Source organism: Rana temporaria, chromosome 1, assembly GCF_905171775.1.
Source record: "Rana temporaria chromosome 1, aRanTem1.1, whole genome shotgun sequence".
Lineage (NCBI taxonomy): Eukaryota > Metazoa > Chordata > Amphibia > Anura > Ranidae > Rana > Rana temporaria.
Window position 1 is genome coordinate 429,447,491 of NC_053489.1, and position 125,525 is coordinate 429,573,015.

Here is a 125,525-nt window from a genome sequence, read left to right on the forward strand (position 1 = left end):
TATACCCTATGCGCTTCATGAATGGCATCAAGGTAACAAAACAGTGCGGAGCAGTTCTCGGGGGACTTTTCCCCAATTACGCTCGCAAAAATCGCAAACGCTTGCAGCCAGTTCGCAAACGTGCGTGGAATCAGTCTGTATCTGCGCTTCTCCTCCTCATCTTTTTTACTCTCGTCCGGTTTCACCCGGTCGAGATTGAATTTTTCCAGCGGGAGCAGTGAAAATATTTCCACAAACTCATCTTTCCCAATTTTCTCCCTCACCTCCGGCTTTAGGTGGGCCCCTAGCGGCCCCTCAAAACATATGTAAATTTCCCCCCTTGCCGCGTCGTCCAAACGAACTTTTTCGACGTCCTTATCCTTGTCCTTGTCTTTTTTCGTCGCCGCAGATCCCTCGCTGTCCTTCTCTGTCTGCGTCCCTGCCACTCCTGTTGTGGGTGCTGCCTGCGTGGGGGGGGTAACCACTGGTACCTGCGCTGCCTGCAAAAGGGGTGCTGACCCCGTGGGGAGACCCACCTGTACGGGAGGGACCCATGGACTAACCGGGGCTGGAACCTGGGGGGCACTCCCGTCTAACCTACGTAGCAGCTCCCGCAATGCATCCCAGACCCCCCCTTCCCCCGTGTGATTAAGCACCGCCACCCCCCCACTAATCTCCTGTGACCCCCCCGGCCCTCCTCCCCCCCTAGAAAGTTGAGACTTGGTCTTACCAGGTCGGCGCGGCCGTGACGGTCCTCCAGCCGAAAGTCCCGCTGCTCTCCCGTCCTCCAGGGGGTCCTCCGTCAGCTCCCCCTCCTCACTGCTGCTGGATAGCACCGCCGCCTGCCCGTGTGGCCGCCGACGCTCCTCTCCTCCTCCACTTCGACCTCTGGACACAGCTGGCGTAGTGAGAGGGGCGGGGGCGACCCCCCCCCGAGGGCTCTCCTCTCCATCGCTGCTGAACTCCTCGATAAGCTCATCCCTCAGCACCGCCGACGCAGCCTGAGCACCATCCTCACTCCGGTCAACCCTCCCAGGCCCCTGCCGAGACCTGGAGGCGGGACCTCCCGACTGGCGCGAATGAGTAGTTGCCGCTCCCCCCCCACCGCTAGTGGAGGCCTCGCCACGTGCTAGGCCGCCGCCTGTAGTTCGCGCTAGGCCGGCGCCTGCAGGAGGATCCTTCCCGCGTCGGGCCGCCCCCCCGACCGGAGCATCGCCAGTGGGGGCAGCCGAGTGAATCTGCGCCCGCACTACTATAGGGGAAGAAGGCCTGGAACCCCGGGACTCGCCGCGTGGTGCGCCCTGCGCCCTCCCCCCCCCCGCTCGTGAACCGGATGCCTGGGCCTGCTTCGCGGGGGGGCCCGACGGGGACCGACTGGGGCTCCTCACCCTCCTCTGTGATCTGGGGGTATTGTCCGGGCTAAAGCGCTCCGGCGGAATAGACCGCCGCGAGCGCGTGGATGCAGGCCGCGTGGTGGGAGGGCCCTGCTGCACCCCCCGCAGAGACGCGGTAATCTGGCTCTGGAGCCAGTCCGCTCCATGAGTCTCCGCCACAGCCCTCAGCTGCTCCATTAAACTAGCTACCTCACTCATGTTCCCTCACTGACTAACCAGGCCGCACGTACCGTCGGAATAGCGCTTGGGAGCTGATGACTTTCCTCTCCGGCTTCCTCTCACCGACTGCTGCTGTCCCCTCCTCCTCTCTCCACACAAAATCAGCCAACTCCTCCCCTTCGCTGTATCCTCCAATCCCTACGATTCCTACTCTACTGACCACCCCCACTCCTTTAACCTCTTCCCCCACTGCCAGTTCCCTACACCCTGTCATGCTGTACTCCACCTACGCTTCACTACGGCTCCATACTTGTCTGTGCAGCTGTAGTATAGTTTATACTACTTTTCTGGTGGTGTACACAGTACACAATACAGTGCAGCTGTAGCATAGTTTATACTACTTTTCTGGTGGTGTACACAGTATCTAATACAGTGTGTACAGTTTATACTACACTTCTGGTGGTGTACACAGTACACAATACAGTGCGGCCGTAGTAAAGTCTCTAATACAGTGCAGGCGGTGTACACAGTGGGGCTGATTTACTAAGAACAATGCGCTGCGCTGGTTCATACCTTAAAGGAGTTCTCTGACCTAAAACTTTTAACCCCCGCTGTGCCCGGGCTGTAAAACTATACAAAATAAACTTTCACTTACCTGCCTACGATCCCCCGTTGTTCCGATATCGCCGTCCCGTTCTGCGGTCCCGGTCTCTTCCGCTTCCTGTGTGTCGGTGACTCATAGTGCGCTCAGCCTATCAGCGGCCGCAGCAATGTCCCGTCGCGGCCGCTGATAGGCTGAGCGCACTATGAGTCACCGACACACAGGAAGCGGAAGAGACCGGGACCGGAGAACGGGACGGCGATATCGGAACAACGGGGGATCGTAGGCAGGTAAGTGAAAGTTTATTTTGTATAGTTTTACAGCCCGGGCACAGCGGGGGTTAAAAGTTTTAGGTCAGAGAACTCCTTTAATTGGTGCACCGGATAAATCGTTGATTGAGCGTGTGAACTGGCGCACTGCAATAATAAATATGTAAACAGTAGAAGCCGCGGAACACCCTTGAAAAGTTAATGGGAGAAATCAAAAGTGTTAATTTTAAAGGTTAATATGCAAGTTATTGTCAAAAAAGTGTTTGGGGACCCGGGCTCTGCCCCAGGGGACATGTATCAATGCAAAAAAAAAGTTTTAAAACAGACATTCTTTTGGGAGCAGTGATTTTAATAATGCTTAAAGTGAAACAATAAAAGTGAAATATTCCTTTAAATTTCGTGCCTGTAAAGTAGCACATGTTTCCCGTGCTTAGAACTGTCCCTGCACAAAATATCATTTCTGAAGGAAAAAAAGTAATTTAAAACTACTCGGGGTTGTAATTAATTGTCGGGTGTGGTGGTGCTGGTGCCACAACACTCCAACCCCTCAGGCCCCGTACACACGGCCGAGGAACTCGACGTGCCAAACACGTCGAGTTCCTCGTCGAGTTCAGAGATGAAGCCGCCGAGGAGCTCGGCGGGCCGCCTTCTCCCATAGAACAACGAGAAAATAGAGAACATGTTCTCTATTTTCTCGACGAGTTCCTCGGCGGCTCCATCGGGCCAAAAGTGTACAGACGACAGAGTTTCTCGGCAGAATCCGGGTTTGACCGAGTTTCTCGGTGAATTCTGCCGAGAAACTCTGTCGTGTGTACGAGGCCTCACAGATACTCTAGTTGGAGTGCAGGAATGAGCCCGCTGCAAAGTATTGCCTCAAAAATTGTAATTACACGCCCCAGGGGCAGAAAAATTGGGCCTTAGCCACTGGTGGCGGTGCCCAGAACCAAAAATGTTCTGTGGGTCACTGAGGACGACATCCTCCTCCTCCTCTTCTTTCTGTGTGATAGGCGGGCAAGCAGGAACACTGTCTGGATAAAGGGGGCCTTGAGAGGTAAGGAAGTCCTCCTCTTCCTCCCTCTGTTCTGCCTCAAGGGCCCTGTCCATTATTCCATGCAGCGTGTGCTCCAACAGGTGAATAACAGGGACAGTGTCACTGATGTATGCACTGTCACTGCTGACCATCCTCGTGGCCTCCTCAAATGGTGACAGGACAGTGCATGCATCCCTGATCATGGCCCACTGGCGTGGGAAAAAAAACAAGCTCCCCTGACCCTGTCCTGCTGCCATATTGGCACAGATACTCATTGATGGCCCTCTGCTGCGTATGCAGCCGCTGCAGCATGGCCAACGTAGAGTTCCACCTGGTGGGCATGTCACAGATTAGGTGGTTCTTGGGCAGGTTGTATTCCTTTTGGAGGTCTGCCAGCTGAGCACTGGTATTATATGACCGTCAGAAATGCACACAGACTTTCCTAGCCTGCTTGGGGACATCCTGTAAGCCCGGGTACCTGCCCAAGAACCGCTGCACCACCAAGTTAAGGACATGAGCAAAACAGGGCACATGGGTCAGTTGTCCCTGTCCCTGTCCCTGTCCCTGACTTCGACGCATGCGGGGAAGCATTTTAAAGGCGGGCCACCCACGTCGCCGCGTCATTGTCGCGGCGACACCGCGTCATTGACGCGGCGACACCGCGGACACGCCCCGCGTATTGTTTACGCGCGGACTTCTGTTCGATGGTGTGTATAGCCATCTAACAGAAGTCCCTGGGCAGTCCCCGGCCAGACATGTCCGATGGAAACGGTCTGCAGACCGTTTTCATCGGACATGTCCTGCCGTGAGTACAAGGCCTTAGGGAAATGACGTACCCGACGGGAAAAGACGACGCGGACCCGACGCCATACTTAACATGGCGTACGTGGGACTGGCTTAAGGTTACCCCTCATATAGCAGGGGTAACCTTACGCTTACACAAACGACGTTAGCGACGGTTACGCAACGCAAATTTGTTCGGGAATCGGCGTATCAGGCTCATTTGCATAAACAAATGAGACCCGAACGTAAACGCCACCTAGCGGCCGGCTGGGTAATTACATTTAAATCCGACAGTGTAAGTGACTTACACATGTCGGATCTTAAGCGTATCTATGCGAAAATGATTCTAAGAATCACTCGCATAGATACGCGGGTCAAAAAAGAGAGATACGATGGAGTATCCTGAGATACTCCATCGTAACTATACTCAGAATATGGCCCATAGTCTTTAACCATGTTCGAACAAATTTATTGCCTGTTTGCATGTTCTGCTGCATACTGAACTGGGGGGGGGGGGTTCGGCTCATCCCTAGCCAAGCAAATAAGCAAAAAATTAGGTCCGTAAACAGTAGTAAAAAAGCTTAAAGTTACTTAACTCAGGTTACTGTGTGTTCATGATGATCTCCTTGACAACGAGGACACAGGCTTCTATAAGCAGTTGCTGAAGATCAGGCAAAAGCGTCTTCAGATATATTTTTCTGGCTGGTACAGACATTCCTTGGTGTTAAAGTGTAAGTAAAGCTTAACACTTAAATTCTCCCCTGCAATCATTAATCTGAGCTAAGTTCAGCCTTATGTCTCAAAATGAAAAAATAACCTTTCTACCTTTATTTTGCAGTATCCATTGCCATCACATGACTTCAATTCTACTTCCTTCTGAGCCTAAAATCAGCCAGTGGGCATGGTTCCTGAAAGCTAGTGACATCACTTCCAGGGAGAAGCACTATTCCTGTGTAGTCAGTGGGCATATACAGGATGGAAGGAGCTGATCATAGGTTCCCGCCCAGTGTTCTCTCATTGTACATCTTAATTCATGACAAAATTAAGAAATAAAAAGCCCCATCCACACAGGAAACAGGGGGTAGGTGCAGGGCACATATACAGTATAGCTGGACACGGGGGTCTGTCAGTGTAGCTGGAAGTGCCCTGGGGTCTCAGCTCACAGTCTACTGTGATCCATGTACAGGCAATCACACTAAGGCTCTGTTTCCACTAGTGCAACTGGGCATGCGACTTTGGACACAAAGTCGCATGACAAGTCACAGCCCATTGATTTCAATGGCACCCATTCCCATTTTTGTGACTTTGAAAATCAGCGACTTTGAAAATGTACCTACACTACTTTAATACGGCTTTTGATGCAACTTTGATCCAGTGAGTGTAAAGTTAGATCAAAGCTATACTCAAAGTCGCACTCTAAACAGTGCAACTTTGTGGTTGCAATAGTGGAAACATGTCCAAAGTCGCATGATAAGTCACAGCCAATTGATTTTAAGGGGTGTGGCAGGGTGTGTGGTACCCATTCCCACCTATATGACTTTGAAAATCAACGACTTTGAAAAGGTACCTGCAATGCTTTGATGCAACTTTAATCCAGAGAGCGTGAAGTTGGATCAAAGCTGTACACAAAGTCGCATCAAAGTCACACTCACAAGTTGCACTCTAGCCTCAGGCTATGTTTTAACTAGTGTGACTCCAAAGCTGTGCAATTTAGAGTGCAACTTTGAGTGCAGCTTTGATCCAACTTTACACTCTGGATCAAAATCGCATCAAAGTAGTGCAGGTACCTTTTTAAAGTCGCATTGATGGAAACGTTTACCATTGAAATAAATTGACTGACTTTTCATATACGACTTTATGTGTCCAAAGTCACATGACAAGTTGCACTAGTGTAAACAGAGCCTTATTACTCACATGTAGCTCCCTCCAGTGGCGTCACTAGGGTTGGTGTCACCTGGTGCGGTAAAATATGGTGTCCCCCCCCCCAATAACATTTTTCAAATATTTTTTACCCTACTGTTTGCTCTCTGTTCTCCTTTCTTCCCCTTTTCTCTCTCTCCCTATCCATCTTTCTTGTTCGTTCTATCCCTTCTTCTTTCTCTCCATTTTTCTTTGTCCCCTCCCCCACCTCTCTTTCTCCAGAACCGGAATTCACATCTCAGGAGCCTATAGGCCAGGGGCGTACCTAGAGCATTTGGCACCCGGGGCGGATCCAATATCTGGCACCCCCCCCCCCACACGTTAAAATGTAAAAACACCACACTGTGCATACCTCTGCATCCTTCAATATCTTTTTGTTACTACTGTGTACCCCTCTCCACAACTGCACCTCTGGACCACTTTACATTGCACAGCACCCTGCACCTCTGGACCCCTTTACATTACACAGCCCCCTGCATCACTGGACCCCTTTACATTACACAGCCCCCTGCATCACTGGACCCCTTTAAAATTACACAGTACCCTGCATCACTGGACCCCTTTACATTACACAGCACCCTGCATCACTGGACCCCTTTACATCTCATAGCCCCCTGCACCTCTGGACCCTTTTACATTACACAGCCCCCTGCACCACTGGACCCCTTTACATCACATAGCCCCCTGCACCTCTGGACCCCTTTACATTACACAGCACCCTGCATCACTGGACCCCTTTACATTACACAGCACCCTGCACCTCTGGACCTCTTTACATTACACAGTACCCTGCATCACTGGACCCCTTTACATCTCATAGCCCCCTGCATCACTGGATCCCTTTACATCTCAAAGCCCCCTTCACCTCTGGACCCTTTTACATTACACAGCACCCTGCACCTCTGGGCCCCTTTACATTACACAGCACTCTGCACCTTTTTACATTACACAGCCCCTGCACCACTGGACCCCTTTACATCACATAGCCCCCTGCACCTCTGGACCCCTTTACATTACACAGCACCCTGCACCTCTGGACCCCTTTACATTACACAGCACCCTGCATCACTGGACCCCTTTACATCTCATAGCACCCTGCATCTCTGGACCATTTTACATTACACAGCACCCTGCATCACTGCACCCCTTTTACATTACACAGCCGCCTGCACCTCTGCACCCCTTTACATCACACAGCCCCCTGCACCTCTGGACCCTTTTACACTACACAGCCCTCTGCACCCCTTTACACTACACAGCACACTGCACCTCTGGACCCTTTTACATTACACAGCACCCTGCACCTCTGGACCCCTTTACATTACACAGCACCCTGCATCACTGGACCCCTTTACATTACACAGCACCCTGCATCACTGGCCCCCTTTACATCTCATAGCCCCCTGCACCTCTGGACCCTTTTACATTACACAGCACCCTGCATCACTGCACCCCTTTTACATTACACAGCCACCTGCACCTCTGGACCCCTGCATGTTACACAGACCCCCTTCAGTGCAAACACCCCCTCAGTGCAGACTCCCCCCCCTTTGTGCAACCCCCCCTCAGTGCAAATCCCCCCCCCTCAGTGCAAACCCCCTCGGTGCAACCCCCCAGTGCAAACACCCCCAGTGCAAACCCCCCCCTTAGTACAACCCCCAGTGCAAACCCCCCTTAGTGAAAACCCCCTCAGTGCAAACACCCCCTTAGTACAACCCCCCCTCAGTGCAAACACCCCCCTTCAGTGAAATCCCCCCAGGTGCAAACACCCCCCCTTCCCATTCAGATCATCGCAGGCAGCGCCACGGCACATGGACAGAAGGTCCCCTCGGCCCCTCCCCCTCTGTACACACAAATAGAGAGGAGGGGGCTGTGCCTGTGTGCCGACTGCTGAGCACCGCTAACAGCCCATGGCTGTGATAGGAGGGGATGGATGATGCTGCGGTGTCACCCCGCAACCCCCCGGCGCTCGGCGCTCCGATTCCGCGGCGCTCATCGCACATGTCAGCTTTTTTTTTTTTAAATCTGGGTTGGTGTCACCCCTCTAGTGGGTGTCACCCAGTGCGACCCGCACCCCCTGCACCCCCCTGGCAACGCCTCTGGCTCCCTCAGCTGGATGTGTGCCACACCATGCACACAGTACCTATCACAGTGCCACACCAAGCACACAGTGCCATCATAGTGCCACACCATGCACACAGTTCCCATTACAGTGCCACACTATGCACACAGTTACACACCATACACACAGTGCCACACCATACACACAGTGCCATCACACCATGCACACAGTGCCCATTACAGTACCCCACCATGCACACAGTGCAATCACAGAGCCACACCATGCACACAGTGCCCATTACTGGCTGAAAAAAGCGCCCAGAGGTGATTCAGTTCGCATGAGTTGCGCTATACAAGTCATTCATTCATTCATTCATTCATTACAGTACCCCACCATGCACCCAGTGCCATCACACCATGTACACAGTGCCATCACAGTGCCACATCATGCACACAGTGCTGTCACATCATGCACACAGTGCCATCACACCATGCACACAGTGCCGCACCATGCACACAGTGCCATGCAGAAACAACCACATGTTGTACAATGTAGAAAATCCGCAGCATGTTGCATTGTAATCAATATTACAGTTTCTAACAAACAGAACATACTTCCAAAGCTTGCCCTCCTACCCCCTCTCTCTCTCTGGAGAAACTGCTATCCAAAATGAGGTTATGAAGACAGGAGGAGATCTGAGAAGGAGAGGAGGGATGGGGGTGGGGCATGTAGAAGAGAAGGACAACGTTTTCAGGAAGTGAGAGGACCCCATGTATTTCAAGACAATTCAGAAATAAGGAAGTAAGGTTTTCCTGAAGAACAGGAAAAAGCTGATTGTCTGGCTTTGATTAGACTTTCTAAGCGACACAAACCGCTATACAGAAAATTAATAATGTTAAAGATAAATGTAGCACTACCCCCGAAGGAGCTGCTGGTTTGAATTGGGTGGCACGTTACCTCTGTATCTCCGCCGTCTAGGGTACTGGATGAGAGCTGTAGTAAAGTCAATGTCCACACGACAGGTGTCTTTTCTGTGCTTTTACTACCCACTCGGGTAAAAACGATAAACAGTGGAAAGGTGAAGGGATAGGAAAGTAGAAGACTGCAAATTCAGGTGTAACTGGGTATGGAAACAGTCCTGCTTCCTACGACAACTTTACTTCGCCACTCTAGCCAGAGTGGGTATAGTGCATCTGGACAGGCCTCTCTCACCAGCCTGGCAGCCAGAGTGTCACTCTGTGTCTGCCACAGACCCACCTGAAGATTGGAGACAATTTTCGTTCCAAAATCCTGCTTGACTGGATTCGGCACCGGTTCTCCTTCACATAGCTTTGGTTAAATCAGCAACTGATAGGCGACCTGCGTCTAGCCTCTCAGAACCAAAGTTGTCCTCTGACGAATGGACAGGCCTCTCCTGAAACACCGGCCTCGTGCTCGGTATTCCCCGGACAGGTTCCTCATCAGACGGCTTCCTCCAATTGGACGGACAGCCCAGGACCATCTGGCAAATTAGGGATCCAGTCCACTCACTGGATCCATCAAACAGATGAATGTGCTCCGGACCAACGTGGTCCCGGAGCCAGGAACACACACGCACACACCCCGGCCAGGAGGGCCACACACAGGGGTGGTGGGACAACTGCCCAGCTCAAGGGCGGGAACACAGCGACCCCAAACCAATGGCGTCTGCCCCTTAAATACCCCTCCCCAGCATGCACAGCAAGGCGGCCCAACCTCCTGATAGGCTGCTGAGGGGAGATACTGCTGCCACCTGCTGTCCGGGGGTGACGGGGGTCCCCAGACAAAAGGATAGCACACAGTACAGAAAAGCTGGAGTAGAGGCCCCAAATATAACCAAATAACAGGTTCAGAGCCAACTACCTCTATGAACTTCCCCTAAATTTACAATAGCACCGGCTCTGAAAATAGCCAGGCGCTACACAAAGATATTTTACATATAATTAATAGAACATTTTTAATTTTTGATTGGACTTCCACTTTAATGGGAGAAGCATTCTCTAATTCGTCCTCTAGATGGCATTTTTATGTTACAGACTTCTTTACTGTCGTTACAGAGACAATAAAAACATCTAACTGTCTACTGAAATGGGAACAATAGTTCATTGTTCCCAATGTATCTAACAGCATTTGCTTGAGAAGTCCACTCAAACACTCCAAAGTAACCTGATTTCTGTTTCTAAGACCAACTACTAAACAGATTGTTCCATCTACAGTAAAGTCTGAGAATAAAATCATAAAACAGACATATATTTATATCAAACGCAACACACTGCCCCGCCGTGTGAAATTTCTTAAATAGCTATGAGGCAGGAACAGCTGGCGACGTCACCTGTGGCACCGCCCCCCTTGTGACATCAGGTGACGTTGCCAGCTGGCCTTGCCCCATAGCTATTTAAAATTTTCACATGGCAGGGTGTGCAAACCGCAGGAGCATTCCATTTGTGGCAAGCAGAGTTTTTTTTTTTTCAGGTTGGCGGTGGCAGCAGTGTCCTGACTGACGATGGATCCACATTGGGGACATTGTTTTTTTAATAAAGAAATTATCAAAAACTCTTTGGGTGTATGGGTAGGGATGGCGTCTTAACACTTTTTGGGTGAATGGGTAGGGATGGCGTGATCTAAGGGCCCCCTTTAACAAGTTGGCTTCCAGATTCCAATAAGCAACCGCCCACAAACCCTCACAACAGCTCAGGTTGGTGGAGAAGAGGCTGTTGTCCCCATCAACATGTACTTTGGGGCGGGTGGGGCAGATCTATTCCCTGAAATGCACCAAAAGACGCACAGGGCTCCTGTGCAAATTCGCACCAGAGCCGAATCGGATATATGTGAACCGGATCCATAGAGAGCTGGTCACAATCTCTTGCCAGTGCGATTTGGATGCAGAGAAGTTGCATCCAATTGACAATAGTGTGAACCCAGCCTCAGCCATTTTTTTAAACTTACAAAATCAGCATTGTTTGTCATTAAAGAAACAACATTTTGATTAGATGCAGAAAATACACTCCAGCCAATGCATACAATTTAGGTGTTGTTTTATTTTTTTAAGTCCCGGCATGCAAATTTTTTAAAATGTCAATGCATTGTTTAAGTGGGTGGTAACATCCTTCAGGTGGTGAAAAACATGATGGAATTGTGAATGGCCAGCAACAACCAATTAGATAAATAAGGGTAGTGTGAGCTAGAGAAAGCTACAGCCCCCTTCCCATCAATGTCCTAGCCTTCTTCCAGCAGCAGTGTCTGGAGGAGGAAAAATGAGGTGGATAGGTGGGAGGTTGCTTTTAGCGTTTCTAGTCTCTGCTGTCTTAGGAACTTTGGTAGCAGGTAAGCAAGAATGTCATATTTTATTGTGGTTTTGTAAGTTCTCTAATTTTGTGTGCTTAAACTTTTGTGATCTTCATGGAACGGAAGCCTAGAAGAAAGTTAATAGATTAACAGACTATCTTTGCACAGGTGTGATATATATATATATATATATATATATATATATATATATATATATATATATATATATATATATATATTATACTGATTGCCAGGTTTCTGTATACAAATGCTTCTCACAACCATGGCTGTATACAGTAAAGCATCTGTAAATGTGGCTAAGAATGCATGGCTTTATCTATAATTGCCTATATTGCAAGGATTTACCTATTTATACTTGTGGCATCTTTCTGGAAATGAACATAGACCTGCTGTCAGGGAATGCATTGAATGCTCCATATAGAGTGCTCTGTAACTTGGCTAGCGTTCATGCCTTTTTTTTTTTTATGTGCTTTGTAATATATGATCTGCTGTGCTTTATTGTGGTGAACTGCACATTAACAGTGTTAACCCTTAGTCAAAATGTTAATGCACGAAAGTGTGTGTGTGTGTGTGTGTGTTTAGCCTACAAGAGTGAAGGGTCTTGGCTAATCAGAACTACCTGCAGAGTGAAGGGGGGGGGGGACTACTTGGAGTTCATTGAATTCTACAAGTAATGGACTCCATGAGCTTTTTTTTTTTTTTTTTTTTGTGTGTGCATTTATTTTTCTAAAGGATACTGCCACACATTGCACCTGTGATCGGAGGCTCATGGCAGCATTGTCGGGCTTCTGCAGACATGTGCTCTAGCTTTTATGCTTGTACATTTGTAAGCAAGGAAGCCCCCCTTCACATCGGCATGATTTTGTGTGTGTCACTACCCCCAAAGGAGCTGCTGGTTTGTTTTGGGCAGCTTACCTCGTGTTTCTGCAGTGTTTGGTAAAAGTTGTAACGGAATGTCGACAACAGGTGTCTTTTTCTGTGCTCTTTATTACCCAGCCGGGTAAAAACTTGGTGAAGAGTAGAGGTTTAGTAGAAATGAAGATGTCAGATCCAGATGGCAGTAATAGGGAAACAGTCCTGCTCCCACGTGTAATGTCTTCCACCACTCTAGCCAGAGTGGGTATAGCGCACCTGGACAGGCCTCTCACCAGCCTGGCAGCCAAAATGTCAGTCGAACCTTAGGAAAAAGTCTCTGCCATGGACCCTCCTAATAAATGAACCGCGGAGATCATCCTGACTTGGCACCTGGATCTCCTTCAGGTAGTTTTGAATTTGGGTACCGACTGACAGGCGGCCAACATTCAGCCTCAGTGTCCGGTTCCCCTGGTCCCCAATGGATGGTCAGGCCCCTATCGGAACACCAGCCTCTCTTGGTACTCCTAAGGCAGACTCTCCACCATACGGCCTCCTCCAACTGGACGACCCAGGACCTTCTTAGGTGGGACCCAGTCGATTACTGAGTCCCCAAGCAGCAGATCAATTGCTTCGGGCCAACGTGGTCCCGAAGCCAGGATCCTTGCAATGCACGTGCAACCCCGGCCCAGAAGGCCATTTGCCACCTGCCGACCTGGGGTGAGATCAGCACCCCAGAAACAGAACGGACCCACAGCACAGCCAAGGCTGAGACAGAGACCCAAATTTGAACAAATCAAACTGGTCAGCGTTAACTAACTCTCTGACCCCCTCTAAATTTCACATAGCGCCGGTTCTGGAAAGTAACCAGGTGCTACATCCGCAATAGACATCTGTGCATGAAGCTGCACAGATGTCTTTCTAATTCCCCCCCCCCCCCCCCAAACTCACACTGAAATGTGGGTTTGAAATCGTGCGACTTCAGCTGAACTCGCACGATTCCAAACCCACATTCAGTGTGAACGAGGGTAAAGCGTCTAGATTATGAGGTTGCTGTCCAAGGACCCAAACTATGGAACGCGCTCCCAACCAGCATACGGTAGGAGAAGGATCAAAACCATCTCTTCTGAGGGCCCAGAGAATGAATGCCAAGCACCCAGGAGCGATTCAGTTTGCATGTGTTGCGCTATATAAGTTTCTCACTCACGCGCTCATCAATGCCCTTGCAGTCAATTGAGAAATGCAGGGTTGATGAAGCCCAGGTTCACGCTGACCGCAGGAATGAAATCGTACAAGTTCTGTCCGACTTCATGGGCGACTTCAGACCTGTGTGTGTGTGTGTGTGTGTGTTCATGCACAGATGTATATGGAAATTGCACCCCGAAGACGGTAAAAGTAGTACAGAAACTACTTTTGGGAATCGGTGCAGCGTTGTGCCAAATCGCTCCAATGTGAGCATGGGCTTACTAAAGATAAATGATCTAGTCCTGAAAAGGGAACATGCATGGAAAATAAACTGCATTTTTGCTTGCAGATTGGATGATGGAAATAAGAGGAACTTCCTCATTTCAGAGATTCCCCCCCCCCCCCTCCTCAGATCCTGCAGTGCACAGTATATTTGCTTTTATTAAATCAACCTCTAAGTCTGTCTGCAGCTGTGACGGACAGGATTTCATTCGAAATTGCCTTGCGCAGTTGCACCAATTCTGAATGTTCTAGGGGAGAGGAACCCCACCTGCTGTCACGAGGGGGGGGGGGGGTGTGTGCACTGTAAGGTGATGAGTGAAGTTGGAACATATTACACCCTAAATGGTTGTAATATGTAACCTGTTCCAGAGGTGAACTCCGCCTTCAAAGCCTGATGCAAGCAATTGTGGTATCTATGTGGCCCATGTTGCGAAGTGCTCTGACCACCTTTAGAAATGCAATTAAGCACTTGGTATAACCCCCCCCCCCCCCCCTCCATGGCATTTCCTATTTAATGTATTCTGTGTGCTGCTTCAAAGCTTATAATATTATATATAATATAGCTAACATTTTACTATATGTTCATAGAAAACCATTTTGGGAGTTCTGTTGCCAAAATCCCAAGTGCATGGGGTGTTAAGGAAAAAATCGCACTGTCATTTAACTTGCTGTAGTACATGGCTATCTGTTTAGTAATTAATGCTATTTAATAAGTATAAACTTTTTTTTTTTTTTTTTTTTTTTTTTTTAGATCCCTCCATCTGCAATGTGACACATCAATCTGTATGTAAGGATAAATGCATTCCTGTTTCTTGGCTGTGCAATGGAGAAACTGACTGCCCTGATGGCACTGATGAACAGTGCGGTAAGATTATTATACAAAGTAAAAGTTATTGCTAAACTGTATTTGAGGTGTCCAAAAACATCAGTTTGTCATCTGTACATGTAGCAAGGTCTCTGGCCTTGTCCAATCTAATGAGAGCTCTCAGGCAAAAGATAGCTGACCACCTTCTGTATGTGGTGGGTTGTGAGGCATATTGGGTACAAGGTGGACAAAGTTATTGGGTGCTAGACACTTCTTGGATGTAAAAGGTTTATTTCTCAACAGTTTTTCCTCAAAAAAGAGGGTTAGGGCCCGGACACCCGTGCAGATGGAGTCCCCAGCAAGGCGGCACATGCAGGAATGCTGTCCTCTATGGCAACTGTCAAGAACAGTTCCTTTGGGTTCAGTACAATTGCCTCTTGTAGTTCTTCCACACTGATCTCCCGGTCCTTACTAGACCCTCTTGTTCCCTGACTCTGAACCCCTTGAGCTCCTCCAATCTTTGCGGTGGTATCCCCCTCAAGCGTCACCCCTGCTTCCTTGCTGGGTCCCTAGCTTGGCACTCCAAATACTTCTCATGCTTCACCCCTGCTGACCGGCTCAGTCCCTAGCTTGACACACAAGGCTGTTGGTTGGGTCCCTGACTTGATCACTGCCTGAAGTTTCCAGATTCTCCACTGTGCCCATTCAGTGAGAATATTGCTCCAGTACTTACTCACTGTGGTCCCTGGTAATAAGGTGGTTGGGTTTTTTTTTTTTTTTTTTTTTTTGGGCGACAGCTTGCTTTCTATCTAGACCACTGACCAGCTCTCCAGCCAGCAGAACCGTCACTTCTGGTTGGGCTGCAATCCCTGCGCTGCTCTTCTGGATAGGCTGTGTGAGGGCCTATCAGCCAGATGCCCCCAGAAAAGGCCAGAGATTAGGCCTAGCTGAACAGATGTCCACCCAGACAGATGTCCAGGTGGCACTAAACGTAGATCACCTGGCTCCACCCGAATATTTCAGCTCTCCCAGTAGGCCAAAGGATTCAAGAAAACGCCTGCCCATTGGCGGAGGTACACCATATATCCATAACCTGACCTTGAGTTGTTGTCCTCATATCGAGTGCCACCTATTGGTAGAAAAGATCAGGCCAAGCTTACGGAGAAATCAATGGATCTCTAGCAATTGACCAGGGTAACTCCTGGCAAGTAAATTTTGTGAGGACCACCCCTGACTAAACCTTAGGGTGCTACACACACCTGATTGGTTGTGGAGATAATGCTGTCTAATACTGTAGACCCTGACCTCTATCAGTTAATTTGTATAATTTTGCTAATGTGTAGCATTAGTGTTTTTATGCACATATGCAGCAAAGCATTTGTAACAGAGGCACCTGGTCATATTTGTGGCTCTGTGCAAACTTCCCTTAACTAACTGCCTCTTGCTTAGCCCCATTTTGTCTGAAGGTTGCAGCAGAAATGTCCCAGATCTGTGGAAGTGCCTACTAAACTGCACAAGTCTAACCATTGCTTTAAAGCAAGCTTGTTGGTGGGAATGCTCAATAGCATTCCCACTATTGTTGTGTTTTTTTTTTTTTTTTTTTTTTTAACATTGAAGTGAATGAGCGCATGCTTCAAATCCTTAAAATCTTCTTCCACTCCCAAAAGTTTCAGCTCCTTCATACTTTCACCTACAGACTCCAAACAAACTTTAAAATGTTTACAAAATATTTAACCATCTGGCTATATCTTTATAGTTTGATATCTGTAGCACTACCCCCGGAGGAGCTGCTGGATTTTTGGGCGACATATTGCCTCATGGCTCCTCCGAAATTCCTAGGGTTGAATGTTGCATATTGCATATAGTAGAAGTAAAGGAATGTCCACGACAGGTGCTTTTTGCAGTGCTCTTTATTACCCAGCCAGGTAAAAACGGTAACTTATGGTGAGGAAAGTAAAGTTGAAGAATAGCGGGTTCAGGCGTGATAATAGGAAACAGTCCTGCTCCCAAACGTAACCCTTCTATGCGCCACCCCTGCCAGAGTGGGCCTAGCGTACCCGGACAGGATTCTCTCACTGACCTGGCAGACGAGTATCACTCGGACAAATGTAGGATAACGTCTCTGCCACAGACTCTCCTTAGTGAACTTGAGAAAGAGCCTCTGCTACAGACTGCCCTTGGTGAGCCTCAGAAAGACCTCTGCCACAGGCCCTCTCTGGATTGAATTCTTGGAGATGTCCCTCCTTAGATTAGTTGCGCCTGGATCTGCTTCAGCTTGTGACCCAGGTACCGACTGACAGGTGGTTAATCCCTCAGTGTTCAGCTACCTCGATCCCCGATGGTTTGTCCAGGCCCTTTTGGACCGCCAGCCTCTCAATGGCTCTCCTCAGACTGAATCCCCACCGAACAGCAGTACAGCTTGGGATCCTCAAAGGTGGCAACCCAGTCACTCACTGGGTCCCCGTCACTGTTCAGATGCTCTGGGCCAGCATGGTCCAGGAACACCATGTGGCACGCATGCCCTGGCCAGGTATGCCATAGCGCCATGGTGTGGCCATCCTAAAGGTGGGCGCCACACTGGATGAAGAACCCAGACCAAATGGCATCTGCCTCATAAATACCCCTCCCCAGCATGCACAGCTAGGACAAACCCTCCTGATTTGCTGCTGGGAAAGAGCACCCAATCCTTGACTCCACTGCTGCCACCTGCAGCACCGGGGCTGAAAGAACACCCCAGCACAACAGAATAAGCCCACAGCACAGCCAAGCTGAGACAGAGACCCTGTTTTGCATTTAACAATCTGGATCAGAGTTTAACTACACTCTAATCTACCCTTAAATTTAACTAGCACCAGTACTATAAAGTACGTAGGCGCTACATATCTTTTACAGTTTTTGTGAAAAAGCTGTTTAAGCTTAGTGATTGGAGTGGATGATGTCATAGCTAGAGCACAGAGCCTTACAAAAATTATCTTGGTTCCTTCTCTATAAATTGCTCTCACGCCCACAGTATCTACTTGTCATACACAATTTATACCTCAAAACATAGGTATTTTTGTCTAGTTTCAGGCAATGATGCGCTTTTGGCTGGCTGAGCTTCCAAATGACAAGAGTTCTACACTTTCTTCCCTTGACTGTCCTGTATAACATTTTTGGGGAAAAAAAAACATTTTGTCAGCTTTTCAAAAAGCCTTTAAATATTCCACTTTCATACATTAGTGGTGTTAAACTTTTTTAACTACTTGCCGACCAGCCGCCGCAGTTATACGGCGGCAGGTCGACTCTGCTGCGTGAGATCACGTAGCTATATGTCCTCTCGCTATGCAGCCAATAGGGGCGCGTGCGCGCCGCCGGAGGCCCCTGGGAACCCGCGATCGCTCGTTACAGAGCGAAAATCGGGAGCTGTGTGTAAACGCACAGCTCCCCGTCCTGTCGGGGAGAAATGACTATTCGCTGTTCATACAATGTATGAACAGCGATCTGTCATTTCCCCTAGTCAGTCCCACCCCCCCTTCAGTTAGAACATGCTTAACCCCTTCCATGCCAGTGGCATTTTTATAGTAATCAATGCGTTTTTTTTTTTTATAGCACTGATCGCTATAAAAATGCGAATGGTCCCAAAAATGTGTCAAAAGGTTGCAGTACTGATAAGATCGCTGCCATTACTGGTAAAAAAAAAAAATATATGAATAAAAATGCCATAAAACTATGTCCTATTTTGTAGACGCTATAACTTTTGCGCGAACCAATCAAACGCTTATTGCAATTTTATTTTTTACAAAAAATATGTAGAATATGTATCGGCCTAAACTGAGGAAAAAAATGCTTTTTTTTTATATATTTTTGGTGATATTTATTACAGCAAAAAGTAAAAAATATTCTTTTTTTTATTTTTTTTCAAAATTGTCGCTCTATTTTTGTTTATAGCGCAAAAAATAAAAACCGCAAAGGTGATCAAATGCCACAAAAAGCTCTTTGTGGGGGAAAAAAAGACGCCAATTTTGTTTGGGGGGCAACGTCTCAGGATTGTCAATTAAAGCAACACAGTGCCGACTCGCAAAAAGTGGCCCGGTCATTGACCAGCAATATGTCCGGGGCTGAAGTGGTTAATGAAATTCATGTTATTTTAAAACCATTCCTACTTTTCCAACTATTCTCACTACTTCAACTTTTTTTTCTTATGGATTTAAGCTATTCATCCAGTTGGCTTTAGCAATTCAGCTATTCAGCATTCCCACACATTTTCTAGTTTCCTATTTCCAATTTTACTATGTATCTTCTGTTATTTTGCACTGTGTTTTTTGCTGAAGGACACAATAAAAAAATTAACAAACACTTGAGTAATGTAGGAGTATTTTTTAAGAGTCATGGGTTACTGCTGCAGACCCTTTCCATTAGATTAGAATTTTCTACGGGTCTAGGGTAGTTCTCTTTCTGTATAGTACCCTCTACCATGGGTAGGTGCTAGAGGTGAGGATTTTTGGGGTAGCTGCCAGGCAGACCTATGCTGCATGCTAGGCCTGCTTGTTTTTGGGGGGTCAGGGAGTGGTTGGTGTAGCAGTGGATGTGACCACCTGTGCTTCAGTTCTTGGGCACCTCCCCTGCTTCCAGGGAGAATGTTCTGGAAGAGGAGCTGGAGTGACAGAGTGCTCATGTGAGGAGCCCTGACCAATCCTCAATTGGAATTGGCAGGGGGCAGGTCTCCTTCATAAGCTCTGGAGGGGAGTTGTCGGCTGGGTGAAGTGAAGAATGGAGTGTTGGATCGCAGCAGGAGGCCCATCCCCATCTGGGGGGGGGTGCGTGCCTCGGAGGAGCCCAGAAGATGGGAGGGAGCCTCAACAGAGGGGCTGGAGACGTGATCAGTACACATGTCCGGATAAGTTCTCCTGCCCTGGGTCCATGGGTAAAGTTCGGTGAGTGAGGCACAGTGGACCTCTGGAGGAGGCATGCCAGGGGAGCTGGGTGCAAGGCCAGAGGAGGGACTGTGGAGTTTTGTGTCAAATTGATGTAGCCTGTGGGCACAAGATTTACAAGTTAGCTGAGATCAGTAGTCCACCACCTAACTCAAGCTGCTAAACTACTAGCCCGCCAAGAAGGGGTAATGCAGGCCCCTGGCCTATTTACAAGTCAGCCAGTTCAGTCGGCACCTGGGACCATTCAGAGTGACCCCTGGTGCAAATGTGAAGATGATGGGGCAGAGAAGCTAGCATTGCACAGTGAAGTTTTGTACAGGAGAAGAGTCCTGGGAGCAATAGTCTGCAGGAGTTGGTGCAGGGGAAGTGACTGAATGTTAAAGTCCATCAGTTCGTCAAAGCTCAATCCAGTCAATTCTTTAAAAATGATGGCAAAGTGATCTGTTCTATGGGCATCCCATATCCCTTTTCCCTAACCAAGTTATATCCCCCCCCCCCCAAATAAACAAAGCAAAATGACTGTTCATTGTCCCTGAGGGTGCTAGATGGTGGTCTGGCAGCAGGGTAATATGGTGGATGTTGGTAACTAGTAGCAACCATCTGCAACACTGAGACATGTTGGAAGCTTTATAGCCTTTACAAATATGGTAGAAAATGTTTAAGCCCAGGTTCACACTTGTGCAGGTTCCTGCATCGCTTCTCTCCCACAGGCAGTTTACACTGCCCTCTACGAATCGCTGCGGGTGTTAATGCAATATTAATGACTCACCCCCCCCCCCTCCCAGAGCGATGCACATATCGGTGCGAACTGTGATTTTGTACAGGAATCGGATCACATGGGTGGGAACACCCATCCAATCAGATTCCAGTGTGGGGGGGGTAAACCAGTCCTATACGTTTTTTCTGTTCAAATCCAATGCGAGTTCAGCCATACAACTGTGTATCTGAACTTGCATTGCTCAGACCTCACATGTGATCAGCACGTGGGTGTGAATCGCATGCAATTCTGAGATCGCACTAGTTTGAACCAAGGCTTAAGGTCAGGGCTGCCATCAGGGGGGGTGTACAGGCAGTACACTTGCAAGGGGCCCGGAGGTGCCTGAGAGACAGAAGAGACGGCCCTTATCTTGATAACACCTTTTTGGCCAAGGGGATTTTGGTTTGCCAGCCTAAAGAGGTAGGCCATTCTCCCACCTTTTCATCTGCTGATCAGGAAAGATCTGATTTCTCAAGGCCCCATCCTACATCCTCAGATAGAGGCTGGTTTTAACAGCTTGGTATCTGAGGTACAGCTGCTGAGTTCTCAAGGTTTTTCAGAGTGATAAAAACTCTTCTGGAGTGCGGAAAACCAGTGACCAGGGCAATCTATGCCAAAATTTGGAAAAAATTCAATTCTTGGTTGGAGGAGCAAGGGCTTGATCATCCAGGGATTCCAGCTATACTGGATTTTTTGCAAGCAGATGTAGAATTGGGTCTTTCCCTAGTACTAAAGGTACAGATGGCAGCACTAACTGTCTTCCTCCAGACTTCCCTGCAGCAGAATCAATTTATTGTCCTACCTGGGATCTCTTTAGTTCTCAAAGCCCTGACGGGTAGCCCCTTTGAACCCTTGGAATCTCTTAAAATGGGTAGTACTGAAAACAGTTATTTTTTTTTGGTAGTGATCGCGTCAGCCAGACGGGTGAGTGATTTGCGAGCACTCTCGATTAGGGAGCCCTTTGTGTTGGTTTTAGAAGACAAGGTTATACTCAAGACAGACCCCAGCTTTCTCCTCAAGGTAGTGTCTACTTTTCATAAGACGCAGGACATTGTCCTTCCAACTTTTTGTTCTACCTCGGATGTAGAGAAAGCATCTCTGAACTTGTTAGATGTTAGAAGATGCCTTTTAGTTTACTTAGAAGTCACCAGTAGCTTCAGAAAATCAGACTCTTCTTTTCGTCAATTTTGTGGGAGCCCGCAAAGGGTATAAGGCCTCCAAATCTTCTATTGCCAGATGGATTAGAATGGCAATTGTAGAAGCTTATGAGTTAAGAGTGCAGGCTCCATTAGTTAAGGCACACTCAACTAGGGCAGTCTCTAGTTCATGGGCAGAGAGGGCTGGCGCCTCGCTGGAGGAGATCTGCAAGGCAGCAACATGGTCCAGTTACTCTACGTTTGCCAAACCTTATCGTCTGGATCTAATGTCTGAAAAGGAACAGACATTTGGACAAAAGGTCCTCCAGGCAGTCATCCCGCCCTGACAAAGTAAGTTTCTTGCTTATCTCAGAGGCTGTCCTGGAAGACGGGGGAAAATCGGAGTTGGAACTTGCCAGTAACTTTTTCTAGGAGTCTCCCAGGACGGCCTGGTTTTCCACCCAGTATTGAGATTAACTGGAGTTGGTGATATGTACTGACGTTGTGTTGGTGTGTTATGTTTTTTCAGAGCTTTCCAGGAAAACTGGGGAGGCCTGGAGGACCACCTTTTATACGTTTGGTACATGTGTTTCCTGTCCCGGAGGGAGGAGCCATACATCTCAGATGCTGTCCTGGAAGACTCCTAAGTTACCATAAGTCTCCATAAGTCTAACTTTTTTTTTTTTTTGTTTGTTTTGTTTTTTGTCGGTATACCTGTAAGGGGCCCAGATGGCAATCCCCTTTTTGTTCATCTGCACCCAAACCTGCTTTTCAATTCACGTGCCCCCCCGTTTCTCAATTTGCGGTGTCACCCCTCCCTGCTTAATTTGTGGGGGCCAATGCCTGAAGCTGTGTAAGGGTCCCCAACAATTCCAGATGGCGGCCCTGCTCAAGGTTGAGTATATAGTGTGTCAAACCCTTTAAGGAAAGGCTTTTATGTCAAGATGCCCACCTAAAACTTCAGCATAAAGTATCTTTAGAAATGCCAACCCTGTGACATAGATGTACAATATATTATAGCTTCAGAAACACCAATCCTGAGACATGTCTCTTCAGAAACACTAATCCTGATAAATTTAGGAGGGCTGAACCATCAAACCTATAAAAGTATCCTGGACATACAGGGGTTGCTTTTGCACTCTTCAGTTTTATAGTAAATCAACATTTTTTTTACCAGTTGCTAAGCAAATAAAATATGAATTGTATGAGTACTCAAAGTAAAATATCCATTTCATTAAATAACAAATTGGCCCTTACACTTTTTTTTCCCTTCATTAATAGATGAAGCATGTCGTGGTGATGAGACTGTATGGCAATGTGACAATGGAAAGTGTATTTTGAAAAGCTGGAAATGTGATGGAGTCCCTGACTGCCTAGATGGCTCTGATGAAGTGGATTGTGGTAAGTATTTTCTTAGTGGACTACCTGGGTTGGTTGAAGTGCTACCTAACCACAGCCTAGTAATTTAGGCTTTCTGCTGATAAGCTGTGAATTCTTTAGAATGTCATTTATTACATCATTGCTTAGTACTGCTCTTAAACGGTCTTGGCCAATTTTTTTTTTATGTTTATCAAAAAATAACTCATTTGTGAAAAAAGGTCAGGAGTGCAGTATAATTACTACCATGCTTTAACCCTAGTATTGGAGCTATGCAACTTCCCAAAGAAAAAAATACAATTAAATACTTTGGTTTCATAGATTTCTAGCTTCTTCCCTTTTTTTTCTCTCGAAATTTTTATTTCCAATAAAGAATTTGGTTCTGGTAGGCATTTCCTCCTGGCCATGTTTTTAATAGGTTATATTTTGTAAATTGAGCTCATAATGGCTGTATTGAAATTTTGTATTGAATCTGGAAAAGCGTTTTGGTCGTGTAAGATGGCGGATTAAAAAAGTGTGCAAGGGGAAACGTACACACTGGCATTGATGTCTACTTATTATTAATATAATTTATGTATGTAGTGCTACCCCCGAAGGAGCCATTGATTTGGGATCTACTCTGTTGGCTTTGGGAGGGATTTGTGTTTAGAGGGGAGATGGGGGGAGAGGGTTGGTGCTAGGATGGGGGATTTGTGCTAGGAGGGTTTTTTTTTTTTTGGGGGGGGGGGGGGGGGTTTTTGCTGACACATATTGCTCAGACATCTTGGGGCTGCTGTGCATTTTTGGCATGTTTCCCTGAGCTCTAGGTGACCTTGTCCCGGCACTGGGTGAAAGCATGCATAGCATTGTCCATTTCTTTGTATGGTGACACCAATATTGCTTTACCTAGTATACGAGTCACATAAATGTTTTTTTACAGTGTTGACCTTTCTTTGTTAGCTTGTTCAGGTAACAAAATCCAGTGCCCCAATAAAGGTGAATGCATAACTCTATGGGAAGTTTGTGATGGCCACAATGACTGTGAAGATGGTTCAGATGAGCAGAATTGTCCAGAAAGCGGTTGTCTGCCAAATCAAATGCAGTGCAAGAACAAAGTGTGCATCCTAGAATCCTGGCAATGTAATGGTGTTAATAACTGTGGAGATGGATCTGATGAAGAGAACTGTGGTTTGTATTAACACCTTGTTATATTTAAAGTTGAGCAAAGTACAATAATGAAATTCACTTGCGTGGGTGGTTTTTACCTGCCAAAGGGGTTGTATGTCTCTCTCCTGGCAGACAAATGGGTGGCTGATACACTTAAGGAATTTAGATGCACTATATTGTATTGGGAGGGGACTCCTCATCAGAATATTCCAATTCGTTTGCATGTGGCTCACTTGCCTCTTCTCTCCCAGTCTGAGTGCTGCTGCGTTTGTAAGAGGGTGATATGTAGTCAGATTCAGGTGCTTGAACAGTTGTTTTTAAAATGGTTTCTGCATTAAATTGACCATTTGTGCCTCAAATTCAGCTACAAAGTATTCTAGTACAGCTTTTTCTTGAATGGTGTGAAACCAAAAAAATGCAATCTGGGTTTGTCATGGGTATGCTGTGAAATGATGGCACATGGTGACTGGGGGATAAAAACCAGCCCTGAAAGTCATACCAGCCCATAGCATTATCATTATTTCCTTGTTTATGGAAGGGAAAACCATGCATTTTTAAAGCACATTTGAAGAGTGTGTGTGTGTGTGTGTGTGTGTGTGTGTGTGTGTGTGTGTGTGGAAGTCAGATATGAAAGCACTTAGGGGTATGTATGGTCCATCAAGGGGCACCCCAGGAATGTGGGGGACTCTGGTTTCCAGATACCACCTTCCGCAGAAAGAATGGGGGGGGGGAGCTTACTGATATAAGGAAAATATATATATATGGTGACCGGGGAGGGTGAGTCCCACGGCCACACACATGCGCTTGATGGTTAGCTACTTGGTTCTTGGGGCTAGGAGCCCAGGGTCAGGTGGTATTAACCCTTAGTGAGGGCCAGATGGTATTAACCCTCTCTGTCACGTGACGCCACTGTAGTCTTGGTATACCCCGGGAAACTACAGCTCCGGGGGCCTCCGTATCCCCGCTAGTTAGGATGGTAATAATACAGTCCACAACAGGGGGTTAAAACAACAAAGGCTTTACTGGCATGAAGGCAGGTGTCAAAATCTTCACAGCTTTAAACAGAGTGTCAAAATGTTCTGCAGGCAGTCTCTGGATCACACAGCTGATAATGCTTGAGCTTAGTTGATCATATACTGTATATACTGGGCTGCAAAAGCCGGATAGTAATTCAGGGCCTATGCTTAACTAGGCTGAAAAATAGATACACTTACTGGAGTGTCTGTAGACTTGAGGCTTTTTGCCGGAATAACGGATTGATCCGATAAATGAGCTGAAGTACTGGTTCTGTAATGTTTAGGGATACTCCACTCTTTGCTGTATTTTATCCTGCAGGGTTCAGGCCTGCACTGCCTCTCCTCTGACTGTGTGTTGCTCTGCCAGGAACTGAGGGAAGCATTAGACTGGCTTAAACAGGAAGTACAATCCCTTATAAGGGCCTGATGAGGCTGAAGCTCATTGGTTGAGAGCTGTGGATCATAGAGACTGCCTTGTAGGATAACATAACACAATAAGGTCTTATCTAGCATTTAATCCTCCTGACTCTAATACACTGACTTAACATGAGATGGTTGACTAAACCTCTTAAAGCTATACACACCTAATAAACGTATTATCAACCATAACAGTATATAAATCACATCATAACTATCTGAGTCCCTGCAGGGGAGATCCCACAAGCCGAGGGCCTCAATCTGACAGGGCCTACAGCAAATACCTGTACTGGGACACTATATATATATATATATATATATATATATATATATATATATATATATATATATATATATATATAATCTCAGGTGCACTGTGCGCGGCTCAGACTGCTCCAGATTGGTGGCTCTGGTTTTATCCTATAGTCTCCTCTCCACAGTCCACACACATCTGACTTCTCCCATGACCCCCATCCCAGCGGCACTCCCACTCTTAACTCCTCTCCAGACTCTCCCCCCCCCCCCTCAGACATAAAGACAAGTGATGTTTAGAGACTGAGGACATGATACAGTAGATGTCAGAGGCTACGGGCATGGTACAGGAGATGGGTTAGAGACTGAGGACGTCATATTAAAGATTTCAGACTGCAGGCATGATGCAAGAGACCAATGCAGCCTCGCTGTGCCCACTGTCGGCCTCACCATTTTCTGGATAACGCAGCGCTCCCCTCCCTCTGTCGTCTGGCGCTCGTATGTCACGGAGCTGGGTTTGTGTGCAAGGTCCCGCCACCCTAGACCAGAATGTGTGATGGGCGAAACACTGATTCAATCAGTGGTCCATCTAGAAGACTATCACATGAGCTGGTCTAGGGGGGCGGGACTTTGCACACATACCCAGCTCCGTGACATACAAGCGCTGAAAGAAAACAGGGTGGAGAGCGCTGCAGTCGCTGCTCACAGCGGCCCCAGGGCAGACGGCCTACCGGGAAATTTTCTGGTATCCCAGTCCGGCCCTGGGCACAACACGTGTGAGGGAAGAGGGGTTACTTCCGTGCCACAGCACATTTGTGCTGGTAACCTCAATTGTGCAGATCTGGCATGGAGCCTGAGTTGTCACTCACAGCCCTTGGTTTAAAGTCCTCACTAGTGTCAACCTTCCCCTCTAGGTTTTTTTTCCTCCTGTTTTAAAAACAAAAATAAAGGTCTGTTGGGGGAAAAATAGAATAGATGTTTGATCAGGGGTTGATCTGGGTTGGCATCTGTGAGCGTCAAGTTTCTTTTAGATGGAACGTGTTTTTTTTTTTTTTTTTTTGCAGGCTGAATACGAATGGAACAGACTTCCTCTAAATCTATACAGGCAGATTAAAGATTCCCCTGTGCCTATTTTGACAGTTGGCCCCACAGGTTACATAATCAGGTTGAAAAGACACCAGTCCATCCAGTTCAACCATAAAAAAAAAAAAAATTGTCCAATTCTATACCCACAGTTGATGCCGAGGAAGGCAAAAACCCCAGCAGAGAATGATCCAATTTGCTACAGCAGGGGAAATTCCTTCCTGATCCCCTGAGAGGCATTCGGATATTCCCTGGATCATCTTTACCTATAAATGTTAGTACCCAGTTATACATGTGCATTTAGGAAAGTATCCAGGCCTTTCTTAAAGCAATCTACTGAGCTGACCAGAACCACCTCCTAGAGGGAGTCTATTCCACATTTTCCCAGCTCTTATGCCACGTACACACGATCGGAAATTCTGACAAGAAAAATATATATATATTTTTTTTTTTTTGCAACTGAATTTTGGCTCAAACTTGTGTTGCATACATGCGGTCACACAAATGTTGTCTGAAATTCCGACCGTCAAGAACGCTGTGACATACAACACTAAAACTAGCCCAGAAAAAAGTTAATTGATTCTGAGCATGCATGTTTTTTTGTGCGTTGGAATTGCATACAGACGCTTGGAATTTCCGGCAAGAACTTTTCCCGTCTGAAAATATGAGAACCAGCTCTCAAATTTTTGCTGTTGGAAATTCTGATAAATGTCAGATGGAGCCTACACAGGGTCGGAATTTACGACCAAAAGCTCCCATAGAACTTTTCTTGTCTGAAATTCCGATCGTGTGTATTGCTGTGAAGAAACATTTCTGTATTGGAGATGAAATCTATTTTTTTTTTTCCTCTAGATGTAAAGAGTACCCCCTTGTCTATGTTGACTGTAGAGTGAATAACTTAAAGCAGCGGTCCGTGGGGAAAAAATAAAGCCAGCAGCTACACATACTGCTGGCTTTTAATAAATGGACACTTGCCTGTTCTGCAGTCCCTCGATGTCGGCACCGCAGCTGATGTTTCCATCAGCTGTCTGGTGCTACCGCTGCCATTTCAGGTAACTGAATATGGCAGTGTAGCCTTTCAGCTTCTTGCCAGGAACCCTACTGCACATGCGTGAGGCCCTGCTCCTCTCTCCTATTACCCCGGCAGGCGGAGGAGGAGGGAGCCCCGTGGTGACGCCGTGGCCAGACTCCCAGAAAGGATACCTGTCACCCCCCCCCCCGAAAGGTGGCATCGGAGGGGGGGAGGAATCCAATGAGTGGAAGTTCCACTTTAGGGTGGAGCTCCGCTTAACACAAAGTTCACTATATGGACCCCTTATATATTTGAACATGTTGATCATATCCCCCCTTAATCTCCTCTTAAGATTGAATAGATTCAGTTCCTCTAATCTTTCCTCGTAGCTGAACTCCTCCATGCCTCTTATCAGTTTGGTTGCCCTTCGAACCGGTGCCCAAAACTGAACTGGAGGTTGCAGAGTTTAGTACAGGGCAGCACATGTGCGCCGGATCGTGTGTGTTCTGGCTTTTCCGGGTTGGATGCATGCTGCCAGTGTCTCAGAATTGCATGGAATTCCATACAGCGGGAGCCTCCGCACTCTGCCTACTGGGAACCTGACGGTCGTTTTGTATACAAAGCAAAGCAGCAGTCTACCTATGTAAACAATATTGGCCTAAATTTATGGAGAAATTTTAGATTAAAAAAATTGTGTTTTTTTTTTTATATTTTTTTTACTTTCTGCTATAAAAAAAAAAAAAAGAGTGTTTGTTTTTTTTTTTTTTTTTGTTTATAGCGCAAGAAAAAAATGCAGAGGTTATCAAACCCTAACAACGTGTTGTTGGGGGGGGGGGGGGGGGAGGCGTACATTTTTGGGTACAGCATTGTACAACCATGCAATTGTCAAAGTAACGCACAGTGCCTGATCGCAAAAAAGGCCTGTCATTAAGGGGGTGGGTTGAATATTCTGGAGATCAAGTGCTTAAAAGTCGTGCTTAAGGTTTCTGTTTGAGATGCAAAAACTGCTACAAATGCTATGGTGTCAAAGTATGTGGTAACATTGCTTTTCAAGGGAAATTCGTAATTTAGATATTATATTCTAGATACTTTTTAATTACAAGTTTTATGTAGAATTCACTCTAAACACATAAAACCAATGACTTGGTAAAGTTCCAGAGATTCATTCACTGTAGGGAGATACAATATGTCACATCTCTCAATTTTAGGCAATATGTTTGGCCTCTACTGAAATGCAAGAATTAAATGTGTGTTTTTGTTTTTTTGTGGACCTTGTGTTTAACGATGGTTGAACACAAGGCCCACCAAAAAAGCCATTTAATTCTTGCGTTTCAGTATTTTAATAGAGGTGCCACTGTTTTTATATGTGGATATAATATTGGAGGTCAACCCCCCCCCAAAAAAAAATTGCATTTGAAAGACCGCTGTGCAAATACCATGTGACATAAAATGGTGCAACAACCGCCATTTTATTCTCTAGGGTCTCTGCTAAAAAAAGTTTGGGGTTCCGGGTGATTTTCTAGCAGAAAATGCAATTTTTACTTGTAAGAAACACATGTAGTGCTACCCCCGCAGGAGCCGCTGGTTTGTTTTTGGGATCGGCATATTGAGTTACCTTGATATGGCCCAGGGGTGCAGTTGTAGAGACAAACAGTGAGCGAAGGTCCAGACAGTGAATAAAGGTTTTTTCAATGCTTTATTTTCCAGGCCAACACAGCCAACATCAACATAAATTGGGAAGGACGAGGTTGATGGAGAGAGACTGCAAGGTTCTCTTTATCAGGCCTGGATATTAAATGGAGCAGTCAGTACTGCTCTGTATAGTACCAATTTGTAACTCGTCGCCACTCCAAGTGGGTAAAGTGCCCCCGGACAGACCCTTTTTTATAAGCCTGGCAGCCGAGATGTCACTTGGGATCAGGCCTCTCTCACAGGCCTGGCTCTAGAGCCTTTGCCACAGGCCAATTACAATAACTGAGCTAGGTAGATAAGTGGAGCGAATCCTCCCAGTAGATTTCTGCATTGGTCACCAGATGACAGCAAACATACCTGTCAGTACTCTGGTCACCGGATCCCCAATTGGTTTGTTCAGGCTCAGTTGGATGAGCTGCCTCCAGGTCCCCCCTCAAACCAACTCCCCAATCGTACGGCACCAGCCTGGGATCCTTTCAATAGAACCGGGAACCCTGCAAGTCACTGGGGTCCCCTTGTACCTCTGGATGAGGGTTTGTGTAGCCTGCAGTTTTGGCCAGGAGGGCCACGCCGGCGGGGTCCATGGATGCGTGCACCCTGAAGGTGGATGCCGCACCTGGAACGGGGACCCCGCAAAGATTTTAGAACGCATGAGACCTGTCAGATATACTCCTCTCCAGCACGCCCCGTGAGGGAAAAACTCCTCTGATTGGCTGCCGGAGAAACTTGCTCTGCCAGAACCCCTCTGGCGCCAACTGCTGGCCAGGGATGGCTTTGCATCCCTGGACCACAGACTGACCCAGTGGACATTTCTGGAATGACAGAAGTCCCACAATTTAAACAAATTGTGAATAGGAGCAAAGAAACTCCCCCATTCCCCACTAACTTTAGCGTAGTGCCCATACTGAAAGTAAGGGGACGCTACACACATGTCAAAATGTCTTTAAATGGTTAAACAGATCTTCTACACACATTCCTTTGAGTAGAAACATTGTATCTCTTGCAATGCTGCCCAGATAGGTAAGACTCAAGTTACTCCAACCAGACTTCAGGCAACTTGCATTGACTTCTATTGCAGAAGTCAGTTGCAAGTAATGGCCTAATTTGCAACACAATTGGATGCCGATTTTAATTAAATGTAAAAAATTTGCCGCTATATTGGTGACCTTTACGTAAGATGAAATGCATGTTTAGGGCAGACATTCCTAAAGTTGAAATTGCAACTAGAAGCTGAAAAATCTGTGTCCTTCAGAAGAGTCAGACTGCAGTTGAATTATTTTGTGGTATATGTGCAGTTGCCATTAGTGCTTAAATGGCGTTCTATGCCGTTCCTCTTGTCTCCCCCTCAATGCATTTATCCATAAGACTTTGTAGAATGTGGCTTATCAGTTCATAGATGGTGGTTGACTACACGGATGGATATCCATGATGGCTTTTTCTCGCACACCCTCATTAAAAAAAAGACTATGCTGTACATGGCAGAGACTTGCTGGTTTTGAAGGCATTTCTGCCTTTCACCATTTATAATATACAACTGAATATAGAAACCTTTGCAATTACAGGTTTCCATGTTGCCTGATATGTGAGCACCATTTCGGTACAACTTTTTTGTTTTATTGGAAACATATATATTGTTTTGTTTTATTTTTTTATTTTTTTTTATTTCTAGGTTTTTGCAGTGAAGCTTCCTTCAAGTGTGGAGATGGAAAGTGTTTAAACGATGATCAAATCTGCAACGAAATTATGGATTGCTCAGATGCTTCTGATGAAATGCAGTTTTGTGGTATGTAATATGGAGAGATCGGAAAATGTGCTTCAGACTCCTTTTTAAAAAGCACCCACTGGGAAAGGCATATAGGAGTTTTCTGTAAATGGAGATGGGCCGAACAACCCCTTTGGTTTGCAGCAGAACGTCGGGCGACTCTCCATTGAAGTCTATGGGAGGCTTAACAGGAAAAATCAAGTCCCCATTTTAAAGGCTTGCATGCAAGTAATTGCCCACAGGGCCGCCATCAGGGGGGTACAGGCAGTACACCTGTAATTTTTTTTGTAAAGGCCCCCCGCTTCTTAATTTCAGGTGGCAGCACCCCCCCCCGGTTCTCTGCTCCAGGGGGCCCATGCCTGAAGCTGTGTAAGGGGCCCCAAAATTCCTGATTGCCCATAAAAAAAAGGGTATGAGGGGAGCTTTTTTTTTTTTTTTTTTTTTGTGCAACAATAAAAAAAAATCCTTTTAAATGCGTCTGTAAAGTGGCGCATCTGTAGTATGCATAGAACATGCTGCAGCAAAAATTACATTTTCTAAAGTGTCAAATCACATTTGAATTGACTCGCGGTTGCCATTGCCGATACACCTTGTCCCCATGGGGATAAGGGTCTCTTACCCACAACCCTGGGTTGTGGAGGGGCTTATTGGAATCTGGAAGCCCCTTTTTAAGAAGGGGGGTGGCCCAGATCCTGGTCCATCCCCATGTGAATAAGCATGGGGTACCCATTCACCAAAAAGTGTCGAAATTACAACTTTTAACCATTCTTTTATTAAAGTAACCCCCCCCGATGTAAATCCATCAAACACGATGCCAGCCTAACCCCAAAAAAGCTCTTTGGATGGCCGACCACGGTATGCCTCCTCCGCTGACAGTTGTTTATATAGGTAAGGGTGGTGGCACTGCCACTTGTGATGTGGACCAATGCATGCTGGGCCAGTGACATCACAAGGGGCGGTGGCCCCGCCCTCGCATGTATAAAAACACTCCTTAACCAGCTTTTGCTGTGCCTAATCAGGTCGCAGAATGCACTGTGCAGGGCATTGCGGGTAATTTGGCAGGGCAAACCTGCAAATTCGGGTGTTCCCCCCCCCAAACTAAAAAAATAAATGATGCAGCAATGTGACCCTGCATGGCAATTTTTACGCTTTGACAGCGGGTGCAGGGAGATGATACCCCCCCCCTACCTGTCACAGGAAAGTGGGATCGGGGAGATTGTCAGCAGGAGATAAAACATATTTCATGTTCCACCCTAAATGTTTCAAAAACTAGCTAGAAAATTGTTTGAAAACTATTTCCATATGGCAGTCAATGGCCTCAAATGGCAAAGCTTTAACAAATGTAGAAATGGTAAGGCCAAAATACTGTGTTTTACATGCAGCTTACAGTTTTCCCAAGCTATTTTGTAACCTTTGACCACATTGGTATGTATCTGAAATGAGGACTACATTTTTGATGCATGGAATGTAATTTGGGGGAGGGGGGGTGGTTGGAAAACCCAAAACTCCCAGAAACAATTTGATCTATGCTTATAACTATGCTTATAACTATGCTTATAACTATGCTTATAACTATGCTTATAACTATGCTTATAACTATGCTTATAACTATGCTTATAACTATGCTTATAACATGTTGATAAACAATCTTTCACCATGTCAATTGATTTGTGTAGGTCAGCGCTGTTCTAATGCAAATGGAGGATGCATGCAGAAATGTGATGATGTAACATGGGGCGTCAAGTGTTCTTGCAATGAAGGTTGGAAACTTCAGTCTGATGGTCAGAGTTGTGTTGGTAAGACTAAATTGGCTAAATACAGATTTTTTAATAAAGTGTGTCGCCGCCATTTTTTATAGAATATATTTTTATTTATTTTTCTATCCAGATATTGATGAATGTTCTGTGGACCTTAGTCCATGCCACCAACTGTGCAACAACATGAATGGCTCATTCAGATGTGATTGTGTTGAAGGTTTTGAACTTAAGGGAAAAACCGTTTGTGAGGTTATAGGTAAATATGATGTAAAATATCATGCCAGATTAAATTCATAATTTTTTTACAACTATATTTAATGATCATACTCTGAAGGTGCGATTAAAGAACTCTGGCCTCACAATGAAGTTCTGCTGCACTTTAATAGAAGTGGCAATGCTGCTGCACTGTTCCCAGATTCTGAGCAGAGTTGCCACTCGCGTAGACTGTGCCTGCTTGCAATACAGTGGGATGAAAAGTATTATGGGGTTGTGGCTATGAGCGTTGTCGCAGCTGCTTTCACAAGCCTGTAGCTCTGAATCGGTACCTGGCCAGACTTGGTTCTATCCAGTCCTTGTGGGGTGCAGGTAATGGTGAGACATGGTCCTTTGGCACCCAGGAGTAAAAATGACAATGTGCCACTTTATGACTGCTTGCTTATTCCCACCTTGAGTGGTTGGGTCGGCAGAGAACGTACAGTAAGTGACGATTGACACCTACCAGTCCATGGAAAACCAAATGAGGTGATGTGGGCACACAATCGTTTAGTCAGAATGAGCATTGGACAACCGTCAGATTTACCTTAACGTCATTTTTGTCTTGATTTGTAAAGGTGCAAATTCTTTTATGAAGCCAGTAAAATGGTTTATGGTACAAAGCATTGTTTTGTCTTTTGAGAGAATTGTGCTGCATGTTAAATGCATTGGTGCCATTCGCTTGAATGGCACCCCAATGATCTATGTCAATAGATGTGTGGTGAACTAAGTGCATTTTTATTAATTTTTTGACGGTGCTATACATGTCTATCTTTGGGTTCCACTCAGAATGAATGGCACTGCATTGCTGCTTTGCCTTTGTGTGTTGCCTCATGTTGTGGTAACAAACTATAGTGAAATCTTGTTTTTAAAAAAAAAGTTAATGAAGAGACCTTAAGTCTTCATGAAAGCCACGTATAGTACCAGGACTTTTCTGCACTCATTTTCTCCTTTCCATTGTTAATATAGGAAAAACAACCACTTTTAAATTAAAGACTTGCTCTGCCTGCTTTTCCCTTAGTGAATCTCAGACTTTTACGCACATTGCCAACAAGCTTGGACACCTGTGTGTCCACTCCCAGTTTTTTTACTGGCACTAAAAACGGGTTCTGGCTGTGATGGTGTAGCAGATGGCACCCATGGTAGCTGCTTTTGCATGTGTTGATCTGTCCCTGGGCACAAGAAGGTTGGCCTAAGAAGTAAATGTAAATCTGTCCTGACTACTTTAACCCATGCAAATTTTCCATTTGATATGGTAAGACTTGATGGTTACCTGCTTTCTGATTGATTGGGGTACCACAGGCAGTGGTTAATTGGTGCAGGAAAATTATAAAATTCGGAAAATCTCATCTATAGATCGTGTGGGTTAATCGAATTATTCTCGAACAGCATTACAAAACCTGTTAAAATTGCTAAAAGGATCATTCAAGCAGTAGTGTAAATGGCCCATTCTATGTAGATTGCTGTGAGACTACCACAGTGTAAATGAAATGGCTGTCTTTTAGAATACTTAGACCTAAATGTGTACAAAGATTCAAAGTGTTGATTACCCTGGTCTGATGGCAAATGTAAATTTCAACTTTTTCCTTCTAAAACAAAGTATCCCATTCTGTACCCTTAAATTGATACTGGAAACCTGTAGTAAAACACATACAGTATTTGTATGCTCGCATTTATACAAGTCATAGTATAATTTGTAGTAGTTGCTCATTTGGACAATTCCAGTTCAATGTGACCATCTGATTGGATTAATAATGGTATTACCTCTATGGTTATAAATGTTGAGGTATGTTTCTGAAGGTTTAATAAAGTGACTGTAAATTAAACTTTAAAAAACCTGGTATGCTTACCACCTCTGTGCAAAGGAATTGGCCATAACCACCTCCTCTGGCTCCTCCTGAGCCGTGCTACCTGTGTCTATAGACGGCGTGTCTCAGCCCTGCCCCCCATTCCCTTGTCACAGGATTTGACCGACAGTAGCAGGAGCCAATGGCTCCCTCTCTCTTTCGGCAAAGCCTGATCAAGCAGGGAAAGCTGCTATAGATGGGCACAAAGCTGGATTGTGTGAGGACTTAAGTATATGGTGGTGAGGAGGGCACACTACTACCTAACACTTTTCACCTTAATGCTGCAAATGTGTTGAGTTAAAAATGTTTAGGCTTTGGGAAAAACTTAAGCCCGTCACTAGCCATTAAATGACATGTTCATAGTGATCCTGACAGTTAACTTGCATTCAGCTGTTCTTGGCTTGTTGGCCATCAACATACCAAATATTTCCTTGCCATAGTCTGCAATATACTGTTTCACCTGCCCTAACCATAAACTAGAGTAAAATGTATACCTTTCTGCTGTTCAACTTTTATTTTATTTTTTTAGGAAATGCTACAGTAATTTTAATAGCGCAAACAGGTGAAATTGGAATAGTGGATGTCAGAGCTGCAGACTACCAAAAACTCTTTTCCATTCCTGGCCAGCCATCTGCTGTCGCATATTACCTTTCTAGAGAAGCATACTTTTGGATAGATGAAAGGAAAACTTTGCAAATGTTTGTAATTGGCGGAAGAAATATTACTTCCCTTTACCCAGGTAAATGCTTGTGTTGTATAACTAAATACAGGGTTCCATATATTTTAGAATGTACAGTAAAAATCTAAGACTCACCATCTGCAACACTTTTTTTATTTTTTTTATATTTTTTTTGCATTGATGTTAATGCGGCAGTAAAAATATTTGCTACCTGTGTTCCTGTTGGGGAGATCTTTTAAATTGTCCTGATTTCGCGCCCCCACCCGTTATCACCAGAAAGTGACAACAAGAGTAAACTAGTTTGCGTTGCAACCAGAATAGGAATAGAGGGGAAGTCTTCAATGGGGACACTTGTACCTGTGACAGCTGCCTAAAAGATGATATCCTTGGGAAAGATATCCTCCTTTCCTGTTTTCATGACAGTTAAAGGGGCACAGATGACAAACGGTTATCCTTTCCCTGCTGAAGCCAAAGTTGGCTTTAGATATGTGTGCTACGTTTTTTTTTCAATAGGGCTTTTAAAACTTTTACGTGTATATAGCTTCCACAAATTCTGGGCATATGTTGACCTCCTCCAACTGGCCATGCAAATGTATATGCAGACTCTCGTGGGTGGGCTTTAATGCCGAGAGGCCACATATATGTGGCCCTATGTAAACACTGCTCTGTGCTCACTCCCAGTACAGTGATCGAGGACTGAAAAGCTGATGCATACTTGTAATTGGCGGTCACATGATCAGAATGCTTCCAATCAGTGGTCGCATGACCTGAATGCCTGCCATCCAGAAGCTCTTAAAGGGATGTGAGGTGTTAGGAAGGGGGTAAATACTGTATATTGACATAGCAATGTAGAGTTAGAATTTATCTTGGGACAAGTAATATATACGAGTGTTGTACATGCCAGTGATACCAGCATATGAGGCAGGAAATATTGTAATGTTACAATGGGGGAGACGTAGCACATGTGCTAATCTCTAAAGGGTATGTGTAGGTAAATGTATACCATCTTGGTTTATGTAAAGAGCTGGGGTTTGCAGCGATTACCATAATCTGTGAAAGATGGAATGAAATGATAGCCAGAAAGTGCAAGGGGGGGGGGGGTACAGTCTCTCAGGTCCCTTTGTTTTTTCCCTCCTATTGGTGGCTTTAAAAGGGGCTGTCTGCAGTGAGCATGGGGTTAAGCATATTGAACCCCAAGGGCTCAACAGTTGGTATGAATTGGCTGCCTTAAAGCTACACCTGTTAACGTGTGCATGTGTCATAAAGAAATGTGCTCAAGGTTTGTCGGATTCAACAAATATGCATACTATCTTTAGTTTTATTGCATCTTTAGACATTTCGTATTGCACAATATGGAGATTGCCAGCCCAAACTGTACAAAGGTGTGAAGACTTTGAACTTCCTCTCCAATAAATGTCCAAATTGTGACCAGGGCTTCCTTTAGGGGTTGATTAGGGCTGAAGGACAATTGCAGGACGATTTACTGTCTCTTCCAGCAACTGAAAGCTGGCGCAAGGGAGAAACCTGCTTTCAGCTGCTGCATGAAAAGATGGTGCATCCTCAAATTTTCTTTTTATCCCACCACATCCTTCTCCTCCATCTGCAGCATCACCAGGTTTAATCGCCTGGCTGCTGCAGGTGCGTAGGGGGATGGATAGTAAGGTAATGGGCTAATGTAATTTTAAAAGCGCTGCAAAGCCGACGGTAAAATAGCGGCGTTTTACCACCAACACTTGGGGTAGCATAGTGTGACAGCACTCAAATTGCTATTGGTGCCACACAAATTGGTAGTACTCCGGTAATACCCCTCGCAGGCAGGGTGCTTAGCCAACACTGCATGATCACAACATCGGGGTTCTTAAACGGAGTTGCAGACTCCCTTTGCCAGCCCCGGATGTGTATCCAAAAGGAAATCTCCTGTTTTAGTTTTGTTGTATTACCCTGTTGTCTTGTTTCCTGGCACACCAGTCGCGTGCTGTTTGCTTTGAAATATCATCTTTTGTGCATCTATAATTAAATAAAAATAATATAAAAAAACAAAACAAAAGGAAATCGCACTGGGAAACGGTTCTTAATGCCAACCATTTTTACGAAATCAAAGGAGAAACTTGTGTACAGCATGATAAAATTAAATAAAAATGCACGAACATAGAAAGTAAGACAAATGTACAGTGGGGATCGAAAGTTTGGGCACCCCAGGTAAAAATTTGTATTGTGCATAACGAAGCCAAGGAAAGATGGAAAAATCTCAAAGGCATCAAATTACAGATTAGACATTCTTATAATATGTCAAAAAAAGTTAGATTTTATTTCCATCATTTACACTTTCAAAATTACAGAAAACAAAAAAATGGCATCTGCAAACGTTTGGGCACCCTGCAGAATTTATAGCATGCACTGAGACCTGCCAGTGTCATGGATTGTTCTCACTCATCTGGGAAGACCAATGGTTTTAAATGCCCAGACTCATCTGACTTGCCCCAACAATCGGCACCATGGGTTCTTCTAAGCAGTTGTCTAGAAAACAAAATGAAAATAGTTGAAGCTCACAAAGCTGGAGAAGGCTATAAGAAGATGGCAAAGCGTTTTCAGATGTCAAGATCTCTGTTCGGAATGTAATTAAGAAATGGCAGTCATCAGGAACAGTGGAAGTTAAAGCAAGATCTGGAAGACCAAGAAAAATATCAGACAGAACAGCTCGCAGGATTGTGAGAAAAGCAATTCAAAACCCACGTTTGACTGCACGATTCCTCCAGAAAGATCTGGCAGACACTGGAGTTGTGGTACACTATTCTACTATAAAAAGAGATACTTGTACAAATATGGTCTTCATGGAAGAGTCCTCAGAAGAAAACCTCTTCTATGTCCTCACCACAAAAATCAGCGTTTTGAACTTTGCAAATGAACATAGACAAGCCTGGTGCATTTTGGAAACAAGTTCTGTGGACCGATGAGGTTAAAATTAACTTTTTGGCCGGAATGAGCAAAGACACATTTGGAGAAGGGCACAACATTTTTAATGAAAAGAACCTCTGTCCAACTGTTAAGCATGGGGGTGGATCAATCATGCTTTTGGGTTGTATTGCAGCCAGTGGCACGGGGAACATTTCACGAGTGGAAGGAAAAATGGATTCAATAAAATTTCACCAAATTTTGGATGGTAACTTGATGCCATCTGTGAAAAAGCTGAAGTTAAAGAGAGGATGGCTTCTACAAATGGATAATGATCCTAAACACACTTCAAAATCCACGGCAGATTACATCAAGAGGCGTAAACTGAAGGTTTTTGCCATGGCCTTCACAATATCCTGACCTCCAACATAATTGAAAATCTATGGATAGACCTTAAAAGAACAGTGCGTGACAGACAGCCCAGAAATCTCAAAACTGGAAGACTTTTGTAAGGAAGAATGGGCAAAGATACCTCAAACAAGAATTGAAAGACTCTTGGCTGGCTACAAAAAGTGTTTGGCAAGTATCACAGCTTGTAAAGGGGGCAGTACAAGATATTAACTCTGCAGGGTGCCCAAACTTTTGCAGACACCATTTTTTGTTTTCTGTAATTTTGAAAGTGTAAATGATGGAAATCTAACTTTTTGACATATTTTAAGAATGTCTAATCTGTAATTTGATGCCTTTTTGGAGATTTTTCCATCTTTCCTTGGCTTCGTTATGCACATTAATACAATTTTTTTACCTGGGGTGCCCAAACTTTCGATCCCCACTGTATACAATCCAAAGCACTGCTGTGGGACCACTGTAACATGAATCCTGTGGTGGTGCTTTTGGATTGCAGAGCTACCAAAACCTCCTTCACATGTGTAAACCAAATTGATTTACTTGAGCTTTTTTTTTTTTCTCTGTGTAGCTACTAGCATAACTTTAAGCAGTTTAGACTTGTGAACTGAATCTCTAGATGCAAGTAATTGGCCTATAACTCTGAATCCTACAGAAATATTCAAAGGACAATTTTAGTAATAATGCTTTGAGTATACCAGTGTGGTCTCTGCCTAATTCGCTTTAAATCTCCCCCTTAAAACTGTCCCCTTAAGCCTACTCGCATGGTGTGCTAAATGTGGTCATTTTTAAGTTGTCTTCATAATGAATTAATAAATGGCAGCTTTATATTGGGGCCAGGGAGATGGTTCAAGATCTGACAATTTGAGAGCTGAAGTAGTAAATGCAAAATTCTAAATGTCTTAATTTTACAGAAGTTGGAGATGTTAGCAGCATATCTGTCGACTGGTTTACAGGACAACTTTATTGGGCAAGTAAAGAGAACAAGTGTATATCTGTCGGCTTAATTGATCGCAGGGGTTATGTCCATCTTCTACAAAAGGAACTTGTACCAGATCAGCTTGTGTTATTTCCCAGTTACAGGTAAGTTATGCATGCTTGACAGATGACACTTTTTTCGTCAAGTTGTCTTCCAGGGCAGAACCCTGAGAGATGACTGGTCCCACCTGACAGGAAACGCAATAGACAAAGGTTAAACCCACCACCCCCTCCCTGTGCTCCTCAGTTGTTCTTGGGTTTCCCCCACAGCAAAACAGTTTATTTATTTTCTAACGAAGACCTGAGGCCTGGCACTGGTGGTCTCCCCCCTGGGAGCCAGACTGCAAGCTTGTGAAACTTTTTGGGTCTGGTAGTGTGTGTGTGTGTGTGTGTGTGTGTGTGTGTGTGATTATATATATATATATATATATATATATATATATATATATATATATATATATATATATATATATATATATATATATATATATATATATATATATATATATATATATATATATTCTCTTCCCTTCCCAGGGTGGGGGGTACAGCAGTCTTGGAAGAGTCCCCCCCCCCCCCTGGGGTACAGTGGGGTACCCAGAACTTCAGGGACCACGGTCTTCCCTTCCTCTAACCTGGCAGGGTGTCCCTTCATCAGGGGAGCTGGCAGTTGGTGTTTCCCCGACTCCTGGAGGCTCCTGCTGGCGGTGAGGGATGGCGCTGACTTCTACAGAGAAGTTTCCGGCTGCGAGAAAATTGCATTTTTCGTCCAGGAGCAGGCGTCCACATCCTGCTCTCACCAGTTTCGGGCACCAGGCCTTTCTCTTGAGGTGGTGTGACTGATGGAGTGAGAGGAGAGGCCCGCAGCAGCTGCAGCTATGGAGGAGGCCACAGGGGGTGACTCATCTAGCTTGCATGGGTTATGTTGGGGAAGCTGACTCTTACCCCTGCAGGAAACCGCTTTGTGCTTATTTGTAAGACTATCTTGCATCTTTTTATAAATCGCTGCCCAGGGGGTTGCCAGCAGTCCTATGAAAGCTCCTTTCCGCACTAAGATGTGGGTATTGTAACGACCAGTTACCTCAGGACCATGCTAAGCCCTTTTGCTACAAATGTATTCACAAGTTAGCAGGGAAAGAAAACTCTTGGGTCATGAGGGACTTTCTCTCCGTACAGACAGATGTTGTCAACTCTTAAGGCCTTCCAAGCAACACTTAAGTTGAGGGAGCCAGAATCCCACATTAGCCGAGAGGGTTCTTCCTCCCAGGAGGGCTCCTCCACTAACAGGGCAGAGGGCAGTAGAAGGCATCCTGAGATCTCTTCACGCTCAGGACTCTAAGGAGGAAGAAGACTGAAGCTCCTGGTCAGAAAAAAAAAACTGACGAGGGCTTAGACAGTCGGGAGGACTCCAGACCTGGCAGACGCATTTATTTTTTGGCCAATATGGAGGGCCTTCTTGGGGCAGTATGTGTCGGGAGATACAAGAACCCGCATCCCAAGTGTCAGCCCAGAAGAGAATGTATAGATGCTTGGTTAAGCCCCAGTCCAAGGGTCTCCCAGTTCACCAGGCTCTTAAAGATCTCATCCTGAGGGAGTGGAAGGAGCCTGGAAACTTTGAAGTTTAAAACGTGGAACCAAAAACCTAGGTGCCCCTTCAAGGAGCAAGAGGTTCTTTAAGACTCCTAGATTAGATGTTTCCCTGCCTCTGGTGTCCAAGCAGTCTGACCTCTCATTTGAGGATGCAGGCGACATCAGAGGCCAGATGGATCACCGAGACCCTCTTGCGAAGGGCCTGGGAAGCCAAGGCAGGGGCTATGAGCCCTGCCTTCAGCTTCTGTGGCGAGGGACTCGGACATGTGGGTCACCTTCCTCCCTGGATTTGACAGCATGAGCCAATGGCTCCTCCTGCTGCCAAATATCCTGAAGTGCTGCTGCAGATGGGACAGTGCTGGATCTAGAGGGAGCTCAGGTAAGTTTTTAAGGGATGGCTGGTGGTGGTGGTGGGGGGGGGGGGGGGGGGGGTGACGACTATTGAAAGGTATTTTACCTTTAATGCAGAGACTGTATTAAGGTAAACCTTTTGCCTTTTACAACCATTTTAAACCAAGATTGTTTAGGTGCACATTCTAATGTTGTAAAGCTTTGCGCTGAGAGCTTCTGGAGTCAAAGTTGAATGGTCCCTTTTATACTAAATGCAGTCAAACTCTTTTTCTTCCAGATGAGTTCATACTGTTTAATTTTAATTGAGCCCAGTTTACACCATTGCAGTGCTTTTTTGTTAAATGTACAGTTTGCTACACTTCTTCTTTTTTGCAAATGTAACGCCTGAAAAGTCATTTGTCACAAATAAATGGGATTGCAGTGTAAATGAGCCCAAAGGGTTCTTTGAGGTTTCATTGCAGCCGTTTTGAAGGCTGCTACTGGATAGGACTTTGCATTAAAGCATTGCAAGAACCTTGTCCTGTGGGTGGCTTTGCTCTGTTGGTTTCAAAATGGGAGCGAAGCTTGAAAAGATGTTGTGGGTTGTAATGTGTTAAATTACCCTGTATCTCATTAAGGAGACCACATCTTTTGGATTCAATGGTATGGGTTAACCAAAAGTTCAGGAGAAAATAAATATTGCAAAACTGCTTCCCCCTAGTTTTGTTGTGCTTCTGCCAGCTACGGAGACGTGAAATGGTTATAAAGGTCCATGAATGTTGTGGTTTGTCTGCTATAAACCTAGATTTGCTTTAAAGTAGAATTAAAGGCAAAATCTTATACAGTGGAACCTTGGATTACTAGCATAAGCCATTCCAGGAGAATACTTGTAATCCAAAGCACTCGCATATTAAAGCGAGTTCCCCATAGAAAGCAATGGAAACCAATAATTTGTTCCACATTGACTTCTATGGCATGTAATACCACATGTCGGCAGCGCCAGAGACTCGGAAATACTCGGACAGTTCGGCTGCATTCGGAAACACTCGAATGGCACCTGTGGCCAAATGCAGTACTGCAGAGGCTTGAATCCTGCTTGTTTTGCGAGACAACACTCAAAGTCAGGATTTTTTTTTTTAAATGCTCGTATTGTGAAATGCTCATTAACTGCATTAGTTGCAACCCGAGGTTCCACTGTATTTCATTTTGAATATTGCAGAAGGGTTAACTTCCCCCCCACCCCAATCCCCATTTTTTTTTTTTTGCAGAAGGTCAGGTCACCCGCTCTCTGTCCCTCTGGTGCTCACTGGAGTGCTGGGTTGTGAAGGGGGCGCAAGCAGCTGGCTCAGACTTTCAGCGATGTGTGGAGAGGCTAAGTCAGCTTCTGGTCAAGCATTTGGAGGGAATCCCAACATTAGTCAGGATCAATCCAAAGCCTGGACCAGCTCAGTGAGGTCAACTGACAGTAGGCTTTAACTTGCTGTTGGCAGAATATGGGTTGCAGAAATACAGAACTAAGTGCACTCCTTTTGGCCCACTAGAGAAATGGGTCTAAGAGCTTTGGCCTTATTTAAACTTCAAATTACTTGAAATAACTGGGCCCAACTTAACAAGTCAGACCTACCTTTCTTTTCAGATACATGTACTGGATCAACTATGGCAAAAAAGGTACTACTACTCTTGAGGCTGCTGGGATGGATGGATCGGATCGGCATGTGATTGCTTTTGTACCAGTGGAACAGCCAGTAGGCCTTACTCTTGATCAAATTGCATCCCGTCTCTATTGGATCAGCGAGTACAAAGAGGTATCAGTCTGTTGAAAGACGGCTATATATATCCTGTTAGAGGATGCTATACAATAATATTTGTAGTGCATTTCATGTGCTAAATATCTTATCTACATATACAAAAAGTGAGTAGTGCTAATTTTCTCACATAAGTAGATCTAAAGGTAAAATCTGCTGATTACTGCACAATCTCTTTACTAAATTGTATGCAATGACTGTCGCTAAATCTAAGTCTCCTCTTAGTATGTCATAACCTTGGGACTACACAGGGGAGAAGATCTTGTGTAATCCCATGACCTGTTTATTTCATGGAACAAATAAAGCTAAAAAGTATGGAATAACTTTAGTCCCGGTATTACTAAATGCAGCTAAGGGTCTAATCCCAAAAAATTGGCTTCACCCAAAAAGGCCATCAATAAGAGAGTGGATAGAGAGGGTTGATTATACAGCAGAAATGGAGTACCTCGCTTGAGGGGAGATAGGAGAAGAGGATAGATCTAGAGAGATGTGGGAGAAATGGAAAGTCTATAAATCATCTGAAAAATTCGTGCAAGGTATGACAGAAATTGATAGGTGAGAAAATAAATACGATAACAGCAATAAGGCACACAGATCAAGGTGGGAGGGAGGGAAGCGAGGGGGAGGAGAAGAGGTGGGGGGGGAAGAGAGGCTAGTAACTATATTAAGCATATATTTCCCCGAGAGGAAGGAGCCCATGACCATAATATGTCTGTAGAAAAAGAGATAAACGTATCTGTACTAGAAAAAGAATATAAAAATATCAGAAAGAGAAAAATATATTGTATAAAGAAAAAGAAAAAAAAAAGGAAAGGAAAGCGTTATGAAGAAATAATGATGCCACATATGATGCGAAGCCATAAACGAGACTATGCGGGTGGCTGTACCGTGAGCGGGTCTCCCATCCTCTGTCCTTTATTGGCAAAGTCTGAAGTGGATAAATAAAAAAATAAAAAAAAACCTTAGGACTACAATATTCTAAGAGGCACCTCTTTAGTGACTCATTACTGCACACATGTATCCACATAATTTTATGCATACCAGATTTTTCATTGAGGTTTCAGCTTGATTGTTTCATGATTTATACTCTATGAAAACTGTTTCTTGTTAGTCTATAGAAACCATTCGTGTTGATGGAAGTGGCAGATATACATTCCCAAATGCCCTAAAGAAGGTGCCAAATGCTGTAGGCCTTGCCGTGTTTGAAGGATGGTTCTTTTTGGCGGATGAAAAACGCTTATTCTCCTTGTCAAGAGATGAACCAACAGATGGAGATCTTCTGCTAAGTACTTCAAAACTTTCTGCATTTACAGTGCTTCATGAACTTCAGCAAACCACTGGTAAGTCGATTGATGCATTCTACACGGTTTTTGTTTGTTTTTTTTTGTTTAGAATCTTACGTTCTCATTGATCTATAAGCTTGCAACTATCTATTCTAAACTTTCTTTCTTTTTTATATCCCAGATGTCTCTCCATGTTCTCCAGGGACCTGCAGTCATTTATGCTTGCTATCTCCAGTGTTGGACAAATCTTACAAATGTGCCTGCCCTGCAGGGCTGTTTCTCCTGCCATCTGGAAAGTGTGAAAGTGAGTCCATTTTGCCATTTCGCTATACAATTTTTTTTTTTTTTCGCCATTTATATCCCTACTGGCTTTCATGTGGCGCAGTTATTCAAAGGTCGTTTTTGAGTTTATTAAAAATAAAATTTTAAAGGTATATTTGGTTAAGGGCAACTGTCCTTCTTTTTTTTAAAAAAAAGATCTGGCTGAGCCAACTGATGGACTTTGAGCAAAGGACTTGTAGTGCTGTGTCCTGGCATGAAGGTCCTCCTTACTCTAACCTTTACTGGTATGCCCTGTACACACGATTGGAAATTATGACAGGAAAAGTACGATGTGAGCTTTTGGTCGGAATTTCCGACCATGTATGCTCCATCGGACTTTTGCTGTCGGAATTTCTGCCAACAAAAGATTGAGAGCTGGTTTTCAAATTTTCCGACATCTGTAGCTATTCCGATGTGCAAAATCCAGACGCAAGCTCGGAAGCATTAAACTTAATTTTATCGGCTCGTCGTAGTGTTGTACCTCACTGCATTCTTGACGGACGAAAGTTCAGAGAACTTGTGTGACCATGTGTATGCAAGCCAAGCTGACAGAATATCCGATCGTGTGTAAGCGGCATTACCCTAACCCTCGTGATACGCTTCCTTGATGTACAGTTAGTCCTTTGTTTTCAGATACAATCAAGTTTAAGTAGGCAATTTCTATGCCAAAGATTAACTATGCAGAGTCTACTTTAGTGAGTGTATCAATGTAAAGGCCTGTAGAATTCAAGGAATACTGTATCCAGTTTAGGATGAAGCAAGTTGTGCATGTTTGCACATCTAACATTGGCTTGCAGCTTTGCCTGAAAACACTTTTCTAAATTTATTTTGAAAAGCCAATATTCACCAACCTTAAGTGCTGTATTGAAGCATGTTAAAATGGGTCATGTATGAAATGCATTTTCCAGTGGTGTTGCACTTCAACGATGGCTGACTTGCATTCATTATCCTTGTTGAAAGTCTTTAGTTGATTTATTTTTTTTCCCTTAGATCTGAAGATTATGTATGGTGATGCCGAAGGAATCTATATGACAGAACTTGGGTTTCAAGGTCTCGTTGTAAAAAAGAACGTTGTGCGTCAAGCAAGAAATATAAATTTGATGGACTTTGACTGGAAGAGAAACCTTGTATACTGGACGGATGAGAATGGTCTTCTCATGCGCTCCAATAACATTTTTGAAGATGCAAAAGTAATTCAGACAGGTGGTGCAGGTACACTTTTTTTTTATATATTTTCTTTTTTATTTATTTTTTTCCTCCCCGCCTATTTGACTAGATGGCGCATGCTAACCTTTTTATATTTGTGCAAACACTATGGCGGCTTGTAAGTGTGCCAAAGTCACTCTGAACAGTCAATGTAGGCAGTTGTGATGAATTGGACTAATCTTTAATGCACATGTAAGTTTTTGTTGGGCAAATGGGATAGAGATCACTTTAAAGAACATTGCAATAAAACAAAATACCAGGAATGGCCAGTTAGGCAAAAGTTAAAGCTGTACCTACTTCCTAATATATATATATATATATATATATATATATATATATATATATATATATATATATATATATATATATATATATTAGATTTTTTTGCTGGTGTCTCCTCACAAAAGATTTGGAGACTGTACATGGACCCGCTGCACTTGAATGATTGTGGGGCCTGCCTGGAATGTTACCTTCAGGGCACTTTCCAGGTCCAGAACCTGTGGCACAGCCTCTGGTGTGAGCTGGTCTATAATATCTGATTTATGAGTAAGCTGTATAGTTTGGGCATGGAGAGCTAACCATTGAGTGCTGATATTGCCTGTTTGTCCCAAACCTAAGTTGGCAGCCTTCATGTATAGGGTCTCTCCAGCTTTCAATCATGAGGGGAAACTACAGTCTGCAGTTTTCCCTTTCAAGAGTTGACAGTGGTGGCCTGGAATGTTGTCCCCTTCAGTCCCCACATTCCTTGGGGCTTTCCTTGTCCCATGTGTGGCTCTTCCTTGGCTTTAACCTGGTAAAAAAATAAATTGCAGGCTATTGGTTTATGGGCCAAATAACAATTTTTGATTCCCGAGCAGAGGACACCTTTGCTCAAAGGCTGCAGTGACCTTTGAGCATTCTTCTGTGGAGGCTATATCTGATAATGTAAATGTTGGCCACATGAAATCGGCAAGATTTACAATGCTTTTCCTATATGATGTCATAATTGCACAGGAAATATAGAAGTCCTTAAAGCGTTTGTTACCCCAAAACTTCATATTTGGATATGTGCCTGCTCTATCATGTACTTGTAAAGGTATCCCATTCCTTGTTGCTTCCTTTGTGTAAAATCCCTGGTGTTCCTGCCAGTCCCTCTGCTTTCGTCCTTAAACTGACCACACTAAGCAGGAGCACACTGTGGCCAGTTCTAGCTATGCTGGGAGCTTGGCCTGCTCTCCAATGATCAGACTTGTCCTGACACTCCCTCCACCCCACACAACCATTCACTGGTATGCTCAGTGTACTGCTTCTTCTCCCCCAAACTCTTATGCTACTGAGAACAGGGAATGTGATCACTTCTAAAAAAAAGGGGGAGAAAGGGTATTTTCTATACAAAAATGTTTTGCCAGTCATTTGAAGTGAAATGCTCTTTGCTACAAAAAGTCTTTATCCTCTTCCAGCCTAATGAGGATATTCAAGGCCAAAGACAGCTGACTTTCTTCAATATGTAGTGGGTTGTGAGGCATAGTGGGTGCAAAGATGGTAAGTCATTGGGTGCCAGACACTTCTTGGATGCAAAAGGTTTTATTTCTTTTAACAGCCCTTTTTATATTTTGATGGGGAAAGGGTTAGGACCAAGACACCCCTAGGTAGTTGCAATTTCAGTTGGCAGACTCTGACTTCAATAGGAAGACAGCCGTACAGGCAAAGGTGCCATTGCTGCCTCCTCTGGCAAAGGTGCTTGTAGTTCATGAGCTCCTTGTCTCTCACTGGACTCTGATTTACTGACTCTGAATCCATGTGAGATCCTCAAGGCTTTTGTGGTGGTATCTCCCTCAAGCATCACCCATGCTTCCCTGCTGGCTCCCTAGCTTGGCACTCCAGATACTTTTCAAGCTTCACCCCTGATATCCAGCTCGGTCCCTGGTTTGACACACTGCTTCTCTGCAAGTGTCTCCTCCGCTGGTTGGGTCCCTGACTTAATCACCGCCTGATTCTCCACTGTGCCCATTTTTGGTTAGAATACTGCTCTGGTATTTCAGTTACTCACTGTGGTCTCTGGTAAAGGTGATTGGTCCCTTGGTGGCGACAGGTTTTCCGGCCGGCAGAACTGTCACTTTTGGTTGGACTGCAAGCTGCAGTCCAACCCTGCGCTACCCTCTTGCTTCTGGATAGGCCCTCACACAGCCTAGCAGCCTGGGGCATACGACACGTGTCTACCCAGACAGCTGTCCAGGTGGCACAGAAAATTGATCACCTGACCCCACCCGAATATGTACACAGCAGACCAAGGGATTCAAGAAAACTCCTGCCCTTTGGCTGAGATGCCACCATATACCCATAACCTGACCTTGGGTTGCCCTTCTCATATCTAGTACCACCAAGTTCCTGGCCTCCTAGTGTTTAAAGAGAAAAGTACAACAAGGCCAAACTTAGAAATCAATAGAGATCTCCCTATAAATTAACTGCAGTAGCTACACCTGACAAGGAATTTTGAGGAGATCCCTGACTAAGGGTGCTTTTTTTTTTTTTTTTTTATTACCTCCATGGTGGATACACCTCCCAGAATATAATGTGTCATCTAATGGGAATTTAAGGAAACTGTCTACTTTCTCAAACGCTCATCAAAATTAGAGAAGCGTGTCAAAGGAAACTATAGTATGTTGCTGCATATTAAAGCGGGAGTTCACCCATTTATTAAATTTTTTTTTTTTTCTCCCCTTAGATTCCTGCTCGTTCGGTCTAGGGGAATTGGCTATTTGTATTAAAATATGAGCAGTACTTACCCGTTTTCGAGATGCATCTTCTTCCGTCGCTTCCGGGTATGGGTCTTCGGGAGCGGGCGTTCCTTCTTGATTGACAGTCTTCCGAGAGGCTTCCGACGGTCGCATCCATCGCGTCACTCGTAGCCGAAAGAAGCCGAAAGCCGGTGCGCTCTATACTGCGCACCGACGTTCGGCTTCTTTCGGAAAATCGTGACGCGATGGATGCGACCGTCGGAAGCCTCTCAGAAGACTGTCAATCAAGAAGGAACGCCCATTCCCGCAGCCCATACCCGGAAGCGACGGAGAGGATGCATCTCGTAAACGGGTAAGTACTGCACATATTTTAAAACAAATAGCCGATTCCCCTAGAGAAAACGAGCATGAAGCTAACGGGAAAAAGTGCCCTCTAAGGGTGAACCCCCGCTTTAAGTTATTGAAAATGCACGTACCTATAAACAATTAAACCATGCGTCTCTCCCTGCTTACTAGTTACAACTCTGTTTGCTTATGAATGCGCAAGACGTTGCATACAGATGTGTGTGGTCATCTGCAATGGACCTGGCCACTCCAGGATCTACTTTCATAGTTCTACTGAAACGGTCAACCCTTTGTGGTTATTCTTTATAATCAAATCATTTTTAAAATGCCAAGTGATCTTAAATCTTGTCTAACTATACATGCAATGTCACTATGCTTTTGGTATCCAATTGAAAACATAATGTATAAACTTAAAGCAGCGCTTCAGCCTAAAAGGGTAAGTTCTGCCCACTTTGTTCCCCTCCCCTCATGCGACATCTTGGGACACGTCAGATCCCAGGAGGCTGTGGGTCTATACAACGCAGCTCACGCATGTGCAGGGAGAAGCTGGCAGTGCAGCTGCAAGGTATTGGTAAGCTTGCCAAACGTAACAATGTACCAGGTACCCAAGACCGGTGAAGTTCCAGCCCATGGGAGAACAGCAGTGGATCCTTGGACAGTAAAGTGTAATTTTATAAAGTCAGCAGCTACAGTATTTAGCAGAATATTAGCATTTATATATCTTTAGTAAAGTAGGAAATTAAAAAATAAACTCCACATCATTAAGGTTACAAAATCCCTCATCTGTATACAGCTGGGTGTCTCTAAACTGTGGCCCGGGGGCCAGATGCGACCCTTTGCTTGCCTTTATCTGGCCCTGCTTGCCTTTATCCGGCCCTTGGTGCACTATTCTTTCCACTGATATGAGACTCTTCTGTCCTCTGACACCAAAAAAGGAGCATTAATTCATGCCACTGCCACCAACAAGGGGGCACTATTCCTCCCTATTAAAGATGGGGCACTGTTTACGCCCAATGATATCTGGTAAACTTTCAATTCAAGCTGGTCACAGTCCGGCCCCCCTAAAGTATGAAGCACAGTAAACTGGCCCTTTGTTTAGAAAGTTTGGAGACCCCTGGTATACAGGGTAAAAAAATACCCAATTCATATACGGAACGATGCAATATGCAAAAAATACACTAGATGGCAGCATTCTCTAGTTCACAATTTTTAATAAGTGAATCACTTGTCTTCCATAAAGAAAATATACATCAGTATGTAACTTGGTCCATACATCACAGTGCAATGTCTAAAGACTATTTGCCAGTTATAATGGGACATTCCATTAACCTCAAATGCTTTTCAATCTCTTGGGATCCAGCTAACTTCCTTTTGGGCTTGGAGAAATCCATTTTTGTCTTTTTCCTCTATTTCTCTAAACTTGAGCCCCTCTGTGCCTTTGTTGCAAGCCTAGAAAACTTTGTGCCAGTGGATCGCCCTTGGAGCCCCTTCATGTTTTGTGTAATGTTTTTCAGACTTCTACTTTAAGGAACTTTTTTATTTTTGTTTATTTTTTTTTTGTTCTCGATCACCTTTTCCAATGAAAGCTGTAGCGTTTTTTTTTTTTTTTTTTTTAAATAGGTAAAAAGCTGATATTAGGAGTGCTCCTAATCTTGGCTCCTTACCTGTAGATGCACATGGAAGCCAGAAATCATGCTGATTTGATAGATCAATTACTTATTTCATTAAAACAAAAATCCATTTAACTTTTTTGAAATGCGTTTTTCTGGATATTTTGGTTCTATCTCGCTGTTAAAATCCTACCATTAAAATTACAATGATCATTTCTTTGTCACTGGGTAAAAGTAGAAAATCAGCAGGGGATCAAATACTTTATTTGCCTTGCTGTAGGCACCAATTGCAAGTGCCCAGCATGAATAGTTACAAGAAGTATCTTTTGTTGGCCACCTGACTATTTTTTTTAAATGTCATTGACTGAACTTTTTTTCTAAATATATTGGCTATGTTTTATTCTTTTTGTTAGATTTTTTTTTTCCATAAAAGGCAAATTTATGTTTTTTTTTTTTGGGGGGGGGGTAAACATGTACATAAGGGAGATATTAACAAGATTATCTCATCTTGGCACAACGAACGGTAACAACTTGGTAGTGGTGAAGCATCACTTTTCTGAAACATAACTGTCTCATAGTACCAGGGGAAGGGGGTTGGGAAAGGGCTATGGAGATAGGATTTGCCAGTGATTGAGCATCAGGATAATGTGTTCGGCTTGGTGGACATTGTACTAATGGGAAAGGGCACAGAATAAGGAATCGCTAGTGAGGCACCAACTTTTAATGAGCTGGTGGGTTTTTTCAGGGTATGGAATTGATAAAATATTTGATAAAATATTTTGGATGTTGATGAGATTGCTAACTTTTTTTTCTTCTTCTTAGTTTGCATGGCAAAGATTGACATTGCTACTGGAAACATTTACTGGCTACCTTGTGAAAAAAACAAGATTTGTGTAACCAAGAATTCTGGTTCTGGAACAAAGGTCGTCTATGTGTCCAGCTCCTCCATACAACACTTGCTGCTTAACTGGGAGACCATGTTTATATATGTGGTGGAACATGGTAAAGTGATACAGAGGATGAATCTTGTTGGTGGTAACGTACAGGTTGTGTTCAATGGTACGGACTTCACAAAAGTAAACTTGGATCCCAAATCGAACAGCATTGTGTGGCAATCGCAGGATTTTAGTAAGTAAATTCTGTGGAATTAAATCCTATAGTGTTCAGCCAAGGAAGCTGCACATATGATCAGTTATGACACCAGCCATTGGATGAATTGACAGTTTGGTTGGGAGCACATCCAATGTGGCTGTTGTGCTGGAAATGGAAGACCTTGTTCACACCATGGTGCAGAGACATCAGTTTTTCTGCAAGGGTACCAAAAAACAATTCGTTTCTGTGTCCTGTTTACACCACAATGTGCAGATTTTTTTTCAACGTAGGAATCTGCAACGTCTGCAGTTTTCTGCACCTAAGAAACTGACGTAACCACATTGTGAATAATGCACATAACTGACACGCATGAGAACTGATGTGTCTGCAATTGAAATCTGCGTGGGTTTCCCTTCAATCCCTATCAGTTTGCATGCACGTATGGTGTGAACAAGCCTTAACTTTTTTTGTTAATCTTTGCGTTGCTTTCGCTTTAAGCGACTTACATTTTCAGCCTAGGTTTGATGATGCTTTTTATTAAAGTTGTGAAGGTTGCATGTTTGTACCATGTGGTTTGACATGCCCTTTTCCTCTCAGATGCCATACTACATCTTGGTAATGTTTATAGGTTTTTCCCCTTTTTTTTTTTTTTTTTTAATGGTAGCAAATTGTATTATGTGTAAGTACACAAACAGAATTCTCACCGCTCCAGGTGAGCCTCGTGATGATCAGGGGTTGTTGAACCACCAGGGTGCTGGCAATGCGGTAATAGCAAAAATAAAAGAACAAAAGCTGGACAGCCGCACTCCAAAATTTTCTTTAAAAGAGGATGTCTTTATTTTCAACTGTGCATACAGTCACTGCAAGCCCACAAAAATCAGTATGGCCAACGCGTTTCGCACTGGCGTCAGTGCTTAGCCATGACTAAGCACTGACGCCAGTGCGAAACGCGTTGGCCATACTGATTTTTGTGGGCTTGCAGTGACTGTATGCACAGTTGAAAATAAAGACATCTCTTTTAAAGAAAATTTTGGAGTGCGGCTGTCCAGCTTTTGTTCTTTTATTTTTGCTATTATGTGTAAGTGCCTTTTTTCTACATAAACCTTTTATTTGACATTTTAAGCAGTGCAGTATACTGTGTGACAGATATTCCAATAAGGAACAATAGTGCAGCGCTAAATGTGTTGTGCACAATACTTATAGTGACATAAGATCAAAAAATCATATAAACATTAAATTGCAAATGAATGTGAAAGTCCATATCAAGACCATACACCACAAACAATGCGATGCTGGATCAGTGAAACGATCACACGACCTAATGTGTAAAATAGTCCATAAAAAGACTGGCTTTCCTAATTGACATATGATGTTGAATGTCTAGTTGCCTGAAGGGGTCACCAAGGCATCAAAATATAGATATGAATATGAGGTACCGTACTCTTACCATAGTGTGTGGACTAATGCGCTTGATGGTCTCGACAGACCTGGATCACTGCAATAAGGGTCTCTCCGGATGATGGTATGTGTTGCAATCTCTCCGATGGGATGAATACCAAAGGCAACAGGAACCAGACAGATGGGCCTTCCAATGCAGGATGCAGATAGAAAAATTCCAACAAGCTCACAGAGGGACAGGAAAAGGCAGAAAATAGTGCTTCAAATGGTGCAGGTCAAAAATAAACAGTGGCAGGTTTTATTTTAAAATTCATATAACAAAAATGAGCAGATAAATTGATCACATAAATGATAAAAGCAGTATGGGATGCTGTAAAGCGGAACCCGACACGTTTCGGCTTAGAGAGCCGTCAACATGCCCCTGGTGTGGGGTCACCAGTATGGTATTTGTAAATTAAAATCGTATCCACCTCCTTAAGCAGCTCTTTTCCAGAGGAAAAAGTTCAGGACTCGTAGCCTTTCTTTACCACTTAAGGACCGCCTCCTGCACATATATGTCGGCAGAATGGCACAGCTGGGCACATGCACGTACCTGTACGTGCTGTTGTCCAGCCGCGGGTGCGCGCCTGCGACCGAAGCTGCAGGACCCGATCGCCGCTGGAGTCCCGCGATCGCTCCCCGGAGCTGAAGAACAGGGAGAGCCATGTGTAAACACGGCTTCCCCGTTCTTCACTGTGGCGGCGTCATCGATCGTGTGATCCCTTTTATAGGGATACATAATCGATGACGTCAGACCTACAGCCACACCCCCTACAGTTGTAAACACACATGAGGTCACACATAACCCCTACAGCGCCCCCTGTGGTTAACTCCCAAACTGCAACTGTCATTTCCACAATAAACCATGCATTTTAAATGCATTTTTTGCTGTGAAAATGACAATGGTCCCAAAAATGTGTCAATTGTCCGTGTCCGCCATAATGTCGCAGTCACAAAAAAAAATCGCCGCCATAAGTAGTAAAAAAAAAAATTAATAAAAATGCAATAAAACTATCCCCTATTTTGTAAACGCTATAAATGTTGCGCAAACCAACCAATAAACGCTTATTGCGATTTTTTTTTTTTTTTTTTTTTTTTTTTTTTTTTTGGTGGGGGGGATATTTATTATAGCAAAAAGTAAAAAATATTGAAATTTTTTCAAAATTGTCGCTCTTTTTGTTTTATAGCGCAAAAAAAAAACCCACGCAGAGGTGATCAAATGGCACCAAAAGAAAGCTCTATTTGTGGGGAAAAAAGACGCCAATTTTGTTTGGGAGCCACGTCGCACGACCGCGCAATTGTCTGTTAAAGCGACGCAGTTCCGAATCGCAAAACCTGGCTGGGTTCTTTAGCAGCGTTTTGGTCCGGGTCTTAAGTGGTTAATATCCTCCAGACCCTTTATTTGCTTTGTTGCCCTTTGTAATCACTCAATTTTTCTGGTGCCCAGAACTGGACAGCATACTCCAGGTGCAGCTGGACCAGAGTCTTGTAGAGTGGGAGAATTATCACTTTACCCCTGGAGTCTATTTTTTTTTTTTTATACATGCCAATATTCTGTTTCCTTTGTTGGACTCGGCAATGGCATGCACTGCCAAGCTGCTGCTATCATCTACTAGGATCCCCAGGTCCTTTTTCCATCCTAGATTCCCCCAGAGGTCCCCCCCCCCCCCGTGTATAGATTGCATTCATATATTTAGTACGTCTAAATTTTTCTACATCAAACCTCATTTGCCATGTAATTGCCCACCCCATTCATTTGTTCAGATCTTCTTGCAAGTTGTTGTATCATGTTGCAACATTTTCTCTGCTTAGCTTTGTGTCATCAACAAACTCTTATGCCGCGTACAGACGATCGGAAATTCTGACCACAAAACCGTGGATTTTTTTCCGATGGATGTTGGCTCAAACTTGTCTTGCATACACATGGTCACACAAATGTTGTCAGAAATTGCACACGTCAAGAACGCAGTGACTTAGAACGTATGACGAGCCGAGAAAAATGAAGTTCAATACCCAGTGCGGCTCTTCTGCTTGATTCCGAGCATGTGTGGAATTTTGTGCGTCGAATTTCCAACAAGCTTTGTTGTTGGAAAATTTGAGAACCAGCTCTCGGTCGGAATTTCCAACAAGCTCCCATCGAACATTTGTTGGCAAATTCCGAGCGCGTGCATGCAGCATTAGATTTTAACTTTATTTTTTTATTTTTTTGAAGCTTCTACAGTTTAGAAGTTTAAATAAAATTGGTCAAAGGACAGAGCCTTGGGGCACCCCATTTACTCTACATCATTCAGAAAATCCCATTAATCGATACTCTGGACATGCCTCGGCAACTAGTTTTATACAATGTCCATGCCAAAAGACCTTCATTTGTTATGCATTGATGCTCTGACAGCTATGCAGTTTGCTTTTGATCCATTTTTTGCTGTGTGTGTGTGTGTGTGTGTGTGTGTGTGTGTGTGTGTGTGTAAAAGCAGGTAAAAAGGCGGGAACTTGTCCCTTAGGAAGCATTGCTAACGTGACTGTAGTGCATTTCTGCAAAACGCCCAAAAAGTGTGAACCAGGCCTTATACAGTATTTATCTAAAGCTTTTATGTCCAGGCCTTCCTCTATCCAATTTGTTGGGCTGACTGGTCTGTAGTTACCAAGTATACTGTATATCTTGGCCTTTTTTGGAAAATTTGGTAGCACATTTGCTTTAGTCAGCTGTTGCCATTCCAGTCAGAAAGCTGTCCTTAATTACAGGGCCGATCCTAGGGTCACAGGCGCCTGGGGGCAGAAATATTTCTGGCGCCCCCACATGGGTGTGGTCATCGTACTAACTCCTACCCATTACAAATGTTTCTATGGCAACAACTCAAACACAGAGATGCTCCCCTAAGGAGTCTTCATTACCCTGGGATCCTCCCATGATCTCTTAACAATAAACAAATTACAGGAAGAGTACACTAATGGAGCCTGACGGGGAGTCTCTAATGGACACAGATAGGGTTTCTGTTAGAGAGTCTGGTAGAAAGAGCCCCCAGACATACTACAGACATAGTACAGGAGATGGTCAGACTGCAGACATGATACCAGAGATGGGAGCTGGCTGCCGGACCTGTGGGTCCTGCTGGGAGCTGGTCATGGCCTATGAGCCATGGCTAGCTTGCAGTCAGATTTAGAGTGGGTAAACACTTGCATTTTACTTTACACACCTTACTTTTTTGCATTAAAATGTTCTAGTCTCTTAATACTGGTTTCTGTTAGCCACAAGGGTACATAGAATGTTACAACTACTGTGTGTGTGTGTGTTGTTACCCCCCCCAGCTCCTTTTGATTCATATAACAAATGCATTTAATACAATTTCATTCTACCTGTTGTGGCTTTTATGGGGCCAATATGTTCAGACCGTCTATTAAAAAATGTGGGCTTTTCTCTCTCCTCAGTAATGTCGCTTATAATCTAGATTGGGATATCGCAATTTTTTTTTCTTACTTTCTCCTCGCGATTTATTGCATTTTTGTAGGTTTTAAAGTGGAAGGGTCAACATTGTAAATCTAAAAGGACAGGTGTGGGTTTTTATTTAATTTTTTTTTCTTGACGCGTTTTGTTTAGCCACCCAAGTTTAACTTTTTGTTGTATTGGAATGCACTGGTGAATGCCATTGGTTAATAGGTCTTTAAAATGTGAACCCTCACCTTTCTAAAGAAAAACAAAAATGTATGTATATTCTGCCCACAGTGTATACAGTACAGAGTGGTGCTGTGGCTTTATTTTTTTCCTACCTTGCACACGGTTAACCATTTCATTGCCCCTAGATGTTAACTCATTCCCAGCCAGTGTTATTAGGACAGTGTATTGGTGTCAGTCATTTTCCACTCTGTGCTGGTTAATGTCGGATTGCCTGCCGCACATTAAGTCACTGATCACCACCATTAATGAGGGGGGGGGGAAGCAGGGGTTAGCACCAACAATGGGGCACTATATCTATCTTTCACCGATACCAATGATGGGATACTATTCCTCCTAATAATAGGGGGAATACTCCTCCTCCTTCCTCCTTCCTCCTCCTCCTATTGACCACTAACCCTGAGGCCATATTTATGCTCACTGATGCTGGGCCGGTGACATTTTCTGCTGCTGCTGGCCCTCCTAAAGTCTGAAGGACAATTAAAGTGGCCCTTTGTTTGAAAAGTTTGGAGATCCCCGATTTAGTCCATGCATTATATTTATAAATGTTTTCACTAGCTAGTTAAAACAACTTTTATGTGTACATGGGCTAAGGTTTCTGTAGGTGAGTTAATGTGCAGCTCGCTCATTCTTTGCAGGTTCTTGATAAGTATACTACAGTTCTAAAGAGAACCTGCTAGTTGGAATGTAATAATATAGATTAGTGTTCATATAAACAAAGATGGGCTAGTAAGAAATGCTGTCCAAGACTGTGACAATGCCTGAGTGCCAGATAATTTCCAATCTCAGGTTTGGTTAAGAAGATCTAGGGATGATATGGTATTTGGTACCCATTGGTCCTAACATCCAAGAAGCCTCCAGGTGCTGTTTTATGAGTGGCTTGGGTAATGCGTTGGGGATCCAAGGCTGAAGGCTTGGACTCTGGAAAGCATTCTTGTTTTATCAAGTTTACCGCTGATTGATGTATCAATGCCATTGGCTGACCTCTTCCTCCAAAGATCTATCTACTAGTGTTCCTTTCCAAAGTGCAATTTGAATGTAGGTAAAGTGGTTGTCCAGCTAAAACAACTTTTTTGTTTGGGGGGGGGGTTAGAACCATAGGTGTGCCCAGCCTAATGCATTAGGGCACAGGTGTCAAACACAAGGCCTGCGGGCCGAAAACCGGCCCTCCAGGCCATTTCATGTGGCCCTCGCACCTCTCCCGCAGCAGAGCTACAGCCCTCCTCTGGTTCTCCTCCATACCCTGTACTTCTTTCAAGCAATGTATCCTGGTCACACCTATGGTTGGAACACATTCTGGATCTATGACTCTACTATTTCCCTTTTTTTTTTTTTTTTTTTTTTTTTTTTCTGTCCCTGGTAACGCCAGTTTTACCAAACAAGGATGTTGAGGAAAATCTGCCAGGGACACAACCATAAAAAGTTTACTTCTAATAAATGAAGAAAAATTTCTCCTTACTCCAAATTAAAAAAAACTTTAGCTTTATTGCTAATGTAGATTACCCTCATTATGTCTTGTGAAATAAACATGGACACACAGCACAATACTTGATTGGAAATCTCTCAAATGAAGCATTGCAATACAAATCTGCAGAAGGTCTAGTGCTTATCATATAGTAATAAAACACATATGGTTTAATATTTTAATAGTGATTATGATCTATTTTTTTTTATTTTTAGGATTTTATTCATTTGGCCTCTTAAAAGGAAAGTTGTCCAAACTGAAGGATAATTTTACAAGCACATTAATGGATGCCTTTGAACCTTATATATTATCTTATACCAATTCAAAAATTGAAATATGGAATAGAAGGACCATGAAGCTGGTGTCCTCAATTACTGAAGAAAAATTGACCAAGCTTATAATTGTATCGTCTAGTCTTATCAAAGGCAAGCAATCTTGTTACCTCATTTGTTACCTTGTTTTTACTGGTTGTGTATTGTAACATTTTAACATGGATTTTTTTTTTTTTTTAGGAAGCAATTCGGCATGTGACTTGAATAATGGTGGCTGTCGGTCTGAGGAACTTTGCATACCTGGCCCTATGGAGATGATAAACTGCCTCTGCCCAGATGATCGGGATAGCTGCTCTGATGGCATGTTCTCAGGTTTTAAAACTGTATTCCTGTGCTAGAATAAAGACCTGAATGTGTAAAGTGCTGAATAATGGTGTGCAAGCTTAACTCTGTAGGTGAACTCAATGTTTGCACTGAATTTTGATCCAATTGGGTACAAAGCAAGGAATTCAAACGCAAGCATTGGTTTAGGGCAGGACAATGTAACCTTTCATGCAAGCCCCAAACGTCGTCCAGGTTTTAAACTGGTAAAATTGCATACAAAGCGGTGTCGACCAAACGTTCCTGTAATCTTTCTGGGCAGTGTCTGAAATGCCTACCTTGTTAATGGAACATGAAAACTTAAACGTTATGCTAATGAACAACCTGATGCAGGCAGAGGTGTATGGGTACTCTGCTATAGAAAAGTGAGGGTTTGGGACCTGCTTATTGCAGCAATACCATATGGAGTAGAAAATGCCAGATAATCTCAAATGCCAGATAATCTCAAATGCTCAATGTGAACCTTCACTTCAATGTAGATCTAGGGTTAAACAGACTTGACTGTTTGGCCTATACTAGTTTTGTGTGTTTGGCTTGGGAGCTAAACTATGCTAGGTAGTACTGCACAAACTGTGATTGGAGCAGGCTGTATCGTACTGAACCTAAATTGGCCAAGCCTAACTCTTAACAAGGCTGTTGGTGAACACTAGAAAAGGCAAGACCATACTATATCGCTGCAATAAAAGGTTAAAATTAGGGGTGCACCAAAATTTTGGCTGCCGAAACGTATTGGCCGAAAATTGCCTTTTTGCCAAAATGATTCTTGCCGAAAATTAGCGCAGTAGTGATGGGAGAACCAGTGGGTGACATCACTCGTGTGGGTGGCATGCACGTTCCTTGCGGTTAAGACGCAGCACTCGTAAGAACGTTTCCTGCTGAGACGCTGGAGTTGGAAGCACCTTCCTCGTGCACATAAGACGCTGCACATGGCATACTCAAGTACGAGTGGGCACTGTCCCTCCTGAATGGCTACCATTACTACTATTCGCCGGTGAGCATTGCCGCTTTTGCCTTGCTTAACCTCCCTTTTTTTATTTTTTCTGCTAGGAGCAGTAACCCTGCTCAGGGTAACATTGCAGAGCCTGCAGCGGAGTCCCCTTACCTTCTCCTGGCAATCCAGCGATGTCCTCCTGCTGTGATCGCAAGCGCCGACCGTCCATCTGATTTCCTGGTTCCGTTCCCTGCAAGCAGCAGCGGTGCATGGGAACGGAACTGGGCGGGTAATTAAAATTTCAAAAAGTGACACACAAGGAAGTGATGCATTGTAATCTGCGAGGATTACACTGTATCTCAGATCTGACACTTTATCACTGTACAGTGCCCCCTTGCCTGCAATTTTACTGTCATTTGTGACCATAAAATATTTAAAACCTGGCATCAAAAAAGTGCCACTTTACTACAAAGGTGCTTTTGGACCAGTTGAGTGACAGCGACACGAAGTTGCTTGCAGAACTGAGTGATAGTGAGTCGTGGGGAGACTTGTCGTCTGACACTGATCTGGCAAGTGACAACGGCGATGATCCTGCACCTGACCTCAGCGATGTGCGCACTTGGTGCCAGCGGCGGTGCATCCATAGTGGGCGTAGGAGCGCTGCCCCCTCTCCCCTGTGCCGTCACTCATGTGTACAATACATAGAGATTCATGCATTGCAGCAGTTATGGGATGGCCACATCAGTCCTTACACTGCTGGAACCATTGCTGAACCAAGGATATTGAACTGTATGAGGTTTTGCCCTCAAATTTCACTCCCACTATAAATCATTCTATGCCATTCTGCACTACATTAAAGGTGGACCATGTCTGCAGTGTGGAAATCTGCAGTCTTTGCTCAGCAGAAATTTCAAGAGGGGGGGGGATACAGTGGCAAGGCATTTTTCAACAGGTTTAATACGCCACCTGAAAACGCATCCAGTTTAGCATTCAGAGTACAAGAAAACGTGGCACTTCCAAAAAGTGCCTCTGTGGCCACAATCTTTGAAAAAAAAAAAATTTGCAAGTGACCGTCCCAAAGCTAATGCCATTACAGATTAAATGATGGAATTTATTGGATTAGACGACGACCAGCCATTCTCTGTTGTGGAGGATGTTGGATTCCTTAGGATCATGCAACATATTGAGCCACATTGCTCACTACCAAGCAAACGCTACTTTGCAGCTACCTGTCTACCTGAATTGTTTTGCAGTGTAAACGCATTCATGAACTCATGACTACCGACGACATGGCAATCTGTTTTACTACTGACATTTGGTGTTCAGACATCGGTCCAATGAGCATGCTTGGCCTGACGGCGCAGTGGATAGATGACAAATTTCAATTGCAAACATCCTACTTAACGCACGTGAGTTTGTTGGCTCACTTACTGCAGCAGCAATATCTGACGCGTTAAACCATGCTTGGCACATTGAGAAGTCTAAAGTGCATTTGATTGTCCGAGATAATGTGCAGAACATGTAAAAGGCAATGGAGGACAGTTAACTTAAAAGCATATGGTGTATGGCACACACGCTGCAATTGGCTGTGAATGAAGGATTGCTGAGTCAGCGCACCATATCTTGATATCGTATCAAAAGGAAGAAATTTTGGGTCACTTTAAGCATTCTCCTCTTGCTTATTCCAGATTACAAGCTTTGCAGATGGTTTGGAATTCCACCGAACGACTGCAGCAAGATGTTGCCACTCGTTGGAACGGCACCTTTGCTGCAAAGTCTTTTTGAACAAAAGCGTGTTCTAGCTGCATACATTGCAGATTACGAGCTGCCGGCAACACTGAGCGCACATCGGTTGATATTGGTTAAAAATTGTTTGTCTTTTCTATCTCAATTTGAAGAGTTGACAAAAAACAAATGCTTCCATTGCTGAAGTTATTCCCTTGATTGCTGCACTAAAGCGTCTGCTAGAAAAAGAGATGAAAACGGACCATGGCGTAAAAATGGCTAAAACCACTCTACTGTAAGGCCCCGTACACACGACCGAGTTTCTCTGCAGAATTCAGCCAGAAACTCGATCGGAGCTGGATTCTGCCGAGAAACTCGGTCGTGTGTACACTTTTCAGCGAGGAAGCCGACGAGGAACTAGTCGGGCCAAATAGAGAACATGTTCTCTATTTTCTCGTTGGTCAATGGGAAAAGTCGGCCCGCCGAGATCCTCGGCGGCTTCAACACTGAACCCGACGAGGAACTCGATGTGTTTGGCACGTCAAGTTCCTCGGCCGTGTGTACGGGGCCTCAGCCATTGTCAACCAGTTTCAAGACAGAGTCCAACCCTCTGTACTGCATTGCAACAGTTCTAGATCCTCGCTTTAAAGAACATTTCTGTGGAGAAAAAGTGTGCACGGGAAATTATACAGGCACAAATGGAGGTGGTAGAAGCATCTGGTGAAGGATTTTCGAGGTGTAGCACAGAGAAAAGTGAGGAAAAATGGTTGCATACAAGTAGTGAAGAGGAACACTCGCTCCATATCTGATATGTTTGAAGACCTTTTTTACATGAATGCACCCCCGGTCCATAGCGGTGCCACAACAAGTGCAGCTACCCAAAAGCTGGACATTTATTTAGCTGAACAGCCTATCGCCAGAAGTGAGAATCCCCCTTGAGTACTGGTGTATTAACAATTTTTTTTTGCTTGCACAGATTTCACGTAAACATTTATCTGCCCTAAGCACCAGTACAGAGAGACTATTCAGTGTAGCATGTCATATATATTCTTGAGAAGAGAAACCATCTCTCCTGTGAGAAAGCTGAACAACTTTTGTTAAAGCAATCTGACACTTACTGAAATGGATTTATAAATCCGTAGCATAGACCAATTCATTTACCATGTTGAACATGGTAAATGAATTGGTATTGGACTTTGCAATTGGAACATACAACATGGTATGAATGACTACCTAGTATGTTCCAATTGTCTAGTTGTGCCATTTGTTCATTGTAGTTCTACAGTTTTTTTGCACTTCAATTTAAGAGAACTCCAGCTTTTGAACGACTGTCTCTCTCCCTAAGCTGTCAGCCTGCTGCATGTGCAAAACTGTATGTTCTGTATCTGACTGTCTACAATACATACTCCAGTACTATACTGCACTGTGTTCTGGGTATGGGCGGAGACTTGCATAAACCGACTAGTCTACATTGCTTGCTGTGATTGGCTGAGCAATGCTGCTGTAGACTAGTCTGTTCCGGGAAGTCTCCTCGTATCCGGGGGCCGGAACACAGTGCGGTCTACTGTATGACTATGTATGTAACCTGCAGCTACATACACTTTTTTTTATTGCACATGCAGCCACTGACGCCTTGGAGAGAGAACTAAATTACTGGTTCTGATTTAAGTTGAAAATGAATAGTCTTCTTAGTCTTTGGCATTTTTTACATTTTATTTTATGCCTTTCTTTTTTTTTTTTTTTTTTTTTTTTTTTATGGTACAATGTGACTGCAGTCTGCACTGCAGGATATGCTGTACTTGGTTTAATTTATTTTGTATTTTTATTTGGTTTAATCTTCGTTGTCCAATTTATGTGGGTTGCTTTATTAAAGCACTTATTTACATTACTGGTTTGTACTATTCTTTTATTCATGTGTAGCACTACCCCCGTAGGAGCTGCTGGTTTAGATTGGGTTTTGCACGTTGCCTCTAGATTCGTTGTCAGGGGAGGAAAGTCTGCAGAAATTGCAATGTCCACACAAGATGTAAAACCTTCAACGGTTTTATTTTTGCTGCATAAAACTTGTGAATAAAGTAGAAGGTAGGAGAGAAGGGGAAGGTTCAGGTACGTGGTACAGAGCACACAAAAATATCTAAAGTCCAGTATTCGCCACTGTCTTGAGTGGGTATTGCTCACCCGGTTTTCATCGTTAAGCAGCTTCCCCCACTTGGATGGACAGCTTGGGATCCCCCTTGTAATCGTAGGCCCCAGCCAGCATAGCTGGGCCTACTCTATGGAAATGCAACCTCGGGACAACGTGGTCCCGAAGTCGAGAGAACACACACACACACACACACACACACACACACACACACACACACACACACACACACACACACACACACACACACACACACACACACACACACACACACACACACACACACACACACACACACACACACACCAGGAGGGCCACAAGGCGAAAGACCCTGAAACTGCATCTGCCACTTAAAGTATCCCCCCTCCCAGCATGCATAGCGGGGCACCACTCCCACTGGGCTGCTTCTGAGAAGGGTCACTTAAAACACCATGGTTCGCTTGTATTCCAACATGGGCCTGTAGGTGGCGTTACCACCTCAGGCCCAACAGAGTAAAATCCTACCAAGCATAACCATTAGCCAGAACCGAGGCGAATTTCAATGGAATTCAACAAAGTCTGAGCCCACTATTGGCTCAGACGCCCTCTAAATTTTAGAATGGCACCCCAGTCATTGGGAGCAGGGCGCTACACATGAAATGTAATGATTAAGTTGGATATGAATAATATAACGAATAGAACACCATTTTTATATTTCAAATATATTTTTATAAAAATAACTAGGTATTGGTCAGTTTCGGTTTTCGGCCGAGTGTATTTTTCATATTCGGTATCGGCACCAAAAAAACATTCGGTGCACCCCTAGTTAAAGTAGTTGTATTTAAGGGCTCATTACCATGACACAAGGTATTGCCATGCCAGTGATGTGAACCAGCATTGTCGTGTGGGGGGGTGTTTTTTTTTTTTTTTTTTTTGTGTGTGTGTGTATGTAATGTGTTTTCAAGAAATGCCCTTAAAGTTACAGTTCATAGTCCACCTAGTGACAATGGCTCTTAGCATATGATATAATCTTGACAGATGAGAATGCATCAGAAAACCTGCTTTTCCTGAAAACTTTGGTTTGTGGACGGACCTTTTTTCTGTGCCGAGATGGAAAAGATTGTATATCTTATGAGTATATGTGTGATGGAGAAAATGACTGTTCTGATGGTTCAGATGAAGAGGACTGCACAATCTACTGTACAAATGAAGGTAACATATTTGTGTCTGCTTTTTGTTGAATATGCAACGGGTGACACCGGGGCCACCACTAAATGCTATAGCTTGCAGCGGTGCGAGTAAGGCATTCAGCCATGCGGGGAGGCTGCCTAGAACACTCCCCAGCTGTCACTTGGATCTCCAATATCTCCCGAGGCAGCTGGATTAGGTGGGCAGAGCTGGGGGTGTGGCCACCTCCACGTCTCCCACAGAGCCGAGGACACAGCAGCGCCACCCAGGTCTTTCACCCATTACTGCACACTGTCACTACATGGAATCCAAACCTGCCTTGTACCACCCCAACCTACCCTATACCACCCCAACCTGCCACTATACGACTCTATATAGTACACTAACCTGCCCTATACCATTCTAACCTACCCTAACACTATACCACCCTATACAATCATTTACAGGGGCTGTTTTGGGGTGGGTAGCCTAGGCAGGAGGTGGGTGACGCTATGTTTTACTGCACCAGGTGACACCACTGTGTGCCTGCTGGTTTTATCAGAAATGTACTTTGGCAGAAGGACCAGGAACAAACCATACTGCCTGGGGCTCAGTTTGTGAAGCTTTGCAAATCTTGCACAGAGTTCCTGTACTTTGCAACTCAAAAGTATAGGGGGTGTGGAGGGGGATGAAGGTTTAAGCTTTTTAGGGCTAATGGGTAATCTGATAAATTAAAGGCATAGGAAGCTGAACACTGTCATTGGACATGTTCCAATGCCAGCGTGCATAAGGGTCAAGTATGGATATTGAGGGGGACCTCATGCCGTTAACATTATTTTTTTTTTTTTTTCTGGCAATTTTATAAAACATTTTTAGTCAGGTTTTTTTTTTTATTTTTTTTGCTGCAGCAGGTTTTAAAGGTTTTATTAGACAGAATAAAGGGGACCCCTAAGCACCATATATTTGAGGAATGTTTTATTTTATTTTTTTAACTTGAAGCATTAAACCTGGGACATATTTATAAAAAGTTTACATTATTCATGTTACACCCCCCCCCCCCCCGGGGCAGTACCCAGACCCCTATATCCTTGTTTATGGCCAATAACTTGCATGTAAGCCTTCAAAATGGGCACTTTTGCTTTAAAGTTTGGGTACTATAGACTTTAATGGGGGTTTGAGTCCAAACTTTTGCAGTGTTCAAAAGTTTTGGAGTGATCTGAACCGGGCCCAACTCTAGTTTGCAGTTTCTTCTGAATATGTGCACTTGCTCCACTTCAATGGCTGCATAGCATTATCTCATAGTGTTTTTCATAAACCTTGGCCCATGCCTGCTTAATTGTGTTCAAATGGCTGCTTGTAGTCTCCTGTTAACTCAGCATGGCAGGGTCTTGGTTATGTTCAATACCCTAATCTGCAGTTTAAATTGTCATAACCTTAACCACTTGCTTACTGGGCACATATACCCCCCTCCTGCCCAGGTGAAATCTCAGCTTTCGGCACTGCGTCGCTTTAACTAACAATTGCGCGGTCGTGCGACGTGGCTCCCAAACAAAATTTACATCCTTTTTTTACCCACAAATAGTGCTTTCTTTTGGTGGTATTTGATCGCCCGTGCGTTTTTTTTATTTTATGCGCTATAAACAAAGAGCGACAACTTTGAAAAAAAATACAATATTTTTTACTTGTTGCTATAATAAATATCCCAATTTAAAAAAACAAAAACTATTTTTCTCAGTTTAGGCCGATACGTATTCTACATATTTTTGGTAAAAAAAAAAAAATTGCAATAAGCGACTGGTTTGCGCAAAAGTTATAGCGCCTACAAAATAGGGGACAGAATTATTTCTTTTTTTACTAGAAATGGTGGCGATCTGCGATTTTTATTGGGACTGCGACGTTATGGCGGACACTTTTGACACATTTTTGGCGCCATTCACATTTATACTGCGATCAGTGCTATAAATATGCAATAATTAAAGTATAAATGTGACTGGCATTGAAGGGGTTAACACTAGGGGCTGAGGAAGGGGTTAAATGTATTCCCTGCATTGTGTTCTAACTGTAGGTGGGGGGGGGGGGGTGACCGATCTATGTCCCTATGTACAAGGGACACAGATCGGTCTCCTCTCCAGAGACAGGACGCTGTCTCTGTGTAAAACGGCAATGAGAGATGATCTCATATGTTTACATATGAGATCATCTCTCATTGCCCGCACAGATCGCATCGCAAACGGCCACTCTGGCCGTTCGCGGCAATCTGTAATTGGCTGTGTCCCAAGGGACACGGCCAGCACAGAGAACGCGCAAAGGGGCGGACGTCAATTGACGTCCACTTGGATTTTCGGATCCGCGCTGTAGCCGTCATTTGACTATAGCGCGGATCCCGAGCGGTTATTGTGCCATTTTTAAGATAATTTTTTTTTTTTTTTTTTTTATGACGTGCTACAAAAAAATTTGTGTGTGTTTACAACTCTTTTCTTACAATAAAACTATCTCAGACTTTTTTCAGTGCGAAAGTAGTACAAAATGTTTTGAGAAGAAATACCGCTGTGATGGGGTGCCACAGTGTCCTGATGGATCTGATGAAAAAAACTGCTGGAGACCAACAGATCCCTCTGTTCGGTGTCTTTCAAAGACTTGCTGCGTTCCTCAGAATTGGATCTGTGATGGTAAACCAGACTGCATGGATGATTTTGATGAACAAGGCTGTGGTAAGCCAAATATGTTGACCAAATCTGTGCTCATCAGAGTCCTGTTGTCCTAACTTTTCTGGTTTGCGTGTGATATGCATTTTGTTCCAGTTCTGGGGCAGTCTAATGTGTACTGGTTCAAAGGAATGTTCCATCTGGTCTACATGGACATGGCATTCTACTTCAATGATTCTGGGCAGTGAGCACCTTTTCAGAAACCTTTTTAGATTACAGAATATATTATGTAAATAGCCACGATTCAAAAGCTTACTTTATGCTATAAAACAAGTCGGCACTATATACAAAAAATTCAGCTGCATGCAAAAAGGGCAGATATATACATACCTGTACAAATGACCAGATTAAATTTCAGCACTCAAATGGTGGCAAGATGCATCAAATGTAACCTGTGATCTTTTGAGTTGGAACTTAATCGGGAGAAAATTATGCACTAATGTGCTAACAAAATGGTCCTTTTATGATCCTTGTGACTTTCTTCCTTCACCTAACGCTAATGGCAACACCAGCCATGCAGGTCCTTCCACCACAGTGGTGGCTGGTGCTCATTTACCTGTGGGAAATGAACGGGAAGGTGGCCCCTGAGCCCACTGGTGGTACTTGGCTGGCTGGAGGAGCCAGGACCACCAGTGGGGGACCCAAAAAGGATCGGGGCTGCTCTGGCCAAAACCATTACATACAGCAGGTAAGTATAATGTAATTTTACAAAGATTCCTTTTTAGAATCACTTTTAGACCTCCAGAATGTTGCAGCAAAGTCCCATTGCAAGTGTCCCTGAGGATGATGCAGCTTCTGTGTGGTTAACCTGAAGATGAGGGCTGTGGAGATGAGACCTCCAGCCTGGAATGCAGTCCTAGTTATCTTGCACTGTGCATGTAAGGTAATGGGACATTGCTGTCCTGATTCAACAATACACATAAACTATAGGCAGATGCAGATAAACTAATGAAACATAGAATTACTTGCATAATCGTCTTCTGCTCTGGCATCCGTAGCATGGATAGGACATGCAGCTGAGACCTGCTACTTCCTCCAGGATCTTTTCCCAATAACCCCAGAGTCAGAAAGTGACTCTCATATTTTTATACATTATTTGGATGCTAACAGTTGAGGGCAGTGGATCCCTACACCATCAAAGGGCATCTTTAATCTAATTCTCTGCTTGGCATGTCCATTTTCAGCAGATTAAAGAATTGCTGGCAGTCCAGTGACTGTCCTGAGGCTGTGACAGCTTGCCTTGACCATTGGTACTTCAGAGTCAAACTGCCACTTTGGGGCAACTTGGTAGCCTTGCTTATTACTTGTATATGGATGGAAGACTAACCTGGTAAAATGTCTAAACCCAAATTAATATATTGTTTTAACTCTCCTTGGATTTGGTAACTGCAATAGTTTCTATGTTTTTTTTTTTTTTTTTTTTTGTTTTTTTTTTTTTTTTACACCTAGTGATCTGGCTAGTAAAACATTTATTTTATGGATTGCTGCTCCATGGAGAACTAATAAACCCTTAACGGCATTCTCTTTAAAAGGCAAGTGTTTAGTAGATTCAGATGGACCTTGCATAAGTTTAATAACGAAAGCTAAACATCAGCTAATGCCAAGTTACAGCAACAGTTCTTTATTAAAAAAAAAAAAAAAAAGTTTCATCTAAAGTATAAAAAAAGCTAGTTATTGTAGGCATCCCTGTCAAATGTTAGTCTCTCAATACTGACACTTTTGTTTTAAAGTTGGAGGGGGGAAAAAAAACTTGCTGACCAGTTGAAAATAACGCCTTCAATGAATGTTTCCACCACACGTGGCGTTTTTGGGTTTAGAGAGACTTAACCATGTAGAAATTGCAATACTTTTATTGGGGAAATACTGATGCTCATCCTTTGCAACATTTTGCCATGCAAGTATCTTGACTTGAAAGACTCTTGTGTTTGACTTTACACTCTACCACAAGCTTTATCTGAATGCTTTACACTTGCAGAACGTAAGGAATGTGACGGTAACAAGTTCCAGTGTACTAATGGACAGTGTATTCCTTATACTATGCACTGCGATGGAGACAGTGATTGTGGTGACCATTCAGATGAACAAAACTGTACAGTCACTAAACACGTCCGCTGTCAAAGTGGGGAATTCAAATGTCCATCTGGTGAATGCTTGCTAATGGAATGGAAATGTGATGGTGCAAAAGACTGTAAAGACGGAAGTGATGAAAAGGTAATTGTTTGGTGGCTTAAGGGCAACTGCACGTGTGGTGTGTCCTCCCCTTTTTTTTATATATATATTTTATTTATTTATTTTTAAGCTGTGTGAGTTTATTGAAATATGGTGTAAAGTTTTTTTTACCTTGCAAAGTATTTGAAGTTCTGTTTAGCCAGTTTTTTGTAATCCAAGCACCTCTTTAACACATACCTAGGTTGAGGGTCCTCACTACTTCCATTGCAGCTAGGCAATCTTGGTAACTGGACTGCTTGAAAACCTAAATTCTGAGACCATTTTAAAGTCGTGTGGCACCACTAACTACGATTTGTAACAAGACTGGTGGATAATCGAGCACACTGTTCTTTCTTTGAGTGATTTTTCTACTTGTTGCAAAAATCGCAACCTTTGAATCACAATACATGGCCTCTGGTATTGCTAATGTGTTAACCGCCTAGCCTCTACCTTGTGCTACTTTCTATTAAGGCATAGCTGAATGTCATTGGAGGTCCTGAATACTTTTTTTTTTTTTTTTTACATTAACACATGGCAGTGGGGAGTTGAGCGAAGGGTTGGTTATTTTTATGGCCCTAGCATTGAAATTGCATCACCATGTATTGGCAATGAGGCTTAAGGACCTGTGTACCCGGGACATTTGAGCACATTAGAGCTGTTTCTTGCAATAGAAGTCAATGGAAATGCAAAAACTGCTTTAAACAGCTTGACACAGCTTTTGAAATGCAGGTCAGAAGCATCTCAAACTGATCTTGTATGGAAGTGGAATACATGTGAAGGCAAACTGAATTTGTCAACGGGGTTCATTAAAAACTATTCAGTAGCTAGGGTCAACAGTTGTGCTACTGCGGTGCTTTAAAGGCCCTATGCACACTGGGCGTTTGACCAGCATTCATGAACACCAAGAGAAAAGTGGTGTAAAAAAATGCATATTTGCAAACGGCTGGCTAAGGGTGTATTTTTTCCTCTCAATGCCCCTGCCTCTAAAATGTCTGTAAACACATGTGCAGGGACTCATTGGATAACATTGAGGGGTGTTCAGAGGCATAAAAGCCTCTAGAGACAGCATTCTAAGCTTCCAATGTGCATGAGGCCTAACTGACACCACAATGGACAGTGGAGGCCACTGTAGTGCACCACAATAGATAATATAGGTGAAAATTGGCTCTTGCGCGCACACACACCCAGATGCTGTTACAGCTCCAAAATTTTAGATTCAGCAACTGGATGTGCTGAGTGATCAAGTATCCACACCAAGCAAATTGCTGTACATTTAGTATGATTCAATTGTAGGGCTGACGGCATGGTAAGCATGTAAATGCAGTGGAGAAAAATTGTCTCAAAAGGATGCATGGTTTTACAGGGCACTACAGGAAGCTTATATTGGAACTATAAATGTTTAACCAGATAAAATGATCTTTACCATTGGCCCATATTTTGAAATGAGATTAGATTTAAAATCCAAATATCCCGTTTTAACATTTAGAAAATGTATTCTACGTGTAGCGCTACCCCCGCAGGAGCCGCTGATTTGTTGTTGGGATCGGCATATTAAGTTACCTTTATGTGGCCCAGGGGTGCAATTGTAGAAACAAAGTGAGCGAAGGTCCAGACAGTGAATAAAGGTTTTCCAATGCTTTATTTCCAGGCCAACACAGCCAACATCAACATCAAATGGGAAAGGTTGATGAAGAGAGAAGGGAACCTTGCGGTATCAGGCCTGGATATGAACAGAGCAACCCTGCTCTTAGTAGTACCAATTTGCGATTCGTCGCCACTCTAGCTGGAGTGGGTGAAGTGCCCCCGGACAGACCCCTTTCACAAGCCTGGCAGCCGAGGTGTCACTTTGGATTTCTGCATAGGTCACCGGATGACAGCAAAGCGTACCTGTCAGTGTCCCGGTCACCAGAGCCCCGATTGGTTCGTTCAAGCCCTGTTGGACAACCTGCGTCCGGGTTCTCCTCAAGCCGACCCCCCCCCCCCCAATCGAACGGCATCCAGCCTGGGATCTTCTCAATAGGATTGGGGATCCAGTAAGTCACTGGAGTCCCCTTTTACCTCTGGATGAGGTGTTGTGTAGCCTGCAATTTTGGCCAGGTGGGCCGCGCCGGCGGGTTCCATGGATGCGCGCACCCTGAAGGTGGATGCCGCACCTGGAACCGGGACCCAGCGAAGACCTTTTTTTTTGCACATGGAACCTGTCACAGATATACCCCTCCCCAGCATGCCCCGCGAGGGAAAAACTATTCTCTAATTGGCTGCTGGGGAAAGTTGCTCTGCCAGAACCCCTCTGGCGCCAACTGCTGGCCAGGGATGGTATCACATCCCTGGAGCACAGACTGACCCAGTGGACATTTCTGGAATGACAGAGGTCCCAATTTGAATACATTTGTGAAAAGGAGCAAGGTAACTCTCCTATTCCCCATTAACTTTAGCGTAGTGCCCATACCGAAAGTAAGGGGGCGCTACATACATCTATGGGTAAATCTGCGAATACAATTTTTAGTATTGGTATGAAGATCTCACATTTTTTTTTTTTTTAATGGGGCCGGATACATTTATGCTAACTAATGGCTTAAAGTTTTTCTAACCCACAACCGTAAAATCAGTCTATGCAGTGAAGCATGCTTGTTATATTCACTCTGGAATCTTTTTGCATTGTGTAAAACGCTTTTTGAGCTTTTCTTCTCTGATCCCCCCCCCCCATTTTCTTGAGTGTTGAGGGTGCTCGGCCACACACCAAACTGAGCATGTGCAGGAGTATTTTATTTTGGAGAGTGCATGTGATCAGCACAAAGTCAATCGGCACTGTCCAGACAGGGGCAGTAGTCATGCAACCTCATAGGATAGAGGAGAAAACTTTGCCTACAAGCTTTAACCAGAGCTCAGCTGGACACTTGGGAAATCTAAACTGCTAAATGCCTTCTCATCGGCAGTATATAAGTCTTGTGACTTCTATGAAATTGCAGTTCCATATTCTGTGTACTGTGGGAGACCAAATATAGTGAATGCAGGGTCCTCGGTTTAGTAACATATTTTTTATTTTTATTTTTTTCTTCCTGCTATGAACGCCACTCATAAGAAGCTAATTCAAATAGTAACATTTGCATCAATTAACTTAACACAATTTTGACTGGAAAAAAATAACAGTGGTTGTCCTTGCATAGAGGAAATATTGGTTGAATATCTTGCCTCCATGGTCTCTTCTGTACCTCAAATGGGGTAACGAGGCAGCTGCCAGGGAGAGTTGTAATTTTTTTTTCAATTGTACCATGACCCTTGTAGGAACTTCTAGATGGGATGGGTCCTCTAGTCTGTCTCGGCTATCTCAAGAACCTCAGCCCTTCTGACACACCAGGTTGAGTATACAAACACATACAATATTGCAGGAATTCACTGAAACTTTTTATTTTTGCTACCGCACACCAGTCCCAGGGGGGGTTTGGGGGGACCTCTTGCTGTAGAAGGTGGGGCCTTTTGGTCTCTCAGCCTTTGGTTATCGATGGTGGGAAGGAGAGAGGGAGAGAACACTCCAGTCTCCCTACAGCAGCAGTACAGCTTCTGTGATGAGCTGCGCTGCCCTAGGATGTCCTTGCTATCGGTCTTGGATCTACGCTGGTATGGTCTGTTGCTGGCAGAATATCCAGACAGGTGTTCTCTCAAATCCGAGTACTTTCCCAGGCAGCTGAATAAAAAATCACCCCTCCGCGTCTACTGCACAGTGCCTCTTGGGACCTTTTTAGTGTAAGGGGTCGTTTCATCTCATTAAATGGCTGCTGCAACTCCCAGGATTCTCAGCACTCTACATGGAAGCCTATAAACTTGATTTTAGTTCTCCCCCTGCTGGCCAGAGCAGAATGATGATGCATATCAGTGTATCGGCAGAGAATAAAAGGCCATGTCTCCTTCTCCATATTGCTGTAGCCCACCACCTCCTAGATGGGACAAAGTCCTTCAAGCACATGGCTTCATACCATCAACTTTAACTGGAACAAGCTAGGACCAGTTCACACAGGAGTGGGTAGTTACTGGAGCAGTTTACTTCTACTAATAAACATTTTGTTTAGATTCATGTTCAAAATGAAATGCATAGTCGACTGGAGCTTCTTGCCCTGAATGTGATTTACTAGACCAGCCACGCTTTAGCGGGTTGTGAGTGACTAATATGTAGGATTGAATTCCTGACAGCTTCCCTTGCATTATTTTGGCAGTCGCATGCTATTTCTCAGGTACAAAATAGCTTCTAATATGCTCTAATCACACCAGCTATTTTTTTTCTCACTTTAGGACTGTAAATTGGAGAAGATCACTTGTGAAAATGAGCAGTGGGCTTGTGCTAGTGAAGATCAATGTATTCCGACCTTCTGGCGGTGTGATGGTCGCACGGACTGCCATGATGGCAGTGATGAAGTTCACTGTAAGGTTTTAGTAAGAAGCATTTTCAATATAAAATGTGTTAGAGAACTTGCAACATAATGCCTGTAAATCGTTTTAAATTTACATAATATATGTTATGGTGGTACCTTGTATTAGGAGCATAAGAGTGCTTGTAATCCAAAGTGTATATCAAAGCAAGTTTCCTCATAGGAATAATGGAAACTCCAATTTGCTCTAGTGGCACTGCTAGTGTATGCTGTACTGCATGTGGCCAGAAGTGGGGGGGCACCAGAGACTCGCAGACTGGTCGAATACTCAGAGGCTCAGACAGTTTGAGGGGCTCAGTCACCGGTGCCCCCGCACCTCTGGTCAAATGTGGTAATGCACACCCAAGAGGCTTGAATCCTGCCAGTCTTTCTAGAATGCTCGCAAAGTCTGTTTAAAAAAAAAAAAAAATCTCGTATTGCGAAATGCTTGTAAACTCTGTTGCTTGCATTCCGAGGTATTACTGTAGAACAAAATGCATGCAATTGTACCTGCTTACTTTTACTTTTAATACAACTATCATAAAAGAAAATGTCAAACTGGAATTCTGTAAATATAATTCTACCAGATTTTTCTCACTCTTAACAGAAATTTGAATTTTGTTTCATTACTGAAGACATTTTGGGTATTTTACTATTTGAAGCTTTAGGATACATGCTTCAGATTTGGGCAGCAGTGCATTCCTATCAGCCCATCTGCTCAGTTTTTGCCCTCCTTTTTTTACAGTAAACTTTTTAGCTAGAAGAGTCTTTCCATATGCCCACATGGAGTTTTTAGGAAAGTTGAGGGTCACAACTTGGGTGTCAGCAAATCTTAATTTTTTCGTGTGTATATGTGTTGTATATATTTCTAAACATATATATTTTCTAAACTCTTTATGTAGGCAAAGTGTCAATTTGTTGCAAACCTATTTACTAGTCACTTGATATTAAAGTGTTTTTTTTTTTTTGCCCTTATTCCCCCTGGTTTTGTTTTTTCTTTGAAGGCAAACTGCAGATGTGCAAAAGTAACGAGTATCAGTGTAAAAATCTTAATTGTGTTCCAACTAATGTTGTTTGCGATGGACAATCTGACTGTCTGGATGGCTCTGATGAGGGTGGAAACTGCGATGTGCCATGCGAAGAAAAATGTTCATTTGCATGTTTAAAGTCACCATCTGGTCCAGTAAGTAAAGTTCAGAAGTACAAAATGTTCACTTGACCTGTTTTCATTTATCAGTGTAAAAATACCCCTACGCATTACAACCAAATTGTGCACTCTTTAGACTTGGCAATAGCTATGTAGTGTGAAAACACACCTTATTAAACTGGACTGAAGTGGGTCTAATGCCTCGTACACACAATCAGAATTTCCGATTGGAAAAAGTCAGACAATTTTTTTTCATTGGATATTCTGACCATGTGTATGCCCCATCAGCCTTTTCCTGTCAAATTCCGGGGGGCGGGAGGGAAGAGAAAATGTTCTTTCTATCGGAAATTCTGTTTGTCTGTATGGAACTCCAAAGAAAAAAAACACGCATGCTTGGAAGCACTGAACTTCATTTTTCTAGGCTCGTCATAATGTTGTACGTCGCTGTGTTTTTTGAAGGTCCGAATTTGGTGTGTCCGTGTGTATGCAAGACGGCTTGAACGGAATTCTGTCGGAAAAACCCGTCTGAGTTTATTCCAAAGTAAACTCTGATCGTGTGTGATCATTGGTTGTACAGGGTGTGTGTTTTTTTTTTTTTTTTTATCCTGGCCAAAAGTTTGGCTTGCTTAAGACTTGGCAGGTGTGCTTATTTTCTGGATCAGATTAAAGGGCAGTATTTTTTTTATTTTTTTTTCCTCCTAAAACAGTATCCAATTTGACTTGTGTAAATTGGCCAATCATTTTTGCATTACAACTTGCGATTTGCCTGTAAGGGTAGCTGTAATGGGGACCTATGAAAGCTACCATTACTGACCTCACTAGAGATTACTAGTTCCTGGTTAATCCAGTGTCTTCAGTATGTTCTAAATCGGTGCTTTAGAAACGATGGAGGGATTGGACTGGGTGTATACAAAATTTTGGTTTGTCTGACCCGGATATAACAAATGGCAAAAATCACCTGATGCCCATGGCAAGGTGGAAGGAACCCCTTGGGTCTTTACATTTTATACTCGTTGCTTTTGGCCTGTCAAACATTTTATTTTATATTTCTAAAAGTATGCATAAAACATTGGACATAAGTACAATATCTAATGCCCAAAATGATGGGTGTATGAGCTTGTCACTGTCCTGGTACAAACTGGACTAGTGGCAGCATATAACATCTTGCATGTTATGGACGGAGTCCTTCAGAGGTTTTGTTATAAATTCAGATGGGTATAGAATCTCTACAAATAGTACACAATTAGTATAAAGTAATAAACTTCAATATTGTTACAGCTTTATTACTGTGCAAACAATTGACATAACAGGTATTGTCAGTCAAAGGATGGATAACCTGCATTGTAAACAATTCAGACAAGACATGTCAAAGGAATGAACTAATCAGATCACACGTGAAAGACGGGGACATCTCTCAGACACTAACAGCCACTGTCCAGAGGAAGGGCAAGAAGACCTGCTTGGCTACGAGGACAAAATGTAGTATAGAAACTACTTTTTGAAATCTATGCAGCGTCCCACCGGTTAGGACGGTGCCATAGCTGCCGAATTTACATGCCAAATCACACCAGTGTGAACCAGGGCTTGGGACAAGCATGCAGATTGTCTGTCAGATTTACCAATCTGTAGACTGCTCTAAGTCAGTGACTTCAAATTTCAGCCAGGCAACTAACGTTTAGGCTTAATTTCCACTGGCGTTTTTACAGCCACTGTTAGCCTTTTTTACAGCTTAAAAACGCCTGTCCATGTTTGTTTTGTAAAAAAAAAAAAAAATTTTTTTTGTGAGCTGCAGCTTTAAAAACGTCACGTTTTTGAGCGTTTTCACGCGTTTTTGAGCATTTTTTAACGTCTGGCGTTTTTACAGCTCTACTCTGGAGCTTCAGAACGCCCTGGTCCTGCGTTTTTTTTTTTTACAGCTCAAAAACGCCTATGCCATTTGCAGCTCAAAAACGCCTATGTGGGCATGATGCCATAGAATAACATGGACAGGCGTTTTTAAGCTGTAAAAAACGCTCAGAAAAGTGGCTGTAAAAACGTCAGTGGAAATGAAGCCTTACAGGTCAGCAATGATTGGTCTCTTTATTTCTGTCCGTATAGGTCCCCATTACATTTTATATAATTGGCAAAAATGGTCTGGTTTTACAGCTAACAAGATTTGGGATGCTAAACCCCTTGAATGTATTGACCTGTCAATACAATAATTTATATAAAGTGCACCGCATACCAAGAATGCTTTTACGTCACAAGTTCTATTTAGCATAGAAGCATACTTACCAACTTTTGAACCTGACAAAGGAACTATTTGCAAAGGTGTGCCCTACGCACACAATGCAAAAAGTGGTGAGTGGAAACTGGGCATGACCAAATGGCATTGGTTTAGAGATGCACTGGCAAACCCAGAAGCTCCTGCAGAAAGTATAATGAAAAACGCTATGCAAACACATTTGGCATAAAATATTTAGAAAACCTTTGACACTGACGGGCATACAGAGACACATGTTGAGCCTACGCCCTGTATACACACATGCCACTGTCCTTTTAACCACTTACCGACTGTGCTATAGCCAAATGATTGCAGCATGGCTGGCTAGTTCAGGGAGGCCGACATGACTGCCTCTCGTGATTGTGCCCACTGGGGCATGGGTGGCACTATCCTCAGATTGTGGTAAAGCGCCTATCGTGATGAGCTGTGTCCAATCACAGATGTAAATGGAAGCCAGTTGTCCGCATGAGGAAATGAATGCAGATGGCATGAGAGGTGAAGAGCTGGTACCTGCCTTCTCTAAAAGGGACATGTACACTGATGACCAGTGCTGCCATTCTGTGCCGCCTACCAGTGTCACTCGTCGGTGCCCACCAGTGCAGCCTCAATGCACCTCCAATGAAGGAGAAACATTACTGATTAGCAAAATTTTAGAACTATGACATTTGTGGGGGGGGGGGGGGGGGGGTTTACACATTCTCTGACTTTATTTTATTCTAATTTTTCCTATTCTCTTTGGTGGTTCTCCTCCTATAATCCCTGATGTACAAGGTACAAATATCCAAGTGTCCTTGCATCAAGCGTAATGCAGCACAGGTATTTTGTTATTGCCAATGCAAGTCAAATGGGGGAAGTGAGACACTTGGGCCCATTAAATTCAGCCATGACCGTTTTTTTTAAAGCCTCATGTGGCAGGTAAATTCTGTAGTATGTGTTTATGAATTATGTAGAAAATGTTGCCTAAAATGCATTTACATTGTAATGTGCAGTAATTGTGCTTTAAAGCGGAGTTCCACTCTCTTTTTTTAAGTCCTCTGCATCGCCTGCTCCTGTCACCTGAAACACATTTGGCACTTTTTTTTTTTGTTTTGTTTTGAAACTCACTGTTTTGATTAAAATTGGTCCTCGCCGCGGCAAGAGGCTGAGCACGTCATTCCACTACTCCCCCCATACCGCCGCTATACCGCCTGGGAGATCAATCCCAGGATTCAGTACTGGTCCGTCGCATCGCGGGGCTTTACCGCGCATGTGCGAGAGCAAGCCGCACTTGAAAACACTCTCTCTCGGGAGAGGTGGAGGGATGTTGAATACCACAACAGCCCCGCCCACGCCCAGAATGCACGCTTGTACTGTATTATAGATTTGAGGGGGCGGGCAGAGGCGGAGAGTTGCTGGGAGGGGCAGATAGAGCAGAGCTTGGCGAGGGGGGCGGGCCAATGCAATGTCATGTACCACGTACAAATAATTGTTCTGCCATCAAACGCAGCCACTGTGCCCGTCAAATGCATCCACTGTGCCAAACACTGCCCGTCAAGCGCATCGGCTGTGCCCGTCAAGCGTATCGGCTGTGCCCGTCAAGCACATCCTCGCTGTGCCCGTCAAGCGCATCCATGTGATGTGGCGATGCAATTTAGCGGGGATCGATGCGATGTGCTGGGGTTGATGCGATTTATGCAATGTGCTGGGGACAATGCGATGTGCTGGGGCAATACAATGCAATTTGGGGGGGGTGCGGCGATGGGGGTGATGCCATTTAGCGGGGGCAATTCGATTTGGTGGGAACCCCTCCCTAATAAGCACAGCAGATGTACAAACCCAGGAACTCAGCACAGGGATGGTGGGAACCCCTCATAATGAGCACAGGGATGGTGGGAACCTCTCATAATGAGCACAGCAGAAGTACAGCCCCAGGAAGTCGGCACGGATGGTGGGAACCCCTCATAATGAGCACAAGATGGCACACATGTTTAGTATGTGTGCGCATGCACGCACACACGATACATAACAAGAGATATATATATATAATCTTATGTAGATATATCTGCATAGAAACAAGTGATTTAGTATACAGTATTTACTGGTTCCTGGAGGGAGTAGAGGTTTGCATAGATAAGGGGTGGCAACTTCCTCTGACACTCGCATTGCTATGGAAACCTATTGCATTGCTTGTGTCGCACATGTGTGAGAGCTGCAAGGCTGAAATCCAGGAAGTCATACAGTCTGGCTTCATGATGCCCACACTTAAGATGGCCCCAATCAATTTCTATTTTATAAACTATCTAAATGCTGTAACAGCCTAACAAAACGGACCTTAGTTTACAGACTAACTTTACTAGAATACATTAAGCTTGTGTATTACAGGGGTATTTATATTTAAAAAGTGAAATTGTGGCCAGAGCTCCACTTTAAGTAACCAAAAACATGTGGGTCTTGCAATTGAAACCTTTCCCTCTGTACTGATGACTAAATTTCCTTGGACAAAAGAATGTAAAAATTCTAAGTTTTAAGTGGTTACCAAAACAAGTAAGAGTTGATCTCTATAGTAAAAAACGCAACCCGCCTGACTGGGTTTCTAATCCTTCTACACTCTGGTTACATATTTAGCTGTAAATTCACTATTTATTTTTCCCTTTAAATGCTTAGGTATGCATTGATTTACTTTTTGCACACATTCAATGCACCTGGTAGCTAGAGGCTTTTACCAGGATGCAAGTGACATGCCGTGTTCATAGCAAAAGTACCCTAATGTGAACTTTTTTTTTTTTTTTTTTCTTTTTTAGATGTGCATGTGTAATGAAGGCTTCCGACTAAGCAATGATATGAGTCTCTGCATTGATATAAATGAATGCAAAGAGCTTGATCCCCCACCATGCAGCCAGTCTTGTATAAACCAAAATGGAACCTATAACTGCGCTTGTCGTCCTGGCTATTTCCTGCAGAGTGATGGCCACAAGTGTAAAGTAACAGGTAAAATCATCTTTAAAATGAGAGCTTCTGTTCTATAATTTAGGCTTCCCCCTGAGACAGTTTCCTAATAATGTGATCTGGCAAATCAACCTTTCCCTGTTTTTTACATGCTATTTTTGCTTTTTGCTGTCCATGAACATTATTTATGCGATCATTTAGTAGAACACAAATGGTAAATTTTTGAATTGGTCAGCTACACTACATATGTGATCAGCTTGAAAATCTAAAGCTTGTCCTCCATCTACTTTCATCCTTGATGCCACAACTTTAAAGTTGAGATTGGTGAAAAAATGGCAAAATTTGAACATGGGATTTCAATTGAGGTTGGTGACATTTTTAGTTTTGCATTGGTCCAGTTGTGGTTAATCTGCATCAGTTTGCAGCCATTTTCACTTGATAGAAACCCTCTAAACTTGTGTGAATTGGGCTTTACGTAACCGTTTTATTAGGAGATGGTTTTGGTCAAGTTTGCTCTTATTTTTTATATACTTATTTTTTTATTTCCTGGATGTAATTAAATGCATGATAAAGTAGCGGTACACTGCAAAAAATCTTCTCTTCCCTGCAAATGTACTAGTAGCATTGCCTAATGGCAGATTATGAAAGGCTTACCTTAAAACAAAGCCCTCCAGCGGCATGCTGACAGGGCTTCCATCTTCACCCGGTCTGTCTCCCGGGGTCGCAGGCTGTGCCTATATAACTGGCCAAGCTGTGATTGTGTAACCCCAGCGGCACTGCTCTCTATGAATGCAGTACACATGCCCTGGCAACATCACCAGCACTGCTTAAGGCCAAAAATTTGGGCTGAAATCGGACCTGAACCGGTGAACCAGCATGCACCGGACCCCTACTGTGAGTCGCATGCCGCGGCAGTGTGAACTTGGCCTAAAGTTGGGAGTTGTAAAGGCGGATTTTATTTTTATTTATTTTTTTCTCTCCAGCGATGTCCATGTGTCTAAGCCGTCTGGGACACTCCTCCTTGGCTCCTGCAGCAGTCGGCCAATCAGAGGGGGTGGGGCAAGGTCAGGTTTTGTCTGAATGGATACACGGATCTCTGGCTCGGGTGCCCCCCCCTAGAGAGCTGCTGACTGGGGGCACTCGATGGGAGGGAGAGGCCAGGATCAGCGAAGAGGAGGATCCAGGCTGCTCTGTACAAAATCAACTGCAGAGGAAAATATAACCTGTTATATTAAGACTTTACAATCTAAATATCTTCTAAACGGTGTATGTTTAGGAGATATACTGTACCTACAGGTAAGCCTTATTATAGGCTTACCTGTTCTAAATTAAACCGCCTTTACTACCACTTTAAACATGGGTTTTTCTTGACATGGTTTGCAGAGCATTGTGGCCCTTCTTAGCAAGACTGTACGGTACAAACCGCAGACTGAAGGCCAGGTGCCAACCCCTGATTACTTTTTTCTGTCAAGACATGAAAAATGTACTGACTGAGTTTTTTTTTTTCTTTGTTCTGACCACCTGAAATGACAAACTTTCGATTATAAACAGAGGATCGATGTTTTGAAGGCTCAGTGAACTGCCAGACTAGAAGTCACACCCCACTGCCTGATCCATGGCCAAGCAGTTCTGTAATCGGCTGGTTTCAGAACTGCATGCACAATTTAAGAGTCTCCGACAAGAATGTTTTTGGACAGGTGTGCCTCCTTTCACTCTTTCAGCTGTGTGTTTTGAATAGCTGGAAAGGGAGTCAACTCATTTAACAGGACAGAATTATTCGCAAAATTCTGTTAGACTCTTCCACACAGTGCTGACCCACTGTCTGCCTCAGAAGTTCTCTAAGCAGAGCCACCCACAAAAGCAGCTATACTATATACAGCGACTCCTGTGATTCTCGCCTCATATTCATTTCACCAATCTTCTAGGTCACATAAGGGCGTTGGGATATATGTGAGGGGTGGACTACAGGGAAGGCTGAGCACCAGAACAGGCAAGTAAGCTACTACAAAGGCTTGTATTGGGGAAGGGCAAACTAATAATAAAGCCTTTATACTGTAGATAAAGGGGGACACTGGCAGCTTGGCACAGGGGACATGATTGCCAACATATATAACCCAGTGTAGAGCCAGCCACTGAACACTACACACTGTAGTCCTGCCCTGTGAACTCTGCACTATGTATGGTCTTGCTAGCTTGGCTCCCTTAAGGCCACTCTATTCCGAAAACCCACTGAAGCTCATTTACCAAATTTTGGACACAAGCCAAGAGCATTTGTCATGCGGAAAAACACACTGCTGCTACCCGATTTGGGGTGTCATTTGTCAAGTGTTTTGGCACATTTTTCATGCGTTTGCAGAAAAGCCCTTTTGTGCCCACCTTTCTGCTTCACCCAATTGTGAAAAGGGCCAAAAAATGGGGTGCGGTTCCTGGTGAGCTTTGATTTCTCCTGTGTTTTGGGTAGATCTTCACCACTCTAAGGTTGCATTATAGAGCTCTTACCAGCTGATGAATTTAATACGATTTTTGCATTATTTTATATTTACCTGACAAATCGTTTAGCTTGTAGAATATTTAGGACAAAGGAATAACAGACACAAGTGAAATCCTAAGAAAGAAGAAAGCAGCGCCTTCTAAGCGTAGCAGGTAAGTGTTTATTCTGGTGAAAACATAAGTAAAAATATATTGTACTCGCAAACAGAGCTACAAGTATGGCTTCATAACATGCATGTTCGTCCGCAATAGTCCCGGGAAAGGTTGTAGTCGCTTGTTGTCCTAAGGACTGGATCAGCCGGTCCCCTGCCTCGGATGGCGGCGACGGTGGGAGCCGAACGCCCTCGGAACACCAGAGAAGGGAGCTTGTTTCCCGAGTGTGCTGTTGGTGTGACGTCACTTCAGGGTGCGGGAGGATGCGTGCGTTCGAGACATGCGTGTCTCTTCAGGCTCTGGAGGGGCCATCTTACAGAAGGGAATCATAGCCACTACTGGGCCGGCCAGACGCTGTCCTATTGGCTAGACTCATTACTATAGAAACGGATGCCAACCATGATGTATATACAACAATGTAGATGGGATGTAAATAAAATATATAAGCAGCCAAGAGAAATATTAGAAAATTGTTTAAAAATATATCAATAATGGTATCATCATTATAGATACAGTATTATAATATGTTAATTTTGATTCCTTAAACTAAGGCATTTTATTATAATACTGTATCTATAATGATAAAAATAATGATAAAAATATTCCTGATAACAAGTTTATAGGTTATTTTAATATTGATTTTTGTATTGAAATCAATATTTTATTATAATACTGTACTTATGATACATATAATATTTCTGATTTTAAGACCTTTATAGGTGATTGTGATTTTAATATCAATTTATTTAAAAAAAATTATACCATTTGGATCCGTATCCATCCCTAGTTTGTACCTATGTCTCTAATAGGTCCGGTGGCTCTATCCAATGTCCCACGGGCTTGTTATGTTTCTTTATAGCATGCAGATATACATGCATCTGTAGGTGTGCATATTCACATCTAAATTTGTATATAGATATAGCGCCCATGGGTATATACATGCACAATGGTCCTTTTTTAAGTGAGCGCTCCGTGGAGCGTCGGTGTCCTTTTTTTAATTTTAGCATTATATCTTACTTCAACTAATACCATTATTGATATATTTTTTTTAAACAATTTTCTAATTTCTCTTGGATGCTTATATATTTTATTTACATTCCATCTACATTGTTGTATATACATCATGGTTGGCATCCGTTTCTAAAGTAATGAGTCTAGACAATAGGACAGCGTCTGGCCGGCCCAGTAGTGGCTATAATTCCCTTCTGTAAGATGGGCCCTCCAGAGCCTGAAGAAGAGACACGCATGTCTCGAACGCGTGCATCTCCCGCACCCGGAAGTGACGTCACACCAACAGCACACTCGGGAAACAAGCTCCCTTCTCTGGTGTTCCGAGGGCGTTCGTCTCCGTCATCCGAGGCAGGGGACCAGCTGATCCAGTCCTTAGGACCACAAGTGACTACAGCCTTTCCCGGGACTATTGCGGACAAACATGCATGTTATGAAGCCATACGTGTAGCTCTGTTTACAATATATTTTTACTTATGTTTTCACCAGAATAAACACCTACCTGCTACGCTTAGAAGGCGCCGCTTTCTTTCTTTTTTGCTCTTCAGACCACTTCATCTGACAGCTGGCTGCCACTCAGCGGAAGTTTTAAACATTTCTTGATTTTAATGGACATTTATCATGGACATTTATCATGGACTAGTGTATTTCCATTAGCCCTACTAACAATCATTTCTTGTGAACTGTGCCTTCTTCCCCTCCTCCCCTCCCTTCCCTCAATTAGTACATTGGTACATATCAGGAGTGCGCTCAATTATTTTGTCTTTGTACAAGTGAAATCCTATTTACTCTCCGAATGTGAGACTATATTTTGAATATACTATTTTTGCATAAGTATATGTTGGAGACTGGACAGTGCTTCTACGTGGTTTGTGAGGCCTACTTGTTAAGACGCTTGATTCTGAGGTTACATTAAAGTCAAGCTCGAACCAACTATTGTAGGAAAATTTAAAACCTGTAAAGTGTTTCATCTGACTTACTGTTTTTTTTTTTTTTTTTTTTTTTTTTTTTATTATGGAGATTCCTCCTTACTATCCCTGTAAGGCCTTTTTTAAAAAATAAAAAAATAAAGTTAAGGGGGTAAAGCGTTTGTCGCCACATCAAAAGGCAAAAACAAGTTGACAACCTTGAAGAAAGTTGTGTGCTGTAGTGAGGGAAATGCGACCCAACAGAGGTTCTAACAAGTCTCCAATCTATTTAAATTAAGCTTTTAACAAATTGGTGCCCCTTCCTCTGAATGAATGGCCATTTATGATACATGCCTCTAAACCAGTTTCCTGCCTAAAAAATCCTAATGGGATTGAGTATTTTGAGTTGCTTTGTTCAGGCCACTTCCACATTCCATACGTGTGTGTGTGTGTGTGTGTGTGTGTGTATACCTCTTGTAACATGACGTTTAGGACCCAGACTGTAAACCCACCCCACCAGAGCTTTCAAGGAAGCAACTGCTGTACCTCCCACCTCTTTGAGAGGATGAGGAACACCTATTGGCAAAAGTATGTAGGCATAGGGCACACTCCCTGAAACTCCCCCTTAAAAAATTATACAAAAAAGGCTAAACCCACAAGTGGTGTTTACCATTATTCCTTCATACTAGCTTTTGACATTTACAAATGTCAGGTTTTTGTCAAGTTCAAAATATTAACACTACCTACATATAAAACTGTATAGATCAGACCAAAATAAGGGAGAGGGGGACATTGTTCCAAATCAAGGACAGTTGGGAGCTATACTGCACAGGTGCTGTGAGGGTGAAGGCTACAGTGCAGATTGTGCTGCATTGGACCCAGCGAAAGAGCAGCTGGGCAGCGAGTGAAAAATGTCGGCTAAGAATGGGAATGTGGGAGCCATGTTTAGACTCCCACTTGGACCCCGAGGTACTCAGAACTGCGTTTCCTGTGAATCCAAACAGCAGTTGCTGTGAGACCACGCAGCTGTTGTGCAGAGTACTAAGCTGGAAGATGTATTTAGTGGCAGACGGTATAGGGCAGAGCCACATTAAGAGAATTGCCAATAGGACAAGTTGGTTTACTTGTCAAGAGGGGGCTGTTGCTTTACTCTGTGGATTGGATACACTTAAGAGTGAGCACCCCACTAGGGAGGTAAATTGCCCCAATGTTGAGGATGGGAGAGCTGTAGCTATTCTCCACTGACTCTTGGCTAGTCATATTGGGTCCATAACATGGCAAAGATGCTGGTCCAACTGGACAGCCTAGCAAAGGGAGGCTTCCTTCAATTAACAATTTTGACTTCAACTTTAGACTAAGCCCATTCCTTTAGACCTTGAAGCAAACTGGGAGGCTGTGGAAAAAGCAGACGTTCTGTTTTTGTATTGTGTTGACATTGAGCTGAGGCAGAATACATTATTGCAAAGTGCCTTAAAATATACTAGTACATATGGTTGCAATTAAACCTATGCAATAGCACTTTACAATAAATTTACATATGTGCTAGTTGGTCTGCATGTCTCATATCCACCATCTGTAAATATGCTTTTTTAGGTACAGAGCCTGTCTTGCTGGTATCCGTTCAGTTTAATCTAATGTTGTACAAGCTGAAGACCTTGGAGGCAAAGATTCTGACCTCTACTGATAAAAGTTCCATGATCTTCTCACTGGACTATGATTTACAAGAGCAGAAGGTCTTCTGGATGGACCTCAATGCAGAAAGCATCAAATGGATAACATTGAACACAAAAACCAAAGGAACTCTTGTTAAAGGTTAGAATATAAAGTGTGTGGTGGGGGAGGAGGGGGGGGACATTATTGGAAAGCAGCACTGTACTTTTTTTTTTTTTTTTTTTTAATGTGTGCGTTTTTATTTTTTTGTTTTTTCAGGCATTAAATCGGATTGTGTAGCAGTTGATTGGGTTGGTCGGAATCTGTACTGGACAGATGGCACAGCAGGGCAAATTCTTGCTACAGCACTAAATGGAACTTGGAAGGGGGTTCCAGAATATGTAGTGGTTCTTGATGAGTATTTAGATCAGCCACGTTCTTTGGTCATGCAACCTCTTGATGGGTTAGTTGAAAAATGGTTTAACAATAACTGTCTTCTACGTGTGTGTGTGTGTGTGTGTGTGTGTGTGTGTGTGTGTGTGTGTGTGTGTGTGTGTGTGTGTGTGTTTCTTGTATATACAATTACATTGGTCCAGCTTGACAGCAATGTAACTATGTACTATACCTGGCTGATGCCCCTGGAAATCATGGTATCTCCACTTGCTTCTGGGTCCCATGGCAAGTGGCTGGTCTGATGCATTGTTACTACAGAAGGCTGGCTACTCTGCACGGGTGTTATTTTGAAGAATGCTTTGCTGAATAAATAAAAGTATTCTGACTGGACGAGGTGGGGAGAATGTCACCGCCCCACGCCTCCACCTTGTCCAACCGGACAACAATTTGCGTTCATAAAATACAAAGCATTTTGTGAGGTTTTTTTTATTTATTTTTTATATAAATTAATGAAACTGTTCTTATTGGAGCCCATGCTGAGTGGCCAACAAAGTCAGGTGGGCCACTTTGCCCAGGACCTGAAAGCAAGTGAAGATCATTGGCATAGTGGTGTCCACTTCAGTGATTTCCAGCATCCAGGGACATTGGCCAGTTATGTATTTTACAGTTGTGCTAATAAGTTTACATACCCTGGCAGAATTTGATTCCTTGGCCATTTTTCAGAGAATATGAATAACACTTTTCTTTCACTTGTGGTTAGTGTTTGGCTGAATCCAATCAACTGTTCACTTTTTTTTATCATAATGGCAACAAACTACCCAAATGACCCTGATCAAAGTTTTAAATGCAGTGTATTGCCCCCTTCAATGACAGCTTGAAGTCTGTTGTGGTATTTGTGGATAAGGCTCTTTATCTTTGATGGTAAAGCTGCCCATTCCTCTTGGCAAAAATCCTCCAGTTCCTGTAAATTCTTGAAATGTCTTGCATGAACTGCATGTTTGAGATCTCCCCAGAGTGGCTCAATGATATTGAGGTCAGGAGACTGAGATGGCCACACCAGAACCTTCACTTTATTCTGCTGTAGCCAATGACGGGTCGACTTGCCCTTGTGTTTTGGTTCTTCATGTTGGAATATCCAAGTACGTCCCATGAGCAACTTTCTGGCTGACAAATGCAGTTTCCTGTGCCTTTTTTGTAGCTCACACATCCCCAAAACAGCGATCCACCTCCGTACCTTTTCACCATAGGCCTTGTTGACTGCTCTCCAAATGTAACTATGATTGTGGCCAAAAAGCTAAATTTTGTCTCAGTACTTCAAATGACTTTATGCCAGAAGGTTTGAGGCTTGTCTCTGTGCTGTTTGGCGTATTGTAAGCAGGATATTTTGTGACAGTAGTAATGGCTTTCTTCTGGCGACTCTTAGGCCCCATACACACGATAGAATCCATCCGCTGAAAAATCCCAGCAAATGGGTTTCAGCAGATGGATCCTATGGTGTGTAACACTCCAGCGGATCTGTTTCCGCGGATATTTCTCCCCTGGGATGGATTCCAGCAGATCGAATATTTGCTGACATGCTAAACAAATCGATCTGCTGGAATCCATCCCAACGGATGGATCTGCTGGTCTGTATAGACTCACCGGATCCATCCATCCGAAGGGATCCCCCGCATGTGTCGTAATGAATCGACGCATGCGTGGAATTCCTTATGACAGCGTCGCGCAAGTCGCCGCGTCATAATCGCGGCAACGGCGCAACACATCATCGCCAGAGGATTTTGGCGCGGATTTCAATGCGATGGTGAATACACTCCATCGCAGAGAAATCCGCTGAAATCCTCGAGAGGATTTATCCGCGGAAACGGTCCGCTGGACCGTATTCGCGGATAAATCCTCTTGTGTGTATGGGGCCTAAGAGTTTGAACGTGCTGATTGGCATTTTCAATTCCTTGGATATCTTTTTATATCCCTTTTCCTGTTTTACAGTTGAACTACCTTTTCCCATAGTTCCTTTGACAATTTTGCTTTCCCCATGACTCAGAATCCAGAAACGTCAGTGCAGCACTGGATGAAGGGTTCTGTCAGGAGTCCAGAAACTCATTGGTTTTTTTACACACACGTGTGTGTGTGTGTGTGTGTGTGTGTGTCGCCCCCTTACATTCAGCACGGGCGCTACGCTAAAGTTAGTGGGGAATGGGAGGATCAACTTGCTCCCATTCAGTTTATGGAAATTTAGGCTGTTGCCATTTTCAGAATTTTCCTGTGGGTCAGTCTGCGCTCCGGGGGATGCGTCATCACCCCCGGGCGGCAACTGGCGCTAGAGGGGTTCTGACAGACCCACCTTCTCCCAGCAGCCAATCTGAGGAAATCTCCCCTCGTTGGGCATGCTAGGAGGGGGGATATATCTGGGCAACCGCCTTTGGGCCGGTCTGTTCTGTGCAGGGCCCGAGTTCCAGGTGCGGCATCCACTTTCAGGGTGCGCGCATCCATGGGCCCCTGCCACCGTGGCCTGCTCTACTGAGGTCATGCACCATGCGGAGCCGCATCCCAACTTAGAGAGGGGCCCCAGCGACTGGCTGGGTCCCAACCTTCTGCTGAGAGGATCCTAAGCCGGGAGCTGTGCGATGGGGGTTGGCTCGGGAGAACCTAGAATCAGAGGTTGTCCAGGAGGCCTAGATTAACCATCGAGGATCCAGTCACCACACTGCATGACAGGTATGTTCAAGCTGTCAGTGGGTGACAATATCTGAATTGACTGGGAGGATTCGCTCAATCTAGTTTCACAAATCTCAAATTGTCAAGCCTGTGGCAGAGGCCTGTTTCCTCCCAGTGATCCTTAAGTGGCGCTCCGGCTGCCAGGCCTGTGGCAGACGCCTGTCCGGGGGCACTTTACCCACCTGGAGTGTGGTGGCAACTAATTGGGTTACGTTATTGCTGAGTAGGCTTGCCCTCTTTCATATCCAGGGCCTGATACTAAAGTTTCTCTATGCTCATCAACCTTTCTCTACTGTGTCATGTTGATGTTGGGCCTTGGAATAAAGCATTGAAAACTCAATTGATGCCTGGACACTTGCTCTTTATTCACACTCGCAACTATCACCCTAGACCAAGTCAAGAAGGTAACTTAATAGGCCGATCCCAAACTAAAAACAGCGGCTCCTTCGTGTGTGTGTGTGTGTCAGACCTGGATGGTTACCTTTTTAATAGCCGTTCAAATCTTTGTCAACTTGTGTGCATGTTATCAGGCCAAAATCATCAGGGTCATTTGGGTAGTTTCTGTTGCCATTATGATTTTAAAAAAAGAGTAAACTCAGTTGGTAGCTAATAAATGGCTTCAGCCAAACGCTAACCATAAGTGAGAAGTTTTTGTTATTCATATTCCATGAAAAATGGCCAATAAATCTCAAATTCTGCCGGGTATGTAAAATTTTTGAGCACAACGGTTCGTGGCTACATTAATCCAAGCGGGGCTTGGTAGTTTAATATAACCAATCACGGCTCCCTACACTTCTAGTAATTATCGCCCAACCTAGTGAGAAATAATAACTCGGTGTTGCTCAATCAATCCAAATATACAAAAAAACATATACAAAAAAGTGCAATTAATAGTTCCAGTGTGAAGTTCTGACGAAGTTCCTAGTTCAAAGGAACGAAACATGTAAACTCTTGGGGAACAGGGACCCCCCGATGCACATTTCTGAACCTCAGTGCTTCTTTCCTTTCGGAGCTCGGTAACATGGTTACCTTGAGCTATTAAGCAACTTAAAGAAGAGAACCATATGGAGACATGCACAGCGCAATCTGAACACTAACTTGCACACTCTAATTGGAGAGATTGGCTTCATGGAGACCTAATACATCCTCTATTCTCAAGCTTGGAGATTGGTATCTGCTAAAAAACATCAGACACTGCATAATCTTAGTCCTATATTGGACATTACAATACTACTCACCTATCATCGCGGCATCGAGGACAAGTGCTTCTGGCTCTGTGTAGAACACATGGATGGATGGCTCGGCTGCAAATCTTTTTGGCAGCACGTGAGTACAGACTTGATATGGTAGCTATGACCTTGAGCTATATGTAACAGCCCAACAGTGAGTACAATTTCAATCTTTTATCTCTGTGGAATGCTGATCAATCGTCTGCTCACTAACGGTTCACATATTTATACATCCAATATTCATCCAAGCATAAATTGCCACTTGCAGTTCAACAAGATGTCCGTATCTTATGGACATATCTATTGATTTGAATGGACATTACCCATAGGATATGGGAACCCGTCAATTAATAGTGGCTACATTGTTGCAAAGTCCTCTCAAATGCAACATAGGTGAACTCTGGTCCTTAAAGATCGTTATTACAGTCTCCAACATTTATCTGCTGAATGTCTCCTTATTTACTGTTTGATGGATATTAAACAACTGATTACATCAGACGTGGTGATACATCTGAAGAAGAGAGACATATAAATATAAACTTAACTTTTTCTCCAGCTAGCAGAATAGTCTATGGTCCCTCGGATTATACTTCTTTCATTTGACTTATTATTTGCTATTCATCCCCAATGGAGCAATACTACCATACCACCCCATAGTGGATCCCTTTCATGTCCCCGTCTTTGAGTGTTCTCCTCTGTTTGCATTTTTTTCCCACTTAGACGGTGGTACATTCACCTGTATTTACAGGGAACCACCGCTTAGTGTGGAAATTATTAGGATCATTAATTAGCGGTGGGGTTTCATATGTGCTTGGGGTGGGGGGTCTCTATGTGTTGTGTGGAGGGTGAATGGGTGAGTTATGGACTTTGATCTCTTGTTTGTATGATCGAGCCCTACTTTTCAATTAGTTACTATTTTTTGCCGTCCCGTTTTGTGAGTGTATTCTCAGGTCACTCTACGGGTACAATACCCCTTTTTAATGCCTTTTATGCTTCACTTTTTTGATACAAATAAATTGTAGTTATAACTCTTCAGGGTGTGCAGCAGTCAATTTTTCCTTTTTTGTTTTCTATTTTTGGTTACATTATATATTTGATTGCACCCCCCGACAATATCGGTGAGTACTACATAATTGATTAACAGGTGGGATTCCCATACTCTTCCTTTTGTTTACAGTAAATCTGAGAGGAAGAGCTGAAATCGGGAGAAGCTCTGCTTGTTATAATCTAGCCATGTACAAGCAAAAAATTCTGTTTTATTTTACATGCATGTCCCCCTCAGATCTACAGCGACTGCACTTGTAGTGCAAAGTGGATTTTCCTTTAGTAAATAAACCCCTTTGAGTGCTTACACAAATTTCAGTGTATGGTCACACAGACTACAGAGGCCTCTGTGTGTGTGTGTTCCTATTGGAGCACATTTTCACAATGAATTGCACTGATTTTGGATTTTATAGTCACACTGAATATAGTGCATTTTTTTTTTTTTTTTTTTTTGTATATTTGGATTGATGCTGATTGAGTTAGGATTTCTCATAGGCAAATGGACTGTTCACTTTGCAAGAGCATTTTACTTAAAAGATTACTGTATATAGTAGGATTTCATGTTCAAAGAAAACACAATTGTTTGTTTATGATTGTATGATGGATGTTCACCTCCTTGACAAAGATCTGGGGCAAATGATCTTGCAGTGCAACTTTCCTTGCAAAGTTAACAGCCAATTTGCCTTTAGTAAATCGCTGATCTCTGACCTTTACTGTCACATGGAGTAAATCCAATCATACCAGAAAGTAACAGAAGTTTTACGCTCTTTATTTGTCAAATGCAGATTAATGTATTGGTCTGAAATTGGAACAGAGTCACAAATTGAGCAAGCTGGTATGGATGGGAGTCAAAGAAAAATTCTAGTCAATACGCAACTTGGTTGGCCAACAGGATTGGCTCTTGACCTTCTTAGCTGGAGAATTTACTGGTCCGATGAGAAATTTCACGCCATTGGTTCAGCCAATCTGGATGGCACGGATATAAAGGTGCTTTATATTTAAATATTTTTGCCATTTGGTAATCGAGTAAAAAAAAGTTGCTCAACTTTTTTTTTTTTTTTTTTTTTTAGGTGCTGCAAATGAAAATGATTCAAAGTCCTTTTGCTATAACTGTGTTTGAGGATGAGATTTACTGGTCTGAAATAAAGGCAAGAACTGTGCAAAAGATAAATAAGAAAACGGGCAAGGATTGGTCTGTGCTAATAAAGCGACATGGTCAGCCATATGGACTTAAGGTACTAATACTGCTGACAAAATACATACTTTGTAATGCACTGTAAACTGGCTATGTATGTAATTTTGGCTTAACTGATAAAGGAAATTACAGGTCTTTTAGGATTGCATAAATCAATTGGAAAGGATGAGTTGGACAATGCTTGGAAAGTGAACCCTGAGGATTAGGGTACTAAGGTTGTCACCTTTAACAGCAAAGGCAAATATTGTATAGGTATATACTGTACACTGGTCTAAAAGATTATTTTAAACCTTTATTTTCCTCTTGGTTTTAGGTTATGCATGAGGTGCTGCAGCCAAGAATGGAAAACCCCTGCCACAAACTCAACTGCTCACATGTTTGCCTTATTGGACCTGCAATGCAAGGAAGCTGTTGGTGTCCCACAGGACTTGTGCTTTCAAGCAATATGTTAGATTGTATTTCTTTACAGGATTTACCATTTTTGATGATGGTTATGCCAGGATCTGTTTACCAGGTGCGCCCTTTAGCAGTTGAGCCTTTAAGTATATATTTTAGAATCATGCATGTTTCATGAAAAACTACATTTGATATTCTAAGACCAGGATGTGAAAAATCAGCTGGTTTCTTTAGATGTATTTACCACCATTAAGCAGTTGTTAATGTAGCTGTAGGTTTGCATGTTGGTCTACAGATCAGAACATTTTTGTAATGGTGTTTAGCAGATACACCATTTGGGCACAGTTATATGGTTCACTCATATCTTTATCAGGGTAAAATGCTTTAAGAACACATAAGCATAATATAGGTAAAATACTGCCAGTAAAATAACACCAATGACTGAGGTTTTTTTTTTTTTTTTTTAGGTCTACTTGCATAAACTGTACCTAGATGATGACAAAATTGCAACAAACACTCAGATTATGTCTCTGACCAATGTTAATCAGGTCTCATCCTTTGATTACATTTTACGAGATCGAACATTTGTATTTGCTGTAAAAAATGGGGGCTACATAGCTTCAATAAAAAGCAAAGGGCGTGAATCTGCAGATTGGAAAAAAGTAATACATGTCGAAGACAGTGTGACTTCCATTGCTGTGGACTGGATAAATGGAAACATATACTGGATTAGCACATCTAAGCCATACATTCAGGTTACCACGTCAAATGGTTTGTACAAAACGACGGTGGTAAAAAATCTGTATCAACCATTCTGCCTTGCTATCTTCCCATCCACTGGTATGATGTGCTATTTTGACGCTGGATCGGTAATTCAGGAGAAACCTTCAAAGATAGAATGTGCTGACATGGATGGATTCGAGCCAAGAGTTTTGTGGAATAAAAGCAAATTTGTGGTAGGACTGAGTTTTGCAGACTCTGGAAGAAAGATTTATTGGGCGGACAGAGGTAAAGTTTACCATTTTTCAGTATCTTTTTTTTTTTTTTTACTTTTCCATAAAGGTATTTGTTTTGTATGGTCAATTGTTGCCTTGTTTGCCATAAGCACTTGCCATTAAACTCTTTGTCAAACTGTCCACTTGAGACCAAAGGATAAAGTTCAAAACCTGCCCTTCCACACATCCTTTGCTTCCCTTGCTCCAAGGATCAGCCTTGGGAGGGTTTCCCAGGAATTCTATCAAGCAGTCACAAATTATTTCTGTAGTCAAAGGTTAAACCTTTTTTTCCTTGCGTGCCTGGTGAAAATCCCCTCTATAGTTAAATCGCAATCTGCATTTGACCCTATTTTTATTTTTTATTTATTGTTACACTGCTGGGGGTTGGAAGTCTTAAAAATCCCTATTCTAAAAAAACATGTTTAGCCTGATAGGCAACAGCACTGTATTGGGAGCAATATTTTTGGTCAGATCAAAGTTGTCCTTTTGAACATACTGGCAACAGCCCTAAAAAAAAACTATTAGTGGCTACTTGTGACCATGCCAAACATCAGACTAACATTGGCAGAAAGCACAGAGTAGGATGACTGTTAAAGTGTGTGCACAATGAGGAGCTCCTTCTTTTTTTTTTTTTTTTTTTTTACAAGTACACATCTTGATCTAGAAAGATTGGCACAAGTGGGCCACATTGACTGCAGTCTCCTAAAACATGTTCTAGAATAATCTGAAGGGAAGAGGGTTAAACCGCATGCCATTGGGCACAGAGGCTAGCTTAAAGCCTTAAACTGTAAAATTCAGTGCTAGAGGGACTCCTCCAAAACACCAAATATGCAAAATTTTCATGTTAACAGTCCAAAAACCATTGAATAAACAATATAAAGTCTAATCATTCATCAGTGCTCTGTAGTGATATTAACATAAACACTTATTAATCCCAAATTACACTTCAGTTGATACACCACGTGCCTTAACTAAGTAAATGCACTCACCCTTCCATAGACCTTCACACTAGGTTTAAAAAGGCCAAATGTATGTCCTTTTTCAGCTTTTCCAAGGACTCCCCAACACTGCAATCTACTCTTCCTTCTTGGCTTTAAGAACCACTTGCGGCATGGAAGTTATTCCCCTGATGGTTTTTAAGCAGCAAAAATTTCAACAAGTATAGAAATATATATTAAAATTATGTACATTGGGACACAATCATGACATAAAAATTTGAATCTCCCAGTTACAAATATATATATATATATATATATATATATATAGTGTGTGTACAATTGCAAACACAACATTGTAGATACAGTTGTACATAACAAGGACATCTATATATTTTGAGTTCCTGACACATTTCGATCCCTTTTAATATGGGATTTTCAGAGGATATATGGTTTGCTGTGAAAAATGTATTACATGAATTATAGTATGTTTCAATTCTATACCTGGGTATGTATCCAATGGTTGGTAAACAAAACAAAGTATATAATTACCAATCAAGTGTTATTGGAGACATTATTTGATGATGTGTGCTGGGTGTAGTGAATTAAAAGGAAAAGGAATCCAAAGCCTGAAAGGAAAATGAAAAAAGTGTATGAAGTATGTAAAGGAGTGCAAGGTATATGTGAGAGCATGGCGTGAAGTATGGTGGGAGTATGAGGAAGAAACGGTGGAGGATTGTGTGGTGTTGAATGTGAGTGTGTTATACAATCAGACTGAACCAGTGTCAGAAAATACTCAGTTTGGTGCTGGGAAATCCCAGGCCAGTAGTGGGTGCCAAGGGAAGAGACCAGCACCAACGAAAAAGTTCTAGGGATTGGAATATATTCTAATCAAAGTATCATTTGTTATCCCCAAGGATATAATCTTGGGATGAAAAACTGTTGGAATCACAGGACAACCAGTCTGTGCAGGACTGGTATACTTACAATTAAAAGCTGTATGGTCATCCATGGAGAAGAACTAGGATCATAGCAAGATCCACATAGCTCCTACATAATATATATGTTGCTCCCAATTGGGGGGGGTGGTCCCAGAATGCCTCACAAATACCACGCCTCCACCCGCGCGCCACCCCTCTGGGGTAATGTGCTGCAAATGGTGGCTCCCTCGGCGTTCCCGAAGGACAGTTGTCCCCGCCCACTGGCGTCACCTTCGCTGCAAACACGTGACGTCACACGGACGTGCGACCCAGCCGCGGACGGCACATTGACATCCGGAGGGGATCAGGGACGCTGCTGGCGGGGAGGGAGGGCCCCATCAGGTGGACAACGATCACTTTGCCACCTGTTAAGCACGTAGGGAGCACAGAGCCCTGTGCTCCACCCCCTGCCAGGAAGTCACAATGTCAGGCGGCGCCCATGCCCACAAGGACAAACGGCAGCCGAGAAAACCCAAAAGAAACTGGGGAAAAGACCCACACAGGGCCAATAAAGTTGCCACCCTATGCATATGTGTGCGTTTGACATACGCACTAAAGTATAACATAGAACCACTCGCTGCCTCTCATCAGTAGAGACCCAACACAAATGTTTCTAGTGCTCAGTTTTAATCAGACCACTTATTGCTTGGACTTGTAGAACTATCACAGAACAGCTAGAGACAGTATTGGTATCCTCCCCACTAGCTCTCACAGGCAGCAACTCCAGGTGATGTGATTATTCCTTCAATCCACAAGACAGGGCTTCATAAGGGGTCTTAATTGTATTGCTTAATCTGGCTGCAGAAGATGTGAGTTTGTGTGGGATTTTTATTTTCGCCAAGTGGTTTTTCAGAGGGAAATATGATATACAAAATGGGGGATTGGAATAAATGCTTGTAGAGTGCTGAATGCGAGTTGTGAAACTTGCGTCTAAGCTGGGGGTATCCAGTTCCCCGGAGCAAAGAGAAGAGACTAGGACATAGAAGTAAAAGAGGGGAACAAGCAAGAAGTAAACAGAAATATAAAAAAAATTATTATATAATATTATATGCAGCAACCTTTGAGATAAGAGTGGAAATCGCTAGCTAAGATGACCATTTCATTTTAATGCAATTTTGATTAAAGCCTTCAATCTTTTGCAGTATATGGTACCATTGAATCAATTGAAGTGGATGGATCAAATTACAAGGTGATACAAAGTGGTCTACATGGCCTAAATCTATTTACTGCTGGAGAAGGTTATTTGCTCTGGACTGTGTTTGCTAATGGTATGTATCCCTTTGTTTTTGTTTATTTAAGGCATCATTTTAAACGTACAGGGCCAGATTCTCAAAGGCGTTACGACGGCGCAACACCATTTGCGCCGTCGTAAATCCTAATCTGGCCCCGGGTATCTATGCGACTGATTCTTGGAATCAGTTACGCATAGATACCCATTAGATCTGACAGGCGTTGGGCTCTTACGCTGTCAGATCTTAAATGCATTTTTTTTCCCGCCGCTAGGTGTCGCCGATGGTGTTTTCCCCGTCGCTTATGTAAATTAGCAAATTACGACTATTCCCAAAAGCGCGCTCGACGCAGAGAATTTACGTAGTTTCCGTAGCCTTTGCGACGCTTAAAGTTGCCCCTGGGTCTATGGAGGCGCAGCCAATGTTAAGTATGGCCGTCGTTCCTGCGTCGAAATTTAAAAAATCTACGTTGTTTGCGTAAGACGTCCGTGAATGGCGCTGGACGCCATTTACGCTAACGTCTAAGAAAATGACGTCGGAAAATTTACCCGACGGAGCATACGCAGTACGCTTGGCGCAGGAACGCGCCTAATTTAAATGGTGCCCGCCCCATTTGAATTGGGCGGGTTTGCGCCGAGCGCTTTTACGATACACCGCCGCAAGTTTACAGGTAAGAGTGCCTGATTCTCAGAACAAACGCTGTAAACCTGCGGCGGTGTAACGTAAATCACATACGTTACGCTGCCCAGGAGCAACGTAATTGTATGTGAATCTGGGCCAGTGTATATAAAGTCTACCCACCCCTGTCAAAATGTCAGGTTTCTGTGAGACAAAGATACATTTCAGAACTTTCCCACTTTTTTTTAATGTGACTTATTAACTGTACAACTCGGTTGAAGAGAAACAGAAATCTTTTACGGGGGGGGGGGGGGGGGGAGTAAAATGAACGAATGTGGTTTAAGTGTGCACACCCACTTATAACTGGGGATGTAGCTGTGTTAAGAATTAAGTAATCCCATTCAAACTCATGTTAAATAGGAGTCGGTACAAACCTGCCATATGAGTGCCTCTGACTATGCCCCAAATAGAAGAAAAACAAAAGCCTGGCTAAATTTTGTAAAAACGCATCTGAAGTCTCCCAAAAGCATGTGGGGGGAAATGTATTCTGGTCTGAAACCAAGGTTTAACTTTTTAGCCATAATTCCAAAAGATGTTTTGTGCAAAAAGCACTGCACATAAACCAAAAGAACACCATACCCACAGTGAAGCATGGTGGTGGCAGCATTTTACTTTGGGACTTCTTTTCTTCAGCTGGAACAGGGGCCTTTGTCAAGATAGAGGGATTTTTTTTAAACCGTTCCAAATACCAGTCAATATTGGCACAGAACCTTCAGGCTTCTGCTAGAAAGCTGAACATGAAGAGGAACTTCATCTTTCAGCATAACAACCCAAAGCATACATCAAAGGCATGCATTCACCAGAAGCAGTGGTGGTGCGTCCATAGAGGGTGCCGGAGCGCCGCCCCCTCTCACTCTCGCACCGCCACTGTATACAATACATAGATTCATGCATTGCATGAATCTATGTATTGCCGCTGCCGCCGACTATTCAGATGGCCGGCCCCCTGAATAACGGCAGCTGGTTGGCTGTGGAAGTGCCTATCGGAGCCATCGGGTTCACCGGTTCTGGTTACCGGTAACCTGATTGGCTGAAGCGTCATCAAGAGCTGGAGAAGATAACGAGGAACGGTAGAAGCGGGATGGCTGACCCCAGCAAGGTAAGTGCCAGGCGGGGGGGAGGGGGCACAGTGGCAACAATTGATGGCACAGTGGTGACCTTTGATGGGCACAGTGAGGCTGCAATTGTTTTTTGGGAGGGGGCGCAAACTAACAAAATTTGAGCACCAGCCGCCACTGACCAGAAGATTCAAGTTTTGGAATGGTCCAGACTTGAATCCGATTTGAAAATCTTTGGGGTGGTCTGAAGAGGGATGTGGACAGGAGATGCCCTCACAATCCTGACAGATTTGAAGTGTTTTTGCAAAGAGTGGGCAAATATTGCAAAGTCAAGATGTGTCGTGCTGTAATAAAATCAAAAGGTGCTTGACAAAATATTAATTTTAAGTGTGCGCACATTTATGCAACTAGTTTATTTTTTTACTTCCCTCCACCTAAAAGATTTCAAAGTTTTACAGTTTATAGGTCGCACTTTAAAGGTCGAAGGGTTTGAATTTTTATTTATTTTTTACATCCCAGGAACTTGACGTTTTAATGGTGGGTTTGTAGACTCTTTTTATATCCACTGTAAATAATGAAATCCCACTTGGTAACACTGTTAATTTAATATTTTATTTTTTATTTTATTTTCAAGGTGGTTAAAGGATAGCCCATAGGAATTTAAAAAAATATGGCATGTGACTTTCCTATAGCCAGTGTAAACATGTACAATTTTTAAGTCGGGGCGAAACAGAGCTGCAGTTGTAAATTCTTCCAAAAAGGTGGAAGGTTTGGAGCAGTCAGTTTTATCCTTTAGTAAACTTTGAACAAAGAGGTTCATGTCATTCTCTGGCACCTCCATAAGCGCATTCTTCTTGTGCAAGACTGATCAACGGCCAATCCATGAATCAAGTGGGAGTGGGTACCTGTCAAAACTAGGTACACACTCCTCTCCAAAAGATATTGCATGCCAAATGTGGCTGGGGAGTGCTTAAAGTGGAACTTCCCCTTTTGGGTGGAGCTTCAGAGCCATTGTCGCTGGGTTTGGTTAATTGCAGCTTACTCTTTACATCAATCCCTAAAGCGCTGCTATGTAATACTAATGGCCGTTAAAACGCTCAGAACAGCTGCACCATTTATAGCAGTGATCTTTACACTAACATGAAAACAATTTTTAGGGGAATGGTGCGCTCATTACACCTGTGTAAAACAATTGAATGTGACAATGGATATATACAACTTGAATAATACATGCGTTAACAAACAAGTGATGATGAATAAATTAATATTTAAATGTAATGGTCCCACATGATATAGTGGAATCCTCCTTTTTTTAAACTTGGTGCTTCGTAAAATTCAGTGATAAATGCCTCCACGAGGTGAATTGCCCAATCACCTTGGGAAGCGATCCCACCTTTTACTGGTATATCCTTAATGTTCCTGACAGGGGAGAAAACGCCACTGCATCTTGGTGTAAGGGTATCCATTTCATCGTAGGAGACAATTTCTCTGGAGTGGCTCAGAGTAAAAAGGGCTTTCTTTATGCAATTGTATAAATGTTTTTATCAAGACTAATTGCCCACTCACATAGTTATCTTGTATATAGCCAAAAACATCAACTACTGAGGCTCTCCTCACCGACTGATCACGATGAGTTGCGTCACTTAAAAATTCTGAACATGGCTGCAATGCCTTTTCACGCAGCCTTTTGGTAGTTGGGGAAGCTTAAAATCAAATCTACAGTGGCATCTCCTGAATTTCTTTTTTGAAGAAAGTTGGATATGTTACCAATTTGGATGTTGTGATCAATGCTAGATTCCAGTCAGTCTTAATGCTGAACACCTCATCCAGGCCATCCTGCTGCATAAGTCAGTTTCCAGTCATATGAATATCTTTCCTTAGGAACCAGACCGTTTGAATATGTCCCATCCCCCTAATTAAATCCTTTAATGGTGCTTTTTTTTTTTTTTTTCCTTTTAGGTACAACAAACATTTCATTTACTAAAGTGGAAACCAAGGAAATAAGGTATTATGAAGTGGACCAAAAGGTGGTAGACCTAAAAGTTTATAGCAGACTAACTCAACAAGGTAAGCCTGTAAAATTAATAGTTTTACAATGAATGCACGAATACCAGTTTTTTGAACGCGTACCGATCCTTCTTTTTTTAAGTGCTCACCGATGCCAATTACCGATACCCACTTTTTTTCATGATTTGAGCTCCTACAAAAATTGTCTCAAATTGCAATGCAAAGAATTGTGTGTCCTTTTAACAATGTGGTGCAATTTCTGTCGGTTTCTCACACAGCTCATGTTGACCCAGGCTTAAGTCATATTGACAAACCTGGGTTCATGCAGGAGCAGTGCGGGAAGCCTTGTGAGTCGGACAAATCTCACTGCATTGGCCTCAAATTGCACTGCAAAGAATCGCATTCATTTTTATGGGCTCAAATCGCACTGCACAAAATATTAGTTTTGGTATATCAGCATTTGCATGATTACAAGTACTTGTGCAAATGGTTATTGGCACCAATAACTGTATTCACTAGATTTTCTATAAAAATGTTGTAGCCTCTGGTGCTCCAGCTACATACCAGGCTCCCTGCATACAAGCCTTTTGTAGGACACTGTACTGGTCTGTAGACGGTGGTAAAATATCCAAGCTCTGCCATTGGGCAAAAAAGACCTAATGGCTCTAGCAGTAGTGGCAAGAGGCTTTAACCAAGGCTTCCCAAATGTGCATGCACAGCCTGGCCAGTCAAGCCCAAGCTTACAGTAGGCAAGAGGCCCATCTCTCTAGATGAGGGGCAAAGTGGATGCTTTTATAACTAGCAGTCAAGTTATTTTGCTGATCAGTAGATGGGACACTATTTTAAGCTAGGTTGGAACAAGTAAAGAAAATGTAGTGATTTTACCTAAAATGGTTGCTTTGACTGTCAATGTTGTATGACTGAAGGCTCTGGATGATTGTAATACTGGCCTTTAAAGACCTTGGTTGACTGAGAATGTTGGCTATTGCACTTTCTGTACACATGTACCATAAATGCAGATATCTACAGACACTTTATGTACAAAATTGGTAAGTTTTATAAACTGCTTATTTCAAATCTGTTTGCATTACAGGAAGTAATGGCTGCTCTAAAAATAATGGTGGGTGCAGCCAAATTTGTTTGCCAAACCTTTTCGGTCATTCGTGTCATTGTTCAGCTACTCATTATCTGGTGAACGATACTTACTGTGTTGAAGAGTTGAGGTGCCCCCATGATTCTCAGCCTTGTAAAGATCACTTAAAATGTGTCGCTAGAAACCAAATATGTGATCAAAAGGTAGATTGTTTGGATGCCTCTGATGAAGAAAAGTGTAAGTACATTTTAGTTTTTCATGTGAACTGTGTTGCCTTGTGATTTAAATGATGCATTAAACTGGTCATAGGAGAAATGCATGGCTGCCTTGACCACCTAAACATGCTTGTTGACTGGCTATTATGGTGACCATCAAGGAGCCAGTCCCCTGCCTGTGGCACCTTCCTGCCTTTTTTCCCAGCCCTCTCGGCAAATGGGCAACTTTGATCCCTAGCCACAAATGACTGGAAGATCAAAGAGCCCTAAAAGCCATTGAACCAGGGAAGCTGTCCATGTGCAGTCCATGCTGCCAGCAGCTGCAATGGAGCTGGATTTTGGGTGGCCTTCAATGCACTTTTCACAGGTCTGTTGGTGACAAAAAAAGCCTGAGCTAAGGTAGATCTCTGGAGACAAAGCAGAACTAAACCCATCAACTTAATGTGATTTAAGGGAAGCGTGGCACTAAGAATGGAGCAACTGTGTATGGTGACCAATTGGCTTCCATTTTTAAAATGTAACTGAACAAGCTGTAGATGGCAATGGGTTGGTTGCCATGCACTACTGCTCCAGATTCCATCTGCTTGGTTTCAGTAATTTCCCCTCCCAAAGCATGCCATGAAAAACGTCTTGTGTGCCTGTGCTCTCAACTGAACGGTCAAGCCATCAAATAGCTGGTGTCATGACTTGCACATGCAACACCATGGCAATTGCAGATTAACCTTGAAGCTAAGATGGCAGCTTCCTTGGCTGTGAAGGATAGAAGGGTTTAGTGCCACTTTAAGGGGACCACTATGCAGAGAACTGAACCTGTACTGAGGCAGATGGAAGCTGCAGGTGTGAGTTGCTGAATTATATTGCATTGCTGCCTGTCCCTTGCTGGGCTCAGATTGCTGCCTGTGACCCCAAACGTATTCCCCCTGTAAAGAACCCATTGGCCAATGGTCCCAAAACCACTTTGAACACCACGTGTTCTGTTCCATCCACACGTTTACAAATTGTCAGTGCGTCATTTTGACAACTTGTTCCAGGCCAGTTAACTAGACTAACTTCTGATGTCTATGATTGGTGTACTTGTACCAAATCAATGACACACGGCAGTGGAGCAGGAGGGCAAGCTTGACAGCCAAGCAACTAGCCTTTTCAGAGTGTTCCACGATGACAACTGCCATGTTTCTCTCATGGCTGTTTTTAATATAGGGACAGTTGGAGCCATCACAACATTTGTAATGGGTTCATGGTTTTAGGCTAAACTATCAACTGGCTTGAGTGTTCAGGGATTTTACAGGCAATATCTCCCTGCCAGGATACAACCAAAGAACTAATGCCATGCAAACTGCTTGCTGACAACAGCCATTATTTTGCTTTTCTTTCCCTGTTTAACACTTGACCGCTGTGAAAAGATCTAGACAACCAAGCTCTTAACATACACTGGCCTCCTTGAGCAGCCAAATGTTTAGCCTTGGTACTAGAATACATTTATATTCCAGCATCAAACGTGTGTGTGTGTGTGTGTGTGTGTGTGTGTACTACATGCAGTTTGTCTCCAAAGGCATATAGAGCAATGGTGCTACACCACTGCCACTCACAATGAAGCTACACATGTCTCCTGTGATATTTTCCATTATTTGAATTGATGGCAAAAAGTTAGGGCTGTTGACTAACATTATACATTGTGATTTTCAGGTGCATACCTAAAAGGAAGTAAACCCATTATTCCTTCACCTCTGGTTACCACACCATCCACAACCAGACGTTTGGGAGATCCAAGATTTCATTTCAGCACAATTGCAGATGAAATTGATGAGCCAGAAAGCGACCTGACCCCAGAAGAACTTGAAAGGGAGTCCAGGCCTTGCACCAGAGAGACATGCAGCATGAAAGGAGAATGTGTTTTTGAAAAGGATGTTATTAAATGTCAATGTGATTATGGATATAGCGGAAATATTTGTGAGGTTGGCGTACAGCCACTTGCTGCTCCTATAACTCTTGGCACTATTGCAGTATTTCTTGTGTTTGGAATAGCTGCAGGAGTCTTTGTATTTGTGTCCAGAAGAAAAGCTTTACACAGGTTAGTTTTTAACATTAGTGATGCAGTCCTTTTTTAAAAAAAAAAAGTTGATTTAGTAATGTATGTATAACATTCTTGCCACCTATCTAGACTGATTTTCTGAAAATATGGGACGGTTTTGGTGCCATCGGGTTTTGTACTGCAATGCTGTATTTGGTTTTACATTTTACTGTAATGTATATTGCATGCCAGGAAACTTGAGATTTTAGGATTGTGCCATTGGTGTTTTTGGCCTTATGCACGCTGGTGTTTTTGTAGCTGCTTCTTGTGGCATCAGGGTTTTTTTCCTGTCTACTCCCCTGCATCCAAAAGTGGCAGTTTTGGCAGAAAAGCTGGACACAGCTAAACGCGTCAACGCTAGGCTTTTTTATTACTTGAGACAGGCAGTTACTTTAGGATAGCTGGACAGTGCTGTAGAAGGTCCTTAAAAGCATATGCCAGTCATTCTGATGGATTTTGTACACGGAGGAACAGGATGGGTACTGCCAGAGCCCTAGAAAATTACCTTCAGCAGGCCACTGGTGTGAATGTCTCTGACCAATCAAACTGACATCATGAGGGGGGCCTGATGGTTTGTCTAGTGGGCCCTGTGCTCACTGCCGTGGAGCTTGATTGGCATTTGCCATTGAACACCAGAATTGGCAGGTCCGCTACTGGTGTGCCCTATGCATTTCACAGGTGAGAGCAGGTTCACCCCGAGCATGTGTCACATGTGAAAGGGTCTGAAGAAGCCGTGATTTTTTTTTTTTTTTTGCCTATAACTTTAACATGACCAGTTTGGTGGGTCAGTGATGGTCTGGGGAGGCATATCCATGGAGGCACACAGACCTATACAGGCTAGACAGTGGCACCCTGACTGCCATTAGGTATCGGGTTTAAATCCTTGGACTCTACACTGGTGCAGTGGGTCCTGGGTTCCTCCTTGTGCATGACAATGCACAGCCTTATGTGGTGAGATTATGCAGTCAGTTCCTGAAGACATTTAAAACCATTAAATAGCCCCTACGCTTGCCTGACCTAAACCCAATAGAACACCTCTAAGGTATTATGTTTCGGTCCATCCAACGCCACCAGGTTGCACCTCAGTCTTGAGAAGCTGTGATGCCCTGGTCCAGATCTGGGAGAAAATACTTCAGGACACCATCCTCTCTCTTAAGGAGCATGCCCCAACGTTGCCAGGCATACAAGCACGTGGGGGGGCCATACAAGCTACTGAGTAGCATTTTGAGCTGCCATGAAATTTCAGCAACATGGACTAGCCTGCTGCATAATTTTTTCACTTTGATTTTGAGTGTCTTTAAATTCCGCCCTCTGTAGGTTGATTTTCATTTCCATCAAATTATGTGGCATCTTGTCATCCTGGCATGGAATGCATGAAGGTAAACTTTCAGCCTATAGAACCACTTAAACTCAACTGAGAACTGGTACTAGGACGGTTTAGGGTTAACTGAATTCAAATGTAATAGCAAAGGTTACAATAAGAGGGTTCATGCATAAATCTACGTAGAGGGGTAGGTTCAGGCACAGTTCGCTAAACAGTATGCCAATGCAGGGGTCGAACCAGAGTCTAATCTCGGGAGGGGCACTGCCAAAAAAGTGTGTGTGTGTGGGTGGTGTGTGGACTCTCGACTCCCCCCGCCCGCTGACTCCCTGATTGGCCAGCCGTCCGCTCACTCGCCAACTGAGCCGGCAAAAAACAAAATTCAACATTTTATCAAAGTGCAGCTGCCTTGAAACATGTTCCAATAGTGCCCTTACATGATTCTTGGTGTGAAATCTATTAAAAGCTGATTTTGGCCTTTTTTCAGAAACTAGTAAAACGTTATAGTTGCATAGTTGGTCAGGTTGAAAAGTCCATCCAGTTCGACCGTATCCTTGTAAATGCAAAAGTTGGTGAAAAGTAGACTGGTGTGTTTCTAGTAGATGTGTTTTCTATTACATTACTTGATTTATGAACTTCTCTAAATATCCTGACTTGACAGAACCTCCAGTTCCGCTTCTTCAAGAACTCTGACTCGGCAGTCTGATAAAGACTTGTATCCCCTGGAAGCTAGAACAATGGAATCCACTTTCCTTAACGAAGCTTTTGATGCTGAAGGCAATGCTATTGAACAGGCAAGTCACAGAAAATTAATTGAAAGATCTGCCACAATCTTCTCCTCAAATAGATGCGTGCACTGAATGGTTTGTAACATATCACTACATTTTTTGTTGAGTAAGGCAGCTTATAGATGGGTTACAGGAAAGAAATTTGCACAATTCCCCCATCAACGGTGACAGGGGAATTCCTGCTGCCTAGCAATTGGCTTCTCCTGGTGCGGGGGCAGCCATCATTATCTGGAAGATGGTGATTCTCACTAGCGGCCTTAGCAGAAATTTGCGATATTCAGAAGACAATCCAGCAGGCAGGTTGTACCCAAGTTGATCGCTCAACTTTGTACATTCAGCCTGCCAATTAATGGTTTGAATCTCGGCTGTTTCTACTAAACCAGCCAAGATTCAAACTGCATAAGGTCAGCCTTAGTGCTGTAATCCCTAGTTAAAGCTCTTAATTACTGCATAGACAGATTTATTTTCCTACAGCTTGTATTGATTTCACTATTGGGCATTTATGCACTCCAGCCAAAGCTTCTATATTTGTATGGTCTTTATTTAAAAACTTTAGCTTTGAGAGGTTTTTGAAATATAGCATACTATGAAATGCTGCATTTCATAAAACCGGTTGCAAACCTACTATAGTGGTAATGTATTGGTCTCTAACCAACTCCCGGCCGTCATGACATCCTTGACTTTTGCACAGGTACATCTGAATGATGGGTGCAGCTACAGGCATGGTGTGCAGCTACATGCATCATTCAGATATCCGCTTTTTCAGCCGGCGATTCCCTACACTCCAAGAATGATCATAGCGTCTGTTCCACCACTTGATGGTTCTTGTGTCGACGAGAGGGGACGCTCCCCACCACTCCGGTGCTTCTACCAACTCACCGCTGCTGTCGGTGTGTCAGACAGGATTCGTCAGCTCCGGATGTTTACCATAGAGATTTCTGGTGGACCAGTTGGTCGCCAGAGTCTTTGATCGCTCAGAGGCTGGGCGCGATGTTGTGTCACGCCCGGCCTCTGCATTCAAACAAATGGCTTCACCTTGGCTGGGAAGCCTAGTGTGTGTGTGTGTGTGTGTGTGTGTGTATTTTATTTTTTTAACCACTTCCATACCGGGCACTTATGCACCTTCTGCCCAAGCCAATTTTCAGCTTTCAGCACTGTCGCAATTTGAATGACAATTGCGCGGTCATGCTACACTGTACCCAAATGAAATTTTTATCATTTTGTTCCCACAAATAGAGCTTTCTTTTGGTGGTATTTGATCACCTCTGCGATTTTTTTTTTTTTTTTTTTTTTTTTGCGCAACAACTAAATGAATTTTTTGAAAAAAAAAATTTTTTTTATTTTTTCTGTTAACTGACACCCCGCATCACAGATCGCCATGCTGCGTGCCGGCATGTAATCCTGCAGGACGTCAATAGACGTCCAGTCAGGATTACAGAACCACTTCCCGGACGTCAATTGACTATTGAACGGGCGGGAAGTGGTTAAAGGCTTCCCAGCCTCACTGTTAAGAGGACCGATCATGCAATTTTCCTATTACAAGGGATGTTTACATTTCTTGTAATTAGAATAAAAGTGATCAAAACAGGTTTTTCTTCCCCCCCCCCCCCCTTTTTTTTTATTTTTATATAAAATTAACAATTACATTTTTGAAGTGCCTGTGTGCTTGCATGCAGAAGAGAACGCATACGCAAGTCCCGCCCACATATGAAAAATGTGTTCAAGCGAGGGCAATAATTCTAGCCCTAGACCTCTTCTGTAACTCAAAACATGTAACAAGTAAAAAAATGTAAAGTGTTGCCTATGGTGGTAGGTACACAAGCGTGTGCAATTTTGAAGCATGACATGTTGGATATCTATTTACTCGGCATAACTTCATCTTTCACATTATGCAAAAAAATTTAGCTAACTTTGTGTGTGTGTGTGTGTGTGTTTTTAAAGCGTTCGGAAAATTGCCGCCATGGTATTCTCTAGGGTCTCTGCTAAAAACATGTTTGGGGGTTCTATGTAATTTTCTTGCAAAAAAGATTTTTACATGTAGGAGAGAAATGTCAGAATTGGCCTGGGTGTCAAGTGGTTAAAGCAGAGTTCGACTCTAAAGTGGAACTTCCGCTCATCTGATTCCCCCCCCCCCCCCGGTGCCGCAATTGGCACATTTTCGGGGGGGGGCTTTCAGAAGCCTCAGCCGCGGATATTTGAAGTCATGGCTGGGGCTCCCTCCTCCTCCCACCCAGCCGCTGGGCCAGTAGAGGGTAGCGGGCCTTGTGCATGCACAGTAGGGTTCCAAAAGGCTATACTGCGGAGTTCCCTTACCCGCAATGGCGGGTGCTGACAGCGCTGGACTCCAGGGCAGGTGTCCTATGAAAAGCCAGCAGGTGCAGTATGTGTAGCTGCTGGCTTTTAAATTTAGATGGGTGTTTTGCAATCTGTTTCGGGGTGTCGTTATAACAACCTTGACACCCGCGGCAGATCGCATGTACACCATGTGATTGCAATGCGGTGCGGGAGCCGCACAGGATTCCCCATTTCCTGTATCGCATAAGTGTGAACCAGGACTTAAACTTGTTGTAAATGGACCCACCCCCTCATTTGACATGACGCTGGTTTCAATGCTGACCTGCCTCAGGAAATAAAGTATTTGGAGATTAGTATTCGGAGAAACACTCTTAAAGCAGCCCATGACAGTGATTTAGAAAGAAGTGTCAGGGAGGACTAGTGAGCGGGATGTGATGGGTTTAGAAAGGATTTGTATTTGCTTTTAGAACTGGAGAGATTTTTCTAGAGGACTATTGTTGGGGCCCTTTTTTAAAGGAAGTGTTGGTGCACGTAAAACTTTTTTAGTAAACCAGCATGCAGTATAGGTATGGTATACTTGATGTCCTGCCTCCTGTAGCTTGGACCCTGCTAGCAGTGTGTCCTCTCGCCAGTCCCTGTAATGCAAGTCTCCACTGTAGATTGTTGATTAAGGCACTCTTTAAATAAAGATCTAAGGTTTGTGTGCACAAATGCATTTATGAGCTATACTAAAAAACGCAAACCATGGATAATTGTTAGTCATGTGAAATTTGGTGGCATTTTCGTAGCATGGGTTGTCGGCAACCAAGGCAAGTAATTTGCGGCCCTAACCCACAGACATTTAGTGCTCCCCGAGTCCCTTCCACTCATACAGTATTGAACCCCCTTATGGTACATTTTAGGATGTACCACTTTTTGTTCTCCTTTCTTTCCCTTTTACCTCTCTATCCTAATTTTTTTGTTTTTCCCCATCCCTCTCTAGCGGTTATTTTGTCTCGCCCCTTTGTCCCTTCCCCTCCCTTTTTTTTTTTTTCCCCACTCTCCCTTTTCATGTATGTATTTTTACTTCTTGGTTGGCGGAGAGTTGGGATCGGTGGCAGTGCTGGGTGGAGTTCTGATCAGCCAACTTGGGTGCTCTTGATTAAGGACATCTGCTGATCTGAGAACTGTAGTAGGGACTTTTAAATGGCAACTATAATCACAGGTAGTGTTACTCACTGTGTCTGACTTTGTGGTGTCCCATAGCAGTGACGCCTATGCTGAAATCAGGAGATGGGGTCTCCTCCAGCCCCTCCCACTTAACATTCCTCACCAGTCAGCTGACCTCTAGTCTTTGCCCCCCAGCCATGCCGTGAACTGAATGGGCGGCTGCAAAGTGGCTGAGTGGGCTCCAGGGACAGCCTTGCTGGGAAGCTGCGAAAAGACTGGGAGAGCGGTGCAGGCTTCAGGAACAGCCCAGAATTTGGTGACCGCTGGCAAATCGTCATTCGACCCCCACCTTTAGAGGCTTATATGCTTTTTTTTTTTAGACGTGTCACATTTGTGTGTGTTTATTTATATATATATATATATATATATATATATATATATATATATATATATATAATTTTTGCTCTATATATCTAATGCAAAAAGATTAATATAAAGTATTTTATATTAATGGGGGCGCTCAGAAAATTAAATTGCAAAACTAAATAATTGGTGATATAAACACCAGCCTGATCACACCATCTGAATTGCTAACAATAGTGTGTGAACCTAGGAAAAACATTTTTAGTAGAAAAATTAAAATTGGTTTTAATACAGTGCACATAAAATATAAACCATGGGTAATTAGTGTGAAACCAATATGAACACCTCTGTGTAAACCCAATTGTTATATTGGCACTAAACCCAACTGAATGGGACTAGATCCATAAAGTGATGCTGCTTGAAATCCAAATAAGCCAGAAAACAGTCCTGATAAAGTCCTCAAAGCAAATTAGTGCATGAACTCAATAGTAGTGACAATCTTGGTGATTTTCTTAAATGTTCGTTGAGGGAACCAATCCAAAACTTAAAGTGATTTGCTACCTTCACCACAGTAACTAACAAAACTCGACACCCAAAAGTGCTCAAGGTAAGGATGGCAGCTTACCAGAACACATTGACCCTTTTAATTAAAAAAGAGGTCTAATGTGCCTGTGGTTAAATTGGATGATGGCAGATATAGGATAATTGATGTAGACAGGATCAGAACTTCTCATCCACTGGCAGGCTCAAACCCGCATATGTGAAATAACGAGATGGACCAAACATAGTGTAATCCCATTTAATAAACAAAGTTTAAAATACAAGTAACATGCCAAATGGCCATTTTACATTTGTATGTGCCTTGGACCTGGCACTGAGGCTGGATAGCAGTAAGTAAAGCTGAGTACACAAGTCCCGTTATGGAGATGCCTGGTGTGCGTTTCACCTGTGGCGGCGGTGAGCCAGGGGGACCGGAGTTGAAATAAACACGTGACCTAGTTGCGCCTATATATCTAATATTTCACCAGAAAGCGATCTATTTTAAAGATTAAGGCTCAGTTCACACTGAATGCCGATGTGGCTCCCAGCAGGGGCCCTGTGCGTCCTGGTTCACCGTTTTGGTCTGAATTCAGCCCAAAATTCAAGCTGAAATCGAACCTGAGACTCACAGGGCGCCTGTGCAAATTTGCACTGGAGCCGCATCGGAGATATGTCAACCAGCTCCATAGAGAGCCGGTCACATTCTCCTGCTATTGCGAATTGGATGTGGGCAACTAGCAATGTGAACCCAGCCTTGTGTTTTTTTTTTTTTTCAGCTCACTTAAAGGGGTTGTAAAGGTACCAAAAAAATTCCCTAAATGGCTTCCTTTACCTTAGTGCAGTCCTCCTTCACTTACCTCATCCTTCCATTTTGCTTTTAAATGTCCTTATTTCTTCTGAGAAATCCTCACTTCCTGTTCTTCTGTCTGTAACTAAACACAGTAATGCAAGGCTTTCTCCCTGGTGCGGAGAAAGCCTCTTGAGGGGGGAGGGGGCGAGTAGGAGGGTCAGGACGCCCACCAACACACAGCTCCTTTCTCTATCTGCAAAGTAGAGCGAGTCCTGACCCTCCCTCTTGCCCCCCTCAAGAGGCTTTCTCCACACCAGGGAGAAAGTGTCGCATTACTGTGTATAGTTAGACAGAAGAACAGGAAGTGAGGATTTCTCAGAAGAAATAAGGACATTTAAAGGCAAAATCGAGGGATGAGGTAAGTGAAGGACTATTTAGGGGATTTGTTTTACCTTTACAACCCCTTTAAGCATATCACTTGCAGATAAAAAATTTAACTTTTTTTTACTAATCTATCTTTTCTTTCTTTTTCTTTTTTTTTTTTTCTTTTTTAGGAATGAAGGGGGTTCAGGTAAGCATTTCCCCCTTTAACATGGATGGCCATAAATATAAGCAATCGTAATGGTTTACTGGTTTTTATGTGTGTATTTTATAAACTGTTGCAAAATGTCTTGCCTGGCTGTTGCTGGCTGCTAAGCAACCACTAATCAGCCTGTCGTATTGCACTTTAGTTGCGGTTTCGCTTCCTATCGGGACTATTGGTTCAGCAGTCAAATGGCCAACTAAAGTAGCTTGGATGATAATGCTGCTGCAAATTGCAAGGCTTGGTGTCAGACTGCAAAAGGAAGTTACTGCTAGGATCTGCAGTAAGAAACTTGCAGGTTTGCAAAGCGATTTTTCTTACTGTAATGTAAATGAAGAAAAAAATCCAGAGGTCTCGTGTATGGTAAAGATCTGAAGACTTACTATTAGCAAGCACACAGCATTGCCATAGGTAATGCTCTTTAGCAGAGATCTTCGAACTATGGCCCTCCAGTTGTTCAGGAACTACAATTCCCATTATGCCTAGTCATGTCTGTGAATTTCAGTTTTACAATGCCTCATGGGACGTGTAGTTCCGCAACAGCTGGATGGTCGTAGTTTGAGGACCCTTGCTCTTTAGTATACTGAGTTCATAGCATAATGGCCGCTATAAAGTTTGCTTTAGCATAGTTTATTTTTCACCAAATTTTTATATGTTTTTTTTTCTGCTTTTTGCCCCAAATTGAGAGCAATGGTGTGGACGATGGAACCTGACCCCTGCTTGACACTTAAAAGCCACAAATATTCTAGGTAACCATCAGTGGCGGTGCGTCCATAGTGGGCGTCGGAGCGCCGCCCCCTCTCGCTTCCGCACCGCCACTGATACAATACATAGATCCATGCATTGCATGAATCTACGTATTGCCGCTGCCGCCGACTATTCAGATGGCCGGCCCCCTGGTGAGCGCCAGCCATCTGAATAATGGCAGCTGGTTGGCTGTGGAAGTGCCTATCGGCGGCTCTGAAAGGCTTTCCGAGTACAGCCCTCAGGCTGTAATCTGCTTCCAAATACTTCCCCGTGTGTCCCTTGGATAAGACTGACAGGCGTCTCAGCCAATCAGGTTCACCGATTCTGGATACCAGTAACCTGATTGGCTGAAGTGTCATCGAGGGCAGGAGAAGACATCAAGGGACCGTGGAAGGAGGATGGCTGACCCCAGAAAGGCAAATGCCGGGCGGGGAGCATTTTACAGGGCACAGTGGCGACAATTGGCACAGTGGCTGCAATTGTTTTCCGTTTGTTTGGCACCCGCCGCCATTGGTAACCATGCAAGGTTGAGCTTCCATCAACTGCAATTTCCACTGTCACTATGAGGCATTGGCGTGCACTATTGATGGAAATATAACAATGGCGTATAGCTCCCCAATTGTGCAGATTTGCAAATGCTTTCCTAATAGGTTCAGTGCCTGAGTGCGGTGGAACCATCGGGTAAATGAACACTGATCACTACTGGACACACTATCTCCCCAATGACGGCCGCTGCACTGGCATGCACATCCCCACTTATTCTACCACACATTTTAATGCACACCACAAACTGCTGAGCTATATATGCTCTTCCACTAGATTTATTTTTTTATTTGGATGGTATGATTTGCTATATGGGGGGACACATTCAAATATTTTGTCTGTTACGATTGTCGCTTACAGCATGGTGGTATTGTTTAGCTTTTTTTTTTAAAGGAGTGGTCAGCAAGGGCAGCCTAGAGATTTCAACACAGGGTAACTTACAAATTTCAGATCCAGATGGCAACATGCCAAAGATCAAAGCCAGGTGTTTATAGACAGAATTCCACTGTAAAAGTTTTTGATCTTGTAATAGAGGCAGGATTTCGACTTTTAATATTCAATTTTTTTTCTTTTTACAGGTTGGTTGATCTCAAATGTCGTGCACTGCAGTATTAACTGATATTTATGCTAATAAAAGTGAATGTGTTCTACAACTGAAGTGTTTTGTCCATCTATTTACATGACCTTTATTCACCAGTTATCTGTGTTCAACACCGTAAAGTTCACAAGGAAAATGTTGGTCTTTGAGGATATGCTTTACCTTGGCTTAAAAATGTTTAACAATACATGAATCTTTAAGAACTGTCCCCCTCATAAGTGCTTGGGTTTTCCATCTATACTAATTTACTTTGGTGCTGCCGTAAAATATGATGCCAAGCATGATTTGAATACCACAAGGGATGAAAGGTTAATCTTTTAATAAAAATTGTCTGCCACCATTAAATGCATGAGACTGAAGTCGGCTAGACTTTCTGCAACTTAAAAGTGTTAAGACAGGCCTTGGTGGTGCTAAAAGGCTTGAAAAACTATTCGGCATTGTTTAGGCCAAAACCATTTTTCTGTCCCCTGGCAAGTGGTCTGTTTTGTGTCCCCACTGGTAACGGTCGCCAGGACAAAGCGGGTGAATCTACAATTTCTAAAATTTTTACAGTTGCCATCAGAGCAAGAGATGAGAAGAAATCTTCTAATAGGACACCTGTTGTGGTAACAACTGTCTGAAAGGGGCTTTGTAGACATTCTCTCCCTGTTGTATCTCAGTGACCGGAAATAAAGAAGTCTCCCAACAGGACACGGCCAAAGTAAACTTGAAAGAATTTGAATCCATCCCTGCTCTATTCAAAACATTTTTGGTGTTTATCTTTAATGCTGGTTGTCCAAACTTTAATCCTGACTTAAACCAAGAATAGATCATAAAGCAAATGGAAGTACAGCTTCTAACTCTTTAGTCTGCCTTTTCATACATTAAATATAGTGTTTTAAAAAGCAGTTTTAAAGATTACAGCAGCATACATGCAATTATTTAGGCTTTAATGTACCAAGTGGTAACTTATGTTCCCATAAGTTTCGGGCTCATTGCTGAAAATCGTTAAAGTGAACAGTAATGATTCATATTAACCCAATGGTTGTAATTTGGTCCATAATGAGAGATTTTCATTGTTGCATGTGTGGGTTTGAAGATGCAAAGGCATTGTTAACATTTTAGACAAAAAAAGAAATTTTTGGTTTTACAGCACAAAACACCAGACTAAAAATGGCATTGAATTTTGAAGTACACATACAAGATGTTCAGAAAAGATGCTAGAAATGTGCTGTATATGATAGAAAATGTGTTTTTATCTGCTAAATGCAAAGACAGAAGGAAGCTGACTCACTTCCTAGTCTTCAAATTCAGAAAGACTTGTAAAAAAGTTATGCTTTGCATGCAAATAGTCTTGCATGTAGAGGAGAAACATGGTATGTATTAGGGTAGTTTGTAGCAGGTGAGTGCTTCAGCTGCAAGGAGATCCATGTAAGTTAAATAGACAATCCCCTTTTTTATTTTTTATTCCCCAGAGGGAATGCTGCATTGCCTTTGTGCCCTTTTAAATAGTGATCCACCTTCTCTGTTCTGGAGGGTTTACCAAATAAGTCATTGCACTTTTGCAGTATGAGCAGTGGCGGCTGGTGAAGTTTTAGGATGGGGGGTGCCAGACCCCGCCCTTCCTTTTTGACCCCTCCCACTTGGTGGAAATGGGCGTGGCTTCATCAAAATAGTGGGCGTAGCTCTAAGGTGGTGTGGTTAGCATCTGAGATGAACGAGGGTTGGAGGGAGAGAGGGACAGCAGGCCCAGATTCTACACAACAATAGAAATGTGTATTCTAGAAAGTTTAACAATCAGCAGATAAAGATACTTCAATCATCATGGCACGGCATGGTTGTTATGGTGTCAGGATGATTGAAGCGCATTATTTCTATTATTGCATTGTAATATAAAATGAAACCATTCAACTCACCATAATGCAGAATCAGTGGGAGCCCAGAGCGTGTCGCCTGCCACCAGATGCCATCAGGTGTCCCCAGTGGAGTCCCTCCTTGCTTCACGTGTCCCCAGCGGAGTCCCTCCTTACATGCAGCCCTGTGTCGCATCAAATGCGGCCTCTGCCCCTATCGATAGCGGCCTCTGCCCCTATCGATAGCGGCCTCTGCCCCTATCGATAGCGGCCTCTGCCCCTATCGATAGCGGCCTCTGCCCCTATCGATAGCGGCCTCTGCCCCTATCGATAGCGGCCTCTGCCCCTATCGATAGCGGCCTCTGCCCCTATCGATAGCGGCCTCTGCCCCTATCGATAGCGGCCTCTGCCCCTATCGATAGCGGCCTCTGCCCCTATCGATAGCGGCCTCTGCCCCATTTCCCCCGATTTTTTTTTTTTTTTTTTTTTTTTTAAAGATAAGGGGGGTGCCACCGAAATTCCCCCCAAAAATGTAATTTTTTTTTAAAAAGATGTTAATTGGGGGGGGGGGGGGATATTGCCACCGAAACACCCCCTGAAAATTACATTATTTTTAAATCTGACAAACAAAATTCGCCCTGAAAATTACATTATTTTTCATGATAAGCGGGGGGGATTGCGGGTGCCGCTGAAATTCCCCCTAAAAATGACATTCTTCAGTTGATATGTGGGGGGGGCCGGGGGGGGATGCCGCCGACGACCTCACACCTTAGAGATGACAACAGAGGGGCAGCAGCAGCACTTGGCATTTTGGTGGAGCCATGGCTGTGGAGGAGTCTGCTCCTCATACTTCCTGTCCTCTCTCGGGCACGTGAGAGAGAGACAACAGGAAGTGACAACATGGCCTTAGATGTCAATCTGCCCGGCCGTAGTAATAGATACTATGAGCGCCGGGCAGACACAGTGGCGGTTGGTAAGCGCCACAAGGCAGTACTAAAGCCCGCAAATGAAGCACCAAGTCTGCAATCTTGTGATTGCATGGACGTGGCGCTTCCCATAATGCACGTGGCCGGTGCCACATAGTGCATTTGGTAAAGGATTTTTTGAAATTTAAAACTTTTTTTTTTTGACTACGGGGGGGCGGCGCCCGGGCGCCCCCTATGTACGGGCCGCCACTGGAGGTCATATAGGGTGACCTGCCTTTTGCAGAGGGCACAGCAGCTATAATTTAAATGGCAAAGTGACCACACTGCATTGCATGACCGATAACTTGGGGGATAAAACTGATTTTATAGGAAAAAATTATTAAAGTACAGCGCAATCTGTTTCTCAGATCTAGAACAATAATAGATTGTGTTGTAATCAAGTGTGTATTGCACAATGTGATAATAACACATGGCCCAACAAGGTGTTATTGAGACTGCACGAATTCTTTAATTTATAACTTCTTGCTGGGTTAGTCTATCTTTATCATATTGTGCAATATACACACATGACTTATTACAACATGCTATATGATCTATTGTTATAATTAATAATCTGTGAAATACTGATCGGCACTTTTTTTATTTCATTTGATGTGGGAACACAGTGTGCAGCAGCAATTAGAGTAGTAGATTTATAGTATCTCGCTTAGGTGTGGTAGCACGATGAATTGGTTAATGAGTAAAATGATATAACATTTTATGTTCTCACCCTTGTGGCAATCCTTCTGACCTGGCAAGAATTCTCATTTTGTTTTTGCCTGTTGTAACCACTTCTCCAGAAGTTATCCACTGGAGTTTGTAGCATAATGTCTGTTACTAGCCCAGATTTCTCTGCATGCAAAGTCTAGATTAGCTGAGATTATCCACGATGCCTCATGCTTTGAGGGACAAACACTGGTGGGGGTCATTGTGGGCTCCATTCACCCAGGTGTTTGCACACAACATAAACCATAAGTGCAGAGCTAAAAGCATAAATAAAATGCATGCAGTGTAAATTGAACAAAAGTGCACAAATATGATTTGAGCACATGGAGATGAACACTAAGGCCCGGATTCACAAAGCACTTGCGCTGACGTATCTCGAGATACGCCGCATAAGTGCAAATATGCGCCATCGTATCTATGCGCCGTGCCCAAAAAACTAAGATGCGCCTAAAAACAGGCTTCATTCCAGACTTAACTTGCCGGCGTAGAGTGGGCGCATATTTACGCTGGACGCATGTGGCGCTCCCATTGATTTTCTATTCAAATATGCAAATGAGGGAGATACGCCGATTCACGATCATACTTGCGCCCGACGCAGGCTACAACTGGTGCGCGTAAGTTGTATGTACGGCGTAAAGTTAAGCCCCATAAAGGAGGTGTAACTCAGCAGCATCCATGCCAAGGGCTGCACCAGGGAACACAAGCCTGCGTATTTAACGTAGTTTACGTTGGACGCGAATATGACTAGGTGTAGATTAGGTTCACGCCGTAGGCAGTGATCCGGCGTATCTTAGGCAGTTGTTCCAACGTATTTGTGAGCATGCGCACTGGGATGCGTCCACGGGACGGCGCATGTGCAGTTGGCGATGCGTATCTGGCGCTCGGCCCATCATTTGCATGGGGTCACGCCTCATTAGCATGGCTAACACCCACTTCCGCTTACGCCTGAGAAACCCAGCACAGATTTGGGAGGAAGTGCTTTGTGAATTCAGTGCTTGCCTCTCTGCGCTGCGTCGGCGTAGCGTAAAGGAGATATGCTACGGCGGCATAAACATGCGCCAGTGTCTGTGAATCCGGGCCTAAGTGCATATTAAGTAGAAAAAAGAGCGTGTCCAAAATTGAAGAAAGACAGTTAGGGATTGCAGTCTTCCAATTTGTGGGGAAAAGAGGGAGGGGGGTAGTAGAAAGGGGTAGAGTTTCCAAAATCCACCAACTTTCTCCAGCCACAAAACTACATAACACCTCGGTGCACAAAGAAGCCTTACTGGAATGTGTGACCCTCAATACAGAGTGGTCAATCGGCGCTTGACCACTGGCCAATTTTACTCTGGCATCAATATATAACATTGTTTGACATGTGGTTCAAAAGACTCTAAGCACACATGCTCAATATGGAAATGCTTTTGTTTCATCGCTTCAAAGTGGTGGTCTTGCGTGTGTGTTTGTTTTTTTTTGTTTTTTCCCCTCCATCTTTACACACTTCTACAAATTCCAGTGACAAGAATCTGGGTTCCTGCAGCTGGAATTGATGTGTGTATTGTGCAGGCACAGTTATTGATGACTGTTTTTTTTTCTCTCAGCCAGTAATTGACTGACTGGATTCAATATCCTTGGTTTTCCAGGCATTGGACTAGAACAGTGATGGTTAACCATGGTACCCCAGATGTTTTGTAACTAAATTTTTCATGATGCTCATGCACGCTGCAGTGTAGTTGACCATCATGGGAAATGTAGTTCCAAAACATCTGGGGTGCCAATGTTTGCCAGCACTGGTCTAGAGAATCCTGCGATGGTCGTTGGGAAAACTTGGTGCGTCGCCTGTACCCGTAAGCATAAAATCTTGGGCTCCTTAAAAACATAAGTAGAATCTGAATTTCCTCAGAGGAAAGCCTACATTACCAGGTGATAAACCCTGCATAGAAGACTTGGGTAGATTTGTAAACCAGTGCGTGTTGCGTTTGCACAAGGCACATTATTAAATATACAACAATATCAGACTGACTCTTTATCAGTTGTAGCAATGGCAGTAAGTGGCCTCTTTCCTAGGCCCTCAGATAATTGAATCCTGTAGACTTAGGTTGTAGAAAAGCTGCCAGGAACTCCAAACAACTTTTTCCCACAGCAATCGGCTAGTTAGGCTGAGAGAACCAAATTGCAGAGAAACGCTTTTATCGCCAGATTGAAAGTCTTTCATGAACATTGCCTTAAATCCTTTTATTGGCCACGATTATTGTGGCAGCATTTCCCTCAACTGCTTTCAAGCCATTTTTTAGCTGTACAATTTGTAGTGACCTACATTGCTCAATAGGTAGAGGAAGTAATGACTGAAACTGGCTGACTAATGCCATTTACAGTTCTTTGCATGTACCAAAGCTGCAATTTATCTGCTCTATGGTTTTATTAACACCTTTGGGTGTCCAAAAAAGTTAGTTTTGCTTAATGTTGATGAACCATATCTTATCATTCAGCAGGAGCGTGGTCCTCTATGAATGTTTCAGAGTTTTGTCTTTAATAAAGTGGGTTTAAAGATTTGCCCCATCAGAATGAATTTGATCCATTATGTACAACGCTTCTCTTTCAAAATGTAGCTACAATCGCAGATTTCAGTAGAAAACTTTCCACCTGGTGGAAATACATCTGACCTGCCACAAATATGCACATACTGTAAAATAATACAATCTGCAAAAATCTAAATTGATACTTTCTACAGGCCATGTCTCCAGAAGCAATTTTGGGATATCAAGCAGGCCCTTTCCAGCAAAAAATCAAAATGTCTCCTGTCCTAACCTATTCATTTTATTTTTTTTGCAAAATGACCAGCAAATGTAGCCATGTACTAGCCTGGTCTTCTGGGTCATTCTTTGCTTCTGATCATGCACATGTAGCACTACCCCCGGGGGAGCTGCTGGTTTGTTTTGGGTGGCACATTTACCTTGTGGCTCTTCCGAATTCCTAGGGGTGAATGGTGCATATAGCAATAGTAAAGGAATGTCCGCAACACTCCTGTATCACTCGAACCTCTTTAGGATAAAGTCTCTGCCACGGACCCTCCTGAAATGGACGTCAGGGAGACCTCTGCCACAGGCCCTCTCTGACGGTAGATTTGGAGGCAACCCTCCTTTGTTTAAATTACGCCTGGATCTCCTTAACGTTGCCCAGGTACTGACTGACAGGTGATCAATCCTTCAGTGTCCGGCTACCGTGTCCCCCGTTGGTTTGTCGAAATCCTTGTGGATCGCCAGCCTCTCATTGGCGCTCCTCAGACGGACTCCCCACTGAACAGCTATACCGCTTGGGATCCTCAAAAGTGGGGACCCAGTCGACCACTGGGTCCCCGTCACTGTTCAAATGTTTCAGGCCAACATGGTCCAGGAACACCGCGTGGCACGCACGCCCCGGCCAGGTAGGCCATAACGCCGGGGCGCTGTTGTGTTCACCCTAAAGGTGGGTGCCACACTGGAAGAAGACGACCCAGACTCAATGGCGTCTGTTCCATAAGTACCCTCTCCCAGCGAGGACACTCCCTCCTGATTGGCTGCTGGTAAAGGACACCCAGCCTCAACTCCACTGCTGCCACCTGTCATCCTGGGGTGGGATAACACCCCAGCAACAACAGAATGAGCCCACAGTACAGCTAAGCTTAAACAGAGACCCTACTTGAACATTGTAATTGGAATCTGAGTCATTAGTACTCTGATTACCCTCTAGATTTTAATAGCACCGGTACTTGGAAGTAACCAGGCGCTACACACAGTATTTTCTATTTTATTTCTGTGCGATTACTGTACACAATGAAAATCAGATGTTGTGCCTACTTACGATAAACATTTTCTAGCTTGCACCTTTTGGGTTTTCTCACCTGAACAGTTGGAATCGGTTGTTGAAAGCCCTATCTGGTGAAGAGACAATTGTCATGAAAATGTTTTTATGATTTTCTTAACTTGTGTACAGGCCTTTAGGCCTCATTCGCACAGGCGTTTTGCCACCAGATGAATCCCAGTGGCAAGAATCTGATTCCTACTGCTGGAATTGACAGCGGTGTGTAGATGGCAACTGCCACTGAGTCTGTATGCTGCAATGACAGGCAGTTGGCAGCTGCACCCATTCCTGCCTGTTGGCAAAGCCAGCAATCTGTGCAAGGAATTGCTGGCTGTGCGAACAGGCACAAATGGCTGTGGCTGCCGACAACCTGTTACTGTCTTATATGGGCTTGGAGATCACTGCTCTCTGCACATAGCTATTAATCCCAGAAGCAGAAATCTGTGGGTTCTTGCTGCTGGATTCACAGTGTGGCAGGACCTCCTGTCATGGGTGCTCAACCTGTGGCCCTCCAGCTGTTGCAGAACTGCAAGTCCCACAAAGCATTGCATGCCACTGGCAGTTACAAGCATGACTCCCAAAGTCAGAGGCCTGTTGGGACTTGGAGATCCACAGGTTAAGCACCCATGATCTATGCTAATGGAGCCAAAGACAGCTACTTAGATTATTGTTAAGTCTTCAACGTTACAAAAAAGTCCAGTTTTAATGTGAGCAACTTCTAGCTCTACCTTAGCAAGGATATATTAGAGCTTTTACATAGTTTATGAGAGCAACTTGCTGAACAAAAAGTATAACACTTTATTGAGGCCTAATGTAAAAACGGCACTATCTGGGGAATTGGATAAAGGCTTAACGGTGTTTCTGGTAGTTCGTCCCTTTAGAACTACCTGTGCCTAATTCCATCAAGTACCGTATGTGCACCATTTAAAGTGACATACTGGTAGTAGTCCTGCAATAAAAGGTCCTGCCTGGTTTTGCCTTTAGTTGGAGAGATTTTTTTTTTATTTCAGAAGAGATATTGCAACTTTCTTCTATCTACATTTTCAGTACAGTGTCAGTATGCAGGGCTGAATAACTCCTGTGCATGGCCAAGAATGGTGCCATACTGCACCAGCTAATGAAAACGGCTGATAAACAGCTCCCAGAAGCTGGTGAGAAGATACTGGTGAGGGACCTCACAGGTGTTGGATAGTTGGAGTATAGGTAAGTATTTTAGTGTTGCTTTAAAATCCTGTCACAGGTTGATGGGGGGGGGGGGGATTAAGAATTACAGCCAGTTTGCAGATTGGGAAATTTGAGCGTTATTAAACCTTTATTTTGCAGCTACCACATTCTAAGATGTGGTGGCTGCATTAGTTAGACTTTTTTTTATTTTCACCTGGTGATCTAGCTAATAAGTCTGTTTTTATTAAACCAGAACACATTGCCCTGCAGTTATAGGGGTGAGACAGATCATTCACCCCTGACGGGGTGCTTACAATGATCAAATTTGATTTATGTAAAACCTTTTATCCCAAAATGACAAACAGTTTTTTTTTTTTTGTAACTTCTTATAAGCGTTAGCGGGAGTTTTAATAAACGGCCTCTCGGTTGCCCATTGGGCTGAAAAATGTGTCTGCTATGCACCTGTAAGTGTGAAAGGCATAATAAATTAAGAGGGGGAGTGCTGAGAGGCTTCAGAGGCCTGATAGAATTCCAAAGGGTATTTGCAGCACCAGGTTTTGTAACCCATGTATCTTTTAAACTATTCAGTCCCTTTTTTAGATTAGCATCAAAGATTCAAATTGACCTTTTAATGTGGAACTTCAGTCTCCAAATCAACATGGCTTATTTTAAATCCTTATGCTGCTAGCATTGGTAAATAGACAGGAAAGCATATCGTATTTATTAACATTGTTGAATTTTATAGGGACACTTTTTTTTTTTTTTGTCTAAGCAGTGTCGTGTTATAAGTTGGAAATGTTTTGGGCTTAAAGCGGGGGTTTACTCAAAAAAAAAAAAAAATTCTAACATTACATCCAGCATACTAACGACATTTACAGTATGCAGTTTTTTTTTTTGTGTTTTTTTGCCGTATATACCGTTATATTGTGATTTTTCTCCCCGGCTTTTGATTCCTACCGGACTCGGCGTTCCTACCCCTGGGTTAGATGATTGACGTCTTGTGAAAAAGTTCCCATGTCGCCCAAGGCGTGTCACCAGTTTTCCGTAAATAGCCGAGCTGCGAGTCGGCGCTATACGGCGCCTGCGCAGTCAGCTCTACACGGCGGGCGCTGGCGCCGTATAGCGTCGACTTGCAGCTCGGCTATTTACGGAAAACTGGTGACGCGCCTTGTGCGACATGGGAACTTTTTCACAACACGTCTATCATCTAACCCAGGGATAGGAATGCACAGTCCCGTGGGAATTGGAACCCGGAAGCTGGGGAGAAAAACGCACTATATCGGTATGTACGGCAAAAAAAACCTGCATACTGTAAATGTCATTTGTATGCTGGATGTAATGTTAGAATTTTTTTTTTTTTTTTTTTATGGTGAACCCCCGCTTTAAGTGTGTGTGTGTGTGTGTGTGTGTGTGTGTGTGTGTGTGTGTGTGTGTGTCTGTCTTAAAGGGCGTGTGGTTAGAATCTGAGATGGATGAAGGAGAGAAAGATGCCGCCAGCTGCTGCTTGCCACTAGATCTCCATGCTGCTGTATCTCCAGAACCGCTGCTAAAGGTCCAGGGTTGGCACTGGTGAATATTGTCTCTGCTGCCATTTTTGCAAAGAGCAGCTCTCGTAGAGGCCATGGGGAACAAATGAGGTAAAGCCCAGATGGCAATGAAAGCGGCTGCCAATAGAAATAAAGCTACCGCCAACCCAATGACTTCAACTTGAGTCAACAAAGT

At 43.5% G+C, this 125,525-nt stretch overlaps 1 protein-coding gene across 2 annotated transcripts; it reads left to right on the forward strand.

The window, feature by feature from the left end:
• Positions 1 to 11,394: 11,394 nt before the first annotated feature.
• On the forward strand, positions 11,395 to 115,352 carry LOC120915141 (low-density lipoprotein receptor-related protein 1-like). 2 transcript variants are annotated; one of them, XM_040325410.1, is made up of 35 exons: positions 11,395 to 11,539; positions 14,592 to 14,705; positions 22,733 to 22,852; positions 23,768 to 23,995; positions 31,116 to 31,229; positions 32,885 to 33,004; positions 33,096 to 33,221; positions 35,594 to 35,803; positions 39,955 to 40,123; positions 43,575 to 43,743; positions 44,855 to 45,083; positions 45,208 to 45,330; positions 46,338 to 46,559; positions 52,048 to 52,353; positions 59,105 to 59,314; positions 59,402 to 59,533; positions 65,359 to 65,532; positions 67,986 to 68,198; positions 70,168 to 70,403; positions 74,688 to 74,817; positions 75,808 to 75,986; positions 80,994 to 81,180; positions 87,291 to 87,509; positions 87,627 to 87,810; positions 93,514 to 93,715; positions 93,799 to 93,963; positions 94,237 to 94,437; positions 94,787 to 95,327; positions 98,372 to 98,497; positions 102,154 to 102,261; positions 103,295 to 103,531; positions 105,196 to 105,580; positions 107,563 to 107,695; positions 113,381 to 113,397; positions 115,278 to 115,352. In XM_040325410.1, the coding sequence occupies exons 1-34, from the start codon at positions 11,470 to 11,472 to the stop codon at positions 113,384 to 113,386; spliced, it is 6,288 nt and encodes a 2,095-aa protein (XP_040181344.1). In that variant the 5' UTR covers positions 11,395 to 11,469; the 3' UTR covers positions 113,387 to 113,397; positions 115,278 to 115,352. The 2 variants fall into 2 exon arrangements, with proteins under 2 accessions (XP_040181344.1, XP_040181351.1); XM_040325417.1 differs by having other exon boundaries at positions 59,402 to 59,521.
• The last annotated feature ends 10,173 nt before the right edge of the window (positions 115,353 to 125,525 follow it).

Bases quoted from the DNA above. Each gene is read 5' to 3' on its own strand.
- LOC120915141 (XM_040325410.1), top strand. From the start codon at position 11,470: ATGAGGTGGATAGGTGGGAGGTTGCTTTTAGCGTTTCTAGTCTCTGCT. The intron at 33,222-35,593 runs GTAAATATGATG...TTATTTTTTTAG, and splicing joins AACCGTTTGTGAGGTTATAG to GAAATGCTACAGTAATTTTA. The intron at 59,534-65,358 runs GTTTTAAAACTG...TAATCTTGACAG, and splicing joins CTCTGATGGCATGTTCTCAG to ATGAGAATGCATCAGAAAAC.